At 41.9% G+C, this 114355-nt stretch overlaps 2 protein-coding genes across 3 annotated transcripts; one reads left to right on the forward strand and one right to left on the reverse strand.

Moving 5' to 3' along the window:
• The first annotated feature begins 12628 nt into the window (after positions 1-12628).
• On the forward strand, positions 12629-92052 carry TNPO3 (transportin 3). Its single transcript, XM_025929606.2, is given in 24 exon segments — positions 12629-13115; positions 41753-41953; positions 42918-42991; positions 44464-44620; positions 49982-50125; positions 52797-52972; positions 53424-53562; positions 55205-55351; positions 57556-57663; positions 59398-59489; positions 61418-61557; positions 64995-65186; positions 67643-67734; positions 68450-68526; positions 70210-70270; positions 71089-71229; positions 74597-74713; positions 75804-75898; positions 77448-77604; positions 78677-78844; positions 82492-82604; positions 89152-89192; positions 89195-89243; positions 90877-92052. Coding segments are annotated over 24 exon segments (2820 nt in total). The 5' UTR covers positions 12629-12995; the 3' UTR covers positions 90896-92052.
• Positions 92053-92933: 881 nt separating this feature from the next.
• Positions 92934-103198, reverse strand: IRF5 (interferon regulatory factor 5). Of its 2 annotated transcripts, none has more exons than XM_086690598.1 (9): positions 102876-103198; positions 98629-98834; positions 96361-96550; positions 95882-95946; positions 95346-95379; positions 94908-95180; positions 94245-94637; positions 94041-94159; positions 92934-93768 (listed from the first exon to the last, which is right to left on the reverse strand). In XM_086690598.1, exons 1-9 carry the CDS (start codon positions 102994-102996, stop codon positions 93520-93522), a joined length of 1650 nt encoding a protein of 549 aa, XP_086546724.1. In that variant the 5' UTR covers positions 102997-103198; the 3' UTR covers positions 92934-93519. The 2 variants fall into 2 exon arrangements, with proteins under 2 accessions (XP_086546724.1, XP_086546732.1); XM_086690606.1 differs by lacking the exon at positions 102876-103198 and adding an exon at positions 100142-102847.
• Positions 103199-114355: the final 11157 nt, after the last annotated feature.

Below are 114355 nucleotides of genomic sequence, written 5' to 3' on the forward strand. Positions count from 1 at the left end.
CACCCAGGCGCCCCAAAACTTGTGATTTCTAAGTCTCTCAACAAGACCAGAAGTGACTGTTGGACTTCACATATGTGTAAAATGGTATTTAACTACTTTAACAGTCGTTTCTGCTAGGCCAATTCCAAGGCACTCTCACGTTATCTTATGTGGTCCTCTTTATGTGTGGTAGGTAACTATCATGACCCCTTTAGGCCGGAGAGGCCAGCTAAGGAAAATAGTTACTCAGCTAGAGTCACATGGCTAGAAAAAAATGGCGTTGGGATGGGCACCAGGGGGTCTGATTTTAAGACAGCCCTCTTTCTACCAAGCCGTGCGAGAGAGACAGACAGAGAGAGAGAGAGAGAGGGAGAGAGTGAGGCCTTCTGCCTTTGCGAGGAAGTGCATTCTTCTGGAAGTGCCTGACTGGGCAACAGTTTGAATCACACCAGTCCCAATGCATTGCTTAAAAACCTGAAAGAAAACTGGGCTAAGTGTCAAGAAATGTAGATATAATATGTCTTACAAAAAGTAATCTTGTTGAGAGAAAGCTCCTCCCTCTACCCCAATGTCTGGCTTCCAAAGAGAAGAGCTCAACAGAGGAAGACTTTGTAGGAAACAAAAGAGGAGGATTCAGGGGCAGCTTGGTGGACCCTTTGCTGAACTGTGTGTTTTTTCTCCATTGCCTCTGGGTTCTCTGTGCAGGAGTGTATTTCCTTTGGTAAAACATATCTCCCTTTTTTGGTCTCTGAACTGCAGGATACCAGGCACAAGATAATGATAAAAATAAAATAAAATAAAATAAAATAAAATAAAATAAAATAAAATAAAATAAAATAAAATAAAATAAAACCTCCCACTTTGTTAATGTTGAGAACAATTCAAACTGATTCAGTGCTTTCCCACCCAATGTATCAGAATTGTCCCTCAGACCATCTTTAAACAAGTCTTCTTTGGACTGTAAGCAGTTAATTTGTGCTTTCATTATTCCACAGACATTCGTGATCTTAAAAAAATTAAAAAGAAAGGCATGATCTCTATTCACCACCACCCCCCACCCACCCCCCCCAGCCTCTTCCACAGTTTGAATTTGCTTTGCAAGTAAAATCGGGTGAAAGGTTGGCCAGGACTGAGGGCACTTCTGAGGGGAGAGCTGGGCAAAAGCAGACGCTGTCCTCAGCGCATGAGCCCTGCATGTGGATTTAATTGAGGGAAAAGAGATTTGTTCGATGCTGGGTTTATAGCTGTCTCGGATTGTGAAGCTGGAAAGCATTTGGTCTAGAACATGTGTCCCAAGGGCTGAGTAGTCAGGAGAAGGGCCAGGAGAGACTTGGGCTGTGCAGCCTTTTCTCGGCAACTAGCCACCAAGATTTAGTAAACACTGGTTCCCTGATGGTTATGACTTTTTTGCGTTTATAGTATCATTTGGGAAAAAAAAAACAGCTGTTGGTTTTTTATCTTTTTATTTATGTTTTAAGTAGGCTCCACGCCCAAAGTGGGGCTTGAACTCACGAACCTGAGATGAAGAGTCGAGAGGCAGCTGTCAGTTAAGTGACTTAAGTCCGACTCTTGATTTTGGCTCAGGTCATGATCTCAGGGTCGTGAGATCAAGCCCTGCATCCAGGCAGCATAGAGCCTACTTTGGAATCTCTCCCTCTCTCTCTGCCCCTCTCCCATGCATATGTGCTTGCACACTCACTCTTAAAATAAACTTAAAAAAAAAAAAAAAAAGGGTCCCACGCTCTACTGACTGAGCCAGCCAGGCATCCCAGCTGTATTGTTTTTGATCAAATATGTTTGTCAAAAATGTAAATCATCATTATAAAGAAAATTCAAGTTATATAATCATTATCATTTATATACCATTAATGCATACAACAAATAATTATTTTGTACCCGCCATTTGCCAGGCACCTTTCAAGGCACTGGGGATAGAATAGTGACCAAAATAGAGCCCCTGTCTACATACAGCCTACGTGTTAATGGAGGAGTAGCCAAAAAATAAAGAAATATGGACTATGTCAAGTAGTGATAAGAAAGTATAAGCCGCTCAAAATCCCATCACTAGAAATAACCATTGTTAACATTTTGGTGAATAGCCTCACAGACACCTCTCCTTGCTTATGTACAAATATAGATATAATTTTATATCAATGGGTATTTTCATAGGCTGGGCACAACCTGTTTATGTTTCTAATAATATTTTCTGACATCTTGTCATGTGAATAAATAAAAATTGACATGATTCTCCCCCTGGTTTTGACTTTTTTTTTTTTTTTTTTAATTTGGAAAATTTCATTGGAGGAGACTTCTTCCGTTTCATCATTTTGGCTAGTTTTCTGTCCCTTATGTGTTTTAAAAGCTTGTGATGTGTCCCATACCTGCGAGCACTACCATATTAAAGAGGGGTCATACACTGTCCACGGCCTGGCCCTTCAGCAGGTGTTTTTTGGAGAGTGTTACTTGCTCTCTGTTTTTGTGAATTTGGTTACTTTATCTCCCTACTCGTAGTGATGTTTTGAACACTCCACTAGGTGTGCTTTGATTTGTTCGTTGAAGTAGCCCTATGGCCCGTCAGGTTGTCCCGGTGAGTCCCTGGAAGCAACTGTTTCTTTTCCTCCCGGACTCTCAGAGTTCAAAGTACTTTAGATTCAACACTGCTTTGTTTGTGCGATGAGGGAACTTTGGATCCCCCTACTTCTCCGCCATGTTGGCCCTGTGTCTAATTTGGAAAATTTCTAACATATAGAAAAGTAGATAGAAAAGGGACACCTGGGTGGCTCAGTCAGTTGAGCGTCTGACTCTTGGTTTCAGCTCAGGTCATGATCTCACAGTTCATAAGTTCAAGCCCTATATCAGGCTCTGCACTATAGTAAAGGAAAGTAAAACTCACTATAGGTGCAGAGCCTGCTTGAGATTCTCTCTCTCTCTCCCTCTCTCTCTGCTCCTTCTGCCTACTCTCTCTCTCTCTCTCAAAATAGATAAATAAACTTAAAAAAAAAAAAGGAAAAGTAGAATGATATGACACTTTACTAATCCCCATTTAACAATTATTAACATTTCCTCATATTTGCTTCATCTATGGGGGGGTGGGAGTGGCTTATGTCTGTTAGACTAAATTATAGACTTCATGAACACCTCTTTTTTTTTTTAATTTTTTTTCATGTTTATTTATTTTTTGAGAGAGAGAGAGAACACAAGCAGGGGAGGGGCAAGAGAGAGAGGGAGACACAGAATCCGAAAAAGGATCCAGGCTCTGAGCTGTCAGCACAGAGCCTGATGTGGGGCTCGAACCCACAAACCGTGAGATCATGACCTGAGCCGAAGTCTGGCGCTTAACCGACTGAGCCACCCAGGCGCCCCATGAACACCTCTTCTGTTTCCACCCCAACTGGATGAATTATAATTCGATTCTGACATAACTACCTGGAATTAGTATCAGACTCCGCAGTCTTGAGTCTTGTTGGAGAACAAGACCACCTTCATTTCAGATGTCAGCTTTACTTCAGGGATCCCCAGGCTACCTGCACTCCTGACCAACTGGCTACAAATTCAGGGGTTCCCACAGCCCCCACAGGGTCAGTAATTTGCTAGAACAACTGACAGAACTCAAGGAAGTGCTACACTTATGGTTAAAGTTCTATTTTAAAAGGCTGTATCTAGGGTGAGGTCTGAGAGGAAGGCAGAGCTCCCATGCCCTCTCTTGATGGACTCAGGGTGTGATACCCTCCTGGCACATCAATTTCTTCATCAACCAGGAAGCTCCACTGAGGCACAGTATCCAGGGTTTTGATCAGGGTTTCATTACTAAGCATGCTTGATTAAATCTGTGATCATGTGATTGAAACCAATCTCCAGCTCCTTTTCCCTCCTAGGAGATCAGTCAGGTCCAAAGTTACAACTCCTGAATTGGTCTTTCCGGTGACCCACCTGCATCCTGGACCGTCTAGGGACCCACCACAAGTCACTTCATTACAATAACAAAGACGTTCTTATCACTCAGGAAATTCCAAGAGTTTTTGAAGCACTTTGTTAGGAACTGGGGACAAAGACCTGATATATTCTTTTTTTATACCATATCACTTGTAAATACTTCAGTACATATATATAAGGACAGGGGTGCCTGGGTGGCTCAGTTGGCTAGGCTTCCTACTGCAGGCCATGATCTCATGGTTAGTGAGATCGGAGCCCCAAAGCAAGTTGTCTCTGTGTTGACAGCCCTGAGCCTGCTTGGGATTCTGTCTCTCCCTCTCTCTCTCTCTCTCTGCCCTTCCCCCTCCTCCTCTCCTACTCTCTCTCTCTCAAAATAAATAAGCTTTTAATTTTTTTTTTTTTTTAAAGAACGCTTAAAAAAAATAGACATATAGGGGAGCCTGGGTGGCTCAGTCGGTTAAGCACCGGACTTCAGCTCAGCTCATGATCTCACAGTTCATGGGTTCGAGCCCCGCGTCAGGCTCTGTGCTGACTGCTCAGGACCTGGAGCCTGCTTTGGATTCTGTGTCTCCCTCTCCCTCTGCCCCTTCCTGCTCATTCCTCTCTCTCTCTCTTGCAGAAATAAATAAAACATTAAAAAAAATAGACATATAAGAACATTTTTCTATATAACCAAAATACCACTATCATATGTGATGTGAGGTCAAGAAAGAACAGTCCAGAAAGAATTCTTGAGATGGTCTTAGTGCAAAAAGGTGCTTTTATTATAGCATGGGGACAGGACCTGTGGGCAAACAGAGCTGCACTTTTGCTGTATGAAGCTGGTGGCTTTATGCTTAGTGCTCAAGGGGGAGGGGACCTGCAGGGAGTATTAGATCATAATGTCTTCTTTGAATTTCTACTTTTAAAAGTACTTTCACAAGATTTCTCTGGTGCTTCTCATTCAGCTTGATATTAATTATCAGTGACATGTACAGGCAGTCATGAGGCCCTTTGAGAATGTAGCAACCAGCATGTATTTGATCTTTATCAGAACTATGTAGGCTATAGGTCAGCCTTTTGGGCCAAAGGTGAGTATTTTCCTGCTTCTATCCCTCATCCCTATGTAACAGAGTAACAATACTTCTGACTTGATTTTCAATGGCTGCCTAGTATCTAATGTAGGCATGCACCCTAATGTTCAGTTCCTTATTGATGGAAATGCAGGATATTTTCATTTTTCACCAGGCAAACCACACTGGGATGAACCTTCCTATGTGTGCAACTTTCAACCCTACAAGTATCCTTTTACTCCTTGAGAAAACTGTGGCTGTTTGTTCCTAGCAGGAAGCAGTGAAATCCAAGGATTTGTCTTCTAGCTAAGCCTGGTGTATCTCTGTCCTTGAGAGTCAGCACAGCCATGCTTGAGTTTTTAGTATCATCTGTGTGCCGAAGAAATCTGATGTTGTTTGGTTCCTTTGGGTGAATATAAGGGCCTTCTCCTAGCTATCCAAGGCCAAGTGGAGGTAATAGAAGATGCTATGGACTGAATTGCTTTCCTGCCAAATTCAAAAGTTGAAGCCCTAATCCTGATGTGATGACTGCACTGCAGATAAGATCTTTAGGAGGTAATTTAGATTAAATGAGGTTATAAGGGCGATGCCCTATTCAGATAGGACTGTGGCCTTATAAGAAGAGGAAGAGAGAGAGAGATCACTGTCTTTTCCTCTGCCATGTAAGCACACAGTGAGAATTGGCCATCTGTAAGCCAGGGAGAGAGCTCTCACCAGAACCCAGCCATGGTGGCACCCTGATCTTGAAGTTCGAGCCTCCAGAACCGTAAGAACATAAACTTCTGTCATTTAAGCCACCCAGTCCATGGTACTTTGTTATGGCAGCCTAAAGTAAGACAGCAGAGTATTTAATCAAAACTCTTTTGATGACAGGTAACAGAAACTCAATTTGAATTAGGAAACGAAGTATTGTATTCTTCCTAGAGGGAACTCTAGGAAGGGTTGAACAACCCAAACAAGAATAGGTATTGGGCAGACTTCAAGCTGTATTACAAAGCTCTAATCATTAAGACAGTATGGTACTGGCACAAGAACAGACACTCAGATCAATGGAACAGAATAGAGAACCCAGAAATGGACCCACAAACATATGGCCAACCAATCTTTGACAAAGCAGGAAAGAATATCCAATGGAGTAAAGACAGTATCTTCAGCAAGTGGTGTTGGGAAAACTGGACAGCAACATGCAGAGAAACGAACCTGGACCACTTTCTTACACCGTACACAAAATGGATGAAAGACAAAAATGTAAGACAGGAAGTCATCAAAATCCTAGAGGAGAAAGCAGGCAAAAACTTCTTTGACCTTGGCTGCAGCAACTTCTTACTCAACACATCTCCAGAGGCAAGGGAAACAAAAGCAAAAATGAACTATTGGGACCTCATCAAAATATAAGGCTTCTGCACGACAAAGGAAACAATCAGCAAGACTAAAAGGCAACCAACGGAACGGGAGAAGATATTCGCAAATGACACATCAGATAAAGGGTTAGTATCCAAAATCTATAAAGAACTTACCAAACTCAACACCCAAAAAACAAATAATCCAGTGAAGAAATGGGCAAAAGACATGAATAGACACTTCTCCAAAGGAGACATTCAGATGGCCAACTGACAATGAAAAAATGCTCAACATCACTCATCATCAAAACCACAATGAGATATCACCTCACACCTGTCAGAATGGCTAACGTTAACAACTCAGGCAACGACAGATATTGGCGAGGATGCAGAGAAAGAGGATCTCTTTTGCATTGCTGGTGGGAATGCAAACTGGTGCAGCTACTCTAGAAAACAGTATGGAGGTTCCTCAAAAAATAAAAAATAGAACTACCCTATGACCTAGCAATTGCACTACTAGGTATTTATCCAAGGGATACAGGGATGCTGTTTTGAAGGGGCACATGCACCTGAATGTTTATAGCAGCACTATCAACAGTAGCCAAGGTAAGGAAAAAACCCAAATGTCCAATGATGGATGAACGGATAAAGAAGATATGGTATATATACACAATGGAGTATTACTCTGCAATCAAAAAGAATGAAATCTTGCCATTTGCAACTACATGGATGGAACTAGAGGGTATTATGCTAAGCAAAATTAGAAAAAGACAAAAATCATATGACTTCACTCATATGAGGACTTTAAGATACAAAACCAGATGAACATAAGGGAAGGGAAGCAAAAAATAATATAAAAACAGGGAGGGGGACAAAAACATAAACAGACTCATAAATATGGAGAACAAACAGACGGTTACTGGAGGGGTTGTGGGAGGGCGGATGGGCTAAATGGTAAGGGGCATTAAGGAACCTACTCCTGAAATCATTGTTGCACTATATGCTAACTTAGATGTAAATTTAAAAAAATAATAAAAATTAAAAAAAAATTTAAAAAAAGAATAGATATCGGTATTGGGGGTAAGCTATTGACTCTGCCATGCTGCTGTTATGGAAACTGGTCTGGATCACACAGCAGACGAATCAAGCAGCACTCAAAGGTCCTGGAAGGCAGGAGGTTTATTTTCCACCGGAGGGCTCAGAGGAAATAACTCTCCAGAGGTCTGAGTCCCAAGCATAAGCAGAGGGGACAATATATAGCCTGTTTGGGTGCAGTAAGTGGGGTGGGAAGAAAAACCTGGAAGGGGAGTCTTCAGGCAGGAACTGGTATTCCCCTATCAGTCCTGTCGGCCATCTTATAACAGGTTTTCCCCTATCACTGCTTTTGCAACTTATCCCCAAAGTGCCGTGGCTCACTTCACCCTGGGGCTTGGAGTAGGGGTCAGGGGATGAGAGAAGGAATTACGGAGAACTGTGTGGGGCCATGAGCTATGCTTAATGTAACCTGAAGTTCACCACAAGTCAGAAGTACCACACCATGGCAGACCTAAGCTTTTATGGAAGTTCCCCCACGGCAGCACCTGCCTGGAACTGGAGAGAAACTTGTTTATTGAAGTATGATATTCAACCTTTGGGTAAGCTCACCACTAGTGAGTAAAAGAAACACCCTCTCTTTCTTCTTTCCTACAGAAAAACATTCTTTCTTAAATAGAATATATTTCTTGTTTTTCAGAAGGAAGAAGTGGGGACCTTTTTGTTGGGAGTGGGGTCGGTCACATTAAACTTTGCACCAGAATTCAATGTTCCCAGCGTGGCCATTGTGCCTTAGGACAAAAGTCATCATAGAGCTTTTGGTATTTCAAATATCTTTCTTTCTTTCTTTCTTTCTTTCTTTCTTTCTTTCTTTCTTTCTTTCTTTCTTTCTTTCAAGATTTTAAGTAATCTCTACACTCAACATGGGGCTGGAACTTACAACCCCGAGATCAAGAGCCACATGCTCTACCAACTGAGCCAGCCAGGCACCCCAGGTATTTAAAACATTTCTAAAATTTTCTTTCAGATTTATTATTCTCACAGTATTTGACCCTTCTGGAGCATTTGATGCTGCTTCAGAGATGATCCCTTTGCAGTACATGCTCCTGATTCCCCATCTTCCCCTCTGGCCACTCCTTCCTATCTTCCGCTTCCTTGCTAATCCTTCAGTGTTTATCTGCAAGGCCCTGCCTCCGTCCCTCTTCTCTCTAGCTCATCTCAACCATTTCCTTGTCTTCACCCCCCACCAGTATATGCTGATGACTCTCAACTCTGTATCTTCAACCAGTCCCTGGCTTCAGCCTCACACCTGCTATGGTCTTCCCGCCTTGGCCCTTTCACAAACACCTCCATGCTCAACATAGCTAAGATTAAACTCACCGTCTTCACCCTTGCACCCCTCCCCACTGCCACCAAAGCTGTTTCTTCTGGGTTCCATACTCAGAAGCCTTGTTTCTCTTCCTTATCATCATGCCCTACAGCTCAACCACCATATCAAAATTCTTCTTCCTGAATTCATCTTGAATATCCATATCTCCATCAGCACTGCTGTGTCACTCTAGGGCCCCACCACATCTCACCAGGGGTATTAAAAATTCCTTTATTTCTGTCCTTCCCACAACCTCCCCCACCCCTCCCTAAGGCCATTTTTTTTTTCCAACGTTTATTTATTTTTGGGACAGAGAGAGACAGAGCATGAATGGGGGAGGGGCAGAGAGAGAGGGAGACACAGAATCGGAAACAGGCTCCAGGCTCTGAGCCATCAGCCCAGAGCCCGACGCGGGGCTCGAACTCACGGACTGCGAGATCGTGACCTGGCTGAAGTCAGACGCTTAACCGACTGCGCCCCCCAGGCGCCCCCCTAAGGCCATTTAGTGTTGCAACTAGATTGATTTTTCTGAGTAAAGTGCTAAGAGACAGGCTTTAAACCTTTAGTATATACCCACTATATGTTAGACAATGGTTTGAGGACACAAAGATGAGTAGGACACTATGTGTGCGTGTGGGGGCGGGGGGGGGGGGGATGGTTGGTTTGTTTTTGCAAATGTTGGCCAAACATCTACATGGCATTTAAAAAATTTTAGTCACAAAACTTTAAAAAAATGTTTGTTTATTTTTGAGACAGAGAGCACAGGGAAGGGACAGAGAGAGAGAGAGAGAGAGAGAGAGTCAGAGGATCTGAAGCAGGCTCTGCGCTGACAGCAGAGAGCCGGATACTGGGCTCAAACTCATGAAGCACAAGATCACGACCTGAGCTGAAGTTGGATGCTTCACCAACTGAACCACCCAGGCGCCCCTCACAAAGCTTTTTAAAATAATGATTTTATTGAAATAGAATTCACATACCATAACATTCATCCTAAAGATGTATTAAATGGTTTTTAGTATATTCACAAAGTTGTGCAACCATCATCACTGTCTAGTTCCAGAATATTCCATCTCTCTCCACTTTCTCTCTCCCTGGCAACCACTAATCTATTTTCTGTTTCTAGAGATTTGCCTATTCGTCTATTTCAAATTAATGAAACCTTATAACATGTGGCCTTTTCTGGGGGGGAGGGGGTGGGTCTGGCTGCTTTCATTTAGTATGTTTTTGAGGTTTATCAACTTGTAGCATGTATCAGCACTTCATTCCTTTATTTTTGTAACTAATTGACGCAAGTTGATTTTCTCGCAGTTCTGAAGACTGAAAGTCCCAGATCAACATGTTGGTGGATTAAGTTCTCCTGAGGTCATTCTCTCTTTGACCTGCAGTCGGTACTTCCTTTCTTTAATATTTAATATTCCATCATCCAGATACATCACATTTTGTTTATCCGTTTCTGTTTTATGTTTTTTTCCACATTTTGGCTATTAACAAATAATGCTGCTATGAACATTCATCTACGGCTGCTGGCTCATATGGTAACTCTGTTTAACCTTTTGAAGAATAGCGATTGTTTTTCCAAAGCAGCTGCACCAGTTTACAGTCCTACAATCCTATAAATTTACAATTTACAATCTACAATCCTACAATGGTGTACGGGTTTCAGTCTTTCCACACCCTACCAACACTCAATGTCTTTTTTTTTTAATGTTAGCCATTCTGCTGAGTGTGCAGTGGTATCTCATTACGGTTTTAATTTGCATTTCCCTGATGATTAAGGCTGTGGAGCATAGTTGCATGTTAATTTGTATATCTTCTTTGAGGAAATATCTGTTCCAATCCTTTGCCTATTTGAAAAACTGAATTGTCTTTTCATTGTTGAACTGTGAGTGCTGAACTGGATGCTAATCCTTTAGATGTTTGCAAAATTTTTCTTTCATTTTGTGCAGTCAGATGCTCTACCCCTGAGGTATACCTCTTTTCTTTCATTTTGTGGATTGTCATTTCACTTTCTTAATGATGTCCTTTGACACACAGGTTTTAGTGTTGATTAAGTCCGATTTATCTTTATTTTTGTTGTTGTACTTTTGTTATTGTATCTAAGAAACTGTTGCCTAATCCAAGATCATGAAGATATAGTCCTATTTTCTTCTAAGAGTTTTATAGTTTTAATTAATTAATTATTGTATATGTGCAAGGTAGATCCAATGTCATTTTTTTTTTAGCTTGTGAATGTTTACAGAACTTGAAAAAAAATTGTTCTTTTAATGTTTATTTATTTTAGAGAGAGAGAGAGTGTGTATATTGGGGAGGGGCAGAGAGAGAGGGAGACACAGAATCTGAAGCAGGCTCCAGGCTCCAGGCTCCGAGCTGTCAGCACAGAGCCCAACGCGTGGCTCAAACCCACGAACTGCGAGATCATGACCTGAGCTGAAGTCTGGTGCTTAACCGACTGAGCCACCCAGGTGCCCCCAGAACTTTTAAACTGTATTGAATTGCTTGTCTTTCTTTGCAATTAGACTGTAAACTCCATGAGGGCAGACACCAAAATGGCCTTATTCAATTTTTTTCTTTTTCTTTTTAAAATTTTTTTTAGAGAGAGCATGAGCAGGGGAGAGGTGCAAAGGGAGAGGAAGAGGATCTCAAGTAGGCTCCATGCTCAATGTGGAAACTGACACAGGGCTGGGATCATAATCTGAGCCAAAATCAAGAGTGGGGCACTCAATCCACAGGGCCATCCAGATGTCCTTAAATTTTTTCTTAATGAATGGGTGAGTTAGGTAGCGTTAATATCGTTTCTTTTCTTTTGTGTGAAATTATATCAATTCTGTGCATTAACACAGTTTTCATTATGATGTTTTCTGTTCTAATCTGTTGACAATAAAAATTCAGAAATTAATTCACAAGATACTAGGAATTGTATTTTTTAACAGGCTTTGAGGTAGTGAAACTGATTTGGATTCAAATCCTGACTTTCATTTAAGAACTGTGTAACCTTGGGCAAAGTACATTACCTACCTAGTCTACAAAATGGGGATTTAGTTGGTATAGTTGTTAAAAGCATCAAATCAGATATTTTAACTACAGTGCTTAACACACTGTAAGCATTCATCAGATAGTGGCATTTATTATTGCAAAGGACTAGCAGCAATGTTGGGAAATCCTTTCACATGCTACCTTATGTCCAAAATTTCTTCAGAGAACAGATTCCAAGAATCCTATTTTCTTTTGTGAATTGAGAATTGTTACACCGCTGATTTTTGATTCGGAAAGTGAGGCATACACAAAAATTCAATTCTATATGGAAATGACCCTAAAGATGTATGCAAATAAATACTCTGGAGTTCAGCGTCCTGGCAATTGAATGAAATATCCTTTTTGGTGAGAACTTAGTGGAAAGGGGGGCTGAACAGGGATTGAAGGCATTTTGGATTCATCTCAATGTGGCACATATTTCAGTTTTGTACATTATTTGATTACGTGTCTGTTTCATCCACTAGAATCAGTACAGAAACCCCGTCTTTGGTCATCTTTGTACTTCCAGTCCGGTGGACATTGCTGGGATAGTTGAATTGAGGCGCCTTGTCCACGGGTATAGAGAAATCCGAAAGAGGTTGGAAAGACCTCGGATCCGCTGCCAAGCAGGGATGCGCGGCTCAGGCGCCTTGTCCACGGGTATAGAGAAATCCGAAAGAGGTTGGAAAGACCTCGGATCCGCTGCCAAGCAGGGATGCGCGGCTCACGTATGGAACACACATCGGTCCTATTGCTCCAGTCGTACGCGAGTAATCGAGGCACCCACTACCGACTGCCGCTTCCCGGCTCCTGGCCTGGCAAGGCCACTTCCGGGAGGGGGCGGGGAGACAGGAGGAGGCGTGCCGGGAAGGAGGCCGTTTGCGCTGCACCAGGCGGAAGTGTACCAAAGGTATCGGTGCTGCGGTTTCCGGTCCGGGTTAACGCGGCTTAGGTACGCTGCGTGGTTTGTGTCGCGCCGGGACAGACTTTTGAGGACAAGTCGGTGGGTAAAGAGGCGAGCACGGCGGCTGAAATTAGAAGTCTGGCGTCTAGGGGGAGGATAAGAAAAAAGGCCAGGAACCCGAATACAATCTAACCTCTGTTTCCGAGGGGGCAACTTCCACAGGAACCCCTCTGCCCTGGTAACGGCCAAAGAGGAGATGGCGCCAGTCAGGGAGCGGCCGTGGCCGACACAGTGAGGAAGCCTGAAGGCGGAGCAACCGGAGAACCCTCGGGAGAACCGCCAGAGCCGTCGCTGCCGCTACCACTGCCACCACCATGGAAGGGGCAAAGCCGACTTTGCAGCTCGTGTACCAGGCAGTGCAGGCGCTTTACCACGACCCAGATCCTAGCGGAAAGGAGCGCGCCTCGTTTTGGCTTGGGGAGCTGCAGCGTTCGGTGAGGGGCCCAGAGAGAGGCCGTTCTGCGCCGCGGGGCAAGGGCGGGGTGGGACCTAGGCTCGAACTGGAGCCTGAGCCAGGCGGTTGGCCTCGTGTGATGCTCCTTAGGGAGGAGCTGCTCTGCCGCGGGGTGGGGCTGCGAAGCTACATTTACGCCGCTTTTCGGAAACTAGTCGCAGCTGGTCGGTCGCGGACTGGCCCTTACCCCACCCCGTAGAATCTGATTTGTAGGTCCTGTACTCGCTCTTGGCATCGATTTGGTCCTGTTTAAGTTTTAAGCTCGCTACATGCTTCTTCAGTTCTGCTTTTCCGTTTAGTCTTTCAACTGAATCCAATACCAGTCTTTCTCCACCTTCCACTTAGGGATGCTTTTTTTATCCGTCTCTTCTCGGTGTACCAGTGTAGCACCTGGCAGTTCCTTCGTAGCTTTCAGTCGTAGCTTTCACCTCACTGTTCCTTGCTGATTTTTCACTCTAGTTTGAGTCTATTATTCCCGAAATTCTCAGGCTTCTAGATTCTTATACACGTGAATTTCCGCCGTGTTTTCGAGTGCAATGTGATGTGAAGGGAAAAAATATCAATTCTGGTTTCAGAAGATCTTTACAGTTCACATTTTGCTGCATATTTGGTCTCTAATCTTGTTTTTTCTCTGACTTTAGATTCTTTATCACAGCTGCCTTGATTATTCCATATGATTGTGTGAACATGCAGTGAGGGGTTTAATTTCAACCTATTATATTTACTGTATTTCTGCATTCTTTGATTCACATGTCTTATCCTTCCTCTAATTTTTATATTCACATTTTTTGTGCTTTATGCTTTATTTCTGTGTGTGTGTTGTGTTAGAGAGAGAGTGTGTGTATACTTAATGATTTTGCTGACTCTACCTTTCTTATTTTTGCGTTTTATATTCCCAAGCATATTTTTAAAATTCTTCCCTTTGTTTAAAAAACTTGTAACTGGTACTTAGAGGTGCTCTGCCCTCTTAAATGAGCCTCTGGGTTTCAGGTGCATAATATTTAAAATTTCTCAACTTTGGCTTTAAATGTTACATTAAAAAATTTGGGACCTCGGGGCGCCTGGGTGGCGCAGTCGGTTAAGCGTCCGATTTCAGCCAGGTCACGATCTCGCGGTCCGTGAGTTCGAGCCCCGCGTCGGGCTCTGGGCTGATGGCTCAGAGCCTGGAGCCTGTTTCCGATTCTGTGTCTCCCTCTCTCTCTGCCCCTCCCCCGTTCATGCTCTGTCTCTCTCTGTCCCAAAAATAAATAAAAAACGTTGAAAAAAAAAATTAAAAAAAAAAAATTTGGGACCTCAAGTTCTGGATAACCTCATGGGAAGATAAAGGAATAAGACTCACTGTAGGCTACACAAGAAAATCACTCATATATGGTCTTATTTAGTGTTTGGTTTTTGGGGAGTCACAAGTCTCATACGCCATACCAAAAGTCATCTCTTCCCTACTAAACCTGCTTATTGTTGTGTGTATTTTAAATAATGAGTGCTTACCCTATATTAGAAATTGTGCTAGGGGATGGTATATGGAAATGATCCAGACAAAAATCTCTGCCACATAGATTTGTGGTGATTGAGTTAATATCTACAAAGAGCTTAGAAAAACTCTTGGAACCTAGAGCTTAAAGTATGTTAGTAATTAGGGGCGTCTGGGTGGCTCAGTCTGTTAAGCATCCTGACTTCTGCCCAGGTTATGATCCCGCATCGGGCTCTGTGTTGACAGCTTGGAGCCTGGAGCCTGCTTTAGATTATGTGTCTCCCTCTGTCTCTGTCCCTCCCCTGCTTGCACTCTGTCTCCCAAAAATAAATAAATATTAAAAAAAAATTTTTTTTAAGTTAGTAAGTATTATTTAAATGGTAGTCACTATTCTTACTTTCCGCTATGCTCTGTTACAACCTTACACTATCATCATTATTGCTATTTGCAGTAAGGGCCCCAACTGGAAAAGATGGCAAGCTTGAAATGGAGTAATTCAAAAAGGGTTTATTTTATAAAAGTATTGTTTCCAAAGATGTTGGTATAATGTGGCAATAGTTTAGTAACCTGTTGCCAAATTGTTAACATCTCTAGGCCAGAAAGAGTAGAAGAGTGGTTACTTGAACTATTAAGGAAACTATGGAGTTGGCTGCCTTGAGAGGAATGGCAGTTGAAGGGACACAACCATCATGAGGTGATTTTTTTCAGGGAGGGGGCTGGAGGAATAAATGTCTTGACCTTATTCTCCTAACCTCCTGGGATTCTTCTTTGGGCAAACCCAACCAGAAGTTAGGGGACGCAAGAACCTGTTGATACAGTCCATAGAGATCAGCATACTGAGGCAAAAAGCATGGTAGGCGAGGGTAGAAGAATAGAACTGGAAAACGTCTAGCACAGTCCCACAGTATCATTTTTAGGCATCTGGATTCACAACACAGCTAACATTTTAGCTCCTTAATTCCTTTACCTCTTTTTCTCAACCATGTGGTCATATTGTCACATCTTGGATCTTGTCATTACTAAGAAGTCACCAACCTCTCAAGTCACTAACTCAGCCACATGGTCACACAGTCAAACCCTGGATCTTGTCATTATTAAAAAGTTACCACCCTGAGTCCCTGGCTGATTCCGTTGGTAGAGCATGTGGCTCTTGATCTTGGGATGGTGAGTTCAAGACCTATGTCGTATGTAGAACTTAACATGTAAAAGAAAAAAAAAGTCACCAGTCCCCCCACATCACTAACTCAGACATTTGCTCTGATCACAACCCACTCTTCCAGTTTGTTGGCTTAAGGATTTAAGTAATCTCATATAATTTTATTTTTTGATATCTATATTTTTAAAACTTAAAATTTAAAAATTTTTAAAACTTTAAAAAGTTATAAAATGGAAACTTTACAAGAAAAAAGCCTAGGATGTAAAAGAGAAGTTATGTGTAGACTTTCCTCTATGAAAGATGAGGATTTGGGCTCCCTCTACTTTCTCTTCCATTGTATCTAACATAGTTTTGGTTAAATAAATACACATTGTGCACCACGTAGCATATGTAATGTGGTAATGTTTCTCTTTTTGTGCAACTTTTTTTTTTCCTCCTGGTGATAGTCCTTACCTTTTCTTTCTTTCACATTTGCTTCATTTTCTGTGTATCTGCAGTAATTCGTCCCAAATTCTATGTTAGTATGTAAATATCCTCTTAGTATGTTCAAATTGGTAATCTGTTTCCTTTTTTAGTGGAAGGAAACCTCTTCTGAGAGCTCTCTATCTCTCTCCTCCAGTCTGGCCTTGTTGTTCTCCAAGTCTGTTGCATAATTATTGTCTTGGGATCTCTTTAACACTCCTAGGGAATTCCCTTCTCTTTCTTGTGTTGGATGGATGCACTGAATCCTGGATCCCATGATCTTTTCTTGGAATACTCCCTCATTTGGTGGGTAATTGAGAACCTTCACTCCTTCTTTCTTGTTGTATTTCTGTTGGTCTTTTTTTCTTGGACCACTTTTATCCTGAGATCAAGCCTCTGGATACAAATGAGGCTGCTGGTGGCAGGTGGGAGAATGAGCCAGGGATGGATCTTACCACTAAGTATGTTGACTTTAATTTAACTGGTTTTCAGTATGATATTCCTGTCCTTAGGTGAGTCTACTAAGAGTCCAGAGTCCCTCTGCGTCAGTCTTTGCAAAGTAACTCTTGAGTCTTCTGTGATGGTGGGAGGATAGTAGCCTTGCCACTGTGTTAGGGAGAAAATCTTGGTCTAACTGCTTATGCAGATTTTGAACCCACTTTGTTTTTTGTTCCACCTGTGCATGTGCCTTCAGATGTACCTGGTACTTGTAATTCCTGAGCCTGATTAGGATTTTGCAACATGAATCATTTTGCCCCTTGGCTTCCCCATTTTCATCCTGTCCTTCCTCTGAAAAATTTCAACTTTTTCAGACCTGCTAAGACAATTAACTCCTCCATTAGCTTTCTAGTTTTGTTTTGTTTATCAATCAAATGATTGATTAACAATCAATGGACAAATCCATTTTTGTCCTTGTAGCATTACCCCCACCCTCTTTAAAATAATCTGTTTACACTGATTTTAATGGATTTTTGGAAGGGACCTATGGGCAAACAGATGTGTTCAGTCAACTTAATAATGTTAAACAAATCCCTGCATTGGTTCTTGAATTTCATCAAAACCTTATTCAGTTGACTGGCTCCTACTTTTTCTTTATTAGGTCTTTATTAGAATGACTATCATTCTAGTCATTTTCTTAAATATACTATAATAGCAATTCTTCACTTCTCATTTTTGGTAAAACTTTAGCATAGTTGTAATCAACTTTTCTCCCTTTTCCTGTCAGCTCTAGGTGCTCTGCATCTCATTTTCTGAATTCTTAGGAACCTTGATCTTTTGGTTACCCTCTCACTTGCATCTTCGTTCAGACTCCCTCTTTACTGGGCCCTTCCCATCAGCATTCATACAGCTGTAATATTTCCAATAGTAAGCAAATGGTTTTGAGGGGGTGGTGGTAGAGAATGCTACCTTTGTCCAATTTTGTGATTTCTTTGATTCTTTTACTACGTCTATGCTGTTACTCTTTCCCAATCTTGTCTTATTTTATTTTACTTATTTTTTTAAGATTTTATTTTATTTTTTTTTTTAAGTAATGTCCACACCCATGATGGAGCTTGAATTTACAACTCCAAAATCAAGAGTCGCATGTTCTACCAACCGAGCCAGCCAGGCACCCTCGCAATCTTGTCTTCAAATGAAGAAACTAACCTATCTTTTCAAACCCCAGCCTAAATTCTTTCTCCTTGAAGTCTTTTTTTTTTTAAGTTTTTTTTTTTTTTTAAAGTTTATTTTGAGAGAGGGTGGAGCGTGTGGGGAGGCACACTGTCTACGCAGAGCCCGATGTGGGGGCTTGAACTCAGGAATCATGAGATCAGGACCTGAGCCGAAATCAAGCATTGGACACTTAACCGACTGAGTCACCAGGTGTCTCCCCACCTTTTATTTTTTTGAGGGACAGAGAACATGCACCCGCATGCATAGGGGAGGGCCAGGGGGAGAGAGAATTTTAAGCAAGGCTCTTTGCTCAGTGTGGAGACCAACATGGAGCTTGATCTCATGACCCTGAGATCATGACCTCAACCAAAATCAACAGTCAGACACTTACCTGACTGAGCCACCCAGGTGCCCGATTTTCCTTGAAGTCTTAGTTGATTCTCTTCAACTGGAAATCATTTCTGCCTCCACTGAGCACCTAGAGCACTTTATCTAATTACATTTATAATCTGTATAATTTTCTTTACCTTTTGGAAATCTGTTTTCTTCTCCCTGCTAGACTGTAGAATTGTTTATATGATACAGTTGAAGAAATAACTTTTAACATTTATTCATTAAAAAAATTTTTTTTTAATGTTAATTTTATTTTATTTATTTATTTGAGAGAGAGAAAGAGCATTAGTTGGGGAGGGTCAGACTGAGAGGGAGACACAGAATCTGAATGAAGCAGGCTCCAGGCTCTGAGCTGTCAGCACAGAGCCTGACATGGGGCTCGAACTTAAGAACTGTGAGATCTGAGCTGAGGTCAGATGCTTAACCGACTGAGCCATCCAGGTGCCCCAAATGTTTACTCATTTTTGAGAGACAGAGAGAGAGTGTGAGCAGGGGAGAGGCAGAGAGAGAAGGAAACACAGAATCTGAAGCAGGCTCCAGGCTCTGAGCTATCAGCACAGAGCCACATGTGGGGCTCGAACTCATGGAGTGTGAGATCATGACCTGAGCCGAAGTCGGAAGCTTAACTGACTGAGCCACTCAGGCGCCCCAGTTGAGGGAATAACTTAATGGTTATTAAGTAAGCAGTGATCAAGATGACTGACAGATTCTTAAAAATGTGTGTTGAATGAATAGCTGCTTGTAGGCATCTCCAAAGGGATAGTTGGATATCTGAAGTTTGTCTTTATGAATTTTGTTTATTTTTGCTGCCTCTCTACCATACCTATGGGTAATTGAAAGTAAACATTATTATTCAGTGTCCTATGATGCTCTGCTTTCAGTCTTTTCATCCTTTATTTAAAAAACAAATCTTTCTTTGTGAGATAAATTTGTATCACCCTCATTTATTAATTGTTATTTATTTATTTCTTAAATATTTATTTGGAGAGAGAGTGTGGTCGGGACGGGAGTGGCAGAGAGAGAATCCAGAGCAGGCTCCAGGCTGTCAGTGCAGAGCCTGTTGTGGGGCTCGATCTCATGAACTGAGAGGTCATGACCTGAGCCAAAATCAAGAGTGGGACGCTCAACCAACTGAGCCACCCAGGTGCCCCTCCAGTGTATTTTTAAAAAGGTTATTTTGAGACAGATTTTAAAGGAAGCCTATCTTATCAGTGAACTGTTCTGAACACTTTGTTTACCTCTGGTAACCCAAATCAGTAGACAGTGTAGAAAGCAATGGAAGGAAAGACCATCTCTTTATATGGCTAATGAATGATGCTATGCATTTGTTTTAAGTTTGTAATTTAGATTGTAGACTACTTTTACAAATACAATCTGTGGGTCAGAGGTTACCTCAAAAATTTTAGTCTGGAAACTGAAAAAGAATGACAAAATCATAAAAAGCATAAGTCAAATCATGCTCTGATGGACTGTGTTGACATTGTCATGTTTGGTTTATCACATATCCTTGGGAATTTTCTTCTACATATCAGGAAAGTCAGGGTTCATGGAATTTCAGTTTCAAATTTCTTAGTTTTCATTTTTGGAATTTGTTGATTGTTTAGCCTAGTTCAAAAAACCAGTGTTTTGGTTTTCCTTTTAGCAGTTGCAGTTATTGAGCTGACATCTAAAAATCTGGGGTTTTTTTTAATGCTTTTGTTCTCATCCTCCAATTAAGTGACTCTTGTAACATGCTTTTGAAAGAAAAACCTTCTAGAAAAGAGAAAATGTTCATCTACAAATTCTGTGCATCAGTTAATTCAATGAACATAGGACTACTCTCTGCCTTGCCTTGCTGGAAACTAGAAAAACATAAATGATAAAAACTAGAGACCTTTATTCCAGAGTTGACCAATCTGGCTGTGTCATCTAATATGGTAGCCATTAGCCAGATGGCTACTATGGCTACTTAAAATTAAATAAAAGTTAAAATCAGTTCCTTATTTGCCACATTCCAAGTCTTGGACCTTGCAGATATAGACATTTCATGTCTTTGGTGCACTGGAGCCTGTGAATGAGCATTTGTGATGGTATTTATGTTGGCATGGTAGTCTGTTATCTGGTGGCATTCGTCCATGTTTGGATTAGTTTAATTTTTGTCTTCCCAGGCCTTGCACTAGAGTTGGTGGTGTGATTCAGGATGTAAAATTATCAGGGCAGTGCTGTATATTCTAATTATAACACAGGTTTCTTCCAAAGCTTTCCAGATATTCCTTCAGCATTTTTTTTCACGTTGTTTGCACTGATGTTTATAAGGGAAATGGAAAATAGATGGTATAGATTTTTTTTATTGTAAAATAGTCATAGCATAAATAACCATTTTTAAGTATAAAGTTTGGTGGCATTAAGTACTTTCCTGTTGTGCAGCTGTTACCACCACCCATCTCTAGAACTTTTCATCTTCCTAGACTAAAACTCTATCTATAAACTGTAATTCTCCATTCCCTCTTAACTCCAGCCCCTGGCAACACCATTCTTTTTGTCTTCCATGAATTCGACTTTTTCAGGTACCTTATATAAGTAGAATCTTACACTGTTGTACTTTTTGTGTTTTGTTTATTTCACTTCACATAATATCTTTAATGTTTGTTCTGGTTGTAGGTTGTGTCAGAGTTTCATTCCTTTTTTCAAATTGCAGTGAAATATACATAACATAAGATCCACTGTTTAACCATTTTATTTGTTTATTAAAAAAAATTTTTTTTGACATTTATTTATTTTTGAGAGAGACAGGGCATGAATGGGGGAGGAGCAGAGAGAGAGAGAGGGAGACACAGAATCCAAAGCAGGCTCCAGGCTCTGAGCCATCAGCCCAGAGCCCTATGCGCGGCTTGAACTCACAAGCTGTGAGATCATGACCTAAACCGAAGTCGGACGCCCAACCGACTGACCCACCCAGGCGCCCCTACCGTTTAACCATTTTAAAGCGAACAGTTCAGTGGGTTTAAGTATATTAATGTTGTGCATCCATCACCAACATCCATCTCTAGACTTTTTCCTCTTGTAAAACTGAAACTCTGGTTATTAAAGTTAACTGCCAATTTTCCCCTCCCTCCACCCCTAGCTTCTAGCAACCTGCTTTCTGTCTCTGAATTTCACTACTCTAGGTACTTCATATGAATGGAATCATACAGTATTTGAACTTTTGTGACTGACTTATTCACTTAGCATAGTCTCCTCAGGGTTCATCCGTGGTGTATCATGTGTCAGAATTTCATCCTCTTTTAAGTTTGTATAATAATGTATCATCCTCTTTTAAGACTGTATAATAACGTATGTACCACATTTTGTTTATCCACTTATCTATCCATGAAAACTGGGTTGCTTCCACCTTTTGGCTATTGCGAGTGGGTTTGTTTGTTTGTTTGTTTGTTTGTTTGTTTGTTTTTGAGGAACCGCCATACTGTTTTCCAGATTTTATAGAATTTTAAGCTCTGTTGAATTTATAAGCATTTAATTCATAGGAAGTTGAGATTGCCCAGATTATCACTCCTGTATTTTTCTAGCTTGCACTCAGGTACTGAAATACTACCAGAGTGTTTTACTGCTGTACAAGTGAAGTCTCAGAAGCTTTATTTGTCTTTAATTGGAAATTCATAGTGTGGCTAAAGGGGATAATTTTGTAGTGTTTGACGTGCAGAACTCCTTAAAAATACTGACTTAGGGGCACCTGGGTGGCTCAGTCAAGCGTCGGACTTCGGCTCAGGTCATGATCTTGAGGTTTGTGGGTTTGAGCCCCACGCCTCGTCGGGCTCTGTGCTGACAAGTCAGAGCCTGGAGCCTGCTTCAGATTCTGTGTCTCCCCTCTCTTTCTGCCCCTCCCTCACTCGTGCTCTCTCTCTCAAAAATAATAAATAAACATAAAAAAAGAGAAAAGTCACTTAAAAATACTGACTTAATTTTCCTTTCTTGTAGAGTTTCTAAAATGACAATATTATGAAACATATATTATTTTCCTTTGGTGAGAAATTTTCTGTTAATGGAGTTTACATTTTTTTTTACCTATTTTTTTTCCTCAAGCCCATAGCCCATTTCTTTTCAGTTTTTCCTCTGTGTTCATCGTTTCCTTGTATTTTGTCTCAGCCATAGTATAATCCTATTTAAGTAGCCCCCAAACAGAAGAATATACTTGGAATGAGACCTGAAAATATACATGTTTTTTATATAAGGATTCAGAGTTTTTTTTAACACTCCAGTGCATTTTTTTAAACAGTACTTTAAGCTAGACATTTCATATTCCTGTAAGTTTGAAAAAGTTGAATCTTAAGCACGTTGTTAACATATATGCTTAATATGTCTGATGATATTCTCATTCTTCTGGTTTAGATGAGTTGTTATAAAACTTGTTCAGATGGGCAGCAATAGGGACCAGCGATTAAAGGAAATACACTTTTTCTATTTTTGGCTTTCAGGAAGTACTGACATCGGCTTTGCTTCAAATGGTTTCAAGCTTGGCATTTTCTACTTTTAATGTAGGGCTGCCTGGTATAATTAGTAAGGCCTACAGCAAGGTGATTACCAATGCATACTTCGGTCACTCCCAACCCAAGGTGATTTTATGGATCCAGATTTATCTTTTTTCAGGGCCCTTCTTGAGGTTAAATTTCACATACATAGGTTATTAAGGATTTTAAAGTTGGATAGGGATTTTTTACTCTTGTCATGAAAACATCTCGGCAAGATTTCTCAGTACCATATTATACATGACTGACAGCCACAGTAGCACAAATTTGAGCCAAGTTTCATTTGGCAGAGTTTATTACGACTGAGGATTGTTTGAAAATGCTTGTCCCAGAAACACGGGGATATCATCCGAAATGGAGGAGACCACAGGGTGCAGTCTTGTCATTTGATCTTACGGATTCCTTTCATTGAAATCAAGATGGAACAGTGCATATGGGTGCTAGTCTAAAAGCTGACTTAAAAGTGGGTATTTCTTACGGAATTTGAATAGCTTATGTTTTTGTTTGTTTGTTTTTGTTGTTTTTTGCTTATGATCTTTTAAAGAATTATTTTTAGCTTGGAATCTCTTCCCTCCCATAAGAGAAATAATGTCTCTCTTTTAATTATTTACTCAGTCATTACAGAGATGGCTGTCAAAATGTAAGTTGGCTGAATTTGTCTCTAAATGAGCCTTTTTGCTTCTAGAAAAGTTATTTATGCACACAAGAGTATTCTGTGGGTCTGGGAGCTTGCTAGGGGCTTTATATGACTATTTTTCATTTACACTCCTTTTGGAGCTGGGGGTTGTGTACTCATCACTGCTGTGATGAAGGTATTAGCTAAGTTCATTTCATCACGGGTTTTGCATTTCAGGCCGTCTTACAAAACAAGTTATTTTGAAAAATATAATTTTTAGGTAGTAATCTTTTTAGCCCATAGTTTGTGTTTTTCATAATACCCCCTTCAAACCATTTTCTTTCCCTGCTGTCTTAGAAAACCATCAGAAGGTATCTTGTGACAGACCCAGCAGTTTGTCCTAAATTTGTAAAATTCTCATAAAAGATTAGGTACAAAAACTTAAGATAGTTGACCAAGTTAAAAAGTTATTTTCTCTGTTTCAGGTAAATTAGACTTATTCTTTTTTTTACCTGTCTCATGAGAATGATTTTTTTTTCTTGATCTGGGAAATTCTGGTTTTCTAGCTCTATGCCACATTGCTATAGGACATGTGCCTAAAATGTGTTCTTTGATAGGTTTTTTTGTTTTTGTTTTGTTCTTTTCACTCTACTCTTAGTCTCCCCCTCCCTCACTATACTGTAAGTCTTTAAAAGTCTTTATTTAATAAATATATTATTCACTAATTGAAATGCTTAAAAAAGTACAGCAACCTGACACTTTTATGTTACTTTTCAAATTTCACTGAAATATTTGTATTTACAGAATTTCATTTTCCATTTGCCAGGGCTCTTCTGTCCTCAGTGAAGTATTTTAAGTAATTCTGCTTAATTTGAGGAGTTTTTTGTAGGATTAACTAGCAGCTCTAATCCACTTCTAATTCTTGGCAGCTAAGGAATCCTTAGGCTTCCATCTGGGTGTGTGCTTGCATTGTTGACCGCCCGCCAGCTCAGTGGTTTAGGTGGATTCTCGGCAGTTTTAGAACTGTTGGTATAGAAGTGAGTCTTGGAGCAACAGAGCATCATTAAAGAAAGGAAAGGGCAAGTACTATTAGGATCTGCTGTGAAGCGTAATGAAAGACTTAGAGTATGTTAGTGAAAGGATTGCTGGGCCATAGCCTGCTTCATTCATATTCATCACATAGTCATGGAAATATCTTTGAAAAGACTGATACACAGGCCTGTTCTGCTACTGCTATGTGAAATGGAAGATTGGAATTAGATGCTTAAATGGAAAATGTTCTCTTGTTGCAGCCTCTTTGAAATGTGCTGCTGGTGGGAGCTGCAGCTTCCTCCTGCTGACTCTGAGCCCCAGGCTTCGGTTGAGATGGTCCTTTCAGAAATGTGGAGCTTAGTCCAAGCCTGGATTTCAGTGGGTAGCACCTGGCATCTGTGGCTAGAAAGTCCCATGAAGTGTAAGTGCTTTATTCTCTCCTTGTCAAGAATCCCTTTTCTTTCCTTCCTTCCTTCCTTCTCTTCCTTCTTCAGCCTTAGCAGAGGGGAAGTACAACGAGCAGTGCACTATAGTGTCTAGGATATCAGGATTTCGATGCATTTTCTTTATGATTCAGTGACCAAAACAAGATTACTTGTTTGGGGATGCCAACAATGCTGAAACTCCTAGAATTCAAAAGAAAGTGATAAATTATGACCCCTTAATCTATAGTACTGACAGTATCATCCCAGGTAATTTTTCATTGACAGTTTACTTAGTAGCCATGATATTTAAGTTTGCCAGGTTTCTTTAGAGGTCACTCTTGTATTTTATTCTTATTCCAAAAGACAAATAGTTGAAAAGAGAGGCACATTTGACCAGTGGGTGAAGCAGCTTGACGATAAGAGTGGTTGAAATGAGAAGACAGCTCTTTTGCTTTGGTTCTACCAGATGTATTTGCACAAAGAGCAATTTGGGAATTTTTCGAAGACCAGTTTCTCATAGAAGTGTCCTAGGAAATTTATATAGCTGCCATCTATATTTTAGTTAAAACACAAAAAAAAACCCCAAGATAATTACATAATGAGCATGAAAAGATATGTTTTATATTTGATTTAGTTGCTTTAATACTGTTCTCTTTTTTCCTATTTCAGAAATACTGGTAATATTTTAAAGTACACTTATTCCAGAAGACTCCCATTTTAGGGAGATTTTAAGGTTCTCTTCACTGACGTTTTTCTGAAAATTCTAAATCTTCAGCTTTTAGCTAGGAAATTATTGACCGTCTTTTCATTGCTAAAACAAAATATATGTTTAAAACAAAACAAAACCAAGGCTCCATCTGGGAAAGGCAAGTGAAGTTCTACAAGTGAAGATTCTGAATGAAAAACATCTCATCCTCTCAGGGTCTTTGTTTTCTTTATCTGTAAAGAACTGATTTGCTTGTTCTCTGTTGCTCTTTCTTTCTAAACATTTTGGATTCTGTTCTTAGAGCTGACTGCCAATCCAGTAAGTATCTAGCTACCTAGTAAAAGGATGGGCTTTTTCATTTGGGAACACAAAGAGGTGTTAAGGACTTAGGAGATGATGGTGTTGTGTCATTTCACTTTATATTTAAAAATTTAATACATACTTTATTTAAAGTACCTCTTAGGGCCAGAGGATTCTGAGAGATGTAGATACAGTTAAGGTCTTTCTTTACCTTTGAAGAGCTTACAGCCTATTAGAAAAGATGAACGGTGGCCTAAGTAATTACAGTACAAAGTTCTACAGTTGAGCTGTTACAGAGCCAATGTAAATGGATTTCTGCCTCCAGTGTTTTTTCCTTATCTCTGTGTTTCAGGAGTTTGAATGTGATGTGTTCAGTGTTTATTTGTGCGGGGGAACAGGGGACCGGAATGTTCTCTGTTGCCCCAGCGTGCCATAGTCTTAGACAGTTGCAGTGCTGCCCTTTTCAGTGGTGGGTTGTCTCAGTGATCCTGGCCTCACCTGTGGAAGTCTGTCTCTGCCTTGCATCTGGCAGGTCTTGTGCAGGATACATTTTTTTGCCCCTCCCTCAGTCGTAGGAGACCTCCACGTTCTGCATCAGATAGGTCTTAGCCTGTGCCCTGAGGGTGACAGGATTTGCTGTCCCCACGGAGTCTGAGGCGTTTATTCAGTAGGGGAGGGGGAGGGTCTGTCTAGTCAGCTTTTTGTGCCTTTTCTGCGGCTAAGGCTGTTCCTGTCCAAGATCATCCTGCGGAAGGAGTTCTCACCGGTCTTTTGCCCTACTGCCCAGTCTGTTCTGAGTTTCTGGGAGAGGTCTGTGCAGAGGAGCCTATAGGTGGTTGTGACCCTTGTGCCTGTGAGCCCTAGGGATTTCGTATGTTCACATTAGCCCACACTCAGCATTCATCAATTTGTTCATAATTTTAGCAGAATTTTTATTACTTGGTTATCTGGTGCCCTGAGTGTTTTCCTCATATGTTCTGCCACAGATGATTCAGTGCTTGCCTCCTGTCTCCTTGGAGAGGTCTGTCTTTAGATTTCAGTCTACTTGGTTGCCTTGGGATCTCAGCTTTCTGATGCATTTTAAGAAAAGTTATTTTGTAGTTTATTTGCTTTCGTTTATTGTTAATGCAAAAGCAGTGTTCTCTCTGACTTTCTACTTCTTACATGGGTATAGAACTCCTCTTCGGTATTTGTATTCATATGTTTTAAACCTCACAAGATGATATGCTTTATATAGTCAGTGTCCATAAAGATTTACTCTCCTACTTAACCTTTCCCCTTACTTTTCATTTCTTCTATTTCCATGTTTACATCCAGAATTATTTTCCTATTCCATGAAGAACACCCTTTAGTATTTTCTTCTTTTTGGGTCTTTTGGTTATAAACTGTCTTCTTCTCCTTTATTTTTTTAAAAAAATTAATTTATTTTAGTTATTTATTAAGTAAGAAAGGAAGCAAGCAAATAAGCGATTAAGCAGTAGGCCCAACATCAGGCTTAAATTCACAACCTGGAGATCAAGAATCACATGCTTTACCAACTGAGTCAGTCAGGCTCCCCTTTTATCTTAATTTTGTTGCATTTTGGAGTTTTTTGCTGGGTACAGAATAACTGATGGGCGGTTATTTTCTTTCAGTACTTTGAAGATACTTGGTTCCCATTGTTCATGTTGATAAGTCAGTTATCAGTCTAATTGTTCTTTTAAAGGTAATACATCTTTTTTTCTGCTCTTTAGATTTTCCTCTTTGGCTTTTTAGGAGTGTTAAGATGTGCATAGGTCTGGTTTTTCTGTCATTAGGGTTTATAGAGCTTCTTAAGTCTGTGGGTTGGTGTCTCTGTCACTTTGGAAATTTCTTAGCCGTTATCTTTAGTACTTCTGCCCCATTTTTTCTTTTCCTTCTAGGATTTCAATTACATGTATGTTAAACTTTTTCACTGTGTCCCACATGTCATTCGGGTTCTTCCCATTTTTTACTGTTCATCTTTTTTGACTTTGTGCTTCCGTCTCGTTATTTTCTCTTGATCTATTTCTAGCATAGTAATCTTTTCTTCAGTTCTCTGATTGCTATTTTAACCCTTCCATTTGGTTTTTAGTTTTGGTTACTGTATTTTTCAGTTTTAGAATTTCTTTTTTTTTATGTTTATTTATTTTTGAGAGAGAGAGAGCAGGGGAGGGGCAGAGAGAGAGGGAGACACAGAATCCAAAGCAGCTCCAGGCTCTCAGCCATCAGCACAGAGCCCTACCTGGAGCTCAAACTCATAAACCGTGAGATCATGACCTGAGCCGAAGTTGGAAGCTTAACTGACTGAGCCACCTAGGCTCCCCTATTTGATTATTTTTTATAGATTTCATTTCTTAATGGAAATTTTCCAATTTGGCTTCTAATTCCTTGAGTATATTAATTAGCTACTTAATTTTTTTCAAACGATTTATTTTTAATTTTTTAAATGGTTTTTTAATTTTGAGAGAGAGAGAGAGAGTGAGATCTGGGGAGGGGTAGAGAGAGAGCAAGACACAGAAGCAGGCTCCAGGCTCTGAGCTGTCAGCTGAGAGCACAGAGCCCGGGGTGGGACTCAAACTTGTGAACTATGAGATTATAACCTGAGTTGAACTCAAACACTTAACTGACTGAGCCACCCAGGCATCCCCCCAAACTATTTATTTTGACAAGTTCATAACTTGAAAGAATTGTACAGTGAACACGGATAAACCCTTTTTCTCAATTTGACAGTGCTCCATTTGCTTCTCTCTGTCCTTCTGTGTATGTATCTTTTTAATCTTTCATAAGTAAATTGAAGACCTTATAATGCCGTTCCCCTAAACAGTGACATTTATCTTGTCAGAACAAGGTCATTTTTCTAAACTAAACTAAAACCATTGTTACGCTCTAGAAATTTAACTTTGATATAATGGTATTATCTAATACATAGTCTATATTAAAATTTCCCAGTTGCTTTTAAAGTGTTTCTTTTTCTTTCTGTTTTTTTAATTTTATTTTTTTATTTTTTAAAGTTTATATCCAGATTAGTTAACATATATTGCAACAATGATTTTAGGAATAGATTCCTTAGTTCCCCTTACCCATTTAGTCCATCCCCCTTCCCACAACTCCTCCAGTAACCCTCAGTTCTCCCTATTTATGAGTCTCTTCTGTTTTGTCCCTCTCCCTGTTTTTATATTATTTTTGTTTCCCTTCCCTTATGTTCATCTGTTTTGTCTCTTAAAGTCCTCATATGAGTCAAGTCATATGATTTTTGTCTTTCTCTGACTAATTTCACTTAGCATAATACCCTCCAATTCCATCCACATAGTTGCAAATGGCAAGATTTCGTCCTTTTTGATTGCCGAGTAATACTCCATTGTATATATACACCACATCTTTATCCATTCATCCATCGATGGACATTTGGGCTCTTTCCATACTTTGGCTACTGTTGATAGTGCTGCTGTAAACATGGAGGTACATGTGTCCCTTCGAAACAGCACACCTGTATCCCTTGTATAAATGCCTAGTAGTGCAATTGCTGGGTCGTAGGGTAGTTCTAAAGTGTTTATTTTTCTAATCTAGGATTCATTCAAGGAAAATGCATTGCTTGTAGTTGGTCTTTTTAGTTCTTTGGGGTATTTTTGTTTGTCTTATGATAATGGCATTAAAAAACCAATCCAGGCTCATTTTGTCTTTGGTTTTAATGTGCCCTGCTATTTGGATTTGTGTCATCATTTTCTCATGGTTGCATTCAGGTGAAACAATTTTTGGAGGAATACTACATGGATGATAATTTATTGTTTTCAGTGAATCACATCAGGAGTAGCATAAAATCTGTTTGTTCCATTATTGGTGATATTAAATTTTACCACTTCGTTTAAGGCATCCTAGTTGTTTTAGTCCATCTAGATATGTTATTTTCTATTGTCTGTTTCTTTTTCTTTTGTTGTTATTACTAGTTTTGCTTTTATTTGATAGTGGATATATTGTTTATGAAAAGTTTAACAGATCATAAATGATGTTTTCCACTTGACATGAGTTCTTTTGCTTCTGGTGGATCTTTATAGTAGGGCCAAATCCCTTTAAGAAGGGATTGAGCAGATTCTAAACTGTGTTTGTTTGTTTGTTTGCTTGTTTCTTTCAGTGGGTAACAAAATTTACCATTTTAACTATTTTTTCCTTTGTACACAAACTGCATTCTATATTTCTGTATAATTTCCACAAGTTGAGTGAGTTCTCATCTCACATTTTTTTTAATGGTGCATACAGGTTGTTTTTTTTAATTTAATTTATTTTTAAAATTTACATCCAAGTTAGCATATAGGGCAACAGTGATTTCAGGAGTAGATTCCTTAGTGCCCCTTACCCATTTAGCCCATCCCCCCTCCCATAACACCTCCCGTAACCCTCAGTTTGTTCTCCATATTTATGAGTCTCTTCTGTTTTGTCCCCCTCCCTGTTTTTATATTATTTTTACTTCCCTTCCCTTATGTTCATCTATTTTGTATCTTAAAGTCCTCATATGAGTGAAGTCATATGATATTTGTCTTTCTCTAATTTCACTTAGCACCATTTTAACTTCTAAAGTACACATTCAGCGGCATTAAATACATTCACATCAACGTATTACCATCACCACAATCCATCTCCAGAACTTTTCATCTTCTTCAACTGAAACTGTACTGAAAAAAACAGTAACTCTCATTATCTTCTCCTTTCAATGCCTGGCAATCAAAATTCTAACTTTGTCTATGAATTTGACTACTCTAGGTACTTCATATAAGTGGAATCTTACAATATTGGTCCTTTTGTGTCTGTAGCTTTTAATGGTACTTCCTTTTTAAGGCTGAATAATAATCCATTGTATATATATGCCACATTTTGTTCATCTGTTCATCTGTCAGTTAGCATTTGAGTTTTCAATGTTGGCTATTTTGAAATATGCTGCTATGGGATGCCTGAGTGGCTCAGTCTGTTGACCCTCCGACTTTGGCTCAGGTCGTGATGTCGTGGTTTGTGAGTTTGAGCCCCATGTCGGGCTTGCTGCAGTCAGCCTGTCAGTGCAGAGCCTGCTTTGGATCATTTGTCCCTCTCTCTCTCTGCCCCTCCCTCACTTTCTGTCTCAAAAAATAAATTGAAATATGCTACTATGAACATTGGTGTGTTAATATCTGAGTCCCTACTTCCCATTGTTTGGGGCATATACTCAGAAGCAGAATTGCTGGATCATATGGTAATTTTAAGTTTTTGAGGAACCGCCATGCTGTTTTCCATAGTGGCTGTACTATTTTAAATTCTCACCAGCAACGCACAGTTTGCCAGTTTCTCCACATCCAATACCATTTTGTTTTCTTGATAGTAGCTATCCTAATGAGAATGAAGTATCTCATTGTGGTTTTGATTTACATTTCCCTAATGAATAGTGATGTTGAACATTTTTTTATGTGGTTATTGGTCATTTGTGTGTCTTTTTGGAGAAGTGTCTATTCAGGCCTTTGCCCATTTTTTAATTGGGTTGTTTGAGGGTTTTTGTTGTAGGGATTCTTTATATATTCTGGATATGAACGTCTTATGAAATTTATCATTTGCATATATTTTCTCCCACATTTGTGTGGCCTTTTCATATTTATCCTGTCTTTTGATAATAAGTAGAAATTTTAAATTTTGATATAGTCCAGTTTATCTTTTACTTTTGCTGTATGTGCTTTTGATCTGAGAATCATTGCCGAATCCAATATTCATGAAGCTTTTCCCCTATGTTTTCTTGTAAGAGTTTTATAGTTTTATAAAAATATTTAGTTTGTGATCCTTTTGGGGTTAGTTTTTGTATATGATGTAAAATAAGGGTCCTGTTGTCCTTGTTGAAAATCATTTGACCAGATATGCAAGGATTTATTTTTGGGTTCTCTATTCTATTCTGTTGGTCTTGTGTCTGTCATATGCCAGTACTACACTTTTTTTTTTTTTTAATGTTTGTTTATTTTGAGAGAGCACGCAAGCAGGGGAGGGGCAGAGAGAGGGAGAGAATGTCCCAAGCAGCCTCCACAATGTCAGTGCAGAGCCCAGTGCGGGGCTCAGACCCACAAACCGTGGGATCACGCCTGAGCTGAAACCAAGAGTCAGATGCTCAACCTCCAAGAGTCAGATGCTCAACCAACTGAGCCACCTAGGTGCCCCCAATACCATAGTTTTTTTAATTGTGGCCAAAAACACATAACATGAATTTACCCTCCCAGCAGTTTCCAGGTATGTGGTATAATATTGTCAACCACATATACATTGTTGTATAATAGATCCCTTGAGCCCCACTCCCATTCTGCCTGACTGAAATTCTAGACATGCTGAAAAATACCCCACCTCACCCTCCTTCTGGCCCTAATTTTGACTGCTTTAGATACCTCATATAAGTGGAATAATGCAGCATTTGCCTTTTTGTGACTTACTTGTTTAACATAATGTCCTCAAGGTTTATTCATGTTATAGCATGTAATGGTACTTCCTTATTTTTTTAAGACTGAATAATATGTCATTGCTAAGTATATACCACATTTTATTTATCCATTCATCTGTCAATTAACATTTGAGTTGTTTTCAACTTTTGGCTATTGTGAACAATGCTGCAGTGTACATGGGTGTGTAAATATCTTTCTAAGATATATATCCAGAAGTGGAGTGTTGGATCATATAGTAATTCTGTTTTTAATTTTTGAGTAACCTCCATATTGTTTTCCATAGCATCTGTGCTGTTTTATTTACATTTACTGTTTTATAACAGTGCACAAAGAGTTCTAGTATCTCCACATCTTCACCAACACTTATTTTCTGTTTGTTTTTTTTTTCTTTTGATAGTGGCCATTTAACAGGTGTGAAGTGATATCTAATTGTAGTTTGGATTTACATTTCCCTGATTACTAGTGATGTTGAGCATCTTTTCATGTGTTTGCTGGTCATTTTTATATTGTCTTTAAAGAAATGCCTTTTCAAGTCCATTTTAAAATTGGGTTATTTGGTTTATTTGTTTGGAGTTGTAGAAGTTCTTTATATATTCCTGACATTAACCCTTTATCAGATACATGGTTTGCAAATAGTCTCTCCCATTCCATAGGTTGCTTTTTCACTTTGTTGATTATTTCTTTTGCTATGCACAAGCTTCAAAGTGTGATATAGTCTCTTTTGTCTATTTTTACTTTTGTTTCCTTTGCTTTTAGTGTTATATCCGTGAAATCCTCATCAAAATAATTGTCATGAAGTTTTCCCCCTTATGTTTTCTTTGGGGAGTTACAGTTTTCAGGTCTTATATTTAGGTCTTAATTTAATGTATTTTGAGTTAATTTTGTACATGGGTCCACCTTCTTCCTTTTGCATATGGATGTCTACTTTTCCCAACTCTGCTTGTTGAAGAGATTCTCCTTTCCCCACTGTGCAGTTTTGGCACCCTTGTCGAAGATAATTTGACTATATTTGTGGGGGGTTATTTCTAGGCTCTTTGTTTATTCCATTGGTTTATCTGTGTCTTTATGCCAGGACCATACTGTTTTGAGTATTCTGGTTTTATAATAACTTTTGAAATTGGGAAATGTGAGACCTCCAACTTTGTTCTTTTTCAAGACTGTTTGGGCCCTCTGGGGGTCCTTCGAGATTCCATGTAGATTTTCTGATGGATTTTTCATTTCTGCTAAAAAACATAATTGGGATTTTGATAGGGATTACATTGAATCTGTAGATGGCTTTGGATAGTATTGACAATAATAGTAAGTCTTCCAGTCCTTGCACACAGGATGTCTTTCCATTTATTGATGATGTCTTTAATTTCTTTCAGCAGTGTTTTGTAGTTTTCAATGTACAAAACAAGTCTCTTTGCCTTCTTTCTCCATTCCTGAGTATTCAGTTCTTTTCAATGCTATTGTAAGTGCAATTTTCTTAATTTCCTTTTCAACTTGTTCATTGTTAATGTATAAAAACTGATTTTGGGGTGTTGATTTTGTAGTTTCCAACTTCGCTGACTTCATTTATTAGTTCTAACAGGTTTTTGAGGAAGCTTCAGGGTTTTCTACGTAGAAGATCATGCCATATGTGAGTAACCATCATTTTACCCCATCCTGCCTAATTTGAATACCTTTTATTTCTTTTTCTTGCTTAATTGCTTTGGCTGGAACTTCCAACACAATGCTGTGTTGAATTTACATGGCAAAAGTGGGGATCCTTGTCTTGTTTCTGGTCTAAGAGTTTTGAAAAGCTGTCAGTGACCATTGAGTAAGATGTTCATTGTGGGTTTTTCATATATGGTTCTTTTCTATGTTGAGATAGTTTCCTTCTTTTCCTAGTTTGTTGAGTGTTAAGTTTTGACAGATGCTTTTTCTGCATCAATTGAGATGTTTATGTCTTTTTCTCCTTCATTCTTTGATTTTTGTATGTTGAACCACCTTGCATTCCTTGAATAAATCCCACTTGGTCGTGGTGGATAATCCTTTAATGTACTGTTGAATTTGGTTTGTTAGCATATTCCTGAGGTTTTTTGCATGAATATTTGTAAGGGATATTGGTCTGTAGTTTTTGTTGTTTTTTTTTTAATGTTTATTTTTGAGAGACAGAGACTGTGCAAGTGGGAGAGGGGCAGAGAGAGAAAGGAATAGAGCTTCTGAAGTGGGCTCTGTGCTGACAGCAGACAGCCCAGCGTGAGACTCGAACTCACAAACCATAGAGATCATGTCATGAGCCAAAGTTGGACATTTAAACGATTGAGCCGCCCAGGTGCCCAGTCTAGTTTTCTTGTAATATCTTTGGCTTTAGTATCAGAGTAGTGCTCTCTTCATAGAATAAATTAGGAAGTATTTCCTCTTCTCTTCAGTATTTTGGAAGAGTTTGAGAAAAGTTGATTTTCCTTAAATGTTTGGTAGAATATACCAGTAAAGCCATCTGGCCCTGGGCTTTTCTTTATTGGAAGATTTTTTTTTATTGGAAGATTTTTGATGACTGATTCAATCTTTTTATTATAGTAATATAGTCTATTTAGATTTTCTATTCCTTCTGGATTCAGTCTTGGTACATTGTATGTTTCTGGCAGTTTATCCATTTCATCTAGACTATCCAGTTTGTTGGTATATAGTTGTTCATAGTAACCCTTAAAATCTTAAAAAAAATTTTTTTTTAATGTTTATTTTTGAGAGAGAGAGAGAGAGAGAGCACGCGAGCATGGGGGAGACAGAGACAGAATCCGAAACAGGCTCTAGGCTCCAAGCTGTCATCATAGAACCCGATGCGGGACTTGCACCCATGAACCTTGAGATCTTGACCTGAGCCGGAGTCAGATGGTTAAGCTACTGAGCCACCCAGGCACCCCTCTTAAAATCTTTTTTTTAATTTCTGTAAAATTGGTGGTAATGTCCCCATTTTAATTTTATTTCTTTTTTCTTAGTTAACATAGATAAAGGTTTGTCCATTTTTTGGATCTTTTCAGAGAATCAAGTCTTTGTTTTTCTATTCTCTATTTTGTTTATCTTTGCTCCAACTTTTATTCTTCCAATATTTATTTTTTGCTAGCTTTGGGCTAAGTATGTTCTTTTTCTAGTTCCTTAAGGTATAAGGTTAGGTTGTCGATCTGAGATATTTTTTCTTTTCTAACATAAATGTGTGTAACTATAAATTTTCCTCTTGGGGCTGTTGTTGCTGCATCTCAAATATTTTGAGGGGCGCCTGGGTGGCTCAGTCGGTTGAGCGGCCGACTTCGGCTCAGGTCATGATCTTGTGGTCCGTGAGTTTGAGCCTCGCGTCGGGCTCTGTGCTGACAGCTAGGAGCCTGGAGCCTGTTTCAGATTCTGTGTCTCCCTCTCTCTGACCCTCCCCTGTTCATGCTCTGTCTCTCTCTGTCTCAAAAATAAATAAACGTTTAAAAAAAAAAATTTAATAAAAAAAAATTTTGGTATGTTGTGTTTCCAGTTTCTTTTAAGATACTTTCAATTTCCCTTCTTGTCCCATTGGTTGTTTTTAGTATGTGTTACTTTTGGGCCATGTGGCTGGCTCAGTCAGAAGAGCATGCTATTCTTGATCTTGGGTTCGTGAGATATTGGGTGTAGAGGTTACTTTTAAAAAAAGTCTAAAAAAGATGCTTGAAAAATAAATCTTTGCACTCCTACCCCCAAGTTTAACAGTCCACAAGGAAGTAGTGTTTTGTTTTGTTTTGACTTTTGATTCTGCCCTTCCTTTTGAGATCTCTATGTTTGTTTTATTTATTTTGAAACATTTATTTTGAGAGAGAGAACGAGTAGAAGAGGGGCAGAGAGAGAGGGAGTGAGAGAATCTCTAGCAGGCTCTGCGCCAACACCACGGAGCCTGATGTGGGGCTCAAACCCATGAACTGTGAGATCATGACGTGAGCTGAAACCAAGAGTCAGATGCCTAACCAACTGTGCCACCCAGGCTCCCCAAGATCTCTACTTTTAAAGAGGTAGAAAGATGTAAGTTAGAAATATAGATAACCCAGAATGATACAATTGGAAGTTTTACTGGTTTCTGCCATTCAGATTAAAGCACAGTATGGCATTCATTGTACAATTAATGAACTTTTCCTTTTTTTGTAATTTTTTTTTAATGTTTATTTTTGAGAGAGACAGAGCATGAGTGGGGGAGGGGCAGAGAGAGGGAGAGACACAGGATCTGAAGCAGGTTCCAGGCCCTGAGCTGTCAGCACCGAACCTAATGTGGGGCTCGAACTCATGAACCTCGAGATCATGAGCTGAGCTGAAGTCGGATGCTTACCCCAGTAATGAACTTTTACATTGAAGTTTTTAGTTTGTTTTGTCGCTCCAGTTTGGTTTTTAAACACAGATACAGAAAACAGCATGGGACGAATGTATAACCTGGTAAATTACTGAATGTGGGTATCCATATAGTTACCACCCAAGTCAAGAAATAGAACTCTGCTGGCCATTCCAGAAGTTTTCCTTGTGCTTTGTTTGACATAACTGCTTCCTTCTCCCTAAAGGTAACCGCTGTCCTTTGATAGTAATTCTTTCTTTGTATTTCTTTATAGTTTTTAGTCTTGCTGTGTTGTTGTTGTTTTTTAAGTTTATTTTTTATTTATCTTTATGAGCGAGTGTGCGGGGAATCACAAGCAGGCTCTGTATTGTCAGCGTGGAGCCTGATGGGGGGGCTCGAACCCATGAAGCGTGAGATGGTGACCTGAGCTGAAATCAAGAGTCCAACAATCAACTGACTGAGCTGCCCATGCACCCCTGTTGTTGTTTTAATATTTTTTTTTTTAAGTTTTTAACGTTTATTTATTTTTGAGAGACAGAGAGATAGAGCATGAGTTGGGAAGGAGCAGAAAGAGAGGGAGACCCAGAATCTGAAGCAGGCTCCAGGATCTGAGCTGTTAGCACAGAGCCCGACGTGGGGCTCGAACTCACGGACCATGAGATCATGACCCAAACTGAACTCAGACACTTAACCTACTGAACCACCCAGGTGCCCCTTAATATTTATTTTTGAGAGAGAGTGTGTGTGCATGCATGAGCTGGGGAGGAGCACAGAGAGGGAGACAGAGGATCCAAAGCAGGCTCTGTGCTGTTAGCACAGAACTCTATGCTGGGCTTGAACTCAAGAACCGTGAGATCATGACCAGAGCCGAAGTCAAATGGTTAATCAACTTAGCCACCCAGGAGCCCCTTGCTGCTGTTTTTAAGAATATGTGTTTTGAGTGTCTTTTAATCTGTAGGTTCTCTTTTTAAAAATTTTTTTTTCAATGTTTATTTTTTGGGGGACAGAGAGAGACAGAGCATGAACGGGGGAGGGGCAGAGAGAGAGGGAGACACAGAATCGGAAACAGGCTCCAGGCTCTGAGCCATCAGCCCAGAGCCTGACGCGGGGCTCGAACTCACGGACCGTGAGATCGTGACCTGGCTGAAGTCGGACGCTTAACCGACTGCGCCACCCAGGCGCCCCTGTAGGTTCTCTTTATATATAGATTATTTAACTGTTGAAGAATCTGGGCCATTTGACCTGTTGAATTTCCGAAGTGTGGATTTTGCCAGTTGTATACTTATGAGTCAGTTCTAGTCTCCTCTGTATTTCCTGCAAATTGCCAGGGGATCCAGAGACTTGGTGACATACAGATTTGATCCTCTTGTCATTCTGGTATCCTCTTTTATCAAGATGCACATAATATTTGGTGGTTTGTTCTTGTGATCTACTGTGAAGCAAATTACCCTAAAACTTATTGACTTAAAACAAAAATCCTTTTATTGTATCTCTTAATTTTGTAGGTCACAAATTCTAGCAGGGCTCTGTAGATGATAATTCTGTTCCATGAAGTTTGGTGGATGGGCTGGTCTGGAGGTTCTAAGATGACTCTGTTTACATGCCTGACACTCTGGTAGAAATGGCTGGAAGGCTGGACTTAGCTGGGCTCCTCTTGTTTACATGTAGTTTTAGGTGTCTTTACATTGTCTCTCCAGCAGAGTAGTCCGAGTTCTTACATAGTAATTGTCCAAGAATTTGTGGACACGTATTAAGACCAATAAATATTTTGGGGAGATGCTTTGATATACCCTGTTTCTTTTTAAAGTGCACTGATTTTATCCCCCATCCATGAATCTTGCTGTAGCAATTATTACTGTGGTATTGAAATAGTGATTGTCTATTTTTCTCATTCCTTCTTACATTTATTAACTAAGCATTCTTCTGTAAAAAAAAGATGTCTTACATCTTACAGATAACTTCTCTGCAGTTATTTATTTGATCATTATTCACATCATTGTGGACTCATGGGTATTTGCTTTGTTTTTGAGTTACAACCCAACACTATCGTAATAATCTACTTTCTTACGCTAGGTTTTTTGTCTTTGGCCATTGAGCCCTTTCATGTTGGCTTCTATGTCCTTTGGACTTTAGGCTAGTTTTAAAAATGTTTTTCTAGGGGTGCCTGGGTGGCTCAGTCAGGTGAGCATCTGACTTTGGCTCAGGTCATGATCTCACAGCTTGTGGGTTCGAGCCCCACGTTGGGCTCTGTGCTGACAGCTCAGAGCCTGGAGCCTGCTTCGGATTCTGTGTCTCCCTCTCACTCTGCCTGTACCCCGCTCATATTCTGTTTGTCTCTGTCTCAAAAATAAACGTTAAAAAAAATTTTTTTAAATGTTTTTCTGGCCTACTTTCCTTGTAAAAATGTTATAAGTTCATTATTTTCTTTTTCCTCCTGTAGCTATATAGCATTTGACCTCAGTTGTTTTTTTGTGTGTGAAATTAGTCTTTCTGAACTTTAGGAGGTGTGGTTAAGGGTAGTATTTTCATCTTCAAAGAACTTCGTTTTCTGTTGTTTTCTGATAGTATTTACAAATATGGTAGTTTGATTCCTAAGATTTCTTAGCTTTGTTACCTTCTCCTTTTCTTCCTTTGTCTCATTTTACTTGTCCTGCATTATTTTGATTCAGTTCACAGCACTTGTCCTCAGTTTGGAGTCCTATCCTGTCCTTCCAATTACAAGAGTTTATAGAAGCTAGACTGCACCATCTCCTTAGATTTTATGTAGGCCTCTTCTACTCACCTGCTTTTGGATTAGACAAAACTCTTCCACTTTCAGATCTCAAATTGTCTCTCTGTTCTTTCTTTCCATTGAATATCTTTTGGCTCTATAGGTTTTCCTCTGCTCTTAGATCCATTAGATACCCTGTTGTTTTCCTCTGCTTCTGCTTTTACTGAAGCTGAAACTACACGGGTCTTATAGATGTTACTGGTTTGTCTCCAGCAACTTATATTTTGGGGTTCTTAGAGATAACTAAATAATATCCGGTTTTGTTTTAAATGTCCATAGTGCTTTAATTTTGTTCGTTAATTGGTGTGTTTTTATGAGGGCATTTATGGAGATTACAAGGCTTCATAGAATCTTTCTGCAATTATTTTTTTTTTTAATGTCAGTTTGAGGGGTGCCTGGCTGGCTCAGTCAGTAGAGCATGCAGCTCTTGCTCTCAGGGTCATCATTTCAAGCCCCATGTTGGCCATAGAGCTTACTTTAAAAAAAAGAAAAAGAAAAGATTAAGGGCCCCTGGGTGGCTCAGTTAAGCGGAACCTGGAGCCTGCTTTGGATTCTGTGTCTCCCTCTCTCTCTCTGCTCCTCCCCTGCTTGCACTCTCTTTCTCAAAAATAACCATTAAAAAAAAAAAAAAAAAGACTGGACGCCTGGGTGGCTCAGTCAGTTAAGCGTCCAACTTCGGCCTAGGTCATGATCTCACAGTTCCTGAGTTCGAGCCCCGTGTCAGGTTCTGTGTTGACAGCTTGGAGGGAGCCTGGAGCCTACTTCAGATTCTGTGTCTCCCTCTCTCTCTCTGCACCTCCCCCGCTCATGTTTGTACTCTGTCTCTGTCAAAAATAAATAAACTTAAAAAAAATTTTTTTTAAATAATAAAAAAAGAAAAAAAGACTCGACTATAAAATATCAGTTTGAGCAAAATATATTTTGATGTCATTAAACTACAGGTGTGCTTGAGTTACTGGTTAGATACTGAATAGCTAAAAACTTAGGTGACTGGAAGATTTTTTGTGATACAATGTTTCATGCTTATTTTCCACCATCTTATTTGAATGCTAAAGGTTTGGGTTTTTTTTTAAGAATTTTGTTTAAGTTTATTTATTTTGAGAGAGAGAGAGGGAGAGAGAGAGAACATGGAGGGGGGGGGGCGCGGGGAGGGAGAGAGAATCCTAAGCAGTCTCAGTGAGCACTATTAGTGCAGAGCCCGATGCCGGGTTCAAACTCACAAACCCCATGAGATCATGACATGAGCCGAAACCAAGAGTTGGACGCTTAACCGACTGAGCTACCCAGGTGCCCCGAAAGCTCAGTTTTATGTTAATAAACCTGTCATGAATTTCAGGGTCTCTCTGTTTTCAGTTTACTTTGGGAATTTGTGCAGACCATTTATTCTACCTGTTTCTCTTCCTTAACTTCTGTTTATCTTTGGAAAGATCTTGAAGAATCATTATTATTACTTGTGAAGTACTCTATCATCATAAGAAATTGACTAGGCAGATCTATGTGATCTCTTTTCACAATTGCCTTTACTCCTGAACTAAGATTGAAACTTTTTCTTCAGTTCCTATTGCCAGACATTTTAGCCTTCTCCCAAGAAGAGGCAGTTTAGTAGAATTAGATTAGAATTTTATCAGTTGTTAATTAGTTGTCTACTGTGTAGTACTGGACTTTGTTCTCAAAGTTATCTTTCAAAATAGAACTCTCTTTTATAACTGTGCCTGGCTGTTAGAGACCAATTCCTGTGCTTTTGTTCCATTATTATTTTAATAGATATATTTATTTTCTCCTGTGAAAATGATTTTAGCATTATGTGTAGTACTATGCCAAACATAAATACATCAGAAAATAATAGAAGTATGAGAAATATTCACTTGGGGTGAGATAGTTTTTTTGCTGTCTTATTCAGGAACTAAAGACTGAAAGGTAGGCTTATTGAGACCAATATGAAATATATTCTCCTATTTATAGGTATATTAAAATGGTTTCTAGACTCCATTCTCAGAGTGAACAAAAGTTTATTCAGGTGGAAAAGAAACATCCAACGTATAGATAGGTTTGGAAGTTACACAGTGCCAGTTTTAGTAGGAGCTTTTGGGACTTTTTTTCTTCATACTCTCCCCCCTACACAATTAATGATTCTGATCAGCAAGATTAGATCTGTTGACCTGATTGATAACTCTCATGCCTTCCCAGAATGAGTCAGAAGAATTTAGGTAATACTTTTGTTGAACAGGGCCTATAAATACATAGTTTGAGGTATTGGCTGAATTAGTGGGTGATTTAGCTTGTCAGATTTTTGTTATACTTTGGTCTATATGTGTTTTTATGTGTATTGAGATACATTAAAATTATTTAGTAAAATAATCTTTAAGACATTTGTGTTTGGTCTGCTTTCAGGTTCATGCATGGGAGATTTCAGACCAATTGTTACAGATCCGACAGGATGTGGAATCCTGCTATTTTGCTGCACAGACCATGAAAATGAAGATTCAGACCTCATTTTATGAGCTCCCCACAGACTCTCATGCCTCTTTACGGGACTCATTACTAACCCATATCCAGAACTTGAAAGACTTGTCACCTGTCATTGTAACGCAGGTAAATCCTGTGCTTCTCATTAGGGAAATTTGTAAGGTCATTTGGATTCATCAAATTAATTTTGATTGACATTGCTAGGCCATGTTAAGTAATGTTAACAACTTTATTACAGACTCATTGCTATATTCTTAAGTGGATAGAAAGTGAAAATGTAAATCTTCTGTATTGATCTTAGAGTTCATTTGATTTAAAACCAATTTAAATACCAGAAGTGGGGGAGGTGAGTAGAAGTTTTCACAGGCAGGAATGTGCCCTTCCCCCCACCCCACTGTTAAAATTGCAGATGATAAAAGTACTGTTTACTGTTCTGGGTCAGAAGTCTACATAGTTGCTTTAAAAAAAAATCCTTTCTGGATCAATTGGCTGGTAAAATTCTCATGAATGAAATAGTGAACCATCTGACCTTTCCCCCTTAGACTGGGAAATACATTGGAAAGGAAAAGTGGAAGCTTTAGTGAATACATACTCACATGTGTTCTCTGCCTGGCGTAGAAGTGCCCTTGAAGAGGAAGGAGGCTTTTGCCTAAGGCTTCAAGATGAGAAATGGAAAGAGAAGGGAAATGGCATTCCATTACTTGAGAAGTGAGTCAAAGGGCTGACTTTGTCAGTAGCTTTGGCCTTTTGGCAAAGTATAATTTATCTGTCCGTGAAGTTCTATGGTATTGCCAAATAAAAGTAAGTATTAATGTATTCTGAGGAAAATCTATAGTGTGTTCTTTCTGGCTTCTTTTTGTTGTTTTGGTTTTTTCATTTTTAGAGGTTAACTTTTTAAATCCTAGCAATTGGTAGCCAGCCCAGAAGAGTTTACATGGATATGTAGTTGTGGAGGTGAGGAGAGGTAGGAGGGTGTCAGTCTTCGTTGTCATATTGTTTGGAAAAAGTTTAGTTTCTTTGCTTGCCAACTAGTGTTGATGGTAACCCTGTATCTGTTCATCGATTCATTTATTTATTCTCTCTTATTCAGCTGGCTTTAGCAATAGCAGATCTTGCACTACAGATGCCTTCCTGGAAGGGATGTGTGCAAACATTGGTGGAAAAGTAAGTTGTACTGACTGTATACTAGCATTTGGGATAACTATTAAGGTACAAAGAGAAATTTGTTAGCATTAGCTAGACATTTGGAGTATTTTCCCAAACCCTTAACGTAGAATTATTTATTATTAACTTTTGTTGGATTAAAAGAAAATCATTTAAAATTTAAGTATTACAGAAGTATGTTGCGTGGGACATAAAAGGCCCTTAAAATTACACACACATGTTCCTTGAATTAACTGCAACAAAGTCTTTCGCGGTCTTGTGGGTCACTCCCACTAACTGACATGTCAGCAGTTCTATAAAAACATTGTCAGAATGTTTTAAGATTATTAAATTGAAAGTCATATGAGGCCCTGGGTGGCTCAGTTAAGCGTCCGACTTTGGCTCAGGTCATGATCTCACAGTTTGTGAGTTCGAGCACCACATTGGGCTCTCTGCTGTCAGTGTGGAGCCCACTTGGGATCCTCTGTCTCCCTCTCTCTGCCCCTCCCCCATGCGTGTTTTCATCTCTCTCTCTGTCTCTCTCTCTCAGAAATAAAAATGAACATTAAAAATTTTTTTTAAAGTCATTATGCATAAAAGTTCTTATTAAGTGGGGTTTGTTTCTTATCTGTTCAAAAGGACAGTATCATTTTTAGATACACAGAGCCTGCTACTTTGAATAAAAGCATTTCCTCATGGTCTTGGCAAGATAATCTTGGTATTTGCTTGCATTTTGGTTGAGAAAATTGTTTTTGAACAAAGTGGATGTCCTTTTTACTACAGTGCATCATTAAGGCCTTTATATGGATAATTTATTTTTTTTTTGTTTTAAGAAAATGTTTACTAAGAAAATTAACACATGCTTCTTGAAAAAATTCTAATAGTATGGAAGGTTTCAGGGTAAAAGCCTTTCTGTCTCCCTATTCCTATATTTCATGAGTAATCACTATAATGATTGGCTGTATAGCCTTCCAGACTTTTCTCTTAAGCATTTTAAAATAAGTGCATATACATTTTAATGTACTGTGTATTCATTTGTTCATATGTAATATATTCCATATACTTTTTTTTACTTAATACATTGTGGACATCTTTTCATGTTAGGACATAGATATTTCATTCAGTATAATGGCTGTGTATGTTCCATTGTATGACTGTCTGTAACCTTTTTTATCCTAACTATGGAGGACCTTTATATTTTCCCAGTTTTTTGTTATTATAAAAATACCACAGTGCATATTTTTGTATACTTTGCATGTGTATGTGAGATTTTTCTGAGAGAGAAATTTCTGGAAGTGGAATTGCTAGGTCAAAGATTATACAAGTTGAAATTTTGATCTCCAGATACCTCTCCAAAAAATTACATATATATCTTTTCCACTTTAGCAGTAGTAAAAATGCTGCTTTTGTAGGTTATTCTGAGGCCTGTTGTTATCTTATGTGATTATTTTCTGACTTTAAATAACTTCTGTCTCTCCCCTTTTCTTTTCCAGATACAGCAATGATGTAACTTCTCTGCCTTTTTTGCTGGAGATCCTTACAGTGTTACCTGAAGAAGTACATAGCCGTTCCTTACGAATTGGAGCTAACCGGCGCACAGAAATTATAGAAGATTTGGCTTTCTACTCTAGTACAGTGGTATCTCTATTGGTGAGGAAGCTTAAAATACTAAGTTGCTCCCTAGAGGCAAAAAGCCATGGTTGTTATTTTCTAATTCAATATCAGTATTGTGACCCACACCTTCATTCCCAAAGAATCTGAGCCATCAGCAATCCTGCTGTTTTTTGTTGTTGCTTCTGTAGTTTTACATTAATCTTTACTATTGAGCATGAATTACTAAGAAGCTCTCTAGAAAATTCTCTGGGTTCCAGACCAAGAACTTCTTGCTTCCATTGTGTAGAAGGAACTCAGTTTTTTCTTGGTTTTTGGGATCAGTCACTCCAGCCTACAGATTAACCCCCTGCCCTTTTTTTCCCTATTGGTTCAGTGGCATAAGAAGCCCAAATTGTCCAGGTGGTGGACTTTATTCCAATTTACTGGAATCATGTTTGTGTTTTCCTGGTGGAAGCATTCCTTCCTTGGGGACCAAGATCTCAAAACCAACAGAGCTCAGATTCGCTGTTTACTATACATCCTTTACCCTGATATGAGTTCCTTGATTAGACAGGATTCCATGATGGTTGGATATGGCATTCGGTGAATCCATAAATGATACATTGCCGACAGAAGCATTGCAAGCAGGGAAGGCATATCCATATCCAGAATATGAGTCTCTTCCTTCCTTTCTTCCTATGAGTCTTGTCCTTCAAATCTCTGCTTCCTTTGTGATAGAAGTGCAACATAATCAGTCAATCTGGTTCCTATGGCTGATGGTGCCATTTTAGGGACTCAGTGTTGGTCTCTGCTGTTGGCAGGTTTGATACTCATCAGTAGTTTTAACTTAGTGGAAGTCCATGTTAATTCTAGTGTAGCCTCCATCCCTGCTACTATGGCCACTTTGTTTATGAGGCCATTGAGTAAGCACTGGGTGGCTGGGGAAAGAGACTGATATTATGGAGTTTGTCGTTTTGTCCCTCTGTCATTGAAAGATTCCTCTGTATTCACACAGGACAGAAATCACTCCACAGTCTGTGCCTATTTGTATACCATTCATATGTACTTCTGCCTCAGACTTCTTGTCACCAATCTTCTGACCATGCTTCTTCCAAATCCCTGATCATCCATAGCACTGAAAATTGTCCATAAATGCATGTAGATCCATATTTTCTTTATTTTTCCTTAATATTTATTTATTTTTGAGAGAGAGAGAGAGAGAGACAGAGTGCAAACAGGGGAGGGGCAGAGAAAGAGGGAGACAGCATCTGAAGTAGGCTCCAGGCTCCGAGCTGTCAGCACAGAGCCCGACAAGGGGCTCAAACCCACGAACTATGAGATCATGACCTGAGCTGAAGTTGGACACTTAATCGACTGAGCCACCCAGGTGCCCCATATTGTAGATCCATATTTTCAGTCATCTCTTACTCCACATGTGGTGAACAATGAATTCTATTGCTTGAAGTTCTGCCCATAAGAATTTTTCTTCAACCACTCACTGTCCTTCACTACAGCCCCTATGTGGGCCTGTAATTCTGCAGCTGTCCACCTTTAGGTGATACCAGCATGATGTTGGACAGATCATCTGTAATCCAAGCTTGAGTTTTCTTCTTTAGTTATCTAGTTTTAAGGAGCATCACTAGAGGCAGGAAGCAACAGGCATGGATTGAGGGAGATGAATCAATGCAAGAAGAGTTGGTGTCAGAGGAATCTGATCTACCTGCTTGTGCAACTTTCTTACACCCTTTTGAACTCAGTCTCTTATATTCCATATCTGTTCAATGACAGGTTGCCGTTATGCATACCCAACCTTATGTTTAGGTAATTCACACAATACTCAGTTCATGATGGGAACCTCAGGCATATGTTTAATCTCTGCCAAGAATCAGTAGCAAGCCAGAAGCTTGTTTCTCAAAAGAGAAGGTATAGGTTTACTCCCAAATCCTAGACATTTGTACTGTGATTTTCCTTCCTATTGGTACTTCTCAGGGGTGCCATATATTTATTAAATCCAGACTCTCTAGGAAGTACATTGATATCAATGAGTTTACCTCAGTTTAGTGGTATATTCCAGTGTCTCTTGGTCTAACACCCTTAGAATCACTTCCGCATATGTTCTCTAGGTTTCTTCATATACATGGTAGCAAAGTTACAGAGTTCTCTTAGTAAGTTATTTCCTCTGTGGGTACCTGTCCCCTGGAACGTGCTAAGATTTGGCCATAATTATGGGTGGCGCAGGAAATGGTTGTGGTAGGTCTTGAAGAGAATAGGCATCCCTTTGAAAGCACCTATCTTAGATAAGGTTATTACAGGGCTTTCCAGCTGAAGAAGGCATCTTCTCAGACACTGGAAGGCAGACTACTTCTAGTAAGGGAGATGTGGTAATCTGGGAGTTCAAGATTGTTTCATTAGGGTCCAACCAGATGTCTCCATTCCAAGTTTCAGAATCCCATGCCTGCTTTCCTACTTTCCACATGAGAAATCTTATGAGTTTGTGATTTCAGCTGTTGTTTGTAATTCAGCAAGCCACACAATTTTGTGTATAAATATTAGCCCTGTAGCTACACAAAATAAGGGCCTCATTTACAGTGGTTGTGGAAGCTTTGGTTCTCAGACTGTGGCTTAAATTGAGTTAAGGGACCCGAGCTTGTCATTTTCTTTGTTTCGTTTTTTTTCTTTCTTAAAGTTTATTTATTTTAAAAAATTTTTTTTTTCAACGTTTATTTATTTTTGGGACAGAGAGAGACAGAGCATGAACGGGGGAGGGGCAGAGAGAGAGGGAGACACAGAATCGGAAACAGGCTCCAGGCTCTGAGCCATCAGCCCAGAGCCCGACGCGGGGCTCGAACTCACGGACCGCGAGATCGTGACCTGGCTGAAGTCGGACGCTTAACCGACTGCGCCACCCAGGCGCCCCTAAAGTTTATTTATTTTTGAGAGAGAGAAAGAGAGAACTAGCCGGGGAGGGGCAGAGAGAGAGAGGGACTGAGCATCCGAAGCAGGCTCTACACTGACAGCAGAGAACCTGACTCAGGGCTCAAACCCATGAACTGTGAGATCATGACCTGAGCTGGAGTTGGATGCTTAACTGACTGAGCCACCCAGGCACCCCTGTCATTTTCTTTTTGTAAGCACTTAAGTGAAGTCAAAAGAATCCACTTGACACTACGGTCCTTACAGTCATCATTACTGGGACAGTGGTCAAGTGCAGCAGCCACTTGGACTCTCCAGTCATATGCTTGACTAACACTTCCTCGTAATTGACAACAGACAATAGCTTGATTTGTTGTGATGACATCTGAAAAATTTTTCCCTGTGGTACTTAATAAACTTAATAAGGTCTATAATTGTGTCATGTCGCTTGTCATGTTACAGAATCTAGAAAATGAAATTAGTCCATAATTGCCAGGAAAAATAGGCTGGCTGTAATCCAAGGTACCAAAGACCTCTTAAAACCTTTTTCATGGTTTCCCCCACATTCCCTTATTCGTTCTATTCCATCTCATTTTGTCAGTATTATACTTTTGTCTTCTATTCAGGGGGAGCCATTCCTAAACATTGTGTTGAACTTTCAAAAATTTCAAATATTATTCTTTATTTCTTACAGTTGAACTGAGCCTGTCCTCTAATATATTTTTTTCCCTTCATTTATGCTTCATTTTGTTAATCCAAGATCAGTTCTTACCTCTGCTATATTTTTACTGGTGAACTCTTCTGGCATTTATCTTTCAGCTTTTGAGGCTTTGCTTTAAGAGACAGTTCTGTTTTGTTTTGTTTTTTATTCAGAGACAGAGTTCTTAATAATATAGTTCTTCAAAAAAATTTTTTTTAATGTTCTTATTTATTTTTGGAGGAGAGACAGAGAGACAGACAGACAGAGACAGAGCATGAGCGGGGGAGGAGCAGAGAGCGAGGGAGACAGAGAATTCGAAGCAGGCTCCAGGCTCTGAGCTGTCAGCACAGCACCCAGTGCGGGGCTCGAGCTCACAAACTGTGGGATCATGACCGGAGCCGAAGTCAGACACTTAACCGACTGAGCCACCCAGGCGCCCCAATAATATAGTTCTTAAAGAGGAACCCAGGGTAACTTAGTTCTGAAGCTTTATGGTGTGTGTTTGATTCAATTAACAGATTTTTTTTCCCTTCAAAGCAACTAGATTTAGATGTAGGGTTTTTCCAAAATTCTGTTTTTGAGTCAGAAGTTAGAATGTATAGTCATTCTATACATTCCATTTGTAAACATCCTGTCTTAGTAAATTGAAATGTCATTCAGGAAGTGTAAAGGCCAAATGGTTCTGTAATGACTTTACATCAAGAGCTTCATCAATTCAAGTTTATGTGTGGTTGCAGTGAACTTAACTTGAATCATTTCTGTTTTTCTTCTTTGATTTCAATTCAGTTCAGTACAATTGATACTAATTGGGAAGTATGAATTATAATTGCCTGATGATACTGGAAACATAAGGGGACTGTGGCTACCTAGAAGTACAAGGGTCAACATTTAGACCACTGTGGGATTCTGTACCCCAACACATGCCCCCCAAACCCCATGGCAATTATATTTCTAATCCATTATTTGTAAAAGTTATTTTGAAACATTTTTTTAATCCAGAAAAAGTTACATTACACTTAATTTTGGAAAAAAATGTACATCACAAAAACAGTTTGCAGAGAGAAACAGTGGTGAGTTTTAGTCTGAGTTTTCGTTTTATCTCTTTTATCAACCCACCATATTTATAGTAGAGTCACTTTATGTGGAATGGCGTATTTGCTAGAATGTTCAAGTGCTGAAGCTGAAACATCAGCTTTTCATGTGGGGATGTACATTAGTCGGGCTAGCTTATTTTTATTCTGTAAAATCAACTGCATAGACGAGTACTATTTTAAAGACACTTTTAAAAAAAATGCTTATTTTGAGAAAAAGAGAGCGTGCATGAGCGGGGAAAGGGGCAGAGAAAAAGGGAGAGAGAATCCCAAGCAGGCTCCACGCTGTCAGTGCATAGCCTGACAGGGGACTTGATCCCATGAACTGTGAGATCATGACCTGAGCTGAAATCAGGAGTCGGACGCTTAACCGACTGAGCCACCTAGTTGCCCTTATAGACAATTTTTTGATGAGATTACATTAATGAAGAAGTGGGATCTAAGAAAGTTATTTCTGAAACACAGCTATTTTGAGGGAAGTCTGTAATCTATCTCAGCTTCCCAGTTGACAAAGTGGAGATAATAGTGCCTGCCTGTAGCTTTAGTGGGGATTAATGAAGAGTGTTGAGAGCAGCATCCGACACTTACAAAGCACTTTTGACTGTTAGCTGTTATTATTATCCTTCTCATTATTACACCTATAAGGTGATTGGACCTAGTGGTTTAAATATAAAGTTGGGCATTATTTAACTTTTTTTTTTTCCTTTTTTTCAGATGACCTGTGTAGAAAAAGCAGGAACAGATGAGAAGATGCTTATGAAGGTCTTCCGCTGTTTGGGAAGTTGGTTTAACTTAGGAGTTTTGGACAGTAACTTCATGGCTAACAATAAGTTACTAGCACTCCTTTTTGAGGTTTTGGTAAGGAATGGCTTTGTTTATGAAAGTATTTCTACCACATAGTCGCTTTCGGTAATAACTAACCTTCTGGGACATCGTGTTTTCAGATTTCTGCACGGTGATTGGAAGGTGTATAGTAAGAAAGCAGCAGTGTCCCTTCCTTGTTACCAAGTACCAAATTAAGGTATTAGTATTAATACTCAGAATAGAATGTAGTTAGATTTAATAGGAAAGCGGTCTTATACATAGATCCGTGATTTACATATTAAACTCTAAGTAACAAAAAACCATTGGTCTCTTTTTACCTGTTTTAAAAATATAATAATGGTCATTGGGTCTCAGACAGTTATAGGTGAGAATATTATCTTCGCAATTGAGATCACTTAAGCATCAGGGTTCACTTAAGCATAGGGTAGATTTAGGGCTTTTGAGATTAATGGAATAAACAGTAGTATCTTTTTATATATTTATGCATGTCTTCCATAAACTTTGAAAGTGATAATGCCTCCTAATACATTCCTTTGTCTTGGTAGATAGGACTAAGCAAGCATGTGGAATAAGACTACTTTTTAACACAAGAACAGCAATATCTCAAGGACGTATTGAACAGGTCTTTGGAGATGGGAGTGACTTTGTCCCGTTTTCCTGGATAGTTACCTTCCATGAAGTCATTAGTATGGAAGCTCTGTGGATACTGGTTGTGTGCTGGTGCACTACTATTTAGAAGATGGTAGCATGATACTGGATTGATACTGCTGTGAAAAGAAAAGGAAAAAAAGGAAGGCATATTCAAGGAGACATTTTTGTGTTTCATTGTTGTCAGTGTATTTATGCTGCATTCTTGCATCAGGAGCTAAGACTCAGGAAAGTTAGGATGCTAATAATTATTTTGCTATCATGTCTATTGATGCCCTACCTTAGTAATGGTAATTTGTGTTCTCATGTCACCAAGTTGTGTGAAGAGTAGTCAGTATAAAATTAAAATCCCACTGTTGGCTGAAAAATTTATGGTTATGATTGATTACATATGAAAGGAGCACAGTCTAGAATCCACTTCAAACTCAAGACAGTGTTACTTCTGGGAATTAAGACTGGGGTAAGGAATGAGCTCAGTAGTGTGCCAGCATGATACCATCTTCTCTACTGATCCGGTGTCAGGACTTCTCTGCCACTTAAAAGAAGAGTGATTTTAGGGTCAGGGTCAAATATATTCTCATTCTTCTTAGATTCATTGTGGTTCAAAATCATGGCATATTTCAGTTTGCTTTATAGTTTGACCACAACTTTATTATAAATACAGCCTTTTCTCCCATAGTTCTTGTTTAAAAAGCTTTTACGGGGGCGCCTGGGTGGCGCAGTCGGTTAAGTGTCCGACTTCAGCCAGGTCACGATCTCGCGGTCCGTGAGTTCGAGCCCCGCGTCAGGCTCTGGGCTGATGGCTCAGAGCCTGGAGCCTGTTTCCGATTCTGTGTCTCCCTCTCTCTCTGCCCCTCCCCCGTTCATGCTCTGTCTCTCTCTGTCCCAAAAATAAATAAACGTTTGAAAAAAATAAATAAATAAATAAAAATAAATAAATAAAAAGCTTTTACAAATATGATACTTCATATAACATTACAAAAGAATAAATTTGAACATTTAATTTTTACAATGTAGTAATAATCAGAAATATTTATGAATCTACCTCTTAACCTAAGAATAATCTAATGAATGATTTACATATATCTGTGTGTTCTCCTGACCTTGCTAGTACAGCTCTGGAGATTCTAAATGTCCTTGTATTTTATTATTCACAGAAGACTAATATGCCTTTACTAAATTTATCCATCCTCTCAACTGTATTCTCCTGAATAGAAACCCTAGAGGTCTCGCTCTTTGAACCTTCTTCTGATCTGCTCTAATTTGTATCAGTTGCTCTTTAGATCTGCTCTCCAGCTGTCATCTTGGAACTTCTCTCTACTGTGCTTCTGGATTGGGTTGTTTCTTGAACCTCCTTAAATACCTTCCTCAGAAGGATATGTGGGAAATAAACTTTGGATTTTTGCATTCCTGGGAAACATTTTTATTTTGCTTTCGTTCTTGGTTGGTGGTTTAACTAGATATAGAGTTCTAGTTTCAGTATTTTTTCCCTTCAAGATTTCCCAGGCCTTTCTCTCTTGTATACTCGCAGGCATCATTGCCAATGAGAAGCTGAATAACTGATCTTTGCTCCTTTCAAAGTTAGCTTCTCCTCTCATCCCCAGAAGTTACAAGAACCTCCGTTGAACCTTGATATTCTGAAATAGTATGATAATGTGTTAGGTATGGGTGTTTGAGACTTGTTGGACGCTTTTATTTTAGGTAGTACTTGAATATCAGAAGAAAAAAAAAGATGGAAAAGATTTCCACAGACTAAAACAGGGGGCGGGGAACACATGGCATTCTGTTTGAAGGAACTGGTATGGGGGGAGAAAAAACATGGAATTTTAGAAGTCATGTGACTGTGATTAAGGTACAAAAAGGCTGATTTGCTTGGCTTATAGGGAAATAGAAATAGGACAGGGAAGATTGATGAATATTGTCTGATTGAAGGCCATGACTGTTAGGCTATACATTTAAAGTACATGTTCAGAAACAGGCTGTAATTGTTTTGCTAGTACTTGGATTACGGCCCAGTGATCATACTTCATACTTCCCCATTCCTGCTATCTCCCAGCAACAAGATAAGACCTCATCCAACCTACATGAAGCTGCTTCAGATTGTGTGTGCTCAGCTCTCTATGCCATTGAGAATGTGGAGACTAACTTGCCGTTAGCCATGCAACTTTTTCAAGGAGTCCTGACATTGGAGACTGCATATCATATGGCTGTGGCACGTGAAGATTTAGACAAGTGAGTAATTCTTTCAGGCAGTAGCCCTGGGTTCCATCCTTCGTGATTCTTTATGACTCTATTTGTAAATAAAGACACCACATCCTAAAGATGGTCTACTATTCTCAACTGAACCTAGAGTGGTAAATTGGATGCAAAAAGAGAGATTGTAATCATGGAAGGGATCCTCACAAAGGATAAGGCTCCAAGAATTAGGGGTGAACTTTGGAGTATCAAGTATGATTTGATAAGGATTTAGTAATTGAGAATTTGAACTGACTTAAGAGTCATTTGCTTATCTGTATAAAATATAAAAAAAAAGGTAGCTGTTAGGGAGATTTGGATACAACATAGCAAATAATCACCACATGTCCCTTAGGGTAAGGATCCTTTTGTTGATTTAATTAACTGAGTCTGTACGTATAATATACAGATTTCTGACGTGGTGTTCTCATTACTCTTTCATCTACAGAGTTCTGAATTACTGCCGTATTTTCACTGAACTGTGTGAAACTTTTCTTGAAAAAATTGTTTGTACTCCAGGACAAGGTCTCGGGGACCTACGAACTCTGGAGCTGCTGCTCATTTGTGCAGGACATCCTCAATATGAGGTAGTGTCTATATTATGCTAAAGCCACTATTCTCCCAAGCTGTATGTTGCATATTACCTATATTCCATTGCCACTCGTCCCGCTTTTTATTTGTGGGAAACTGTAGTCTTATTTTTGATAAACGTGATATAGGAATTTCCTCTGTATTGGAGCTTTTTCTTTTTAAATTATATTTGGGTTTCTGCTTTGAATTCTTTTCTGTTTTCTTACCTGGTTAGCTGGGCTGACTGCCCTGGGCACCTTAGGGAACCCATTAGAAAGAAAGTAGTACTTTTTTCCTGAGTCCCTTCTCTACTTCCAGTTATTCTTTTTAGAGCTTTACAGCTCATATAAAATCTTCACTCTGCATCTATAAGTTTTAACATCCAAAGTTTTTCTCCAAATTGTGGGTGGGAATGAGAAAGAGATTGAGGAGTGCCTGGGTGGCTCAGCTGGTTAAGTGTTAACTCTTGGTTTTATCTCAGGTCATTATCTCACAGTTCATAAGATCAAGCCCCCTCTGCGCTGACAGCATGGAGCCTACTTGGGATCCTCTCACTCCTTCCCTCTCTCTGCCCCTCTCCCACTTGTGCACATGCGTGCTCTTTCTCTCTCTCAAAATAAATAAACTTTAAAAAGGTGGGGGGAGGGATTGAAAAGATTTAAAAGTCTATATTCCAAAATCTCTACAATACCCTGCCTCTTAAAAGAGTTGGCTAGATTTTTAAAAATCTTGTTTATTCAAGAAATTTTGCCTCCTCTTAATAGTGTAAGAAGTGAGAAGGAACTCCCAAATGGGATATTGTTTTAAATAGATCTGTTTTGGATCCTTGATGGGAAAAGGGTGGTAAGGCCCCTCTTAGGGAGAAGCACAGGAGTGCTGTGATTCTCATCCCTTTTTCTCTTATTACATAAAAAATAATGTTTATTTGTTTGGCTTGATCTCATGAGGATATCTAGATTTGGATGAAACGCAAAACATTTTGGGGAGGAAGTACAGCACTATGTAATAGTTATCACTCCTTTAAATAGTTCCTGAGTAAGATGAACTGTGGATAAAGTCCCAGACTCTTCCCTTTCTGTTCCACTCAAGAAACTAGGGGAGTAAAAATGACATAAGGTTGGTATTATCAGGGATTTGCAGATGGTTTGTCTGGCAAAAGGTGTGTTAATCTCAAAACGAAAGGATTTTAGGGGCGCCTGGGTGGCTCAGTCAGTTAAGTGTCCGAATCTTGATCTTAGCTCAGGTCTTGATCTCAGGGTCATGAGTTCAAGCCCCACATTGGGCTCTGCTCTAGGCGTGAATCCTATTTAAAAAAAATAAATAAATGAAAGGGTTATAGATTTGAGAAAAAATACTTTAAAAGAGACTTCCATTTCTGTATCTGTTTCTCTAAATTCAGAATCTGCTGTTGAGAAGTTATCAGCTAAATATAGGGACTGCATAGCCAGTCATCCTAAATAGAGTTTGGGTCCTAACATGGGAAGATAGTTTGGGAGGATAATAATAAATCTGCTAGAGAAAACAGGTGCCTTCTTAACTTCTACTCATAATATTTTAAAGTATATATTCTTTCCCATAAGGCTCTGGTAATAAAATTGTCTTCATATTCCATTCCTTTTCTGATTCAAATAAATCTTTTCTTTTTCTCTAATTTGACAGGTAGTAGAAATTTCCTTTAACTTTTGGTACCGACTTGGGGAACATTTGTACAAAACTAATGATGAAGTTATTCATGGAATCTTCAAAGCTTACATTCAGAGGCTGCTCCATGCCTTGGCTCGACACTGCCAGCTAGAACCAGACCATGTAAGTTTCCTTCTCCACTTCTTCAAATCTTAGTTTCCTACACTTTTCAGTGCTAATTTGAAAATGAACTGAAAAAAGGAATCCGCAGGTTTTCTATCACTCTGTAGCTTACACTGAAGGAATCAATACCAGTATAATGAAGAGTATAAAGCTTATATAGAAAGAAATCAATTCTGCTGAGCCAGGAATCCTTCTCCTGGGAATTTACCTTAAATAATTTTAAAGAAAAAAAAAATGGCTATTTTATGTACAAAGCATTATCTGTAAAATAAAAAAACGGTGAACTCATGTACAACAATATAAGAAGAGTTACGTAAATTATGATGCAGCAACTTGATGGACAATTATGCAACAGTTGAATGTAGTGACTTCTGAAGTAGTAGGAGTTGGTTTGCTAAATGAAAAAAATCAGAATGTAAAACTTTATATGCTGTATTTTTAATAGTATAATAGTATAGTGTATAATGTTTAATAGTGTAATAGTATAATTAAATAGTATAATGGTTGGTTTAAAACTAACACAAAAGTAAAGTATTGGAGGAGGTGGAGAGTTATATATGATTTCCCTCCCCCCCCCCAAAATACACATTTTTCTTTATACTGATTTTATAACTTAAAATATAGGAATAATCTACTTGCCTAGAAGAATATATACTAGAATTTTAGTAATAAATTTATAGTAATAAATTTATAGTAATAAAATAGTCCATTGGAAAACTCTTTAACCCCCTTCTTGCTTAGTTTATTCAAATCTTACAGCATTTATTTCATCCTTTTGGTTGGTTGGTTAGTTGGTTTAATTCCTGTCCCTTAACCTAGGATTTGGAGAGGTTTTTTTCCATTGCTTACAATTAAATCTGACATGAAAACTGTAACTGCCTTTGTTCCCTTTATTTTAGTGTTAACATTGTTCTTTGAGTCATGGTATTTTCCATCTCCAAGAATCTTCATGATGATGTAGTCTGGTGGTTTTCAATCTTTCTTTCTTTAGTGTTTTTTTGTTTTTTTGTTTTTTTTTTTTAATGTTTATTTCTGAGACAGAGAAAAAGAGACAGAATGCGAGTGGGGTGGGGCAGAGAGAGAGGGAGACACAATCCAAAGCAGGCTCCAGGCTCTGAGCTGTCAGCACAGAACCTGACGAGGGGCTCGAACTCCCGAATTGCAAGATCATGACCTGAGCCAAAGTTGGACGCCCAATTTACTGAGCCACCCAGGCACCATTCTTTAGTTTTTTAATTGAGGAATCTTATCTTCAACTACATTATCTTAAAGCAAGGAGGTTGGACTCGATCAGCAATTCTCAATAGTACTAAGGTTTTTTTTCCAGATAGTCATGGATAAAGATTCTTATACATGCCCTTAACCATCTCACAATTGGAAGCATGAAATAAAAATGATCTATTTTTTAATGAAAAATTTCAAATGTTTGACAAAGATGAAAATTTTACAGTGAATATCTATACCTATTATCTAAATTCTACCATGAATATTTTACTATACTGTATCTATCTATAGTATAGTATCTGTCTACCTACATAAAATTCTTCTTAAAGTCTAATTCTGTTTTGCATCTAGTTGTGATAATGATTTTTGTGAATCTTTTTTTTTAATTATTATTTGAAAGAGACAGTATACGCGAGCTGGGGAGAAGGGCAGAGGGTGAAAGAAAGAATCTTGAGCAGAGTCCATGCTCAGCCTGGAGCCCATTGTGGGGCTTGATCCCATGACCCTGGGATTATGACCTGAGCCAAAATCAAGTGAGACACTTAACTGACTGAGCCACCCAGGCACCCTGATTTTGGTAAATTTTGAACCATGAAGCTTCAGAGGCTTCTTCAGTACTAAAAAACTGGACCTTGTCTGGATAAACTTAAAAGCTCTTAAAATTACCACCTCTTCCAGATCACTTCCCACTCTGACCACTCCAAATTTTTCCAACAACAGAGCAAGGTATGACTTGGAAATGGGGAGCAAAAAAGGGAGAACAGTTTCTCATAGTAAAGGTAAAATATAGGTTGTATTGACTTGACATACCTAAAAGTTTAGGACACCCTGTATAGTAAAATACCCTCTGATTTAGGCAACTTATCTCTTGTTCATTGGTACTGAACTGCTGAATGGCTTTTTCTTTATTCTCAATTTTCTAGAGGTCAGTGAAAGCCTTAGTGAATTTAAAACAAATGTTATCTGACTTGAAATTTCAGGAGGGAGTTCCTGAGGAAACTGATGATTTTGGAGAGTTTCGTATGAGGGTGTCAGACCTGGTGAAAGACTTGATTTTCTTGATTGGGTCTATGGAGTGTTTTGCTCAGGTAAGTCCATTTGGAGATGCTTAGCAGTTTTACTGATCACTTTAGGTGTGTTCACTTCTGTGTCTTCTGTAAATGTTCCACCTTTTTCTTCGGTTTTAATGGCTGAATGGGACAGTAGATATGCAGGTGCCTAGCACACTGCCTGGCATATAGTAGCTTTATTTAGTATCTTACAAGCAAATTGCAGACTATGGATGTTTCAGTTACGGTTTTTATTCTTGCTAATGAAAGCTGTTCCACTTGTCCAGTTGGAATGGAAAATCATAGATGAACCTTAAAGCCCCAGGTATTTATAGGGAACTTGGACCTAGCCAGGAAAAGTAGGCAAGTTTTTCTGCTTTAATAATTATGTACCAACTCCTGGCAACTCTTTTAGTTATTTGGCATTTCCTTTGTCCACACTGACGGTTGGATTCCTGTGCAGTTTCATCCCAGAGGTGACTATACTAGAGTAGAAGATTCATAGTCCTGTGATTTTTCCTGACAATCAGTAACATTTTCCCTCATGAGGTTGCAGTCATCACCATTCCACATCACTTAACATTAGCATAATTTCAGGTGGTTGTCATATTACTGGATCATGCTCTAAGCTCTAAAATACAAGTTTTGATGCTTTGTCAGCAATACTGAACTAACCCTTATTTTATTTTATTATTTTTGGTAACCCAGCCATTTTGTGTATTTGGGGCATAATCTGATTTAGAAAGTGTTAATAAAATTAAAATTATTTTCTTTATATTAAGCAAAGTGTGTTTATTGATCTAATTACAAAGGGTTGGAGATTCTTAGAAAGCAGATTCAATGAGATCACCAGATCACAGGCAGATGACCTGTGTTCAGATTTCAACTCTTCTCTCATTGGCAATGTAGCTTTGAGCAAGTTACTTGTTCTTCAGACCTCAGTTTACAAATTTACATAAATTAACAGTGTTATCCAAGATATTTTCTGTGGAGCACCAGCCGTAAATGATGTTTTTTGGTAAAAACAAAAACACCCCACAAAACACCAAACTATCCTCAATTAAATTTAGGAAATGACTGAAGCAGTCTATGAAAGGCTTTGTGAAATCCTACAACAAGAGAATTCTTTAATTTTCTTACTTAGCAGTGTTTGTTATTTGACTACAGGAATCCTATTTAGAATAACACCCAGTCACATTCCACAGATGGATATGCCCTGGGAAATTTCTGGACTAGAACATCTCCGAGTGTTCTGCTTGGTCTCCTTTTTCTTCCCCTTGCTTGGATATAGGATTGTGATAGATACTTCTAAATAGCTGCTTTTTTGGAATTTAATCTGTACTGCCAGTTTTGATGCAGACAAGTATTTAAAACGATAGAAATGTAAAACCAATACATACATAAAAAATTCACATTGTATTTCAGTTTTAAGTGTATATATGTATTTATCAGCTATGATCAGGATCAGGAAAAGACACTTAAGTATTATGTTTTGCTTTTCCATAATATTCATTTTGTGGGCGCAGATGATAACCTTGATATACTCTTGGGGATCTAACTGGGTTTATTTTAGATATTAAAATAACATTTACTTATAGTCAGTGAAGATGTGAAAAAAGAAAATAATATTCTCCCCTGGCTCTGAGAGATAATTAGATTTAGAAACAAGGGGCTAGATTTATTTTAACTAACAGGATTTTTTTGTTTTGTTTGTTTTGGAATTCTATTCTGTTTTCCTTTTAATGGATCCATAATCCACCTCTTCTTCTCTAGTTATATTCTACTCTGAAAGAAGGCAACCCACCCTGGGAGGTGACAGAAGCGGTTCTCTTTATCATGGCTGCTATAGCAAAGAGTGTTGATCCGTGAGTGTCTAATAAGTCTTTTGCTGGGAACTCTAAATATCAAAGGAAGGAAAATTACCATTTTTTTCTTACATGGTATATATTTGGAAATTCTCTTAGAACTTCTTCTATAATGCTGCCTAGTCTTCTGACTTCCAGAGTCTATTCTAGAGTAGCATGCATTGCTGATATCCATGTTTTAACCACATTTCCTAGAGTTAAAATTGTTTTGTTTTTGATGCTAGGAAGAGAATGTTGATTTATCTTTCCAAACGAGGCTCCCTTGTGAAAGTTGGTACAATCAAAAATTTGTTAGGCTGTTAAATTGTTGGTACTTGATTAAAAGCAGTTGAATAGGCACTAATTGGCTCTCATCTGATTCTGCGACCTTCAGTAAATTATTCTTACAAATATTTCATTATATTGTTCTCCTTTTTGTCTGCCTTAGAGAATCATTTGCGAGTTTCAGAGAGGCAAGACATAGACACTGTTTCACGTTAAAAGAGGAGCAAAATCTAAGGGGCAGTTATTTTGCTATTGCCACTGGAAATGTTTAAGTTAATTAGAATTTGATTCCTAATTGATAAGCATAGAAATTCTGTTTATGATTTTAACATGAATTCCTAAAAGCAGAATTTACTCTGTGCTCTGAGTTTATAAATTGAGGCTGATATCTATCAAGTTTTCTTGTATTGTGATCAGATACCTGCAGTTGAGCTCTCTATCCAAAGCCTTGGTTGGCATGTATTTATGAAAAGTATAGTGCTTCTTTATGAGCTGCTTTTCAGGGCTTAGTCAATGAAATCTTACATTGTTTGTAACCCAGTACATATTCAAGGAGATAGAGTACGTTTGTTTTTCTCTATCAAGAAGTTCTGGTCCTGAATTGTATACCACTATTTGCTCTTAAACTCGTTTTGGTATCTTTGGGAACCTTCAGTGATAGTCTGATATTAAAATCACTAATATTCTAACTGATATGTGTTGATGTGAAAAAGGATGGGTAGAGAGTCTCAAAAATTAGCTTAGTGCCCCCAGGAAACAATAAGGCATAAACGAGAGAAGATTTTACATTGTTTTACCACCTTTCAAGTGAACTGCCTGGTTACAGTTTTTTAGTGTAAATAAAGGATTCAGTAGACTTAGTTTATCAGCAGGGAGTGCTTTTGCTTTAATCCAGGACATTATTTGGATTTTAAACATCTTTCATTTCTGGATCGTATCCTACCATTTTGAGGGCATCCTCCACTCTGTAAAGAATTTCAGCCAGTATTCTTGGGGAGTGGAAAAAAGAAAAGGAAAGGGAAAAAATAAATTCATGGAGCTGTGGAGAGTATTTGGTTAATTTCCCTCATGTTCCACGTCAGGGCACCTTTACCTCTTCCTGCAGCTTTTATTCTTGTTCCTTTAGATAGTGAGCTGGCTCATCCATACTTCTCTGTTCTTAAAGTCTTCAGTATCCAGTGATAAGAAATCTTTTGGAGAATAATCAATAGCAAGTGGTCTGTGAGAATTATTCATTCATTAATTTAGCCATTCAGCAATATTTATTGAGTGCCCACTATGTGCCAGGCACTGTTCTAGGAACTGCAGATAGAGGAATAAATAAAATGGATTCTTTAAAAGAAGACATTCATCCACAGTAAATGCCTGCTTCTCCAATTTAAAGAGCCTTATTTGATAGCAGGATGTGTCTTTAGACACTTTACTGTCATTTAGAAGATTAAGGAGCAGAATGCTTCTCTTTAAACAATGATATCTTCCATTTCTGTCTTTTCGCTTTTTTCGAGGACTCAAGTAAACTTTCATACCAGCTGTTAAGCACTTTTATCCAAATGGTTGTTTAGAAAAAAGCCCTTTAGCAATGATTCGTCTCATTGCAGCCTGTTAACAGGCCAGAACCTAACCTCTGAAATCAGTAACTGTGAATACTTGCCTTTTGTACTCAGGGAGAACAATCCAACACTTGTTGAGGTCCTAGAAGGAGTTGTCCGTCTTCCAGAGACTGTACATACAGCTGTGCGATACACCAGCATTGAATTGGTTGGAGAGATGAGCGAAGTGGTTGATCGAAATCCTCAGTTTCTTGGTATGTGTGAACTCACCCCTCTGTAGCTGCTGTGTCTGATTTTTCTGATTTTGTTCTTCCTCTTTTGCTCTTGTTCTTTTTCTGTTTTTATGGGTAGGCAGAATGTTTCTAGACATTGAGAGTAATGATATGAGTTATTGTTTAGTTTGACGCAACATTTATACTCTGATCAGACCTTGGAAAAAGCATCTTTGAAAGATTAGATCTCTATATAGGGAAACAGTTTGCTTCTAGAATTGAAAGTAAAGGTAGAAATCATTTCTTTTATCCCTCTCATTTTCTATATAACAATCCAAAGAGACTATCCAGGGTAGTATATATTAAGCCCCCTTGATGTTCAAGAGTGATATATTCTGAGAATTTTAAGAACCCCCAACCAAACTTGTGAATATCATTAATTATATCATTAAGTTTGATATATTTCCTATACTTATCTTAATCACCACCTTTTTGGGTTTTTAAAATTCCAGTATAGTTAACATAGTAGTAGTGTTACATTAGTTTCAGGTGTACAATACAGTGATTCAATAATTCTATGCATTACTTAGTGCTTATCAAGATAAGTATACTCTTAATCCCCATCAGCAATTTCACCCATCTCCTCCACCCACCCCACTTCTGGTAACCATCAGTTTGTTCTTTATAGTTAAGAGTCTGTTTTTTGGTTTGTCTCTTTATTCCTTTGTTTTGTTTCTTAAATTGTACATGAGTGAAATCATGCAGTATTTCTCCTTCTCTGGCTTATTTCACTTAGCATTATACTCCCTGGATCTATCCATGTTGCTGTAAATGGCAAGATTTTATTTCATTTTTTTTTTTTTTGGCTGAGTAATATTCCATTGTATGTATATGTATACCCCCCCACACACACACACATCTGCTTTATCCATTCATCTACCGATGGACACTTGGGATATCTCTATAATTTGGCTCTTGTAAATAATGCTGCATTAAACATAGGAGGGTGCATATATCTTTTTGAATTAGTGTTTTCGTATTCTTTGAGTAAATACTCAGTAGTGGAATTAGTGGATTATATATTTATTACCACTTTTCAGCTTGATTTTGTTTTACATATCTTTTTTTTGTTTGAAACTCTTGCTTAAAAAATGATGTATGTTTGGGGCACCTGGGTGGGTCATTTGGTTAAGCAGCTGACTTCCGCTCAGGTCATATCTCACAGCTTGTGAGTTCAGGCCCCGCATCTCTGCTGTCAGCACAGAGCCCACTTTGGATCCTCTGTCTCACCTGCTCTCTGCCCCTCCCCTGCTTGTGCTCACTCTCAAAAATAAACAAACATTAAAAAAAAAGTGATGTATATTTCTTTTTTTCTTGTTTCTGTATACAGAGCCTAGATATCCTCACATTATAGCTGAGATACTTTCAACATACCATTTAAAAATCTTTTCAAAATACCTGTTTCCTAGATTTCTTCACTTCCATTATTTGGCTTTCTTTTCTGAATGATTTTTCCACAGGAAACAGAGTAGGTTTGTTTGGTTTTTGTTTGTTTGTTTAAGAGTTATCATTCAGGGGTTCCTGAGTGGCTCAGTTGGTTAACCAGCCACCTTCATTTGGCTCAGGTCATGATCTCGCAGTTTGTGGGTTTAAGCCCCTCGTAGGTCGCTGTGCTGACATTGGGGCCTTGAGCCTGCTTTGGGTTCTGTCTCCTTTCTCTGCCTCTCCCCTGTTCACACTCTCTCTCTCAAAAATAAACATTAAAAATTAAAAAAAAAAAAAAAAAAAAAAGCTTTATCATTCAGTACCACTTTGCAGTGTTGGATTCAAATGTGTGCTTCAGCAGTAAGACAAATCCTGAAGCAGTTTGACAATAAGACAGATGTTCGTACTTACTTTGCAATAGTCAAAACAATAAATATTCCATTTGAGAATCACAGAAGTCTATAATATTATGATTTGCCTATACTAGGTTCTACATTTTACTTCTTCTCATTTTTAGGCTTAAAAAGCCTTCTTTAAAAAAAATTTTTTTTTAGTGTTTATTTTTGAGAGAGAGAGAGACAAAGACAGAGACAGCATGAGCAGGGGAGGGGCAGAGAGGGAGGGAGACACAGAATCCGAAGCAGGCTCCAGGCTCTGAGCTGTCAACACAGAGCCTGATGTGGGGCTAGAACTTCCGAACTGTGAGATCATGACCTGAGCCAAAGTTGGATGCTTAACCAACTGAGCCACCCAGGTGCCCCAAAAAGGCTTCTTCTGTGGAGAGGGCCAGGGTTTCATCCTGGTTGGTACTTTATATTGGTTATTAGACTGGAAATGGAAATAACTTTTTAGTGCGCTTGAAGACATTATTTACTCCTTTTATGGTTTGGTGTGAGGTTATTCTAAAGTACTCATGAAGTACTCTTTAATCATATGTGATTTTTCCATAGAAAATCACTCTGATTTTTATAAAGTAAGGTAAAAGATAAGTAAAATTTGTTTTATAGAAATTCATTTTCATAATCAGTTTCTTTGGTATACTTCCATTGTTTAAAAGATAAAACATAATTTTCCAGAAGCACTAAAGCACCATCTGCATGTTTTTAAGGCCTTTTGTAACTATAAAGAAGCAAGTATAAAAGTGTCCACTTTAGATAACTGCCATTGTCCTAATTAATATAGGCTGTTTTTACATAATGACTTATCTCTGAGTATAAATATGAACTTTATATTCTTTCTTACATTACCTTATTCTTAATACTTGGATGATGATATCCACTAGTGGTTTTCAGACTGTTTTGTGTGAAGGCTTAGCCATAAAGAAAGAAATAGAAGGTGAATAGAGAGGACCCAGGGCTTCCTGACACTAGTCAGCAAAATCAAGCTCCATTTGTGTGTGTGTGTTTTAATGTTTATTTATCTATTTTGAGAGAGCGAGAGCACACAAGAGGGAGAGGGCCAGAGTGGTGGGGAAGAGAGCAAGAGAATCCCAAGCAGGACCTGCACTGTCAGCCCAGAGCCTGATGCAGGGCTTGAACCCATGAACCATGAGATCATGACCCAAGCGTAAATCAAGAGTCAGAGGCTTTAACTGACTGAGCCACCCAGGCATCTCCACATTTCATTTTTTAAAATGGTTCTTTTTTGGGGCATCTGAGTGGCTCAGTTGGTTAGGCATCCTCCTTTGACTCGGCTCATGATCTCGCATTCGTGAGGTTAAGCCCCGCATGGGGTTCTGCACTGATAGCTCAAGGAGCCTGGATTCTTCTTCAGATTCTCTGTCTCCCTCTCTTTGCTGCTCCCTCACTCACACTGTGTCTGTCCCTCTTCCCCTCCTTCTCCCTCTCCCTCAAAAACAAACATTAAAGTTGTTTTAATGGTTCTTTTGCTTTTTAAAAAAACTGAGGGGGGGATATAAACCTCTGTTCTAAGAAACTAGAAGTTTCCGTTGAGTTTCACATACCTAATGTTTACTTTGTGGCTTCTCTCCTTAGACCCTGTTTTGGGCTATTTGATGAAGGGCTTGTGTGAAAAGCCTCTGGCTTCTGCTGCAGCCAAAGCCATTCATAACATTTGCTCTGTCTGCCGAGACCACATGGCTCAGCACTTTAATGGACTCCTGGAGATTGCCCGTTCCCTTGATTCCTTCATGTTGTCTCCGGAAGCTGCTGTGGGCTTGCTAAAAGGTATTTACTTCAGATGTTAACCAGTAACATCTCTAAGCCACTTCTGGGGGTTATCTTACATTAATCACATCCCAGTTTTTCAGTTGCAACATACTTACTGATGGAGAAGGTGACCTTTCCACTCAGGGGAGGGTGTTGATTATATACACATGCGCTCTTCTCTTAGAATGTTTTAAGGCTATATAACTAATTAAAACTGCTTACAGTGTGTAGAGCACAGACCTAGATTTTGGGCAGAGACAACACATTCCAACTAAACATAGTTCGTTTTTGAGTTGGGGGGAGAATAAAAAGGGAGACCAAATGGCATTGCCATACCAAAGAGGTAGGTGGAAATTTAAAGGTAGTGTGTGTGGATCAGTCCTGTAGTAGAAACTTGGTCTTTTAGCAGTATGATCCAGTATGGATCAGCTTTACACTCAGTGACAGCCTATCCAGAGGCAAGCAGCCAAAGTGGTGATAAAGTTGAGTAAGAAGAACCGGAGATATTAAAGGCTAGGAACACAGACAGAAGAGACTTTAAGCATGATGGCTATTTTTAAATATTTGAAAGATTACCTTATAAAAGAGGGGACAGATTTATTTTATGAGTAGTAGCCAGTGGTTGATATTTACTGGCTCTTAGAAAGAAAATGCTTTCTAACTAAACTCTAAAAGCAGATTGGGGTGCCTTGTGAGGTAATAAAATCCTTACAGCTGGTAGTTAGAGGGGATTGAGGATATATCAAATAAAGGATTGGGTAACATAACCTGTGCAGCATCATTTAAGCTTCTGTGAGTAGCAAACAAGTTAGTCTTGGCTAGATTGGATGACCTGTGTGTGAACTAACTGTTCGTTCTTATATCTGACGAAGTTCCTTCTGGTGTATTTGCATTTTCCAAGACATTTTCTTTTTGTAGCATGGGTTTTTGTCGTTTCCCTTCATAGCATAGATAATAAGGCATTAAACCGGAGTCAAATATTCTTATTTCTTATGACCTACTGCTAGTGGTTATTGTTGCCATATTGTAATTTTCTAGTGAAATTGAACCTTGATGCCGAAGTGATGTCTAACTGTAGTAGGATGTGGCATCTCAGTTATCTTTACCTTTATCTTCTAGATAAAGAAAACTTTGTAGTAACATTCTTCTCTGTAGGAATGAATTGAAAGGAAAAGTCATATTTAAGTTAGATTTCTCCCCTTTTCAGTTTTAAGCAAGTCTAACTCATTTATGGCTTATAGACTACCGGAAGAAATCATTTAGTTTTTTAATTCACATTTGAAGAAGTATGGATTGATTACTGTTCTTTTATGTTGTTGTTGTTTGTTTGTTCTGTTCTGTGACTGTTCTGTTGAATGAAATTTTGGGAGATGAGAAAAATCATAGTCAAGGGATTTTCCTTTCTTTTTTTTTTTTTTATACCTTGAGAGAACCTAGGCTAATATGTAATCATTTGCATTTGGGGGATATGCTTAAGCATTTGAGGGGGAGTATGACAAGAGGAAGGCTGAGTGAGAAGGGTCTGGGCCTTCTATTCTAATTTAACCTAGCTACTTTTTTTTTTAACCTATTTTATTGGAATTTCAAGTTAAGATTTTATTTAATAAAAAAAGTGATTTTTCAATGATTTGAAAAATGAAAGAAAGGCACACTTAACTTACTCTTCGGTTCAAAGCACTAATTTTACAGATAAAGAAACTAGGCCCAGAGATAATACCTCACCTAGCTCATAGATTCTGTTAGGTATAATTAGAATCAGATCTCTAATTTCAGCCCTTTTTACAAAAAAAAAAAAAAAAAATTATGTCTTGTCTGTACTTGTAAAAAAATAAATAAATAAAGGCTCTCCTTTACCTCCTAAATCAGAATCTCTGGGAAGTTTGAGAACCATTGTACCATGCTGTATAAAAATAGCTCTGGCATTGTTTTGTTTCTTTTTTTTTTAAATTTTTTTTTATGTTTATTTATTTCTGAGAGAGAGACAGAGCATGAGTGGGGGAGGGGCAGAGAGAGAGGGAGATACAGAATCAGAAGTAGGCTCCAGGCTCTGAGCTTCAGCACAGACCGGACGCGGGGCTCAAACTCACGAGCTTCGAGATCATGACCTGAGCCGAAGTCGGACGCTCAACCGACTGAGCCACCCAGGTGTCCCTGGCATTGGTTTTGTAAAGGAGGTTTTTAAAGTATGTGAAGAATTGGAAGGGGAGATGTATTTAAACGTCTTTAAATCCATAGGCTACTGAGGAGAAATAATATTAACTTCAGTTGTAAATGTTAGTGTGAAAGTCACTTAGTCGTCTAAGCTAAATAAAGAAAAATCAGCCCTAAATAACAAAATACTGTACCTGAAAAAAAAGTGATGATCCTTTTAAAAGAATGAAACCAGCCAGCCTCTTCTGTTAGCCAATGATGTAGACCAGTGAGTTACCTCAATTTCAGCTTTTATTTTATTTGTATTTTTCTTTGTCTTGCAGGGACAGCGCTTGTTCTAGCCAGATTACCTTTGGATAAGATTACTGAATGCCTTAGTGAACTTTGTTCTGTTCAGGTTATGGCATTGAAAAAGGTGAGCCCAATTAAATGAGGGGTTTTATACCTATATATCATGATTACATGTTAGAAAGGAAAAGACAAAATTATATATTTACAGGTATTCTTCTGTCTACCTAGATAAGTCAAGAGCACTGAACTAAAACGTTCTTAAAATTAGTAAATCTATCAAAGGAGCTGCATAAATGGTATAAGTATTCTAAAGTCAGTAGATTTCCACTATCAGTAGTACCATTTAGAAGATACAACAGGGAAAACACCAACTTAGCAACCAAAACCATAACCTACAATGTTCCGTTAAAGAATATCATAAAGATGTCTGCTCTTATCAAGTTACATTTATATTTACAGCAAAATAATAGGAGAACTTGATATAGTGATTCTAAAGTTTATCTCTAATAATATGCTGGTAGAAGTATTTAAGAAATTTTGGGAAAGAAGAATAAGAAGCAACTTGCCTTATCTCTTAATATATGTTATGAAGCCATAATAATTTAAAAGTTATAATAGAAAGTGAAATTAAAATAGATTAATGTCACATATAAACTATAGTATATATAATATCTTAATGGTTATAAAAGTTTGCACCATTTGAGTAACTATCAGGAATCTCTTATAGGGAAATAAGCAGAGATTGAGAAAGAGGTTAATGTCTAAAGGTGTATGTTACAGTGTTTGCTATAGGTTTGTATGTGTTACAACAGAGTGTTAATATCTTTCTGTCTCTTCAGCTGTTGTCTCAGGAGCCCAGCAATGGCATATCCTCAGATCCCACTGTGTTCTTAGATCGCCTTGCAGTAATATTTAGGTAAGAAGGGAAACTGGATGCCTGCCTTAGGTTAAAAGCTCAAATAAGATGATTATGTACTGAAGAAAGCAAGTGTTTTTTTCCTAAACTTCCAGGTACATCTGACAATCTTCTGTTAGAGGACCGATAAGCCCATTACCTGAAACTTTGGTGCAAAGATAAATTCTAAGCATTAGTTTTTGGTAGGCCTCTGTCAAAAGACCTTTAAAATGTAATTAGATCAGTCATTATCCAACTTTAACATGCATCACAGTCACCTTCAGGGCTCAGCTTATCAAAACAGATTGCTGGGTCCCATCTCCAGTGTCTGGTTCAATTGGATTTGGGGTAGGACCCAAGAATTTACAGCTGTTGCTGCTGCTTGCTATTTGTAGGACCACGCTTTCAGAACTATTGCTGTAGATTGTAGGGGTGCAAAAAAATATTGATCAGGTGAAATTAATCCTTCTTTGAAGTCAAGAGGAGCCTAATGATTAAAAAGGCATTTGAGTAACAATGTTCAAAGAGTGATCCTTATTGAGTTACATAATTTGTGAGACCCACAGATACAATTGGAATATGAGAGTACTTGTGTAAAAAGCCTATGTGGAGTAAGTTAAAACTGAGGTGTTTTAGCTTTTTCTTGTCAGCTGATGTTTTTATTTTAATTTGGTACAGTGCTTTTCTTGTATAATTATGATAGCCCTGTTAACATGACATTCTGAAAGCCTATTAACAATAGTCCTTACTTCATAATGAGTGGAAGAAAATCTGCAATAGATGGAAATCCCCCAATTTAAAGAAAATGAGATTTTTGTTAAGTTGCTGTTGAGCTCATTTAAATTAAAGAATTTCCTTTGAAGAGGTTGGTAATCATACAGGGTTTTTTGTTTTTGTTTTTTTCCTGCTTTCTTTCAAATTAGTGGATTCTAGAACTAGGCAAATAATTGGATTTGACATATTGTGGGTGGGCTCATATTCTATGTCATTGGGTTCAGACTAGAACCATGAGAAACCTCTTTGGTAAATTAGAATTCCTAAAGCTTTTGCCTTTTAATGCTGGGAATGGAGCAGTACTTGGTTTCTCATAGTGGATTTAGATAGTCTGTGGGTTTTTTGTTTTGTTTTTTGTTTTTTAAGTTTATTATTTTGAGAGAGACAGAGACAGTATGAGTGGGGAAGTGGGGAGAGAGAGAGAGGGAGAGAGAGAATCCCAAGCAGGCTCCACGCTGCCAGTGCAAGCCCACTGTGGGGCTCGAACCTATGAAACCGTGAGATCATGACCTGAGCCGAAACCAAGAGTCAGACAGATGCTTAACCCACTGACCCACCCAGGCCCCTGTAGACAGTCTGGTTTTTAATTAATACTTTTAATTAATTTGGAAGAGCCTATATATTCTGATTTTTAAAGGGAAAAAATGGAAAAGATAATTGTAGTGCCCCACAACCCGTTTAAGCTAGAGTTGGATTGAGTTTGCATATTCTAATGGAAGTAGCTTAAACGTGGCAAAGGAAGGGGAGGAGGTTGGTTTGAACTCTGTGCTCATGTTTGAATGGAGTAGAAAGGAAAGGTATTGAGTCATACATAATTATTTGGCATTCTTTTTATGGTGACAGTGTGACTAAGTAAGCTAGCAGGCTTTGGGGCTGTGGAATTTCATTTACATTGCTCTTTAACTATTTTGGTTTGTTACCTTTCCCCAGACACACCAATCCTATTGTGGAAAATGGACAAACTCATCCGTGCCAAAAAGTCATACAGGAGGTAAGTGCTTAACAGATGCTTGTGGAACAAGGCTTTCTTCCTTTTTCTTTACAAGGCTGTGGGTAACTAAAGTGAGACGGTACTGTCTTGTGGGTTCATAGGAAGATCCAATTTGTTGATACAGTTTAAATTTCAATCAACAGAAGAATAGAACTATTCAAATATTTTTTACTTTAGATTTGATAAGAAAACAGACTGAGGGGTAATGAACTGAAAACCCAAAGAAGTAGAGAGAGATTACGTGAATCTTAGAGTTGCTAGGAGGCCTGATTAATACTAGCAGAAATTTTTTTGACAAAGCCATTTCTTCCTCATGGCTTCTGTTTCCCCAATATAAATGCACTTCTTTTTTCACTGAGGGTGATATGAGGATCAAAAGGCATGTTTTGAGAAGTGCTATTCAGACTCCGGGGGTGGAAACACCAAGTATCCTTAAATATTCACCAGTATCATATAATGCTATTTCATTAGCTCCAGTCCTTCTGTTCAAAATATTCTAAGTTGGAACTATAATCTTTAAACATCTCTTTCTCTATAGCTCGTACTAATCCTTTTCATCCTAAATCAGAAAGTCCAAAGTTCAGGAAAAGTTATCTTTATCTTTTAGTGAAGTTAGACATGCTCCTCTTCCTGTTCTAAAGAGTTGCTGTGCTTCTCTCAAGAAGTGGTTGTGTTTTGGTGATGGATACTGTATTGAACTTTTTCTGTAAAGAAAGCTTTTTCCAAATTATTTGAAAACCAAACCAGATGTTATCAACTTGGGAGCATTTTTTTCAGCTCTTAGTTCATTGTTTTCTTTCTTGTGCTCTTTGACTCAGATATGGCCAGTTTTATCTGAGACTCTAAATAAACACCGGGCTGACAATCGGATTGTAGAGCGTTGTTGCAGGTGCCTCCGCTTTGCTGTTCGCTGTGTAGGCAAAGGATCTGCAGCCCTACTGCAGCCGCTAGTTACACAGGTAAATTCTCCCGAAGCTGGAAAGTGTAACGTGTACAGGATTTGACATAGGAGTCTTTAGAACAAAAACTCTGCTGATGAAATGAAACACTTTTGTACGTATTAAATACAAACTCAGAAATATTTGAAAGCAATAAGTAGTGCCCATGGTAAGTATGGTGCCTCTGAGGGAAGCAGCCTGTAATCTAGTCTGTGTAGTGATAGTTTTTTTTTTTTTTTTAACGTTTATTTATTTTTGAGACAGAGAGAGACAGAGCATGAACGGGGGAGGGGCAGAGAGAGGGAGACACAGAATCTGAAACAGGCTCCAGGCTCCGAGCTGTCAGCACAGAGCCCGACGCGGGGCTCGAACTCCCGGACCGCGAGATCATGACCTGAGCCGAAGTCGGCCGCTTAACCGACTGAGCCACCCAGGCGCCCCTGTGTAGTGATAGTTTAAATAGTAACACGTTTCCGTGTGAAATTGGGAAAAGAGAATGACTTTTTTAAAAAAATTTTTAATGTTTATTTTTGAGAGAGAAGAGAGAGAGCGTGCGCATGAGTGGAAGAGGGGCAGAGAGAGAGACACACACACACAGGATCTGAAGCAGGCTCCAGACTCTGAGCTGACAGCACAGAGCCCGATGCGGGACTCGAGTCCACTAACTGCGAGGTCATGATCTGAGCCAAAGTCGGATGCTTAATGGACTGAACCACCCAGGCGCCCCAGGAAAAGAGAATGACTTTAATGCTCAGCTCTTCTATAGCAGTGCTAGGCATTTTTATACTAACTTTTTTTTTTTTTCTAAGAGACAGAGCACAGGCTGGGGAGGGGCAGAGAGAGAGGGAGACACAGAACCCAAAGCAGGCTCCAGGCTCTGAGCTGTCAGCACAGAGCCCAATGCAGGGCTCGAACTCACAAACCACAAGATCATGACCTGAGCTGAAGTCAGACGCTTAACTGACTGAGCCGCCCAGGCACCCCACTAATTTTCTTTTTAAAAATGGGTCCTGTTGGGGCACCTGGGTGGCTCAGTTAGTTGTGCATCTGACTCTTGGTTTTGTCTCAGATCATGATCCCGGGGTCAAGCCCCACTTTGGGCTCTGCACTGAGCATGGAGTCTGCTTAAGATTCTCTCTCTCCCTCTGCCCTTCTCCCGACTCGTGCTCTCTCATGCGCGCGCGCTCTCAAAGGAAAATATGTGTCCTGTCAAAATTTGCTGTCTCTTGGCCCAAAGAGATTTTTTTTTAATCTCAACCACAGTTGGTCACATAAGTCTGTTATTTGTCAAGAAATAAGTTTGACTCTTATTTTTTTAATGTTTGTTCATTCGTTTGTTTTGGGGGGGGGGGGCAGAGAGATAGAGGGAGAGCGAGAATCCCAAGCAGACTCCACGCTTCAGCATAGAGCCCAACATGGGGTTTGATCCCACAAACCGCGAGATCATGATTTGAGTCAAAATCCGGAGTCACATACGTAACCGACTGAGCCACCCATATGCCCCAAGTTTGACTCTTTTAATCACCAAGATTGTTAGGTGATTGCAATGGTGTGACTCACTGAGGTTCTCCAAGATCGTATTCACATCAAGAACTACTCTGTATGAGATGCCTATAGCTAGTGACTTAGATCACTAAGTAATTTGTGTTGATGTTAACCTTACAGCAGAGCCAGGACTGGATTGAGGCAAGTGAGGTGCCATGGGTACAAAATTAAAAGAGGCAAGGCAGAGTGTCAACCTTGCATTTGCAGTAAGTGCCTATCAGTTGACATAGGCATAACCCTGCCTCCTGTATGTTGCAGATTTGAGTAAAGTTTACATTTACTATATCCTGATGATGCCATATGTTTGCACTGCATATGTTTCCACCTTTGGTTAAGTGTCCCCTTTAGTGTAATACATTCTGGGTCAAAGAGAACTTGATTTAATGGCCCTTTGCTGTTAGAGGATACCCTCGTGACTTGGATTTTTTTTTTTTTTTTTAATTCCTGCTAATTAAGTATGTGACCAGCCTAATAGAGGAGCACCTTGTATAGGAAGTATGTTCTAAAGTCAGTACATGTGGGGGAAAAAAAGTATTTTTTTAAATCCAAAATTCACAGGGTAGCAAACTAGAACCAGTGGGCCTGCCACGTATTTTTATAAATACAGTTTTACAAAGAAGAGGTAACCATGCTTATTCATTTAAGTATTCTCTATTGGCCAGTTTTGTGCTACTATGGCGCAGTTGCGTAGACAGACTTGTAAGGCCAGCAAAGTCTAAAATTTTTACTATCTGGCCCTTGAAGAAAAAGTTTGTCAGCAACTGACGTAAATCATTCATTAAGCAGTAGAGCATACAGTTGAGTACCCAGTACCAAACAGATTCATAGCTCCCATCACCTGCCCATTCCATTCCGTGGTACATGCTAGTAAGAGTCAGTTACTTTGTCTTTCAGCCCCCACCCCATTCATTGAGTTGAATTTATATAATAAAATCAATACATGTGTTGTGATGGCATTTTAAACATATGAATGTACAGATGCCTCTTAATTTTTGGAGGAGAGTAGGGTACAAATCCTAAACAAATCATTTAATTTAAATATGTATATTGTATTAACATTTTTATTTTCTTGAGATCCAGGTATCTTGGTTGGGAATACTGTTTTACTTTAAATAGAGGGGTTTAGGGGCGCCTGGGTGGCGCAGTCGGTTAAGCGGCCGACTTCAACCAGGTCACGATCTCACGGTCTGTGAGTTCGAGCCCCGCGTCGGGCTCTGGGCTGATGGCTCAGAGCCTGGAGCCTGTTTCCGATTCTGTGTCTCCCTCTCTCTCTGCCCCTCCCCCGTTCATGCTCTGTCTCTCTCTGTCCCAAAAATAAATAAACGTTGAAAAAAAAAAAATTAAAAAAAAAAAATAAATAAATAGAGGGGTTTAGGAGAAACTCAAAATTTAAACAGTGCCTTCAGATTCTCCTTCAGGATGTTTGGTATTTTTAGCCCTGCTATGGCTATATGTGCCTTTTTTTTTTTTTTTTTCTTAAGAATTCATCTTTAAGGCAAAAGGAACAACCTTTAGGTGTTGGGATTTATGCTACGGGTTTGCAAATAGCTTGGATGATAGCATCCTAATGGCTTTCAGCTTGATGTATTATACAACCCTCTTACAACATTGTTTTGGGAAGATAAAAGGTAAAAGGCTCGATAGGACTCTAAAGAGAGTACTTGAAAATTATTGAAGAATTGAGCCTTGTGTTTTAGGAAATGTTGCCAACAAGCTTTATTTACTATATTGTCTTAAAGAGAAGACACCACTCTGTGTCTGAATGTCTTCCTCCAGATACTTTCCTAAGTTGATACTTTTTTTGGGGTATAAGAATTGAATTAACTGGTTTCTCCCTTGGCAGATGGTGAATGTGTACCACGTACATCAGCATTCTTGTTTCCTGTACCTTGGCAGTATCCTTGTGGATGAATACGGCATGGAAGAGGGCTGTCGGCAGGGACTACTAGACATGCTCCAGGTCTGTTTTCCCTGGGCAGTATCTTGGAGCGTCTGTAGGCTTAGCAGTGTGTTCTTCACCATCTCTTGAATTCTCTTGCTTCTCTATGTCTCTCCTCCAATCATGTTGATTTCCTAATAACAGGAATGTAGAAACTTTTTTTTTTTAATGTTTATTTTTGAGAGAGGGAGGGGCAGAGAGAGAGGGAGGGAGACCCAGATTCCAAAGAAGGCTTCAGGCTCTGAGCTGTCAGCACAGAGCCCTTCTTGGGGCTTGAACTCCCTAGCTGTGAGATCATGACCTGAGCCGAAGTCAGACGCTTAGCCAGTTGAGCCACCCAGGTGCCCTGGGAGGTAGAAACTTTCTAGTTGTTCTCTGGACAGACATGGCTTAGGAGAATGAGAGAAGAGATTGACCGTATGAATGTAAAGATCATTACAGCTATTACGGCCTAACTTATTTATACTCTCTAGAGATACGGTCTTTTGAGAGGTAGAGAAAGGAACAAATGGATGTAAAACAAAGGATCTCTAAGCTCAAGCATAATTCTGTTTTTAATTTCTTGCCTGGAAAAATCAGTGAACTAGCTCACTTAGCAGGGATGGTTTTAGAGTAAATAGCAAGCATTGGAAAATGCTCCTGATATATTGGTTTTTTTCCCCTTCTCGTCATAGGGAAGAAAATATATAAGGGAGTTAAATTATGATGCTCTTTTTCCCAAGATGTCTTTCCTTTAAACTGACATTTCATTGTTATTATTATTATTATTAAAATTTATAAAAATCTCCTTAGTGGACTAGACCACGTCTAATACATAAGCAGTCTTTACTTTGAGAAAATTCTAAAATTTTGAGAGGACATCTATCCAGTTTCATCAACTAAAATCTATACCCTTAACCCTTTCTGAAATGTGGACTTCACATATAAAAACTGTATCAACTGAGAAAGATTTCTGTCTTCCTTTTCTTGAACTGATTTTCATCCGTCTTTTTCTTTTCCTATCCGTTCTTCCTCCCTTTGTTCCTTTTGTGTATATTGTGATATTTAACAAGTCTGAATGCTGTTGCATTTATATACACATGTTTATTCTAAAATCACTGTTCTCTTTTAGGCACTGTGCATCCCCACCTTTCAGCTGCTAGAACAGCAGAATGGGCTCCAGAATCACCCTGACACCGTGGATGACCTGTTCAGGCTGGCCACCAGGTCAGTCCTTCTGAAGAGCAACCCTTTCTTTTATTGCTCATCCCCATCACTGCTTCGTCTTGTCACGTAACACTTGACTGTTTGCTTCTCTATAAAATGAGGTCAGTGGAGTAGAGGTAGGTTAGTGATTCATAGCCCAAAGTTAAGTTGTGAGCTGGAATATCCCTGTAAGTGAGGAAGAGGAGCTGGATGGGAGCAGGAGAAAGCAGCTGGGTTTCTGTCACAAAGGAGGGAACATGCACAAGACAATAAAATCAGCTTTGTAAAAACATTTGAATAGAAAATCTCCAGAATCCCCTGTGGTTTTAACTTTTTATGATGCTGTGATATCATGCTTCACTTCACATTTTCCTTGAGGAAGCTTGGCATCCTTTAGATATCATATCTCAGAGTGAAAAAATTTTTAGGATTTTAAGGTGCCTTAGAAGTTCACTTTGCAGTTCTGCCCCCAGCCTTCCACCCCCATTATTGCTTAAATTCCTTTTACCGATAACACTGATGATATTATTCCCAACACTGAAGGAATATTATTACTTATTTAGTCCCTGGACAAAAGAATCGAAAACAAATCAGTTAGTGAACATAAAAGCATTTTTTAATTAATTTTTTTGAGTTTGTTTATTTACTTTGAGAGAGACCGAGGGAGAATCCCAAGCAGGCTCCACAGAGTCAGCACAGAGCCTGACTTGGGACTTGAACTCACAAAACTGTGAGATCATGACCTGAGCTGAAATCAAGAGTCAGATGCTGAACCAACTGAGCCACCCAGGCACCCTGAACATAAAATCATTTAAAAATTATTCAAAATAAATTGTTACATATAATTATACAAGTAATGTATGTTTTATCATTTATAAATGCAAAGTAGTATCGACTCCATCTCAGGATTAAATATCAAACACTTTTTTGGTTAGTTTTTGGACAAGTTAGAAACACCTTTGTTGTTGATATGAGAGAACTGTTGGGTGAGCTCTCCAGTCTCTGTTTTCCCAGTGTGTCTTCCTTGAAAAACTAATCCCCAGAGATGCTCTTTACACAAATGCTTACCTGGTGAAATAAATTTAGAATATATAGTATCTTTTTCATGGAGATTCTCCATGTATGTTAAAGGATCTGAAAAGTCTTACGGGAAATTGAGTGGAAAGTTTAGGGAGTTCCTATGTACCCACTGCACCTCTCCGCCACGCCCCCGACCTCCACAGTCTTCCTCACTGTCAGCGTCCCCACTAGTGTGGTCTGTTTGTTGGAATTGATGAATCCTGTATTGGCACATCATTATCACCCAAAGTCCATAATTTACTTTAGGATTCATTCTTGGTTTACCTTGTATGGGTTTGGACAAATGTATAATGGCATGTATCCACCATTATAATATCACATGGAATAGTTTAATACCCTCATTCCCGGTGCTCCACCTGTTCAGCCCTCCCTCACCCTGTACCCCTAGCAACCACTGACTTTTTTACTGTCTCTATAATTTTGCCATTTAGTCTGGCTGCTTTTAGAGTCTAATCCTGTCATTTATACCTAGCCTGTCTTTCCAACCCAGGTTTATTCAGCGTAGTCCTGTTACCTTGCTGAGGAGCCAAGTGGTCATCCCTATCTTGCAGTGGGCCATTGCCTCTACTACCCTGGACCACCGGGATGCCAATTGTAGTGTCATGAGGTTCCTACGAGACCTCATCCATACAGGGGTTGCCAATGATGTAAGTATAAACATTGTACCTTTCTACTTTGCAGCTCATCATCTTTTCGTAGCTCTTCCTTATTTCTTAGAGAATTTCCAGATTCTCCTTTTTGATCTGTATTTGATTTGTACATACCATTCACTAACCAAAACATCAACTATTTATAGTCTCTACTAAGTGCTGTAAGCTGTATAAAGCAGTATAAAAGTATTTCTCCTCCCATGTCATTCAGTGTTAGTTGAAAAGATAAATAGATATAAACATTTAAATAATAATAGGAAGGTAGTATTTGATTGCCAAATGAGTGATAAAAGTCATGATTGCTATGAGATCAGAGGAGGGAAAGCTTTTTGGTCAGAAGTAGGTTGGGAAGTGGGTTAATTTCTGGACAAAGAGGGACCTCAGTGGGGCCATTAGATATAGGTAGAATTTGGATGGATTGGAGAGGGGAAGATAGTCTTAACTGGGGCATAAATCATAATCAGAGAAAGTCAGGATAGTTCTAAGTATGTTAGACAATTAAGAGACCTGTTTGGCTGGAGTAGTAAAATGGTTCACAAAATTTTCAAAGTTACGGGGCGCCTGGGTGGCGCAGTCGGTTAAGCGTCCGACTTCAGCCAGGTCACGATCTCGCGGTCCGTGAGTTCGAGGCCCGCGTCGGGCTCTGGGCTGATGGCTCGGAGCCTGGAGCCTGTTTCCGATTCTGTGTCTCCCTCTCTCTCTGCCCCTCCCCCGTTCATGCTCTGTCTCTCTCTGTCCCAAAAATAAAATAAAAAACGTTGAAAAAAAAAAAAAAAATTTTTCAAAGTTAGATTTGGGTAAATGTGGAATAGAATTGAAGGTAACAGCAGTGGAGAAATAGCCACTATTTGAATGGGCTACTTATTTAAGAAACTAGAAATGAAAAGCAGTTTATAAAAAGTTATTTTTTTCTGAGATACTAGAAATATATATATTCAAAGACTATAGGAAGGAAGAAAATAAGTTTTTGAATCCAGCTATTAAGTATACACTTTCTTCTCCAGGAAAGAGGAGTTACTAGGTGGAAAGTTGAAATTAGAACATATCTTTTGCTCTTACTTCCTTATAGCACGAAGAAGACTTTGAATTACGGAAAGAACTGATTGGACAGGTGATGAACCAGCTTGGACAGCAACTTGTTAGCCAGCTGCTCCACACATGCTGCTTTTGTCTCCCTCCCTATACCCTACCGGATGTGGCTGAAGTGCTCTGGGAGATCATGCAGGTTGACAGACCGGTAAGCTTGTTCTCATGAAGAACCCATTCTCACAGTTCTAAACTTTGGTTTCGGGAGGCTGACTATAACTTTGAAACCAGCCCTGTTATATATCCATGGAGCTTAACCTAGGCATATTACTAAGTTTATTAGATGAAGGGGCCTATGGAAGGCCAATAGTTCATTATTAGGTTTTTGAAAGTATGTTTGTGTCACTATCATAGGGTTTATATTCCCTGAAGTGAATACTAAGCTTTGAATTCAGCTATGTGGCTGACCACTGAGAAATTTGTTCACTTGTGAGATGCCCATATATCAGTTATACAGTGTTATAGGTTATTCGAGAAGTGTTAATTCACTTCAAGCTCCTTAGATAGCACTGTATGAGTTTCCTTGGTAAATCTAGCCAAAGCTTTTGGGGATATAGAAATATAAAATTAGCTCACAATGTACACTTGGATTTGTTTCTTCTTTGGATTAATTTGCATCTTGTTTCAGTTCTTGCACCAGCTCATTTATCACCTGAGCATGGAACGTTTTTTTAGGCTATCCAGTAATGTCCAAGTAATTTCAGTATGGGCCACATGATCATAAATCGGGGTTATGTGTACTGCATGAAAGTTTTGAGCATAGTGGTAAAGTATATATATAGCCTGTACACTAGAATGTGTAATCTTTAATATTAATATAAAAGCAGTTCAGAAAAGTGCATAGTTGGTTCTAGTTAAAGTGAGCTAGCTGTCTTCCAGAACCACAGAAAATTCCAGATATACAAGTTTATTGTAACCTTTAAGTCTGTGTACATCTCAACGTTGTCTCCTGCTTTGTATCATTGATGGCAGTTGTTAGCCTCAATTTCAGCAATTTCACAAAACAAAGTATACTTTTATTGTTAGAATCTCATGTCATTGAAGGGCGCCTGGGTGGCTCAGTTGGTTAATGGTCCAACTTCGGCTCAGGTCATGATGTTGCAATTCATGAGTTTGAGCCCCCACATTGGGCTCTGTGCTGACAGCTCAGAGCCTGGAACCTGCTTCAGATTCTGTGTCTCCCTCCCTCTCTCTGCCCCTCCCCCACTCGCATTCTCTCTTTCAAAAGTAAACACTAAAAACATTATTTTAACTTAAAAAAATCTCTATCACTGAGCTGAAAGTTCTGCCTTCAATTTATGTGTTCATCTCCAAAGTTCAGTGATTAATGTATATTGCCTTAGCATTTGCTTTACTTGATCTTTGGCTCAATCAAACAAAAGACAGTCATATATAGGGCAGATGCTTAATAAATTTTTAACATTTTCTTTATATTTATACTTCAGAAATAGCCACTTGAACTTTAATTCCTATATATCAAACTCTGAGACTTCTATGTGACTTTGGTTCCATCAGATACCTCTGCAGTTCTTCCATGGGAACTTGCTTCAGGAATAAAATAGTGTCTACAGTTCCTGTTGCTGGTTGTTCAGTATGTTCTGTTTCAATCTTATACAGCAATATTTTTGTATTTTTCTAAAGAAAGTACTCAGTGGGCCCCTCAAGACCAACAAGTTTAATTCCAGAAGTCATTGACATGAGAAAAAAAATTTGCATGCTCTTTTCACTTTTTTACAAATATACTTGGTTCCCAACTAACAAAACTTGTTTTGTCAATTTAACTTTATAAAAACATTCTTGATTTCTAAACATGTGGTTAAGTGCTAACAGAAGCAGAAAATTAGAACAGCAAGGTTAAGCAGGAACAAAAACCAGATAGCCATAGGCTCTTAAGAGTTTACTGTATAGATACCCACAGAATGTGTGTCAAGAAATTTAAAGTGATTGTTTTATATAAATATCAACCTGAAACGGAGTTTTTGTAAAGGAACTCTTACATAAATTTGGGTTGTCTGTACCCCAACAGCTGATTAAAATTCTAATGATGTAAACCCAAAGAAAATTTACATTCTTTTTCTTTTTAAGTTTATTTATTTTTGAGAGAGAGAGAACGAGTGGTGGGGAGGGGAAAGAGTTTCAAGCAGGCCGCATGCTCAGCAGAGCCCAGCATGGAGTTCCATCTCACAGCTGCAAGATTACCACCTGAACCAATATCAAGTCAGACGCTCAACTGACTGAGCCACCTAAGCACCCAAAAATTTGCATTCTTGAGCACTTTCATAGTCATACCATTTCCAAAATTCACACACATTCTTCAGTAGAAGATGGCATATCATCTTTGCTGTGTGACTTGAATAAACTATTTAAACTCTTACCTCTGTTCTTCCTTTTCTTTGTTGGATACCCATCTGGCAAATTTATTCGTTGTTTCCAACCAAATTTTTCAGATGATGCTGAAACCCATTGTGTGCTAGCTAGTTTTTGCTTTTTAGTTTAGTTTCTTACTGTTCTTTTTTTTTAATGTTTGTTTATTTTTGAGTGAGAGAGAGAGTGCAAGCTGGGGAGGGGCAGAGGGGGGTGGAGGGGAGACAGAATTTGAAGCAGGCTCCAGGCTCTGAGCTGTCAGCACAGAGCCTGACGTGGAGCTCGAACTCACGAACTTCAAGATCATGACCTGAGCCAAAATCGGATGCTTAATGGACCCAGGTGCTCTGTTTCTTATTGTTCTCGTTTGGGGGTGTACTGTAGTTAACTCACAGGCTATTTTTGGATGCCAAAACTATCAATTAAGCGTTCTTCCTGTATCTCTTTTCCCCATGTGTTTTTATCTTTAGTAGAGTGTTGTCTTTCTTGGGGGCAGCATTTGGAGAGCGATACTTCTTAAGCATTTATAATGGAATATTTACTTTTGCTCTGGTTTGTTATAAGTCAACATATTGGGGGAATATATAATGTAAAAGTTCAGTTATAAAAAAGGTTATCTTACTGCTAAAAACTGACCAAAGTATACATCCTATTTAAGAAAGGCATGAAAAATTAGAGTGGACTCAAAGAAAAACAGTTCATTGAAAATAAGAACCCAGAGGAAGTCTCCAGAATTTTGATTATTAGTTTGAAGAGGAAGGAAGTAAGGGGAATAGGGGCAGACAGGTTACTATCAGGTTATGCTCAGATAGTAAATAATATTCTTTTAAATAGCAACCAGAGTGAGCAACAAAATTTTCTGACTCAGAGTACAGGTAGGTATCATAAAGAAGTGACTGGAAATGACTATTCTCCTAAGAGATGACCTTAAAATCCTTAGGGTTCTGGATTCATATTATATTATGTATATATAATTTTGACATGTTTACTTACTGTACTTTTTGCCCTTGCTTTTTGTGGTACTGAACTTTTGCCTTTGACCTTTTCACCAAAGAGTTTTCTGGCAGCTGTTTAATTTTTTTGAAATTAAAAAGTTTACCATTAAACTTCTGGCAGAAGTTTAATGATAGGAATAGAACAGTAGCATCATCAGAAAAGACTTCACTTCCAAAGTAGAAGGGCTCTTTCTGAAATGATGCCTGCTACTACTTCTTTGAATGGAAGTCTAGGTTTGCCTTCCTTTGCAGACTGTTCCAAACCCCAGAGGGTTGAAAGGCCTAAAGATAGTACTGCTTTGTTAATTCCTTTACTTGCTTCCAAGTCTGGAAGAACTAATGCTGCTAAGAAAAACCTGTGAGTCTTTGTTATTACTTGTAGGGTCCAGTTGAGTAAGTCCTGTCTCCTCTTATAACTCTTACCCTCTTCTCTGCACAGACTTTTTGTCGATGGTTAGAGAATTCCTTGAAAGGTTTGCCAAAGGAGACAACCGTGGGAGCCGTCACAGTGACACACAAACAACTTACAGATTTCCACAAACAAGTCACTAGGTGAGTGATGTGGGGTTTTGGGGTTTATTTTTTTGTCTTTTTAAGGAATATAAACAGAAGCTGAGGTGTGCAGGAAAAAATACATCTTTGTTTCTTATACCAAATTTACCTAAGAGTATATTTCTTGTGTGCCTTTGTAAACTCACAATTTACTGTCTGTTTACATTGAATTGCACAAATTGGCATTAGAAAGAAACCAGTCTGGGGGGGAAATATCATCATGCTGTATAGGTGTGCATCAGTTTTACTGTACAAATGTATTAACTGGTATCAGATCTTAATGGGTAAGTGGAAGCATTATTTCTTCCAAAAGAAAAGTGCATTGAGCAGCCCACTGCCCTTCATAAGATCTGTCTTTATCTTTCTGAAGTCCTTCTCTGTTCTCATCCATATTCAGGTGTCAGGAATGCAGATGTGAATAGGTGAAGCATTAGTTGTGAAACATAGATGATGTAAGCTGCAGTGAGTTGGAAAATTTTCACCACGCCTAAAGATACTGAAATTCTAATATTTTGAGATAGGGAGCGTGCACATGTACGTGAGCCGGGGAGGGGCTGAGAGAGAATCCCAAGCAGGCTCCGCACTGTCAGCACAGAGCCTGACGTGGGGCTCCATCTCACGAACCGTGAGCTCATGACCTGAGCTAAAATCAAGAGTGAGATTGCTTAACAAACTGAGCCACCCAGACACTCCTTTAGGTATTGACTTATATTCACACAGTGGTGGAATGATTTATAGGTCTGATAATGTGTGTTACAGTAAGGTTTGGTGATAGTGAAAACACTGGAAATATTCTAATTGCCCATCAAGAGAGAATAATTAATAGAATGTAACTAAATTGGCACTAAAAAAAGATGCAAGAATATGCATGTGATGATATACAAAGTGTATGATACAGGGAAAAAAATAACAGTATCATATAACCCAACTTGTACGACAATTTAAAAAAATTTTAATTGTCATAAAATACCATAGAATTTACCGTTTCAACCATTCAACCATTCTTAAGTGTGCTGTTCATAGTGTTACATACATTCACATTGTTGTGCAATTCCAGAATTTTTTTTCATCTTATAAGGCTGAAACTATAACCATTAAACAGCCCCCTCTCTTCCTGTCCCCTAGTCCCCAGCAACCATTATTCTACTTTATGTTTCTATGATTTGACTACTCTAGATATTTCATACAAGTGAAATCATATGGTATTTGTCCTTTTGTGACTCACATAGCATAATGTTCTCAAGGTTCATCCGTGTTGTAGCATTTGTCAGAATTTCCTTCCTTTTTAAGGCTGAAAAACATTCCATTTTATGTATATACTACATTTTATTTATTCACTCATCTGTTGATGGACATTAGGACTGCTTCTACCTCTTGGCTATTGTAAGTAATGCTGCTATGAACATAAGTGTACAAATATCTCTTCAAGATCCTGCTTTCAGTTCTTTTGGATTGAGAAGAATTCTCAACACTGTCCTTTTCCTCACTGGATGGTCTTTGGTACCCTTATTGAAAATCATTTGAGGGGCGCCTGGGTGGCGCAGTCGGTTAAGCGTCCGACTTCAGCCAGGTCACGATCTCGCGGTCCGTGAGTTCGAGCCCCGCGTCAGGCTCTGGGCTGATGGCTCAGAACCTGGAGCCTGTTTCCGATTCTCTGTCTCCCTCTCTCTCTGCCCCTCCCCCATTCATGCTCTGTCTCTCTCTGTCCCAAAAATAAATAAACGTTGAAAAAAAAAAAAATTAAAAAAAAAAAAAAAAAAGAAAATCATTTGAGGGGCGCCTGGTGGCTCAGTCAGTTAAGCGTCTGACTTCAGCTCAGGTCATGAGCTCACAGCTCAGAGGCTGGAGCCTGCTTTAGATTCTTTCTGTGTCTCCCTCTCTTTTCTGCCCCTCCCCCGCTTGTGCTTGCTCGCTCTCAAAAATAAACATTAAAAATTTTTTTAAAAAAAAGAAAGAAAATCATTTGAGCATATATGCAAGGGATTTATTTTGGGCCCTCTCCTCTATTCCATTGATCTCTTTGTCTTTATGTCAGTACCATACTGTTTTGATTACTATGGCTTTCTAATAATTTTGAAATTGGGAAGTGTAAGACCTCCAACTTTGTTCTTTGTCCAAGATTATCTTGGCTATTCAGGGTCTTTTGAGATTCCATGTGAATTTTAGGGTAGATTATTTTATTTTCACAAAAAAATGTCATTAGAAGTTTTGATAGGGATTGCATCAGATCTATAGATTGCTTGGAGTAGTATTGACATCTTAGCAATTTAAGTCTTCCAGTCCATGAACATGAGATGTCTTTACATTTATTGGTGTCTTTAATTTCTTTCAGTAACATTTTATAGTTTAAGTATTATAGTCTTTTTGATGCTTCTATAAATGAACAAACTTGTACTTTATTTTTTTTAATTTAATTTTCATGTATGGTATGTATGTATTTTCAAGTAATCTCTACACTCAGTGTAGGGCTCAAACTCACAACCCCAAGATCAAGAGTCACATGCTCCACCAACTGAGCCAGCCAGATGCCCCTAAAGACTTTTATTTGTTGTTGTTGTTGTTATTGTTTTAATGTTTGTTTATTTTCGAATCAGGAAGAGGTCGAGGCAGGGGATGGGGGGGGGAACACAGAATCTGAAGCAGACTCCAGGCTCTGAGCTGTTAGCACAAACCCAAGAACCGTGAGATCATGTCCTGAGCCAAAGTTGGATGCTTAACCGACTGAGCCACTCAGGTGCCCCTCAACTTGCACTTAAAAGCCGTTTTATTGTATGTATTATACATACACATAGTAAATTTCTGGAAAGATACACAGCTAGGACCAGGATCGGAGAGGAGGGAAGACTTTTCACTTTTTATTTCGTAACTTTCTCAACTTTTTTTCAGGAGCATGTGGTATACTTTTATAAATAACACCAGACCTAGTTTTTAAAGGGGGAAGAAAATAAAGGTTAGGCGATGGTACAAGGGTTACTTTTCTTTTCTGAGACTTGATTTCTTAATCTTACTTTGCAAAATGGTTTACTTTCTCATCTCCCGGAGTTTCTCCAGTTATTGTGTTAATTTGTTAAAATCCAAAACCTATGAGTGATGTTATTTTGTAGCTTACTAAGTGTCTTAACGTCATGTCCCCAAAGTAACTGACTTTTAGCCACAGATCAAGTGACATGCATGACTGAAACATAGCATGTGACTACCTTCATGCCACATTTTGGCAGAAGAAGGGAATTTCCCCTCTTCTAGATAGGTGTGTATTGACTGGGATAACTTCACAAAATTATGTTCTTTTCACTATGAGTCTTCACAGTAGAAGTAGAATTCCACCTACAAGCTGTCTCAGGAGAAAGAGTGTGGCTTCTTTCTGCTATTTTTTGCTGTATTCCATCTAGTATTGGTCAGTAGAAGAGCAGGATCAGACTGGCTCTAATTTCCATAAAGCAAATGGGAGTCTGGGGAGAGAACCCTCAAAGGACTAGGCTTACAGTCAAGGCTATTGGCTTGAATGTTGTCACTGAACTTCAGCTTATTCATCTGCAAAATAGGGTTAGTAATACCTATCTTATTCACAAGGGTTATTATGAGATACCACATGGAAATCTGAAGATTTGTCACGTAGTAGGTGATCAGTGAATGTTAACTTTCTCCATGGAAAAGAACCTGCTGGAATGTCAGTATGCACTTACAAATCTAGCCGGAGCATGTCTCCTGACAGCTCTAAGGCAACCACCCACACATTCTAAAATAAGTCTCCACCAAACCTGTATTCCCTTATCTGGGCTAATCTGTGACAAATAGAATGATAGAGAAAGAAAAGTCATGGAATTCCCTAATTAAAGGAGAACTGAGGGGCACAGAAAAGGAACCCAAACAATGCAATGTTACAAACAAAAACATCTGTGATCTTTGCCCTGTGATATGGGGAAACGAAGATGCAGTACCAACTTGGCCTACTTGATCTCTCATCGCTGAACAAGTTTTGCAGCTCCTCCTATAGTAGGCTGTGACAGTGGTGGGAAATGAACAGAAGATGTAATGTTAAGGTGCTAGAGAAAAGGTTTGAGATTGCTCACCTCCTCATAGTAATTCTCTTTCTCTAGTATGCACGTTGCCCTTGAACCTTCTGTTCCATGCATGACTCAGTCTCCCTTTTGAAGTTGAGGTCCTGTAACTCCTGCCTCAACATGTTGCTTTGTTTGCCATTCTAGCAGGGAAGGTAAACTGGTTCAGTTTCATTTCAGCAAGTCCAAGCCTGTTTTTCACATAGTACTGGTAATTAATTAATTCCCTAACATCTTTAGTTGGTCAGCTTCTGCTGGGGCTTTTCATTCTGCAATAATCATTCTTGGTCTCCAAGCACCACTAATTATGACTAGAAGAAATCCTGCCATCATTTCCCATTTTTCTATGTTGGTGTTTATTCTCGGACTCTTATCACTTGCATGATGATCTCGAGGTCAGAAGATGTTGAATAAAGGAAGCATGGACACTAGAGTTAGAGGCCAGTATGGGGCTGTCTTCTTGCTCAAGTTGTTAGAGCCTGTTTACTCTCCGTTATGCACCAGAACATTGGGTGAAAAGGGTTGCATGTCTCAACAAACCGCTACTAGGATTATGGGGCTTGAGGAATGGTCACCATAAAAGTATTCAGAAGTATGGTGAAAGGATTGGAATTGTGGGACTGGAAGCCAGAAAATAGAACCTGGAAAAATAGTGGCCATTTTAAATGAATGAAATGGAAAATAATTGCCAGAAGGTTCGAGGCAGAAAACAAAATACTTGTAGCTTTTACGTTTTTCTTTTTTAAAAAAATTCATTTCTTTGGGCTTAATCACCAAGGAAGGACACATTAAACATTTGGCTGCAGCTCCGGACACCAGAGCACTTGCCCACAGGACTAGGAGTGGAGCTGAGCTGGTTCGAGATGCTGGCCTTACCCCTCCTTCACCCTGGCTCACCACAGATCTCTGTACTTGCATTTTGGTTTCGGCACTTTTTCTCCTGTGTCACAAGAGAGGCAAGGAGTGGAGTTATCGTGCTCTTCCAGATTAAACCAAGCTGTCTGTTTGAGAAGGGTCGAATTTAAAACACATAAGGCTTTAGGATAGCAAAAGAATCTTAAGTCCCCATTGCTGTCCCACAGTTTAACTGTTTCCTGTTACCATAGTTCGTTACAATAGCATGCCTCACAGTGGCTTCTTTTGGGTTACACATCTTCTTCCTTTGTGACAGTGGAAGCGTGAGTGATATGTGCTCGCCGCCCCAACTACCTCCTTTGTAGTCAGTATTGATTTGGAAATAGACTGAGGAAGGTAATGGTTGTATTGAAACACGTTAAATTCACAAATGGCAGAATTTCAATAAACCCAGAAGACTTCATCATTTTCATTACATTGTTAAGATGAAGAGAGACTGGAAGAAAGTTTCTAGAATATTCTGTTGAATCGAATCCTGGAGTCTAAATCAAGGTTCATAATGATATTTCAGACCTTATAATAGGTGGGGAAATCCACATGTAGGCACTAAGGGGATAGTTCTTATTCCACCTTCTTCTCTGTGGAGTCATTATGTTAGCAATTCCTTCCCGGGTGTTTAACTGTTAAGAGAAGGAGAGAGCACTTTTCTTCTGAAGATGAACCCTAGGTGGGAGTCTGTGGTTCCTAAGTTTTTCTGAGCCAAAGAGAAGGTTGCAGAAGGATGAGCATATTAGGAAGTACTTCCTTTTCCACTGTTTTTAGCTTAGCTTTATGTTTAGTTACCAACACTGGTTATGCAGACTGACAACAAAAGAATGAAGCAAGCGTCAACTGATTTCTTGGTGACCGTTTTGGACAAAAGAGGCCTTTTGAAAAAACAGGGTCAGATGAATATTGGGCTATTCAAACCCCATCTCACTGCTTGCCTAAGGACCAAGTCCTGCTTCCTCCTTCTCCCTTTCTACATGGCTTAAGCCTTTCCTATCTCCTCTCCCTTCTCCTCCCACAGGAGGAAACCCTGAGCAGCCTGTTCAACTAGAAAATCAATGACTGATAGAGACTTAGTTGCTGGACTGGGCTTTGTAAACAAAATCTGCCTTTGGAAGAGAACGAGGAAACCAGGGTCTTTTAGTTCAGCTTGTAGAGTTAAAATTATCAGCCTGGGGTGGATATGCTTGCTTTTTCACTTGGGAGTTCTGGCTTTCTTGTGTTTATGTCAGGGACTTCAACCAAGTGTTGAACTGATTTAATCCTCCAGACATTATGAGGTCAGTAATAGATGCGGCAACTGAAGCAGCTTGGTAACTCGCCCAAGAGTGGTGGACCCAAGATTCAAACCTTGGCAGTTTTTCTCCATATACTCTTTGGAAACCATACAGCATATAATTATTATCATATGCAGTAGTTAGTATTTGCCTTTGAGTTACAGAAAGATCAGAAGCAGTCAAGAGACAGTAGAGAGAGCTCCAAGCAGAGCTGAGATCCTTCTCTGTGTACTTCAGTGTTGCGGTTGTTTTTCAGCATATTGTATCTTTCTCCTGAGTCAGGAAACCATCCTGCCTTTTCTTTTCCAGTGCTGAGGAATGTAAACAAGTTTGCTGGGCCTTGCGAGACTTCACCAGGTTGTTTCGATAGCTCACACTCCTGCACTGTGCCTGTCACCCAGGTGAGTGTCTCAGCTTTTTCCCTGGCTGTCAGGAATGCTTGGGGATGACGTAGGTTTTAATGCCCATCATGGGACTTATTACTATAGCTGGTCAGGGAGGGACTTCACAGTTTAACACTGCTGAACAGCTAGGAAATGCAGGGCCCTGATTTTCTTGGGCTAAGGCAGCCAGTATTGTCAGCTTCTTTTGCATGCCGTCTTCACCCCCACAGGAAAGTTATTATAGAAGAGCTAAAAAAAATAAATAAATAAAAATCTTCCTGTAATCTTCTTACAGACATTTTAAGGTGGTAAATGTGTATATTAAACGAATAAGTATTTTTTAACCTGGCTACCTTGGTGAAAACAGTGCTGACCTAAAGTTGACTGTGATTACATGACACCATTTCCCTAAAATTGACCTTCTAGATCAATGAGCAAAGATACTTATTCTTACCACTTTTATAGTCTAGATGTTGAAATGCCAGGTTTTTTATCACTTTCATCGTCCGAATGCTGAAATGACCAAGGCCAGAGGTATAGGGAAGGTGTAGGAAAGCCTCTTTGTCTAGCTCTTGATCATCAGTTTTTCTCCATGTGCTTCCTAACACTTGTTCTGAGGTAAAGCAAGAAGCTTAACTGAGGACAGAAAGGACTGGGTAGTGGGATTTGGGTGCCAGTTTCTTCACTGAGAGAAGAAAGGCAGCTCTCCTCTTAAGCCCCACCTTTGATGTCTTAGGCAGAATTTATTCTCCCAGGAGGCAATTCTCAATGAATGTGCAGCACCTCCCTGGCGGTTTCTGTTATTAAATGCACCAGTAGATTAAGGGACTCTTCAGCAGTGCCTAACCACACCAGAAATTATTTCTAAACTTTGGTTCTTTAATAAGTAGTGATATCATTTGGGATCTTCAAGTTTTGCAGTGTCAGGAATAGCTAACATTGATACACTCAGGCTTCTTAGTGGACAGCTATGAATGTTGATAGCTAACGTTTATGGTGCCTTTACTGTGTGTCAGATACTGTCTCCAGTGCTTTATAAGATAATCCTCAGGCGGTTCTGTGAGTTAGTGACCGTTTTTATTCCCGTTTTACAGGGGAATAGAGGTTCCAAATGTTAAATGATTTGCGTGATTGTCACAGTAATTTATAGAGCTACGATTCAGGTGTGGACATTGTGGTGCCAGAGTCCTCACTTTTAACCATGGTACTTAATACTTTTACAGAGTACCTTTTCATACAGACTAAATCAGTGGTTTTTAAAATTTTGTGAGCAGGCAGAGTCTTCCTTCAGGCTAAACTCTTGCATGAAACCCCAGTATATAAACAGACTGAAATCGATATTTTGTGGTTGGTTTGGGGTGGGCAGCCTGGACCTGTTGGTTCGCTCTACCCCCAACATACGTTCCCTAGTTTCCACAGCACACTCAGAATCAGAAAAGGGCTGCAGACTGTATCGTTAAAGCAGAAGCTGTCTTGAAATCACCAGTAAAAAATCCAACTTCTTCTTTTTTTTTTTTTTTTTTAAACTGAGTCCTTGTTGCAGAGGGTAGAATGAGGTACCTGAGCAAGTAGAGAAACGTCTGCCTTGACTTTATAAGAAGCTTACTATGTCCTGGACCACAATTATTGACTGTTTCCTCTCTTTTGTCAGGAATGTCTTTTTTAATTAGAAGACAGGAAGAAAACAAAAACCAGACTGTGTCCCACAATCAGAAACCTCCATTGTGGCAGAGGGGCCTTCACCGCCACCAGGGCGTCCCGCCAGACAGGGAGAGACTCCAGCCTTCAGAGGCCATCCTGAGGAGTTCCTGTTTGGGGGTGTGAGGGAAAATCAGCGCGGTTTAAAAAAAGATGGCTGTGGCCTGTCCGGTGTGGTGGGAGGGGAGCTGGTTTCCTGGTGAACTTGTTTCAAAAGGAAAAGTAATTTTAAAGAAATAAAAAAGGAAACAAAAAAAAGGAAAACTAAACTGAAACCAGAACTGAAACGTTCACTTGGCAGCAGTGACATGCACACATACACACACGTACCTACACACACATGCTAACATGCATGTGCACATACAATAAAATAAAAGTACAAATTTTTATGAAGCAGAAACCATTTACTTAGAGAAAATGGGAATTCAGATGAAATCGCTGCAATTGGAAGAAAAGGGTCAGGATCCTCTCTTAAGGTTTTCTATTGTTTTTTCCTCTCTTTCTCTCCCACCCTCCCTTCTTGCCCTTTCCCCCTCCTCTTTTAACGAAAACGAGTAGAAATTTATCGCACTCTCCCAGCATTTCTTCCCACCTCTAGAGTTGCTCAGACGAGGAGCCTGTTTGTTTTATATCATGGTCACATCAGTGATACCAGGACCTGTGAGGGCCAAAATTCATGTATATCCCAACCCTGACTCTATCCAATCTCTAAATCCACTTCCAATCCACAGTGGGTTGTCATCAGCCAAAATTAGGGTGAGTGGGATATAAATGTATATTCTAAGTTTTAGGTTTTTTTAAGATTTTTTTTTTTTTTTTTAATTTTTCACCCACAGACAGGAGAGAGGGAAAAAGGAGGGTGGGTGGGAATATGAGGGAAAGTGTTTACAGGGCTAACTGTATTTTACTAAAAAATGTGGAAATTATTTGACTTTGTTGGGGGGTGAGGCGGGAGAGGGAAGCCCAAAGCTGATCTTAATGTTTTAAAGGAGTTGCAGCCCTGCACAGGTGTTAGATTTGAGGGCACTGTTCTGTCTGGTGTTACAGCCATCTCAAGAACAAATCAACAGCAACAAAACAAACAAACAAACAAAAAAAAAAAGAAAAGAAATAAATTTTTAAAATTTAATCAGTGTTTGTTTTTCCTTCCTTTTACTGCCTCACAGCTCTGAAATGACACAGCTAGACGACACGAGTGAGCAGTTTTAGCCATTACCTGGTAGACAGCTGCCTATGGAGTTTAAACAGCAGGTGCCTGCTCTTGGTGCCATGGACCCTTCGTATTTCAGGGGAGTGGCTCATTCTGCATCTTTTATTCTTCTAGTTCACCCTAAAGCTCATGCTACATTTGTGGTACGTATATTCTTTCTCCTGTGGCCACCCAAGTAGATGGATTAATTCCTAACCTACTGAGTACAATATTTGGTCTTTGAAAAAAAGAAACCTGTATTGCAGTACACTTGACATAGAATAAGCTGCACATATTGAAGCTTTGACATAGGATACACCCATGAAACCATTAACACAAGATAGTGAACATACCTTTACTCCCAAAAGTTTCCTCATGCCTCTTACCATCCACCCCATGCTCAAGTAGGCACTGATCTGCTGTCACTGTAGATCAGTTTGCATTTTCTTTAGTTTTATATAAATAGGACCATTCAGTATGTTAAAGTAATTGGGTTTTAAGCTAATAAGCTTGACTGCAGAGCTCTAACTAATATTGAAACCAATGAAACAAACCTTCCTGCATAACATCGGTTGTACTCAGAGTTTGACTTGGACAGGATCTTAGGCTGCATACATTTAAAAATCCACACCCTTACTTCAGCTAGCTTCCTCCTGGAAAGCAAAGCCAGCCAGTTCAGTGCTCCTGGCGCCCTACTGACTCATCAACCTAGAAGGCAGACCCGCCCTCTGTCATGGCCCCAGAGATGGAGGGCAGGTGCTAGGGGAAATAGAGCCAGCTGATATCAGAAATCGGGTCTGGTAGAACAGCATGGAAGCAACTGGATCTTTTCAATATTTATTAATTGAAAAATACATAAAATTCCACTTCTATTCCATGTTCTTTCAAGGAGGTAGCTGCCAGCCTTAAGCATCTGGTATAATACCTATGTGCATATCTGTCTCAGATATGAGGGTGTGAGGCTCAAACTAGGGAACCCCCAAATCAGATCAGGCCCATGCCCTGTTGAGAGAGCATGGCCCACGGCACTTGACTGTCTTTGCCTGAGGAATTGGGGGGCAACCACAAGGGTGGGCCACTCTGGGACAGATCCCTCTCAGCTAGGCCCCTAGGGTTGGGGGAGTTCTCTGCTCACCGGGGCTGATGGCTGAGTTCCTCCAGAGTGAGCAGAGGCGAGGCACATCCAGGAAGACAGCCCTGAAAGCAAAAGTGGCTTCTAGCTTCCCTCAGATGCTGCGAGGAGAGCCTGGAACACAGAGCTCTCTTCCCTCTCCTTAGCACAAATCCACTTCCAGAAGACCCAGAGAGAGGACCTGCGAGCCAATGAGGTGCCAACTGGGGCCATTGCACCTCCACATGAATCCACACAGACACCTGGGAAGCCCGTGCCAGTCACCATCCGCAGTCTCATTGTTGCATGCCAACTGGGTGCATGGGCCAGGCCCCCTGGCCAGCACCAAGACCTGCCACAGGAGGGGCCTGGGCCACAGGCTGCAACCGCTGCTGGGACTGCCAGATGTGATGGAGCTCCTTGAATTGTTCCACCATGTGGTCTTTGAGGTCTGGGTTTGAGATCTGTAGCCGGATACTATCAGCTGACCAAGAAAGCTCCCCTGAGAACATCTCCAGCAACAGCCGAGCTGCTACAGGCACCACCTGGGAGGCAAAGAGGGACAGGAGAACCTTGGCGGGACTGTCCAATCTAGTTGTGCCTGAGGCATCCATCAGGAAGAAGGGCCACCAATTTCTACTTCATACAAAGGCTAGTTACGTGTGGATAGCCCTGGGCCTTGATTATCACTGGCCGCCAAGTTCACACTGCTCAGAGAGCCCTGAGCCTCCACCCTGGGGCAAGAGCTGAGCCCCAGGATTTCCCAGTATTCAAGCCAAAGCAGAGTGGGGGCTTGAGAGATGAGATGGTGGTATACCTGTACAGTGATGAGCTTCTTCTCTCGGGGTTTGAGGTCAGGCCACTCCTCCCCAAAGCAGAAGAAGATCTCAAATGGTGGCGGGGTGTTGGTCTGGCCCTTCTGGAACAGGATGAGCTCTGCAGCAAGATCAAGACCCTTAGAGTCTAGAACCATGCTCCTGGACGATAGGAAGCCAGGAGGAACATAATGTGGGTCCCTCACCATTGAGAAAATGCTCCAGGCTGAAGAGCTTGGTTTTGACCTCCCGCTGGATGGGGTTGGGCTGTGAGCCGTGGGCTGAGGCACAGGGCCCGCTCCAGAACACCTTGCACTGGCACAGGCGGATGGCATACAGATCTTGGCCTTGCAGCTGGAGTATAAGCCCGCGGTCCAGGACATCCAGCAACTGGTTTGTGTAGAAGCGTTGCTTGTCGCTGGGGATGTCCTCAGGGCTGGGGAAGCGCACTTGCTCCAGGCTCACGGGGCCAAAGAGCTCTACCTGCTCTTGGGTGGCCTCCAGCTGGCTGTAGAAGAGCCGGCAGCCCTGTGGGTTGCTGATGGTGAGGGCACGGGGTGGCCGCCCCCGGTACTGGAACTTGATCTCCAAGTCAGTCACTGTGGGGCAGAGGGCAGGCCCGCCCAGTCTGTGAGCCCTGTGCCTCCTCGTTCTGCAGCCCACTGACTTGCTCTCTGCCCAGCAGCCAGGCCATCTAGTCAGCTCTCCCACTTCTGTCTCCCCCCCACCACCCAAGGAGGGACTGGCTTGAGCATCTTTGCTCTTCATCCTCCACCCTTCTTGCAAACCAACCAAACTCGCCCCCCCCCCCAGCACTGTTTTTGGACACAGCAAACCCCCCCCCCCCCAGCTCTCCTGTGGGTCCTTACAAGGCAGCATGTGGGGGCTGATCAGCAGGTCGGGCAGGAGTTGTTCGCCTGTGGGGGGCAGGCTGGCAGCCAGGGACCCAGGCTGCAGGCTCGGCAGGACCGCAGGGAGAAGCTCCCCAAAGCCAGCAGGGTTGCCAGGGGTGGGGCCCAGGAGGCTGGTGGGGTCTGGTGCAGGAGGGCCCAGCACCACAGGTGGCTGGAGAGTGGGTGGCCACTTGACATCCTCTTTGGGTAAGGAATAGGGTGCCATGGGGGGGCCAGGTTGCACTGCTTCTACAGAGGGTGGGGGCAAACAGCTTTAATGCCACTTCTGGTAACCGCCCCCTAGGCCCACCTACTCTTGGCTCTGGGCCTCCCTTCAGCCCCCTCCCAGGTGCCTGTGGTACCTGCAGCTTCTCCTTACTCTAGGCCCCCAACCACACCACCTCCCAGCCCCACCTGTGAGGCTCAGGCTTGGTAACATCCTCTGGAGCTGAAGAGAAGACAGTCAAAGGAGAAGGGAAGAGGCCAGAGAGAGAGAAGGGAGGCCAGGTTAATGAATTGATCTGATGCTAAAGAAATAACACATGAGCACCACTAAAGGCAATTCCCCAGTGTTCAGCTTAGCAAGGCCAGACCCTGCCTCCAGTCCCAGCTCTGCCCTCCCAGGCAGGTCAGTGAGCTCTCAGGGCCTCCGTTTCCTCATCTGCCTTCTACAGGTAGTAATACCTACTCAGTCCCAACTCCTGAGGGTGTGTCAGATGACATCTGGTCATGTTTTGTGCCAACAAAACCCTAAGGAGATTCAGGGTGCTGACTGTGTTCCTATCAGAACTCCCAAGAAGAAGCTCCAGAAAAGAGCTACAGAAAGGGCAGTAGGGCCCTGGAGGAAAGGGGCCACTTAATCCTAAAGCAGAGCAGGACAGCAGAAAGGCCGTAACAAGGCCCACCATGTCAGTGCACGCAGACACTGCCAAGAGTGGCCCGGAGCTCACCTCTTCCTCTTCCTCCTCCTCCTCCTCTCCTGCACCAAAAGCGTAATCCTCACTGGGCTGTGACTCTGCAGAGCAGGGAGAGAAAACAAAAACAGAAACGCAGTCAGTGGAGGAAGAGGAGATGGGAGAAGGCCATCGGGGCTCCATGGGGCAGCTCCTGCTGTGGCTTCTTCCCTGCCGAGAGCTGCCCAAACAGGAAGGTGGAAGGCCACACAGCCACCAGGAATCACTAGGGACCTCTCTGACCCCATGGCACTAAGCTCCTTAGGCCACTAGACCTACACTCACTGGAGCCAAGAACAAGGGCAAGGTGAGCAAGATAGACACAAAGCCTGGTCTGTGCCAAGCCATCCCGGGCCTCACAAATGGTCCGTCGCAGGCCACTCCTGGAAGCCCGGGGTGTAATGACCTCGCAGGCCCAGGGCCCTGCCCCTTCCCGCACAGTTTCCTTAGGTGGCCCATGGGGTCAGGCGTGATACCTGCAGGAGCGTGGCCATTAGAGCAGACCTCGTAGATCTTGTAGGGCTGAGGTGGCATGTCCCGGGGTCCATCATAGATGAGGCGGAAGTCACGGCTCTTGTTAAGGGCACAGCGCAGGTTGGCCTTCCACTTGGCCGGGTCTGCCTCGTCCACCCCTTCGGTGTACTTTCCTGTCTCCTTGGCCCAGGCCTGGGCAAGAAGAAAAGATAAGGCAACCACAGAGAACCTCAACCTTCGCCAAAGCCCCAGCCCCTCCTGGCCTCTGGGAGTCACTGCTGAGCCAGTGAGACCTTCAGGGACACACAGCCTGACCTGAGTGTCCCTCTGCAAGGTAGGGGATACGACTCTAGGCCTTCCCAGCCCTTAGGGCTCCAAGAAACTAAAGGAAACCTAAGTGCTTTGAAAGGCATCTTATCCACTGCTCCTGCAAGGGTAAATAAGGTAAAATCTCTAAGGAGAATGGTGGATGAGAACATAGGATCTGGAGTGGGACCGGGTTTGAATCTGGAAACTGCCACCCACCAGCTTTGTGCCAGGGGCATGTCACTTTGCCTCTTTTTGCTGTGATGTCCTCATCACAGTGCCCACCTCACAGGGTGGTAGCAGAGACTCCAAGGCCCACAAAGCTCTCAGAACTGTGCCTGCACTTTGGACGGGCTCCATACACTTTAGCCGTTGGTATTATTTTTGAGGGTCAGTTGGCTAATACCAGGATTACAAAGGTTTCTTCCCTTTAACGTAGCAATTCGACTTCCAGGAATTTATCCTAGGGGTACAGAAGCATCCGCACAAAATTCTGCACATAAACAAGGTTTATTCATTGCAGCACTCTTTGTAAAAGCGGAAGACCCCAAATAAATGTCCCTCAATGGGAACTAGTTAAATTATGGCCAATCCTTAGAATGGAATAGTGGGCAGCAAGAAAAAAAAAAGGAGGGGGGCTTTTGATATCCTAACATGTCATAATCTTCAAGAAATACGAGGTACAGGAGGGTATGTATACACCTATCATTTTGTAAAAAGCAGGAGAAAAGATAGGTACATATCTGCACACATGCACAAAAATCTCTCAGGAAGGATAAACAAGACACTGACAATACTAACTGCCTCCAGGGAAGGAATGGGTGGCTGAAGACGGGTGGGAGGGAGACTTTGCTGCAAACCATTTTACACTTTTTAAATTTTGAATTGTGTTACCTCGTCAAAAATAAGAAACAGATTTGAAAAGAACATTCAAAGGGTAAATATCAACCTGCAAAGACTAAGGAGACCCTATCCAAATGTTTAAAAATAAGGATTCTCTTCGACGCAGCAATGTTGAACTCTAGGAACTAATCCCAAAGAAAATCATTTAAGATGTACAACGGGTAAGAGTTTAGAGGGTATCCGTGGCAACGGGTCTTCGACACTGAAACACTAAGCACTAAGCGATGTGAAGTGTCCAAAAACTGGGTTTGGATATCTAAACTGCTAAGCCCCGCACTGGTCACGGAAAGTGACGTGGCATTTAGGGCAGAGGAAAGCTGGTTCCGATGTTGGATGGTGAAAAGTGCAGGATATTCCAGGTTGATTCCATTTTTGAATTTTATAGACACATATGCAGAAAACTGAACATACAAGCAAAAAATTTCCATAGTTGTTACCTCCTCGTGTTAAGATTATGGGGGCATTCTGTGGTCTTTTAGAGTATGTGCACTCCAAACACGCACACTGCACACATACTCGTGTGATGAGAAAGTGACAAGAAAAGGGAGGAGGAGGAGGAGTTACAGGAAGGTCTCCTGGGGACCTTTCAGTCCCCAGCTTGCTCTGGGCACAAGGTTAAAAAAAGGCACACTGCAGGGGTGCCTGGGTGGCTCAGTCAGTTAAGCGTCCGACTTAGGCTCAGGTCACGATTGCACAGTTCATGGGTTTGAGCCCGGTATCGGGCTCTCTGCTGTCAGCATAGAACCCGCTTCAGATACTCTGTCTCCCTCTCTCTCTCTTCCTCCCTTGCTCTCTCACACACACACACTCTCTCTCTCTCTCTCATAAACAAATAAACATAAAGAAAAATTTTTTAAAAAAAGCACACTTTAGGGGCACCTCGTGTCTCCGTTAGAAAAAAAAAAGGCACACGGTGGTTATGCCTGCCTCCCCTTAGTCCAAGCCTGCGGTCGCCTGCGGCAAGGCAGCTGGGACAGCGGTCAGTTTAAGATGTATGGGGAGGTCCTCTTCTAGGGAGGGGGTGCATCAGAAGTCCAGGAGTACCCCCATCCTGGGCTTACCTTGAAGATGGTATTATCTCCGTCCTGGCTGGGGCCGTGCCGTGTGGCATGGCGCCAGGGGATGTAGAAGAATTTCCTCTCCCCATTGACCCACTGAAGCCCTGGGTACTGGCAGCTGTTCACCTGGGCCACCAGCCAGGGCTTGAGTCGCACACGGCGGGGTGGAGGGGGGTGCCTGGGGGCCGGCTGGTTCATGGCAAAGGGATCTGCAGCAGAAAGCCAGAGGGGGACATCAGAAGCTCTGCAGCTGGCCACTCCCTGCAGCAGGAAGATGTGCAGGGGGCCAAGCCAGGGATTTGCTGGCTTCCTCTTCCTCTCTGGTCTGCCCAGATGCTCACGGCCAACTCTCTTTTCCAACTGTCAGCTTTCTGGTCACAGGGTCACTGCATCTGCTTTGTGTTTGGGAGGTGGGAGAGGGGGTGGGGTTCAGATAGAGGGGATGCATGCGTGCCCCGCCCAGGCATGCTTTACCAGGTGGGGCATCAATTCCCCAGCTGCTGTGAGGCTGCAGCGGCCCAAAGGCACAGGGCGGCCCATTGCTGCCTCACTCCACGGCTAGGCAGCCCACAGCCGGTGAGTGACTGAACCACGGGGACAAAAAGCCAGTCCCCTTGCTTCAGATGGGGCAAACCGGTGCAACAGGCGCTCCAGAGCTCCGTGTGGGGTCAAACCGAAGGCCATCTGCAGCCGATGCCACTTCCTTGCTTAGCTTTCTTCCTGCCCCACCCTGCTCCCCTCCTCTCCCCACCCCTTCTGCCCTCCCTCTCCTTATCCGGAGAACTCCCTCACTATGCCCCCTTCTAGGAAACTTGGCCAAAGACCAAGTCCCAGCATGTGAATGGAGGAAGGGTTTTCACACCCACTCTTCAGAGCTTCCTTTCTTCCTCAGTTTCCCTCCAAGGATGAAGCTTCCCCACACCTGGACATCTTGAGAGAAATCCCATCAGCCCACTCAGTCTACCTCCTGCCTCACCAGGGCAGCAGCCTTAAGTGGGACTTAAGAAATACCAGCCAACTGATATACCTCAGATGTTGGAAGCTTCTGTCCTCCAGCTACTTCTCCCCGACCAGCCCTGCTCTCTCCTCTGACGGGGGTTAAGACCAGACATAAGAGGAAGGCTGCTGGGGCTGTGACACAGGTGAGGGTCCAAGGGGGGGCAGGCCTGTCAGGGAAGGAATGGCTGAAGGAACTAGGGCGTCTGGATCAGTGGGTAGGGACAAGAGCTATCCTTTGTGGCACCACCATGTGACAAAAGGACTAGGGTTTGAGTCAATACCTGGACAGTCTCCACTGAGGCAGACTAGACCCAGGTTGAAAAAAATTTTAACAGCTAAAGCTATGCAATCAATAGGCTCGGCCTGGGAGCCACTGGTTTCTGGGGGGTACCTACGCCCAGGTGGGCTTCCAGGTGGCCTGCCTTAGGTGGCAGATTGACCAAGATGATCTCTCAGGCCTGGACCCTATCATTCCAGGCCTGCTGGGAGCCCTGACCTCGGTTTCCCTGCCCAGTACCTTTTTGGCTGTGGTTGCTAAGCGCCACCTCCACGCTGCTAAGAAGTCTCCATCTGCGGGCCTCTCCTCAGGGCAGTGCCCAGCTCTGGGCTAGGACAGGGAGTTTAGGAGAGCCCCCAGCCCTGCCCCCAGGTCTTAAAAGATTGAGGGTTCAGTTCCCCTTTCTACACCAGCCTCCACCCAGCCCCAGGGGAAATGAAAGTGGCCAGAACAGACAACTCGGAAATCTGACTCACTGTGAACTGGGGGAAAGCTACATGGAAAAATTCACATTTGGGTCCCCAAGACCAAATTCTCAATCCTTCACCCCGTAGCCCATTCCCCAGTCCCCTGCTGACAGTCACTGTACATTTGGTGTGGTTCACAGCTGTGGGGATGGCCTCACCCACCACATTTGTATTTGTAGCTCCCACCCGCATCCTCAGACGAGAAGCCGTGGTCCTAGAATGACCGGTGATAGCCACCAAGAGCTGCCATTCTGGCTATGTGAAGTGGACAGAGGAAAGCTCTGGTGACCCAGAGGGGAAGGCAAGCTTCCCTGATGACCAGCCCCCGACTCGGTCAGGCCCACAGCTGCGCCAGGGGTGATGGAGCCGGGACACCAGACAGGCCTACTCCTCTCTCTGCCCAGGGCAAGGAGGAAGTTAGGGTGACTCCCTCCCCAGCCGCCTAGCCTGGCCCAGCAGTGCTGTTCAGTAGAAAGATGTTGAAATTATTCACGTCAGTAATGTACAATCCCTTCGGGTATTCTAAGGAGGGGAGTATGGAGAAAGGGCTCCCATAACAAGCAGCCAGGGCCAAGGGAGGGTATCCGGCAAGCAGGCCAAAGAAAGATCTGCCTCAGGTGCGCCAGGCCCAGGCTCAGTGTGTTTCCCAGCGAGGCTTCCTCCTGCCTAGAGGTGGGCTTAGATCTGCTTCAGACTATCCTAATGCCAAGAGTTCTGAATTTCAATGCATTTGGGCCCTGTCCCACTTTCCCTCCAGGTAGAAATAGTGGCCCAGACTTCCCGGGCACCTCAGGAGCTATAGCACAGCTCTCAGAAAGTCCATCCACACTGTGCTCTGCCGGTGGGAGGACTTGATTTTTCAGTAGAGGGCGGGCTTGACCGGGGGGTCTGCCCTGACTCACTGATAGCTGAACACGTGTGCCTTCTGGAGACTTGGGGTGACATTTCTGCGGCCCCCACACCTAGGATTTGAGCCCCGGAGAGTGGGGAAAGCCAGAAGAACCTGCATCAGTTTCCATGGAAATAAGGAAAAGGTGTGGGCTGCTGAGGACCTGAGGAGGCCCTTATGGGTGAATTCTGTAACAGTGAAGCATCTAGAAGGGCAGCCCAGGAACCTCTGCTGGGGTAGGAAAGCCCCACAATTCACGCCAAGGCCCTGGAATCCCCGGAGCCAACCACCTGAGGAGCCCGGAACCCTGCGGAGACCAAGGACCCCCTAGGGGAGGAGCTCTGCAGCCGGGTAGTGGGAGGAGCAGCAAACCCCTTGCTACCTGTCTGATTCACACAGCCTCCCGGTAAATCCCACACTAAGTTCAGGGATAAGGCAAAGGGTTCCCTGCGCCTGGCGTGACCCTAAATCCCACCGCCTCCAGGTGAGTTGACCACATCCCGAGACAAGCTGAGGCCCAGCTGCCTCTCTAGGCTTCCTTCAGGGGAAGGCCAGGGTGCAGGGGGAAACCCCAAAGTAAGGCCTTTAGGCAAAAAAGGGTGATTTCCCAGTGCCTCCCTGCACTTGACGGAGCCTTAGCGCCCCCACCGGCTAGTTCCAGGGAGGGCGGGACGATGCTTGTGGCCTTGCTGCCCCTCTATTCTCCTCCATCGGCCCCGCCTGCGTCCTGGTAGGTCCTGGTCACTCATCCCCGTTTGGGGCGCGCGGGGAGCCCAGGCTAATCCCGCGGATCCACCCCCGGGGCGCGGGCTCAGCTTCTGCCTCTTGGAACGCTCCGCGGGCTGATGGCGCCCCCTGTCTCTTCCCCCACCCTGCCGTGCCCGCCGCCCATCCCCTGCCCCTGCTCAGAGACTGCCCAGAGAGTACTGCGCGCGGTGGCGGGCACCTTCTACCCGCGTCGGCCACAGTCATCTCACTTTCCCTCTACTTTTAGGCTCGTTTTGTTTTTAAGTTCGAGGGAAGTCTGTAAGGAAACTAGTCCAAGAAGTGCGCCCCGTGATTCTTCTCTGCTAGGAGGGTCAGTGCCTCTTGTTCTCGGCCACTAGTCAAAAGACAGCGCCTCCGCCCGACACCATCTTCCCACACACTCTGCCGGAATTCCTGTCATTGGCAGGTGCCCAGGGAAGAGATGCGAAGCGTGCAAAAGGGGGGAATAGGGGCTCACCCCTCTACGACCCAAGCTAGACCGCTGTCGGGCGCCCGGGCGCTCCCCATCCTTGCGGCGGCGAGACGGAGGGAGAGCAGAGTAGACCTAGGGCTCCTGGCAGCGGTGACCCCTCCGCCGGTCCCCGGGCTCCCCGGGTGCCTGAGGGACGAAGGCTGCGGGTGTGAGGCACCCCAGGCTGATCCGGACGTAGAGAGCACCTTGGAGGCCGCCAGACCGGAGGGGCACGCCCTGCCGTGGGCGCCCCCTCTGCCCCCCGCCACCGCGGGAGCTAGAGCGCCCGGAGGAGCCGGACGCGGACCCCTCCCGCGCGCCCGCCGTACCTCCGTTCCCCGCCCGCCGCCGGCCGGTGCCCGCAGGGCGCGGAGAGGAGCGCGGGCGGCCGAAACCTACCTGTCTCCGATGCACCCGCGTGGCTGCGCCCGGGAGCACGGGCCGGGCGGCGGGGCCGGGCGGCGGGGCCGAGCTGCGCTCTCCCGGAGCTGCGCCTCCCGCTCGCCTGGCACTTCCGCATCACCCGCCCCCGCCCCTGGATCGCGGCCGCCGAGCCTCTGCGCGCCGGCGGCGCCCCGCCCTGCCCCTCGGGACCACCCTGGGCGCCCCCGGCTCTGACCCCGCGACTGAGGGCTGCAGAGCGGGCCAGGCCGGGCCCCCCAGGGCTGCCCAAGGCCTCTGGGGGAAACGGCAGGCCGAGCGGTGGCCTGGACCGACTACTGGGCTTCTTCGGCAATCTGGAACCGCAAAATAGTCATTTGACAGCCCCAGACCCCCTCCCCACGAAGCCAAAGTGCTCGGCGGGGCCCGGGAACTTCCCTAGCCCGCGCCCTCCGGGAGTTCAAGTTCGGGTCAGACACAGGCCGTCAACAAAGTACAAACGAGGGCGCGGTAGGGCCGACTGATAGGTAGCTTCTCAGTCCTCTCCCTGCCCGCCCGCGCTCCTTGGAGGGTCGCTCCAGGGCCAAGCTGCTGGCATCTGGATCCGGACACCCCCCTCCTCGACGTGCTTGCAGACAAGGATCCTCAAGCCATTCTGTCCCTTTTTCTGAGTCTCAACCTGCCTGCCCCAGCTCTCCCTCCCTGGTTGCCTTTGGGACCTCTCAGTATCAGTGCGTGGTCTCTTGTCCCACACTTAACTGCTACCTTGACCATCCATCTGTCTTCTGAACGTTCTTTGATTTCACAAATGGGTCTCACTCACTGGCCCCAAACTTCATAGGTCCTGTTCCTTCTCCTGGAGCATTCTTTGCTTGATAATGACTGTTCTCCGAATTTTGTTTCAGCATGGCCTCCTCTGGAAAGCCTACCTTGACTTCCTCTCCTTGGTTGGGTTTCTGAGCTCTAAAGTTCATCCTCACTGGTTTCCCTTATGAAATTCTTATTTTAAAGTCTGATTCCCACTGGAATCAGCTTACTCAGGGATTACTCTTGTTTTTTCATTGTTTTCTATAGTAATTAAAAAAAAATTTATAAATGAAGATTTCCAAGTTAACTGACCAAATTTTAGATAGCAACTAAAATATATACGTTCCAGATAGTATTATTTGCCCTTTAAAGTTTAGAGGCTCCTGTGTTTTTCACAAATCCAGTATTAGTTGATGAATCAGAACTTTGGCCTTCCCCTCCCCTCTCCTTTTCCCTCTAGGAGTACCTGGGTTCGTCTTTACTACTAATCTGTGTCATTACTTACTATGTGTTGTCTTTTTTCTTCTTTTCTGCATCTCTCTCCCTCTCCCCCAACCCCCAGCCCTAATGTAAAATGGAAATCTAATGATGTACAAGGGTTTTATTAATAGTATCTGCTGCATATTTCACTGTTTCATAGTTTTTAAAATTTAAAGTGTGGATGGGGAAAATGTGGGTAGGTAGATGGTTTTATATTTTTTTCTGTAAAAATGAAACTGCCATTTAATTGAAAGTGGCCATCACAAAATGGGAACCTTTTTTTTTTCTTTTCTTTTTTTTTTTTTTACCAGAGACCAGTTATGCTTGATAAACAATATTCTATTTGGTCCAGAAAAAATTATCTGGAACAATAGCCATCAGGAGAATTCTTTTATTGTCAGATGCCCCACACAGAGTCTGAGGGACCATGAGACTCTAGGATTCTGCGCATTGCCCCCTATACACTGTCCCTTTTGCTCAGGTGAGGACCCGACTTTTAGAGACTCTGACTTTGTTAGGAACCATGCAGGGGCTATGTGTACATGAAGTTCACCACACTTGAGCTGGCATCTATCTCCGTTGCTAAGTGACCTTGGGCAGGTCCGGTGAATCTCATTCCCTGTCTGTAAGGGGGAGATGATATTACCAAGCTCGTAGCATTGGCGCGAGGTTCCAGCAATAGGGGAGCTCCACTAGGGTCCTGCCTTGTCCAGACCGGGGGAATCTGAACGAAGAACCACTCTGGGACAGAGACATGGGATGGCGAGGAAGGGGCAGGGGCAGAGAGCATCATTCAGGCTCTTCCAAAACAGAAGGGTCCCCTTGCCTCCCAACGCTGTCTGTGGTGAAGAAAAAGCAAAGGGGAAGTGAGGGTGCACCTGACCACCTGCCATGCAATCACTCCCCATCCCCCACCCCACCTCCGCACCCCCCCACCGGGGCCTGGCCACACGGGAGCAGAGAGACTTGGCCTCCACAGCCCCAGGAGCCTTACTCCCAGCAGTAAGCCAGCCCTTGCCCCCACTTCCCCTGACCGGGGTGGCAGATTGAGGGTGTGGTCAGAGGCTTGATTCCGGTAGAAGCCAGGGTGCATGAGTATGTGGGTGGGGGGAGCTGTGTCACCAAAGGGAACCGAAAGAAGCCTAGTGTGAGCGGTAGGGAGAGAAGATAGAGGTGTAAGGGGTAAGTGGGACAAGACCTCCCACCCAACTCTGGACCCGCCCCCGTCAATGCAGTTCTGTGCAAATTACAGCTGCCCTTACCTCCCCTCCAGGAGACCCACCCCCTCAGGCCCAGCCCTTGGGATTCCCCAGGCTGGCCTTCTCCTTGGATATCCCCTATTTTTGGGAACTTGTTGGCTAAACACCGGGCTCTGGAGTCTAACAGGCCCGAGTCACTCCCCAGTCTACCACTGAGGCATTGTGTGACCTCGAGCAAACCACCAACTCTCTTGGAACCCCCATTTGCCACCTGTAAAGCGAGAATAACAGCACTGTAGCAGGTTGCCTGTGGGGCCTAAATTCAACCAATGCTCAGTGAGCACCTTCTTCAGGCCAGGATAAAACGGAGAACAAAAGTCGATTCTGTCTAATGCCCTGCCCTATCTATGGTGAGAGATAGTAAATGCTTAAGTAACAAAATCGGGGGTCCTCGTGGGTCACTGTGCAGGATAACAGAGGCACGACATGACCCGACTTAGGTTTTAACTTGGCCACTCTTGACTTTGTAAACACACAAGTGGTAGCTTTATTATTAGTGACGCCCAGGAGGCCATATCGGGGCTTCTTCTCCATTTCTTACCAACTGCCACCTCCTCAGAGCTTTCTGGGGCATGACCTGGAAGTCCCCCACTTGGCCAGCACAGTCACATGCACGTCTCTAGACCTCATGTCCCCTCGTCTCCCAATTTGCAGCTCTCTTTACCTCTTCACATGGCCTGAGGCCTAAGACGCCGTGCTGTCTCCTGCATCCATCATCCCAGGCCCCAGCTCTCTGCTCCCTTGGCCCTTTTAAGAACAAATGTTACTTCCCTTTTCCTTCGTGGTCAGCACCTTTCCTCACCCTGACCCCCTGCAGCCTGGCTTCCACGCCTTTCCCATGGATTCTGCTCTGGGCCTTGGTTCCACAGCTCAAGCAGGCCCTGGTACTCCCAGGAACGCCTCAGAATCTCCAGTCTCAGCATCTCTCTCACTTAGACTCTCAGAGCCTGCCTGGGATTTCATTAGTGCCAGGAGGTCTCATCAGCTCTTTAAAGAAAGATGGTGGAGACTCTCCTAGCTCAGCTCAGAGCCTTCCTGTCGTCCCCCCTCCTTGGTACTGCCCTGCGTCTCAGTGCATTTGTCACTGGTTCTTCTGCGGACCCCTCCCCCACTCATATCCTTCTAGAGCCAGAATGCCCCACCCAGACATCCTGATACCCCCACCCCCGCCCCCACTGCTGCACGGGTGCTGATTCTAGCACTCTTAAAATCTGCTGAGCTCAGCATTTCACTCAAACCACTTCCGTCCCCACTGCTGGGCTCTGTCACAGAAGAGATCAGGGCTCCCGTCCTTCCTGCCTGTTGGTAGAGCATGAGGCACCTGGACAAGAAGGAAAAGAAAGAGGAGGAAACCTTCTAGGCTTCTGCAGTGCAAATAGTTGCTTTATGGGGACAGAGGCCACTTGGCCTCATAGGATCCAGCTGTGGACCTTGGTGTTCTCTCTTGTCCCCCAAAAGACCTGATTGAAGCCTAGACTCTTTATATGTCCCCACCAGGGAGAGGGGTCCCATCCAGGTCCATGAGGTCCACCCATCATTGGTTGGCATGTAGGGGACTCTGTGGTCACAGGCTGCAGTGGGCTTATCAGCCAGACCCATCTCAAGTCCCTGCAGCTTAGAACCAGTCAGTGCATGGGACCCTGCCCGGGGCAGGACTGGTGTCCATCTGAGGTGAGAAGTGAGGGAGGGAGTCAATTCTGTCTAGGATGTCAGGGTCAGCCCAAAGGCATAGGGGTGCTCCCAACTCACATCTAGCCCTCAGGGTGGTAGGCAGATGACAGAGGACTAGGGTTGGCTCTGGGACTCCGGAAGAGGTGCTCTGTGGCCTGGAGCAGCTGAAGCTTGAGGTCATGGGATGGGGCCACGAGGCATGACATTCATCCTACGTGGCCTCTCAACACTTCATCGCGGAAGGGGGATGTCCGCTGCCCCTCTTTGGCCTTCTACAAGGCAGGCTGTGTGGGGGGGTGTGGGTTGAGCATCTCCCACTAGAGGTGGGGGGAGGAGTGGGAGCTCTTGGGGGCTGGTGGGAGCCAAACAGAACTGTGGGAACAGGTGCTTGATTCCTGCCAAGCAGATACTTCTGGACTATTTCCTGGGGGTCAGGCCTCTGGGGGTGGTGCTGGGTTGGGGTGTCCCCAGATTACTGCTCTGGTAGCTTCGGATGCCAGCAGTGAAAAGTCAAGAAAGCACAAAGTTCTAGGGGCTAAAGGACCCTGAGAGGCTCCTAGGACAGGCCTACGCTGTTCTCTTGGGTCCCAGAAAAGAGGAGGCTGTCAGGCCTCTCTGAAGGGGAGTCTGGCCAGTGTTCTAGAACCTCATTGTTTCACAGGTCTCCAAGCCAGGAGCCAACTGGAACTCTGATGCCCGCCCAAGTCCCCATGCCAGGCCGACTGCAGCCACATGGATGCTGGTGGGCATGTGGGATTCAGGAGTCTCCACTGATCTGTGCCAGTCTGGAAGGCCACGTATGTCCTGTTTCTCTCAGCCTATCCTCCTTCTTCTTTGCTGGGGCAGCGCATTCTTCCAGATCTGCAGGGGGACTGACGTGACTTGACAGTTATCTGGGGCCCATCACGGAGACAGAAGAACGAGCTACCTGCTCAAGCAGGAAAGAGCTCCCAGGGGCTTCTTCATCATGCCCACCCCCCACCCCCCACCCCACTGCAAAGGCTTGGCTTTGCAAGTAGGAGGTCACAGAGCATCCAAAAGAACTGGGCAGGGGGACAGTGATCCCAGGGCTCCTGGGTCCCACCTGGGACTTGGCCATCCAGAGAGCAAGCGCTCAATCCTGCGTCCTCACTGCGATTCGGGGCCCAGGGTTCAGGGGAGAGACGGTAGGGCCACAGGCCCCTTGCAGAGGAACAGCCTATCCCAGGCCTTGGAGAAGAGCCAGGAGTGGTCACCGCCCGCCCCACTGCAGCACCAGGGAGGGGGGAATGCTGGGTCAAGGCGGTGTTGGAAATGGATGTGGTGTGGAGGGGGCAGGCCCCATGCTGGGCTGACCTGAGGAGCAGCTACAACCAGACGATCCTAATGAGTCCTTAATACATGCTACACGCTACTGAGCACGTTTCATGTTATTACTGCATTTAATTGCCATGAGCAGCCAACACGAAGTGGGCATTATTAGTATCTCCCTTTACAAAGAGGCAAGCTGAGAAACTTGCTAACCCCGTGAACTTGGACAAGTTAATCTGCGTACTTCTTTGTAGTCTTAGTATCATCCTCGGCTGATAGAAGCACCGCCCCGATCTCTGCCTCAATCTTCACATGGTGCCTTTCCCCATGTCGTATCTCTGTGTCCTGTGTCCAAATTTCCCTTTTCATGAGGATGTTAGTCATATTGGATTAGGGCCCACCCTAATGACTTCATCTTAACCTAAATAATTACATCTGCCACGATCCTATGTACAAATAAGGCCACATTCTGAGGATCTGAGTTAGGACTTCAACGTACGGATTTCAGGGGAAATAATGCACCCCCTACCAATATTTAACATGTAACCTACTTTGCACCAAACACTGGGGTCACATTTGATTTTCATGGCAACCGTAGAAGGCAGGAGAATGTATCGCATTCATTTTACAGACGAAGACCCTGAAGTTCAGCAAGGTTAGGTGGTTCACCCAAAGGCACACAGCAACTAGCCAGGGATGTGAACCACACTAAACCATAAGTGACGTCTGATCATGCCGGAGTCAGACACACCGGGGTTCAGGTCCTAACTGGATGGCCTGGAGAGGTATTCACCCTCTCTAGCCTTCAGTGTCCTCATTTGAAAAATAGGGTCAATATTGTCCTGTCAACAACAAAGTGCTGCTGTTCAATGGTGAGGATGAGGTCTAGCCCGGTGACTGACACAGAGTAGAAGAAATGATAGTGATATAAATGTAGCAGTAGCTGCTGGGTAGGGCATGTCCTGTGTTCTGTTGGTTCTGGGTGGCTGCCTCCCTACGACCACCTGTCCTTGCTGAGTCCCCAGGGCAGTCAGAGCCAGGGAGGCATGCAGATCAGTCCACCCTGGCCACCCAGAGCTCCCTGGGGAGCTGCACCCCCTAGACATGACTCCAATTCTTCCCCTCCACCGGGCCCGACACAAGTGAGGGGGAGGGTGGAGGGTGTTGGCAGCTGGGGGCCTCCTTCCTGTGCCCAGGCCCCAGGGTGTTGTCTGTGTAGAAAGGTGGCCCGGGTGTTCAGAGAATGACCACAGCCCCTGAGGGAGGCTGCCTACTGCCCAGCTGCCTCACCCTCTCTTCCTCAGGGGCAAGCCCATGAGAAATTGTAGGATCAGAGAACAGACCAGGGGTTGGGGGTGCAGGGATGGGGCTGACCACAAAGGAGCAGCACGAAGCGGTGGGAAGACTAAAATTAGTGGGTACACTAAAAAGAATGAGTTTTATTGTATGGAAATGACAAAACTTGGGGCGCCTGGGTGGCGCAGTCGGTTAAGCGTCCAACTTCAGCCAGGTCACGATCTCGCGGTCCGGGAGTTCGAGCCCCGCGTCAGGCTCTGGGCTGATGGCTCGGAGCCTGGAGCCTGTTTCCGATTCTGTGTCTCCCTCTCTCTCTGCCCCTCCCCCGTTCATGCTCTGTCTCTCTCTGTCCCCAAAATAAATAAACGTTGAAAAAAAGAAATGACAAAACTTTAAAAAGTGATTCAGAAGGGCCAAATTCTATGGGCGCCTGGCTGGCTCGGGAGAAGCGTGTGAAACTTGATCTTGGGGTTGTGAGTTCGAGCCCCACGTTGGCTGTGGGGGCAGATTACATGAATTAAGTAAGTAAGTAATTAAAAAAAAAGAAGAGCCAAATTCTAAATGTCAAGAAGTTTTAGGAATAGCTTAACAAATTTAGTTTGTAGTTTCCTTTTTATGCAAGCAAAAGACCCAAATATGATAAATATGTCTCAGAGAACTCTTTAAGTAAACCTAAAATAAAATTTCTAAGTAATTAAACAAAGAGAAGCAAAGAAAAGGAATACATCCTTCCCAGAAAGGCAGGAGTGGCACCTTGTCCCTACCCTTTGTGTCTCCCTCCCTCCAGCCTGGCTTGTCAGGGCCCTGCTGTGCCTCCCTGACTTCCTCCCAGCTCTCGGGAGGCTGACTTCTGTCAAGCTCCCTGACTGTCCCAGGGGCTCAGACAAAGGGCCCACCCTCAGTATGGGTGGCTGCAGGTGACAGGCGGACAAGTTGGGGCCCTGGCAGGATACAGGTGGCATTAAATGGAGGCAAGTTCGCAGAAGTGTTAAACAGGGTTACGAAAGCCAGTGGGGAATGTCCAGGCACCCAGGGGCTTAGCATCATCGGGAACCATTACTACCCTCTGAGGGACAACCTCCAGGACCTGCCACAGCAAGGCGACGGCACTGTCTGTTCCGTATCCCTGTCCCCCTATCTCTTGCCAATGCCTCCCCCTAGCCAAAGCCACCCGGAATCCAGAGACCAAGAGAGCCAGGGGCATGCGGACTGAGGAGGCCAGCCTCCTTGGGGCATGGAGTGAGGCAGAAGAAAGCAGAGGATGGATGGGGGGAGGGGTGGCAAGCAGAGAGAAAGGGAGGAATCGGATTGGGGGGGGGGTTGGGGGATATGCCCTAGGGCCCAAGGTTACCTCAGGCTTCTCCCCCGGGGGCAACCAAGCCTCCCAGCTGCTCTTCCAGGCTGGGAGTTCCTGAATGAACGAATGAATGAATGAATGAATGACGAATTTGAGGATGGATGAGTGACGGATATAATGGGAAGAGGCTGGCTCGTGCTGGCACTAAAACAAGGTGGATTATTTTCCCCAGGATTTCCACCCTTCTAGGCCTTTAAGGACTGTTTCCTAAGTACCCACTTCGAGGCCCTGCAAAGGACCCTGAGCTGGAGAAGCAGAGGCCAAGGCAGGGGTGGGGGTGCCATCAGGCACTGGGGAGCCTGTGTGGCCCTGCCCTGCCCTGCCCTGCCCTGCCCAGGAGGCCTTGCTTCTCCTCCTTCTCACTGGAAACACACTCAGGGGCTGCCCACCCCCTAGCTCCACCCCCACCCCTCACCAAGGCCCCACCTTCTCCATCTGGGCCACTCAGGGCTGGGTTCAGTTGGGTGTTGATGCTGCAGGGGAGGGGAGGTGAGGGACAGCAGGGTGGAGACTGGAGACCGAGGGACCTGTCACCCCGATTAGTATAGTGTGCACATCTGCAGAGTAGCACCAGCTCCCCAGCGCAAGCCTCCTGGTGGGAGGAGCAGAGCTTGGCCTCGGGACCTCGAATGTTCTCAGAGTGCCCTGGGAGGTCGGGATGGTGGCGATTGATGGGGAGGGGGAGGCTTTCCCTTCCGCGGCTGGCGGTGCCAGGAGGGGCCTGGCATTGTGCTGGGCGCGTGAACACTTGCACATGTGCATTGTCTGACCTACATACTTTGTCAGGTTGCAAACCACCCCTCCCGCACCCTGTGCCTCTTTCAATTAGGCTGGGTGTTTAGCGAAGGCTATTGTGAGTCCGAGGGGGCAGAGGCAGAGAGGTGGGGAGCCCCAAATCTCATGGGGAAAACCTCATGAAGGCTCAGTTTCTGGAGTCCAAGAACCAGCACTGGGGTTGGGGTGCGGGTCAGGATGGGAGGGTGGGAGGCATAAGGCAGGTCCCCTTCTGAGAGGTCTCTCTTGGGGGTCCTCAGACATCATATCCCCCACTTCTACTTTGGACTGGAGCTTGGAAGGCAGCAAATCATGGGACTGAGCATCACTTGGGATGAGGGTCAGGGGCCTGGGGTGAGGGTTCAAGGGCGGAGTACCCCTCATTATGCTTCAGCCTTGCCCCGACCCAGTCTTCAGTCGCGGCCTCCATAGAAGTCTCAGTGAGTAGTACGGAGGCCTATCCCCAGTGAGTGAACTGATCCCTGGTGTGTGAGTGACCCCGGTCTTCACCTTGTCCTGTGCTCCACCCGTTCCCTGCTCCCAGGTCTGTTCCCAAAGATTTCCAGATGCACTGACAGTGGGGTTCCAATAGAGACCGTTTGCTTTCTTAGCAGGGCCGCTGGTTGAATGAGATAGGCGGAAGCCTTCTGCGACTGTCCCCCGCCAAGCTTCCTCATGTTCAAATCCCCCCACTCCATGCTTTGCCTACCCTCCAGCCCAGCTTAGCTCAGGCTTCGAATTTTAGGATACTCTAGGGAAAGGGCAGAGGGTAGCTACCATTGCCACTGAGCCCTGCCCCCACAGCCTGTTTGTCTCTGGGGGCAGAAGGGAATGTGGACGAGCTCAGGGGTTATACCGAGAAGTACTTAATTAAGGTGTAGGAGGGAGCAGCAGGGGCAGTTGCCAGGGGAGCCTGACCCCAGGGCTACCAATGAGCTGCTCCCAGACCTTAGGACACTTGCTCTCCTGGGCCTGAACGTCTGACTCAGGAAATCCAAGGTGATGCCTAGGGCCATGCAGCCCCTCAAATGCTCCATCAAAGCTGCATCCTCCGTATCGCTCACTGGGGCCACCATGTGGCCATCTCAGTGCCTCAGTCCTTCTCGGTGGCGTCCCTTTTCCAAGGCCATTCTTGCTCAGGCAGCTTTCCTGCCCACACACTCGGCCCAGGACCTTCCCTGGGGACATCTTACCTGGATGGGACAGGAAGACAGTATAGTAAGCTGTCCACAGTTAGCCTAGAGCAACCACTAAGAAAACTACTAAATAAATAGGTATAAAAAAAATCATTTAGGAATAATTTAAATCTTATATTAGAAAATACTCACATTGTTGGGGCGCCTGGGTGGCGCAGTCGGTTAAGTGTCCGACTTCAGCCAGGTCACGATCTCGCGGTCCGTGAGTTCGAGCCCCGCGTCGGGCTCTGGGCTGATGGCTCGGAGCCTGGAGCCTGTTTCCGATGCTGTGTCTCCCTCTCTCTCTGCCCCTCCGCCGTTCATGCTCTGTCTCTCTCTGTCCCAAAAATAAATAAAAAACGTTGAAAAAAAAAAAAAGAAAATACTCACATTGTAAAAGAAGGCAGTCTGGGAGAAGTAGACGAACAAAAAAGACATGAGATATTTAGAAAACTAGCAAGATGGCAAATACAACTATCAATAATGTGAACGGATTAAAGAATCCAATTAAAAGGCAGAGATCATCAGATCCGACACGAATATCCGACAATATGCTATCTATAGGAGACAGATTTTAGATTTAAAGATATAAGGGTGCTCTCTCTCTCCCTCTTTTTCTCTCTCTCTCAAAATGCATAAACATTTTTAAAAATTAAAAAAAATCTATCGGGTCTAATATAGCACAGGGGAATATAGTCAATAATGTTGTAACCACTTTGAATTTTCTTTTTTTAGCGTTTATTTATTTTTGAGAGAGAGAGAGAGAGAGACAGAGCATGAACGGGGGAGGGGCAGAGAGAGAGGGGAGACACAGAATGCAAAGCAGGCTCCAGGCTCTGAGCCATCAGCCCAGAGCCCAACGCGGGGCTCGAACTCACAGACCGCAAGATAGTGACCTCAGCCGGATGCTTAACCGACTGGGCCACCCAGGCACCCCACAACTCTGTATGTGATAGATGGCAGCTAGACTTGGTGGTGACCATCCTGTAATGTATATAAATATGGAATCACTATGTTGGGCACCTGAAACTAATACAATATTGTGTTTCAATTAAAAAAGTATTATGATGATGGTATATGTTAGAAATCTAATGGTTAATTTAAATTCACATTTACTGTATATATTAAACATAAACTTTCTGCTTTAAACCTTAAAAAAATCGACTGGGTCTGATATTAGTATAGCCTCTCAAGTTTTCTCATGGTTGCTATTTGCATGATATAGCTTTTTACATCTATTTGTATCTTTGGTTTTTTTTTTTTAATTTGTTTATTTTATTTAAAATTTTTTAAACATTTATTCAGTTTTTGAGAGACAGAGAGAGAGCATGAGTGGAAGAGGGGCAGAGAGAGAGGGGAGACACAGAATCCAAAGCAAGCTCCAGGCTC

Source organism: Puma concolor, chromosome A2 (assembly GCF_028749965.1).
Source record: "Puma concolor isolate L17-30 chromosome A2, mPumCon1.1.hap2, whole genome shotgun sequence".
NCBI lineage: Eukaryota > Metazoa > Chordata > Mammalia > Carnivora > Felidae > Puma > Puma concolor.

Excerpts from the sequence above, each read along its gene's own strand:
- IRF5 (XM_086690598.1), bottom strand. The coding sequence starts at position 102,996 with ATGCGGAAGTGCCAGGCGAGCGGGAGGCGCAGCTCCGGGAGAGCGCAG. Across the intron at positions 96,551-98,628 it reads GAGATAATACCATCTTCAAG|GCCTGGGCCAAGGAGACAGG; the intron begins GTAAGCCCAGGA and ends CTTCTTGCCCAG. Across the intron at positions 94,638-94,907 it reads CAGCCCCCACATGCTGCCTT|TGACTGACTTGGAGATCAAG; the intron begins GTAAGGACCCAC and ends TCTGCCCCACAG.